Source organism: Prionailurus viverrinus, chromosome B4 (genome assembly GCF_022837055.1).
Source record: "Prionailurus viverrinus isolate Anna chromosome B4, UM_Priviv_1.0, whole genome shotgun sequence".
In the NCBI taxonomy this organism is placed as follows: domain Eukaryota; kingdom Metazoa; phylum Chordata; class Mammalia; order Carnivora; family Felidae; genus Prionailurus; species Prionailurus viverrinus.
This window is the reverse complement of record NC_062567.1, coordinates 52,688,027-52,832,205: the sequence shown is the minus strand read 5'-3', so window position 1 is coordinate 52,832,205 and position 144,179 is coordinate 52,688,027. Positions and strand designations below refer to the sequence as shown.

The 144,179-nt window shown below is 37.8% G+C and overlaps 3 protein-coding genes across 4 annotated transcripts in view; 2 read left to right on the top strand and 1 right to left on the bottom strand.

The window, feature by feature from the left end:
- ST8SIA1 (ST8 alpha-N-acetyl-neuraminide alpha-2,8-sialyltransferase 1) overlaps nt 1–51,781 on the top strand; it is a 150,825-nt gene extending 99,044 nt beyond the window's left edge. The window contains exon 5 of the mRNA XM_047868417.1: nt 44,143–51,781. Within this exon, the coding sequence (XP_047724373.1) occupies nt 44,143–44,629 (487 nt within the window). The 3' untranslated portion in view covers nt 44,630–51,781. The remainder of the gene's footprint in view (nt 1–44,142) is intronic.
- Nucleotides 51,782–84,460: 32,679 nt separating this feature from the next.
- LOC125171213 (sulfotransferase 6B1-like) lies at nt 84,461–103,953 on the top strand. Of its 2 annotated transcripts, none has more exons than XM_047868419.1 (7): nt 84,461–84,548; nt 89,520–89,664; nt 91,988–92,172; nt 94,411–94,537; nt 100,106–100,200; nt 100,353–100,539; nt 103,479–103,953. In XM_047868419.1, the coding sequence occupies exons 2-7, from the start codon at nt 89,520–89,522 to the stop codon at nt 103,595–103,597; spliced, it is 858 nt and encodes a 285-aa protein (XP_047724375.1). In that variant the 5' UTR covers nt 84,461–84,548; the 3' UTR covers nt 103,598–103,953. The 2 variants fall into 2 exon arrangements, with proteins under 2 accessions (XP_047724375.1, XP_047724374.1); XM_047868418.1 differs by having other exon boundaries at nt 84,478–84,548; nt 89,516–89,664.
- A 14,319-nt stretch (nt 103,954–118,272) lies between these two features.
- On the bottom strand, nt 118,273–141,110 carry CMAS (cytidine monophosphate N-acetylneuraminic acid synthetase). The gene is made up of 8 exons (XM_047867754.1): nt 140,756–141,110; nt 133,281–133,423; nt 132,979–133,134; nt 127,624–127,757; nt 125,820–125,914; nt 125,281–125,452; nt 124,331–124,484; nt 118,273–118,862 (listed from the first exon to the last, which is right to left on the bottom strand). The coding sequence occupies exons 1-8, from the start codon at nt 141,013–141,015 to the stop codon at nt 118,672–118,674; spliced, it is 1,305 nt and encodes a 434-aa protein (XP_047723710.1). The 5' UTR covers nt 141,016–141,110; the 3' UTR covers nt 118,273–118,671.
- Between the last annotated feature and the right edge of the window lie 3,069 nt (nt 141,111–144,179).

Here is a 144,179-nt window from a genome sequence, read left to right as displayed (position 1 = left end):
GGGTATTGATTATTAGTATTTCCTCTGTGAATTGCCTGCTTGTATTTTTTGCTCGTTTTGTGTGATTTTTCTTTTAAAAAATATTTTCCTGTTGATTTATAGGAATGGTTTGTATGATAGATATTAACTATTTATATTATAGATATGTTTGCCATATATGTAGCAAATATTTCCTTCTAGCATATCATAGATCTTTTAACTTATGTCCTTTCAAAATTTACCATGTTTTATGCAATGAAATTTCCTTTTCCTTTATGGCTTTATTTTTAAATCTTTCTTTGGATGATCCTCCTTATCCACATCCCCTCCATAAAAAAATATTATCTTGTATTTTCTAGTGCATTTATAGTTTCATTTTTCATATTTAAGAAATTCAATCCATGTGAATATTTATTTTTATAACAATACTTTTATTGTATTTCAATAAAATAAATATATGTATAGGAGGACACATAATTATGGTAGCAAAAATAAGGTTAGAGAAGATAGCATTATTGATTTCTTTAAAAGAAATTCTCAGCAAGGAACTCTGCTATAGCCTTTGTTAGGATATATTGTTTAGAGCGCATTCTTATCTTTTAAAAAACAGTTTTATTGAGGTATAATTGCAGGTATAACACATGGTTAATGTATATAATTTGATGATTTTGGGCATATGCATACACTAATGATACTTACTACCACACTCAAGGTACTAAACATATCTATCACCTCCAAAAGTTTCCTTGGGCTTCTGTTGTGTGTGTGTGTGTGTGTGTGTGTGTGTGTGGTAAGAATGCATAACATGAGATCTGACTTCTTCACAAATTGTTGTTCAGTGGATATAAAGTGCATTCTTCTTGACTGCACCCAGAACAAAGAGATTAGTTAGGACAGTTGAGACGCGAGGTTAGAGAGGGCTTTGCAGGAAGTCACGCTTACCTTCTGAGTGCTTTGTTATGGGCTCAGAGAAGAGAGGTTGTTCTAATATGGCAGCAGAGTGTATTGGATGTTCAAATTCACTGCTATTGTTTGCTTCCTTTCTTTGCTGAGTTTTGTAGGTAGATGACAGCAAGGATCTGTTCATGGGGTTACCCCTTCATCAACATACTGCTTCTAATTCCTTGGGCCTCAAATAGTTTTGTTTAAATATCCTTTAAAAGTATTTTAAAAATCCATCATTGTTTCCTTGATCATTTTTAAGTTGTCTAATTGTTTGGCATAAGGTTATATTTCACCAAGTATGCACTTTCAGTGTATTCTATATTGTGCATATGCTTTAAATATATATTGCCAAAGTCTCAGAAATGCAGATACAGCTCTTTGGATGTTACCTGCCCTTCTAACAAAGTCAGTGTTCTTTGTTGAAGTAATTCAGAAGTCAAGTTGCCTTTCTGTAGGAAAAAGGCTGACCACCTTTTAATTCAAGTAGGTGTTAAAATGTAACCCATATAATCATCTTACTTCTGAATTCTAATTACTCAACATAGAAGTAAGGTATGGGGATTGCCAGTAGTTTATTCTCTGGATAAGATGAAGTATAGCTTCTTTGTATTTCTTATAAGGATCTTTTTGTTCTTTCTCAAGGGACACTCCCTCAGAAACTGTATCTTGGAAATGTTTCTTTGTTTGCCTGCCTGAGTGGTTTTTACCCTCTGAGACAATGCATTATTGTAATATTTGGGTGATAGGAGGTGTGCCTTTTGTGAAGTGGAGAAGGGAGAATTATGAAAGTAGAGCCTGGAAAAAAGATTGTTGCCTAGGCTGTCGGATTTGTCTCGAGCAAATAAGTTTTAGGAAAGGATATATGTGGAAGTGGAACTTGGAAATTCACAGGGGAAGAGGAGATAAAAATGCAAGCTTCACAAGAACAATGCTGCCAGGGTGTTCATTCAACAAATACTATCTAACTTGAATGACACATGGCTGAAGTTCCCATCCTGGAGTTGCTGACAGTCAGCAGATATTCCCATGATCCTATTGAATGGTCTGTTGAAGAGTTTTAGGGGTTCCCTGAACCCCTTCTGAAATTTATACAAAACTTTCATGTATGTGCACATATTTTTTTCTATCAGATTTTCCATAGTTTCCATTACTCACAAATATTTAAAATTTACTTGGCCTAGCCTGAGTCATTCTACAGTAACGTGATGTAAAAATAGAGATGAGACTTCTCAAAGCTTGTTTCAATACAATTTTTTCAGTAGAGTTGAAAACTCAATTAGCCATTTACCTGCAACAGGAGTTCAGTATGTATTTGGGAAAATGATTATTTTACATAAAAACTGGAACTTAATTGATTGTCCTATTATGACATTAAGAATTCATTTGTAAACTTTGAAGCTCTAACTTGGGAAATGATTATTTGCAGCCACCAACAAAGAGCATCAGGATCCTGAGTGTGTGTGTGTTTCCAGGTAGGCATATGAGAGGCGGTAGTACAGGTGTGAGCAGCTTGGAGTCAAGAATTTTCACCTTGCTCTTTAGACCCTCGCATGTTGTTTAGCATTCAAGACATGCAGAGTAAATGTTTGTGGAATGAATGAATATATTTTAAAAATCTCGTGAAACCAAATTTTACAAATCAAATTTGAATGTGGTTTGATTTATCTTATAAAAAGAGATTTTGGGGGGACACCTGGGTGGCTCAGTTGGTTAAGTGTCTGACTCTAGATTTCTGTGGAGGTCATGATTTCATGGTTGGTGAGATTGAGCCCTGCATTGGGCTCTGTACTAACAACAGGCTAAAGGAGCCTGCTTGGGATTCTCTCCCTCCCTCTCTCTCTCTCCTCCTCCCTGGCTCTCTCTCTCTCTTTCTCTCTCTCAAAATAAATAAGCTTTTTTTAAAGAAAATATTTTGTTTTGGTGTCGGTTAAAATATTTATGATCTTAAGATGAGGAGATGAATTTTTTTAGTAACAGATATTTCAAAATAGTATTAGTGGAATACTTAACTGGGAAGACTTATTTACTCTTTTTTAAAAAAAGTTGACATGGGGGGCGCCTGGGTGGCGCAGTCGGTTAAGCGTCCGACTTCAGCCAGGTCACGATCTCACTGTTCGTGAGTTCGAGCCCCGCGTCGGGCTCTGGGCTGATGGCTCAGAGCCTGGAGCCTGTTTCCGATTCTGTGTCTCCCTCTCTCTCTGCCCCTCCCCCATTCATGCTCTGTCTCTCTCTGTCCCAAAAATAAATAAACGTTGAAAAAAAAAATTTAAAAAAAAAGTTGACATGAATTAGGAAATAAAATCTTTAGAACAAATGGAGTATAAGTGAATGGTGGAATTAGCTTTTTAAAATTTGTACATGCTTAACTTTTAATTCATTAGGAGGACTTGATATGAGACCCCAATATTTATTGTGAGGTTCTTAATATCATATAAAGCCTGGGTAATCTCTTTCCATACAAGTGGAAGAGACTTCATCCAATGGTTATTGCCTCTGCTTTTGCTAAAAACAATTGGGAGTGTAGCAATATTAGCAGGGAGAACAATTCTTGTTTTATTTCTGTACTTTTAAAAAATAATTTGAGCATAAATAACTTTGCTCTAAAGAAGATTATAGCAGTTTCTCTTTAAAATTCTATATGACTCATGTCTCAGATTGTGTTCCTGAAACTTCCATATCTGTTCTGCCGGATGACTTCTTTTTTCTTTTCTCTCCAAACTCAGAGCAGCTTATCAGTGTTTGCATCAAGGCTTGGCAGTCTAACGTCTGTCATGATAGAAGAGCATTAAAAAGCAGATACTAAAACTGGAACTAGAGAGAGTAGAAGACAGAGCAGAGATGCTTCTAAAAGGGTAGAGATCTTTATGAAGTTTGTGTCTGGGAGGCAATATTACATACATAATGGCGAGGAACACAAGTTTGGCTTTCAACCGATTTGTGTTCAAATGCTGGTGGCAGTACTGACGAGTGCTTCTACTTGCTGGCTATGTAACGTTAGTTCCTTAACCTCCCATCTGTCAAGTGAGAATAAAATTGTCTTGACGATGGTGAGAGATACAAATGAGGTAATAAAACTGTGTCCGGTAGAAGCTGTTCTGGCTGATATCCACCATAGCTATTCGGGAGGACTCTCCTGATGGAATACATTTTGTTCTTGGATAAAACATTTTCAAATGTATTATTGGGTTCATCAAATTTAGGGACTCTCCAAGGGTATCTGCACACCTCTCCCCAAACAAACAAAACCCCACAAAATAGAAAATGAGGGAACTAAAACTAATTATGAGATATAAAATTCTTATCTCAATACTGAGAGCTGGAGATCAAGCCCAGGACCTACTATGCTCCTGTGTGTCCCACATTAAAGCCCTGTTAAGGGATTTAATGTGATCCCATGTCCTTAGCAGCCCCTAGCTTCCAACAGAAGCACATATTTCTTCTGGAAGAAAACTCTTGGAATTCCCATATATCACTTTCAAATAAATATAAGCTCATGTAGCAAACACTGAAATGCACACAGGCCATTAAAATTGAGAGTCCTCAGAGGCAAAGAGCAAATGACAAATTACAGATACAAATGCCTGAGAATATACTGGAATTGTCGAATGCAGTATATAACTAAGAATGAAATTTTTATAGAACAAAAGGAATAAGCCAATAAGAGAATATCAAAATTAACTACGTAACCCTGAACAAGAGCCAAGTAGAACATTTAAAAATGAAAAGTATGATTGTTGAAATGAATACACATCAGATTAGACATAGCTGAAGGAGAATTGGTGAGCTAGAGTCTAGGATGGAGAAAATATGGAGGCAGGATAACCAAATGTGGAGAATAGAATGAGAAGGGACTACATTAGAGCTGTGGAATTATAAAATAGAGGTAAAGATTGAGACTTTTTTAGAATTAAAAAATAATGTAATCCATAAATACAGGAAACACGAAGCATCAAACACAGTCAATTAACTTTTTTAAAAAATGCAAACCTAGACCATTTTAGTAAAACTGAACTAAAGGTAACAAGAAACTGTAAAAAGCTGCCAGGTAGAAAAGACAGATAACCTGTAAAAGAATGGTAATCAATTAAAAAGCAAACGTCCTCAAATAGTAAAAATGGAAGGGAGAAAGCACTGGAAAAGTACCTTCAAAGCACTGAAAGGAGAAACGATCAACATAGAGATGAGTACTCAGCAAATTATTTTTCAAAAGAAAAAAAGCATTTTCTGAAAAACAGACAAGGAGAGTATTTATCACCAGTATACTTTCACTAAAAGAAATTCTAAAGAATGTATCTCAGGAAAAAAAGAATGTTCCTTCAGAAGAAAAAGCTGGTATGCAAAGAAATTGGTAAGCATATGAACGAATCTAAACAAACATCATGTGCATAAAATAATAATTATACATTGTCTTTGCATACAATTTTGGTTGATGGTGTCAAAACAAAAGATACAACAAAAGTACTGGAAAATAACATCACATAAATTGGGAACGTGAGATCAGAGTTGAAGTGTTTTAAAACTCTTGTTTCAGTTTTACTGCACAATAACGCATCACTTTTCATAGCTTAAACAGCAACAATCATTTTCAGTGTGTTTCACAGTTTCTGTGGGTCAGGAGTTTGGGAAGGACTAGGCTGTGCAGATCTGGCTCATGGCCTCTCACCCAGTGGCTGGAGTTGAAATGGCAAAGGATTGGGGAGCAGCTGGGACATCTCTCTTTCTCCCTATAGTCTTAGGGCTCACTATGGGGCCTCTCTTCATGGGCTAATTTGGACTCCCTCACAGCATGACAGCCTCAGGACAGATGGACTGTTTACATGGTAGCTGGCTTCCCCCAAAGCTAGTATCCAAAGAGAACAAAGTGGAAACGCGTGGCATTTTTTAAATTTAAATTAAAAAAAAAATTTTTTAATGTTTATTATTTTTGAGAGAGAGAGAGAGAGAGAGAGAGAGACAGAGACAGAGAGCAAGCAGGGAAAGGGCAGAGAGAGAAGGAGACACAGAAACGGAAGCAAGCTCCAGGCTCTGAGCTGTCAGCACATAGCCTGATGCGGGGCTCGAACTCACAGACCTCGAGATCATGACCTGAGCTGTAGTTGGCTGCCCAACCGGCTGAGCCACCCAGGCGCCCCTAAATTTAAATTTAAATTTATTTTTAAATGTTTATTTATTTTGGGGGGGAGGGGCAGAAAGAGAGGGAGACAGAGGATTCAAAGTAGGCTCTGTGCTGACAGCAGTGAGCCTGATGAGGGGCTCAAACTCACAAACTGTGCGACCATGACCTGAGCTGAAGTCAGACACTTAACCGACTGAGCCACACAGACCCCCAGAAGCACATGACATTTTTATAACCTCACATCAGAAGTGGCTTCTTAGTTCCCTCACACCCAGTGTCAATTCTATCATACTCTTGTTTGAAGCAATAACAGGCCCACCAGGTTCAAGGGGGAGGAGTCCTAGCACAGATCCACCTCTTGTTAGCAGGAATATCAAAGTCACATTGTTAGAAGAGTATGTATGATAGAAGACATTGTCATGATCACCTTTAGAAAATATAATCTGCTACAATCTTCCCTTACGCCTAACAATTTATATCCTTCGAACTTTCAAAATAAACTCAGCTCCCCCGGAGGATCCCCCAAGACTCATCCCATGACAGTATCGACTTAAAGCCCCAGGATCTCCGTAGAAGTAGCAACAAGAACAGGAAACCAGAAAAGCATAACCTAAAACCAAAAAATACAGCAGAGGGAATTAAAAAGGCGAATGCAGATTTTTTTGAAATGTCTGAAGTGAATTTTTGAAAAGGTGGTAAATAAAAATTATTTTAAAATAGCCTTTTCATTATTTTTCTACAAACCCATTCTAAAAACAAAGGGAAAACTCCTGCTGTATACAAATATACATATCATGCTATGGATAATTTGAAAACAATGACACTCTTTAAACATACAAAAATTCACCAGTGTTTCTGTAACTTACCATATGTTTGTACTGATGGAATAGTATGCAAGGAAATTTAGAAATAACATTCATGAATCATTTTTTTTGCTGACTTTAAAAAATGTTAATTCTTTAAAGAATTAGTTGCTTTTTATACAGTTATACAAAGTTCCTAATGTTTCTTTGGCAATGGGATGTAATGGAATTTTACAACTATATAAAAAATTACCTTTGCTTAAGAAACAGTATTTGCTGTGTGCACATAGTTGACTGACAAAATTATCTACCATCCAGTTCATGAATAATTTTAATAAATAGCAAATGCTCATGTTAGAGTATTAGGTGAAAAAATAAGTATATAAACATGTATATGCTTTATTTATATAAAGTTATATGCATAGAAAATCTCTAAGGAATAAGTCAACATTTTCAAAATTTGCTGCAAGAGTTGATAATAGGAAAGAATCATTAAAAAAACAGGCTTTGTGGGGCGCCTGGATGGCTCAGTCAGTTAAGCATCCGACTTCGGCTCAGGTCATGATCTCAGGGCTCCTAAGTTTGAGGCCCATGTTGTGTTGGGCTCTGTGCTGAAGGCTCGGAGCCTGGAGTCTGCTACGGATTCTGTGATTGTGTCTCCTCTCTCTCTGCCCCTCTCCCATTCACACTCTGTCTCTCTCTCAAGAATAAATAAACATTTAAAAAATTTTTAAAAACAAGCTTTGTTGGGGCGCCTAGGTGGCGCAGTCGGTTAAGCGTCCGACTTCAGCCAGGTCACGATCTCGCGGTCCGTGAGTTCGAGCCCCGCGTCAGGCTCTGGGCTGATGGCTCAGAGCCTGGAGCCTGTTTCCGATTCTGTGTCTCCCTCTCTCTCTGCCCCTCCCCCGTTCATGCTCTGTATCTCTCTGTCCCCCCAAAAAATAAATAAACGTTGAAAAAAAATTAAAAAAAAAATAAAAACAAGCTTTGTTATTTTATATTTTCTCTTAATAAGAACTCATTTTGATGACACAGCCTCCCTGTGAGTTAGAAGGGCAGACTATATGAATAAAACCCCGATTTGTGTGTATGTGTTCTTGTCCCTCCAGATCCAAGTGATATTAGCTTGGACCTCACATTTTGTGTGCTCAATTTAGAAAGTCAGAACGTTCTCTGGTCTTTCTAGTAACATTTTCCTGGGGGCAGTGGAAGTGAGCATGGCACCAGGAACCGAACCCCTGAGGCAGAGTAGTTATTATGTCAGTGTCCATTTATTTCCTCCCTTCCCTCCCACTCTGTGATCTTCCAATCCTTTAGCATTAAATAGCAGGTCAGAGCAAATGTTACTCTAAAAGCATTAATTCATCATTAGTAAATAGATTTTAGAGTAGCCTAAATTCTTCTGGCAATTTCATGCAGGTCCATGGAGACAGAATAGGTTGCATGCCAGTGATGAAACATTAGGGGGTGCCTCAGCAAAAGTAGCAGTTTAAGAATCTTTACACTGGATCTATATTGACATGCAACATATTGAGACCACTGTACCAAAAATTTGTACCCCTCCCAACCTTCTTTTTAATATTTACTTCAGTTGTATATTTTTGGTGATCAGCAGAATGTCAGTGAGTTTCAGTTGGAGTGGAAGGAAAGGAGAAATTGAAGGCAGATTACTGGAAAGACAGCGTTGGCCGTATGGTCTGAGATAAGTTACTTAACCACTTTGCATATAGCATGGCAGGAAAAATGTTAACAGCACCAGAATTTTGTTTAGAAAGTGTGTTGTGTATGAAACTATTTATTGCTAATTTCTGGGAGTTCGGGAGGATGTGGTATTGATTCCAGAGTTGAATATGAGTAGTAGAAAAGTATAGATAGAGCCATTGGGATGAGCCAGAAGAGAGGAGAAAAAGAAATAAAGAAGGGCTAGAAAAAGGAGAGGTGGTAAGGAGCAGGAGAGAAATCTTTGGGAACCTTAGGCACGTTGTCTAGGAAAGAACTGAAATGTCTAAAACCAATTATAAATTGTTTTTCAGAAACTATGTGTCCTGATATTATTTCCCCGTGACCTTCCCTCTCACCTTCTTTTACTCTTCAGATTTCTAATACACCTATGCATTTGTGTGTGTATAAATGGTGGAGGCACTGTTTCATCTGGAATCAACATGATTTGTGCTCTGAATAACGGCACTTAGGGGCAGAAAATGTAACTTGAAAATGTAACTTTACTAGGAATATTCAGATTGAAATTCTGGGAAGTGCTACACTTTTGTTGACTGCATGCCCCCTTTGAAATGTAGAAACACCCTCTTGACTCACAAAGGTATTTCCTTAGAGTTAAGGTATTTGTGCCCCAGCTTAATTGTGGGAGGCAACCTTAAATGTAAAGTCTGAAACTGGCTAATTACCTTACCAAACTCCATACGTGCTAAGAGCTTCTTTGGACAAGACGGTGGGGGTCCATCTGTGAAGAATTCCATTTCATGGAGTTGATTATATATTCAGCGATTTAAGATTTTTCAGCTATTAATGAATTTTACTAATTAACCTCACCAAAAAAGGGTAAAATAGTAATAATTATTAGTATGTATATGAATATTTCTATAGTCTCTGTGAAAATTACTTTATTGTTAAATTTATATTTGTAATTAATTTTACTGGAGCATATGAACTACGTGGGTTAAATAGAATATAGTTTTGGAAATTATTAATTATAATTGTATCTGATTATATATTGGTTAAAATCAGTTATATATTCTTATTGAAAAATGCTTACTTCTTAACTTGAACTATAAAAACATGTCTCTTTAAGTTTCTATTATTAAATCGCTTTAATTTTTCAATAGAAAGATTTTTTTAAGATTTAATTTTTTTAAGTGTTTATTATTTTTTTTAATGTTTATTTCTATTTATTTATTTATTTTTTGAGAGACAGAGTGCAAGGAGGGGAGGAGAAGAGAGAGAGGGAGACACAGAATCAGAAGCAGGCTCCAAGCTCCGAGCTGTCAGCATGTTAAGTGTTTATTTTTGAGAGAGAGAGAGAGCATGTGAACAGGGGAGGGGCAGAGAGTGCGGGATACAGAGACTCTGAAGCAGGCTCCACACTGATAGCAGAGAGCCCAATGTGGGGCTCAAACCCACAAACTGCAGGATTATGACCTGAGCCAAAGTCAGACACTTAACCAACTAAGCCACCCAGGCACTCCTAGAAAGACTTTTTTTAAATCAGAGTTTTACTGTTTGGCTAGATCTCTAAATCATGATATGCACTTTGACTTAAGTTTCCATTATTAACTTTCCTATCTGGCTCTCTATATGACACAATGACACACATCTGCACACATAGCAACAACCAAGGAGGAGAGCATCTTAGAACTCAGAGTTGTGGTATAAATAATGGACAGAAGCAGAATATAAATTGACAGGACAGATGGCATATTTGATAAATACTATTGTTAAGTACTAATGAAGGGAAAGGCAGAAGGAAGGGATACCATACCCACAAAATACAATTACATATTTTATTGATTATGAGATGTACAATTTTTTATATTTTAGTATTTGTGAGGCAGAGCTGCCTTTTATAGCCTCTGTTGACCTGGCAGAAGCTGAAACATAGTTGATGCTACCTGAGCAAGGAGGACCTTGGTCATAGATGCTCTCATCCTGTCATCTCATTGATGTCTGTGCATTGTTAGTACTGTATATATAGAGTTTGTTTGGCATTTAAAATATCTCTATTTTGTATTTAAAAAAACATGGAGGGGCGCCTGGGTGGCTCTGTCGGTTGAGTGTCCAACTTTGGCTCAGGTCATGATCTCACGGTTCGTGATTTCAGCCGCACCTGGGGCTCTGCACTGTGAGGAACCTGCTTGGGATTCTCTCCCTCTCTCTCTGCCCCTCCCCCACTCATGCTTTCTCATCTCTCTCTCTCTCTCAAAATAAATAAGTAAACTTAAAAAAAAGACATAGAAACAGAACAGAAGGGTGCCAGTTTGATTTGTAAGTGAATTATTATTTCAGAGAAATCATGGAGGCAATTCTATATTTTCTTATAAAGCAGCAGAATAAGAGGGGAGAAAATACCCACAAGTAGATGCAAGTGTATTAGAAGCAGTTACTAAGATGGATGTAAAATGATCTTGTGTGTCACACGCCAAAGGGTGCAAGTGAACGCAGGAAAAATCTTTCAGTTCCTTAGAATCCATGATGGAGGTCAAAACACGTACAGGCTAGTACAGGACTATCTGTAGCACTATTGGAAAAAACATTGAGTCCTAGTTTTACGGGTAGTGTTCTTCTTTTCTGTATCATTGGTAAATAATATGACTGCATCTTATATGGGATGAAGTAAAATTTCTTTTAAATATACAAGACCTGCCTGTTACTCAGAAATTAAGGTGATCAGATAGAAAAGAAAAGGGCACCTCTTTGGAGGAAGAGGCCATGTGAAAGGGAGAATAGCAAGTGGTGTGTAAATGTTAGGTACATACAACTGGTGAAGGAGAGGCAAGTGACATAGGTAGTCACACCGCTCTGATTTTTCGGTGAGAACGTTTGTGACAGACAAGTTAAGTGATGTGCTTCGGTCAGATATTAAGTGGCAGAACTGGCTTGGAGGTAGGGCTTTGGATTCTCTTTTCTTGGGAAGTCTTTGGAGAGACACCACCTAGGGGTTTATAGTTGGTATCGCAGCTTAGATAGTTATGAATATGCGACAAGAGAAAACTCAACGAGGTCCATAAATGACTTTACCATTTATTAAAAAGAAAAGGGAGGATTTATTGATTTAGAAATAATTGGGTGAAACTCGTGAGAAGGCAAAAAAAAAAGAATGATTTCTGACTTCATAACACTATATCACAAAGCTTCTTCCTGCAACAGGAGATACGAAACAGTAAAAGAATACATGTTCAATAAATGTTTTAAAAAAACACCACAGGAAGCCACAAGATTACTACTTAAACATGATGAACCAGCAGGAAAAAGACCACAGGCCACTACAAGTTAATACAGGAAGCTTTTTGATGAAGGCATAATTCACAATATCTCCTATTTCCAGTTGTTTTTTGGAGCTATGTAAAACAGAAGCACCTCCTCGCAAAATAATTGCTTGTAGTGGTAGCTTTAACCCCTAACCATTTCCCATCTGGATAAAAGGCAATTACTTGTTTCCAGGATAAATTGTGATTACCCCTTACCAGGTTCTCTGCTTCTGTAGCCTTCCACGCTTTTATAATCAATTCTCACAGCTAAATTATCTTGTGATATTTTAACTGTGAGATATTCTTTAAATTCTTCAAATTACACTCCTTCAAAGGGGCTGAGTCATCGTCCTCTCTTTCAAGCCACCTCTCCAATGCCATGGGGCCCCTGCTCCTATAGACTACTCCTACCATTTCTCCACTGGTGTGGACCTCCACTCTTCTTCATAAGCTTCCACATGAGGCTTATGACCCACACTCTCAGCTTGGTGGCTTTTTTTTCTCATATTGGAATAGTTTCTGCTCTTTATTGCTGCCGTCACCTCCTGTTAGATGTGTTTACAATCCAAAGAGATGGCAATCGGCTGGCTCTTTCATATACCACCGAGAATTGCCCACCAATGGATAGGCAATCCCATAGCATTTCTCAACTCCATTTACTTGCCCACTTCCAGACGACTGTACCATATCTTCCCCTTGCTCAGACTCCCAACACCTCCTCCTCATCCATCTCTTCCAGGTTCTAACCTTGCTTTCTACTTCCCTGAGAAAACAGAAGTGATAAGAAGGAAGCCTGCTCTCACCCCAGGATCCTAGTTCCCCGTATGAATACAAGACAGTTACTACATGTCTTGTTTCTTCTCCTTTTAAATGTACCTCTTTGTAATAAAACTTCTAAAATCTTACCCAGTTGTTTAAATGGCATTCAGCAGTATCAACAATGAATTCCAGTCCTGGAATCTTCTTATATGTTCTAATATCTACCTGATGCAAGGTTGTTATCCTAGAATCTTCCTTTACCATCATACTAGGGATTCCTTTCACTTTTATCCATTTTGGATCTCCTAATTCACAAAACCTGTGTCATCTTCTTTCTTGGATTACTGTTTTCATCTTGGTGGTGCCAATTCTCTGATAGCTTCCCAGGAAGGTATAAGGAAATTAAAAATTGGGGCACCTTGAATGTCTGAAATTATCTTTATTCTACTCATACTTGATTGGTATTTTTAGTAGGATTTTATTTTTAGTTTGGAAATCCTTTTCCTTTAGCATTTTGAAGACATTTCTCCAGTGTTTTCTAGATTCCAGTGTTGTTTTTGAGAAAACAGATGTCATTTTGATCCCTGATGTTTTGGATATGACCTGGATTTCTGTTTCTTCCTGCATTCCAAACTGGTCTTCTCTTTACTCCCACCCACATACCCTTCCCCTTAACCATCCATCTCAGTATTTTGAAATTTTATAATGGTGTGCCTCATTATTGGCCTGATTTATTCATTGTGCTGGTACTCACTGGATCTTTTCAATCTGCAAGTTCATGTCCTCCCACTTCAGAAAAAAAATGTAAGTTATTTCTTTAACTCCACATTGTCAACTGCAATGGTCAATTTTCAGTTCTCACCGTACTTTACCTGTTAGCTCCACATGATACATTTGATCCTTCTCTCTTTCTTGATTCACTTTTCTAACTTAGCCTCCAAGTCAATACTCCTGATTCTCCTGCTGTTTCAAAAACCATTACCCCTTGGTAGATTTGCTGGCTTCTTCTCATCTCTTAAACCTGTAAACATTGGAGTGATCCAGGAATCTATCCTCTAACTTCTCTTTTTCTCTGTTTATTCATTTTCTACAGGATTTCTTCTGGTCTCACGGCTTCAAATGCTATCTATTACCTGATGACTCCTAAATTTGTACTGCATCTAGGATCTGTGTAATTATTTTCCAGACTCATATGCCCAACTCTAAGCATGGCTAATCCATTTGGATATCTAATATGAATATGAAACTATCAGTGCAGAACTCCTAAATCCCCCCCTCTAAAGCCCATGTGTTCTGTCATTTTCCCCATCTCAAAAAATGGAAAGTCTATTTTTCCAGTTTCTCAGTTCAAACACCCTGGAGTCCTCCTTGGCTTATCTCTTTTTTCTCACACCTCACATTTGATTAAATCCACTGCCAGATTATGAGGAAACTACTTTCAAGCATTGTAGCCATTCCTTCACCTTCTCCACTGCCACTACCCTGGTCCAAGCCCCCATCATTTCTCTCCTGAATTATTGCATTAGTCACCCAACAAATTTTTATGCTTCCACCCTTGGTACTTGTGCCATTTAGTAGCTTATCTCTCAGCTACAACCCACTTTTCTATACTCTGGTGATGCTAGAACCAAGACTCTATGATTCACACTTTTCCTTTGCCAGCTGATTCCCTATGAAGCTTCACAATAGGAGGCACTAGACAGAGGCTGGAGAAGGAAGAAGGCCCTTTGTCCTCCCTGTTGGCATCCTGTGGGTTTCCGGTCTCCTTGTGGCTCCTGTGACTATCGCCCTAGCAGCAGCTCTTTTCCAGAGCAGTAGCTGATTCCAGTTGACTGTTTTTTTCCAACACTTTCAAACCAGTCGACACACAGATAAAAGACTCTTATTTTGACTTTTAATCATTTGGCATTTGTAATACCACAGCAACCCAATCTGAACATTATAGCCTGTTACATTAGCACAAAGTGGAAGAATTAGTTTATATGTGGCCATCTCAAACTCTTATGCTTCCTTCCTCTCTTTTCAGGCATTCTCTTCCCACATGAGCTTGTTTTTCTCCCTTGAATTTTTGGTTCAGACCATAACAATTATTTTTTGTGATACTCTGCAGCTCAGGGGGAAAAATGGCAAATATTAATTAATGTGATCAATTGTTTATCTCTTACCTGTCCAGGTGTGAATGTGTTAATGACACGGCTGGTGATGGACCAGTTGGAATGTCAGGTCACATCCCCAGCAGGGCATGGGGTCTTTGGAAAAGCATATGCAGTATTATAGTCTAATTATATATTTAAATATTTATATTTGAAAAATTTAAGATATTTCCCTATTACTTTCGCAATTCAAATTATAGGAAGCCCAACCTCAGCAACATTTTTTTTTTCAGTTGTTTGGGATTTGTAGAAGATCTGTGATTCTTTTTTTTTTTTTTTAATGTTTTATTTATTTTTGAGAGACACACACACAGAGTGTGAGAAGGGGAGGGGGCACATAGAGGGAAACACAGAATATGAAGCAGGCTCCAGGTTTTGAATGGTCAGCACAGAGCCCAATATGGGGCTCAAACTCACGAACCCGTGAATTCATGACCTGAGTAGAAGTCAGACGCTTGACCGACTGAACCACCCAGGCACCCTGAAGATCTGTGATTCTTAGGAGGGGTCACACACACCTTGGGAAGAACATGAGAATCTGGAAAGGCAGTGACGCAAGGGATCTTAATGCTTGTTAAAGAGAAATTTGGGTTAAAAAAATTGAGAAATTCTGCTTTGCAATGGCCTTCTCCCCTATTTTGGTACCCTTCCTCCTGTTTCAGGTGATGTGATGTTCACTGGTTGCAAGAGTCCAATTCAGATCTTCTCAGTGCCCAGTCCTTATCTTTTCTGCTTAAGATGTTAACAAATCACTTGATGAGCAGATCTTTTTTAAAGTATTAATTGGTGATAATGTGCTGTTGCCCCCCCCCCCAACAGTGGTTTTACTGGGACTACCTGGAGGAAACTAAGTGCATTAGCAAATTAGAAAAATTATTTACCTAAGGAACTGCAGACACCTTGACTATCTTGGGGAGTGGGTGTTGGGAGGCATTTTAGGCAAAGGATTAGAAAGGAATCTTTCAGTGTTGCTTCTGCCACAACATTTGTATGGCTGGTTATTCCTAGGGCTTACCCTGCTGCCACAAGATTAATGACAGCTTTCAGAAAACTAATGGGAAACAGACTCTATTTTTCAGAATTGCAAGTCCCATCTACTTCTGTCCGCTAACACCAGAGGCTCTTAGAAGGTTGTCTGCTTCTTGGGATTCCGTCTCAGCTCATCGTCCCAGCAAATTTTGTGAAGTAAATAGGCTGCATTTTTTCAAATATTTGCTGGCTAATACCTGTGCCTAATATCAGTAAAAAGTCAGGAAGGCAGAAGAAGTTCCATAACACAAATTCTCATTAGATGGAAAAGTTTTCTGATTAGCAGCCTTGTGTTACTGTGCAAGAGCTTTCAGTTATTGTTTAAACACATTTCTTCTTATTAACCAAATGTTTGCATATAGAGATTTAAAGCCCTAGCAGATTGAAACTAGGGGTTATTAGTATTTATACTTCTTGAACTCTGCCGCATTTAACACTGCTGTTTTTTGCTTCCTTGAAAGTCTTTTCTCCCTTGCTTCCCAACATACCTCTTTTGTTAGCTTCCTTTGCTGGTTTTTCTTTCATCTATCCCCTTAATGTTGGTGTTCCCCACTGTTACTTCTCAGCTCTCTTTTTTTCTTGTGTTGGCTTTCCCTTGGGGAAAACAAGCATGGCCTTTATCCTCAGTCATAACCACCAGTAGTGCAGATCTGTCCCGGGCCTTGGTTCACCTCTGTGCTTCAGATAGCCTTGTGTCTACCGGGTGTCTCCATTTAGAAGCTCCTCAGTTCCAGTACATCCCCAAAGTGAAATAATTATCATTCTCATCGAATCTCCCTTGTCCTCTAATGGTGATTAGCACCATCCATCCAGTCACAGGCAACTGACTTTCAAGTCACCCTCGCACCTCTTCATTCCATCATCTGTATCTGCTCAACTGTCAATATAACGTTGACATTATTCATTCCCTTTTGTACTGTCTCTTTATTTCCACTGTCATGCCCTTGCCCTTCTTCAGGCCATAACTTAACAATTCTTTGCCAGAGGTCAAGTGGTGTCCTAGGATCTTCCTTCAATGTATTTTTCCCCCTACAGTACAGATTTGTCTTCTCAAATCCAAAATTAAAATTTTGCCTGGCTCCCCATTACTTTCTAAATAAGTGTCAGTTCATCACCATCACCACCACCCCTGCTGCCCTCTCGTTTGCCTCAAACTCCAGCATCACTCACCACTCCCCAAAGATTGTGCTCACCATGACCTCTGCATATATGTGATACCTTCTGCCTAAATTGCCCTCTTCATGGTCCCTTATTAGGCTTAGCTCTCAAAATGCTAGACTCTACCTTTTTTATTTTTATGTTTGACACTGAGTCAGCCTTCAGCAAGTAACTGGGTTAATATGTCCCATTCTGGTGAAATGCTCTATTCCAACTTTTAAATTAAATCACCATAAAAAAATGACCAAAAAATCACAAGAGGACTAACAAATAAGGATAAGAGAAAATCAGACGCTAGAATCTGCAGGGAATTTCCACTAACTGCAGTGAGGAGGGAGTTGAGTTGAGAGTCATAATCCTAAACTAAGACTGCTGAACCAGAATAGCACAGAAATCTGGGAAGAAGATGGGAAAAGACTATGAGTCAACCCCACTCTATCCACTGGCAAAGAAACACAGAAAATCCCAAAGCCATGTGAACTCTTCTTAGCTTGATAGTGTCATGCCTTTCCTTCTCCCCATCAGCTCTTCTCTGTCTTCATCCACTTGGGAACCCTACTTCACAATATATACAACTGCCATGGGTAGAGAGTGACAGAGAGAGGCAGTGGTACTTTGCATACTAAGATGTGTAAGAACTTCAGGAAGATGTTCAAGGAGGAAAGATGTGAGGAAGAGCCCTAAGAATAGTCTAGCTGGCGGTGCAATTTTTACCTCCATCACTGGCTGAAGAAGAACTGAAGCCTACGTATGATTCCCCAGGAATCAGACCAGTTGGAGTAGAAGATCCTCCCTCGATCCAGCAGAAACATGAGATGAATGCTTGTAAGACACTGGAAATCAGGCTCAGAGCTCAACACTTCAGTGTTCTTTGTAGGTCTAGATCCAAGAGAGAAAATGTAGAATCCCCTACCTGATCAGTAACTGCAGGGTAGAGGACACCATGCATCCATTCTGTAGCCAAATATTATTATTATTCTGGATCAGGTTTTATGGTTGTGTGTGTGTGTGTGTGTGTGTGTGTGTGTGTGTGTTTGGGGGTAGGTGGGTGTGGATGTGTGTTTACTGTTTAAGAAAAATAATTTTAAAAATTTCGTATAGATCACCCAAACACTTTGCATCACAAGGGAAAGCAATTTAAAGACCCAGGAAAAAATACACAAATAAAAATTCTTTTCCAGAGGGAATAAAAGAAAAACTTCCAAAGTCTTAGCTTGATATACTCAATATGAGTTGACCTATTCAGAGCAAGTATGTTGAGGAGAAGAGAGAATGAGCTGAAAGTGGCGATGAAGAGGGAGATGACTGGAAGCAGGCAGAATTGCAAAGAAAACACTCAATGTCACACTGGACACAGAAAAGAGCAGAATTAGAGTGCAGAAAGTGAAGTTTGCAATATTTCAACTTTAAGAATGTAGAGGGAAAAAAACCCAAAAATGGATATAACAAGACATAAGATTGAGAAAAAGAAAGGAGATCCAACCTATGGGTTACAGGTTTTCCTAAGAAAAATCAAGAAGGAAAAATTAAGCACTCATGAGACACAATTTAAAAGAATATTAAAAAACTTAACAAATTTTGAAACAGGATCTGAAACAGGTCCATAGATTAAAATCACCTGTCACATTCCAGGTCAGATTAATGGGAAAAAGACCCCCACTAGACATATTCTAACAACATTTTTACATTTAAAGTATAATAAGAAAAATTCTACAGGTATTCTGTTAGAAAAACATGGTTTACTTATAAAGGAGTAAGAATCAAAGTGGCTTCAGACTTTTCACATCATTAAATTGCAACAGAAATGTCACAGTAGCTATAAAGATTTGAGGAGCCAAATTCTCTATTGAGCCAAGTTGTCATTTGTATACAATACAAGGGTTCACAAAATACATTTCTCAAATACCCTTCTTGAATTACTTGGATATTAAAATGCTTTAATATATTAAAGTACAGCTATACTATATAGATAAGAGGCAACTATTCAAGAATAAGAAATTTGCAGTATAAGATACTAATAGTAATATTTAGAAGTGATTAAAAATGCAGAAACTGAAACAGTGATGTGCTGGTAAATGTTTTAAAACCAGCTCTAGGGGTGGAGAAGAAAGACCTGATTTGTAGTTTGATGACATCTATGGAGTGAGTACTGCCATCAGGGCTGACTTCAGACTACCAACGTGATGTCAACGTGGAGTTGGGAAGAAATGTGCACAATGGACTTTCACGTGCCTTTAGGAGCCGGCTTCAGTTGGACCAGTTTCACAATTTTGGGGAAAACACTTTTAAATTTCATCTCCGACCATATACCAAAATCAATTATAAACTCATTGTATTAGCTTCTTGGGGCTGCTACAACATATTCCTGGGTGGTTTAAATCAACAGAGATTTGCTGTTTTAGAGCTCTGGAGGTTCAGCCTGGAATCAAGGTATTGGTAAGGGCATGCTCTTTCTGTGTCTCTAGGGAAATGTCCTTCCTTGCCTCTTCCTAGCATCTGGTGGTAGCCAGCCATCCTTGGTATTTCTTGGTTTGTAGACTCATTACTCCAACCTCTGACCCCATTGTTTTTTATTTTTATTTTATTATGTAAATCCAAGTTAGTTAACATATAGTGTAATTATGATTTCAGGAATGGGATTTAGTGATTCATCACTTACATATAACACCCAGTGCTCATCCCAACAAGTGTCTCCTTAATGCTCCTCACCCATTTAGCCCATCCCTCCACCCAACACCCACCCCATCAGCAGCTCTCTGTTCTCTGTGTTTAAGAGTCTCTTATGGTTTGTCTCCCTCTCTGTTTATATCTTATTTTTGCTTCCCTTCTCCTATGATCATGTGTTTTGTTTCTTAAATTCCACATATGAGTGAAATCATATATTTGTCTTTCTCTGACTGACTTATTTTGGTCAGCATAACACACTCTATTCCATCCATGTTGTTGCAAATTCTGCCTCCATTGTTACGTGGTGTTCTGTCTCTCTGTGTCTGTATGTGCCTGTTTTCTCTTCTTATGAGGATACCAGTCAATGGATTAGGCCACATCCTAATATGCTATGACCTAATTTCAGTCTAACTAATTGCATCACAAAAACCCTATTTCCAAAGAAGGTCACATTCTAAAGTTGTGAGTGGACATGTATTTGGGAGTATGGGGGTGGGGGTGGGGTTACACACTTTTCAACCCAGTATAAGGATTAACACAAAATGTAAGAAACAAATCACACAAAAAATAGCATTGATTGAATACTTATTTTTTTATGAGGATGCTCTACTTTCTCCTGGAAGAAATCATAGGAAGATGTTTCATACATTTGAGTCCAGAAATTTTAAATTTCTTCTTGTCAAAAACATGAACAAAAGTGAAAATCCAACAGTTATTTGGGAAAAACTCATCAGATATAAAACTAAAAGGGTAAATGTCTTTCATATATAAAGATAGCATATAAATAGATATAAAATTACAGTCTCAGGAGATAATTGGATATAAAGGTGGAAAAGTCAAAAAGGAAAAATACAGATGGCTCCTGAAATTAGTAAGTGTTCAACCGTATTAATAACTAAATACATTTACATTAAAACAGCAGCACACTATCTATTTTTAACTATTGAAGTGGCAAAAATAAAGAGAAAAGATCATAATGATGGTGTATAGTCTCACGGGGGAATAATGGGGGAATGAATTAGTGCAACCTTTCTTCTAGAAAAAGAAAAGAATTGACATGTATCAAGAACCTTAATAATGTTCCTGCCTTTTGAATTAGTAATAACATCTCTAAAAGTCAGTCTGAAAGTAATAATCTTCAAATGTATAAAGCATAATGAAGTAGAAGTCAAAGAAAGTATCAAAGAATTCAGTATCATCTTGAACAATTACAAGTGCTCTATTGTTGAGGATTTATTGCAGAGAATGTAATCCATTCTAGCTGGTTTAAGCATTAAGGGATTTATTTGAATAGATTTTGAGTTGTCAGGGAGGGTGATGAAACATGAGGGAATGGAGAACAACTCCAAAGCCCCCTGCAACAGAACTGGCTGCAGTGGAGAGAGTGCAGAATCAGGAAGCCCCCGTCACCCTGGGAAGCCCCCACTCCAGCGGCTGGCCCCAGACTTCTGCTACTTTAGTCAGAATCTGACTTCACAAATGGACCCCATCTCTGTCTTCACTTAACTCCGTTCAGAATTCAAGACACATAGGTATCTCATTGGCCAAACCTACATCAAAGCTGGAACCCTAGCTGCAAAGAAGTCTGGGAAATGCAGTTTTAGCTTTCCAGCTTCTGAATAGAGGAAGATACAGAAGGGGGTTGGAATGGATATTGTGTGGTCCAATCCATATATTTGCCGCACTCTAAACCCTCAAAATAAAGGAAGTGCATTCAATGGCTTTAGATGACTTTGGAAATACTCTGCTTAATTTTTTTATTAAAAAACCCCCAGGAAATAGAAGCATATATAATGTATGATCTTAATTATGTGAAAAGTATTTGGAGACAGAACACTAGAGAAATATGCCAATGTGTTAAAATGTGCATGAGACTATGGGAGATTTTCTTTTACTTAAGTGTACCTTTTACTTTTTCTACAATGATCATAAAATAATTTTATAATCCTCATCCTCCATTGAAACAAGCAGACAAATGTTTGTTAACTAAATGCAGGAGTTAGTGACACAAATGGACAAAAAATAAATATCCATTGTTATTTAGTTTGTGGTTTGAATGTTTATAAAGAAATCCAGAAAAAGCTTGTTAATTTCCCTTTAAACTTGGCTTTTTTACAGCAGTCATGAGTTGTGGCTGCTTATAGAATAGTACAGATAACACAGTTTAGCCATTTAGATATAAATTTAGGTGTGTATATATTTGTCTTATGTAATAAATAAGTAAATAAATATTTATATATAATATTTAAATATTTATGTTCAAGTACATAACTTTTGGTGATGAATCACTAAGTTCTAGTCCTGAAATCATTATTATACTATATGTTATCTAACTTGGATTTAAATAAATTTAAAAAAACCCTGAAGTATATAACTTTTGTATTTGGTTCATTAGAGAAACAGGACAATAGGAGATACAAACCTATCTATCTAAATTTTTAGATAAAGAGATTTACTATAAGGAATTGGCTCATGCAATTATGGAAAGTGGGAAGTCCCAGCATCTTTTGTCTACAAGCTGGAGGAGACCCAGGAAGGCTGGTAGTGTAGTTCCAGTCCGTGTCTGAAGGGCTAAGAACCAGGAAAACTCATGGTATAAGGTCAAATCCAAATTCAAAGGCCTGAGAACTGATGGTGTAAATCCTGGTCTGAAAGTGAAGACTGATATCTCTTCTCAAGCAGTCAGGCAGAGCCAAAATTCTCCCTTCTTCTGAATTTTTGTTCTACTCAGACCCTCAAGGGTGGATAATACCAACCCACTTTGGAGCTGTCTATCTGCTTTATTTAGTCTATCATTCCAGATGCTAATCTCATCTGGAAACACCCTCACAGATACACCCAGAAGTAATATTTAAACAAATATCCAGGCATCCTGTGACCCAGTCAAGTTGACCCATACAATGAGCCATCAAAATGTACAGAACCTTTTTTCATATTAATATATAAGCTAATTTATCAATAATAAATACATAAATAAGTACAATAATTGCTTGCAAAAAATATTAGGCTCAGAAATACAATGTGTATGGTCTTTTCCTAGTTAACTAGCAGTAGTATTATTTTTCTTTCAAAAGTGCTGCCTTTAATTAAAATTCCATTGGTATTTTGAATGGATAATTTTTACTATATCAACTGTAACAAAAATCGTAAGTTCTTCAGTGTCTTTTCTTTCTCTTCCTTTGAATATTAGAGGTTTTGTTTTTGGAAAATTAAAGCTTTTCTAATGTAAATCAGTTCCTGGAATAAAACTATCCAAGTAGAACAAAAAGGTTTTTTTTTTTTTTTGTACAATTCTCCTTTGTACAGAGGAAGCTTCTGTTACTAAACATCTATCTCTATCCTGCTTTCCAGCTCAGCATACGACGTAGAGTAAGACTTACCTCAGAGATTCTGCCTTAACTGCCTTACCTCATTACAGGAGACCTCTTTCAGGGAGATGCTAAAAGGTATAGACTAACATATGAAAATAAAATGAACCCAATAACAGATATAAATTAAACTAACTTTTTCCTCCAAATTCATTCTTAATATAAATATATTTGGTCCCTTATCCTCGCACATTGAGATTATAGGGCAGACTGTTAATTATTACAATTATGCGATGTTCTGGGTTTTTTTTTAACTTTCTCATTTTTTGAACAGTGGGTGAAGAATGGTGGTATTAGCCATATTTTAGAGAGATAGAAGAATTATTGGTAAAACTTGTTACTCAAAATTCTTGATTAGCACAGCCAGTGACAAAAGACAAAAATGGAAGAAACTGCTATTTGCCCTGCATCTAATATAGGTGTAAATAGGGAAAATGGTTTACTTTAAAGCTGTCGTAATTCACTAACACGTGAATCACAACATGAAATGAAAATAGATGTTCTCTTTGCAACAACTTGTAATATAATTAACTCTTAGGCTCTGTTTTTACCTCGCCACAGAATCAACTGTTTTTGCAGCTTACTGAGGTTTTTGTTTGAGGCTGTTTGCAGTTCATGATCTGAAAGAATTGGAGGTGAGATGAAATGAGTGTATAATTAGTTCTTGAAGTTGAAGAGAAAGTGTGAGACACACCTTCTCACCTCCTCTTCTTTGTTATGTTATTCATCTTGCTATTTCTCTCCATCTTTGTTCAACATGGCAGATAAATAATGGGATCAGTACTAGGGAAGGAAGTGATTTTTGTTCTTTTCTCTCTTTGTATCTCAAACTCTATGTCACACAAGCTTTTGATTGCCTGATGTTGTCTTTCCATTTTTTTTGGCAATATTTTTTTTATTCCCCTCCTCTTCTTCTTGCCTTCCCCCCCCCCCATTCTTCTGTCTTCTGTGTCTTTTTCCTTTATTCCCCCATTTGCCCTCATTCTTTTTCTTCTTTTTTCTAAGTGATGGTATAAAGTGACCATATTAATAACATGGATTAGCAGCGTGTGTGTCTGAAAGGACTGTGTACTTCTCCAGGAAGACTGGCATCTTGAGTAAAATCCAGTTTGATGCTGAGAGGTAAATTAAAAAGGGCTGAAGATAGTTGTGCCCAGGGGCGGGCTTGAGATCATATCTCCTCTCCAGTTCTCCATAGCCTGCATGTGATATTTTGGGAATCATGCCATTTCCATATTTCCAGTAGGATGATACAAAAACACTAGAAGTACTAAGAGAAACCCAAGGTTGCAAAAAGGCAACTATGGATTATTAGGACACCAGAAAGAACCACAGACTTGAGTAGTGGACACCAGCTTGGTGTCCAAAAGAACCAAAAGTACCAGCCACACCTCACAAACATCAGCTCTATACCCCAAGGACCAGATAAAGATCACACCTTAGAGACAGCTGAAGGATCCACCATTTCTGAGGATCCAGAAGGGGGAGCAGCAGGGAGAGACCTTCTGGGAGGGGAAAACCAGCTCTGAAGGAATTTTGCGTTTTATTTTATTATTTAAAAAAAAAATGTTTGTTTATTTATTTTGAGAGAGAGAGCACAAGTGGAGGAGAGGTAGAGAAAGAGGGAGAGAGAGAATCCCAAGCAATCCCACAACCCATGAGACCATGATCTGAGCTGAAATTGAAAATCAGATACCTAACCAACTGAGCCACCCAGGGGCCCTGGAATTCTGCATTTTAAATGGATAGAGTATTTACCCAAAGACTGATTTACTTCCAAAGACACTGAGTTACTTTTAATTGATAAATCTAAGGTAATTGATAAATCTTACTAAGCCATTAGTAAGAATGGGAGCCTCAGAACAAAGTGAAGGCAAGGCAGGGAGTGGGAGGAGCTAGACTTTCCTGAATTGTGTGCAGACTTCAATCCTGATGTTGGAGGTGTATGTTAAAGATGGAAATAATTGTGTTAATAAAGGTCAATTCTGAATGGTGAAATGGTTGTGTGATTATTGTTTCATTTTTTCTTCCCTATCTCTATCATTCGACATACATTTATTGAACATTTACTATGTGTCAAACACATAGTGCTCATCTTTGTGTTCATCTGTATTTCCTAATTTATGTACAATTATACAATTACTATGATTTGATTTTGTAAAGAGGAAAAAATAAAGTTAAACATTATTTTAAAATAAGGTCTATCTGATTCTCCTATTGTGGCATTTGAATGATACATGTCCCACTATGTGAATTGTAAACCAGGTCTTGGAATTGACTTCTGTTTCTAAATATATGTTTCAAGATTGGTTAACTATAAAATCCAAGCTTTTCAGGAATCATTTTGTAGAGCTTATACAGAGCTTAATTCCCATGTAAACCTTTCATTCACAATTTTAGACCTACCATGTTGTGAATATATACAAACCTGCATTCTGTTTGGATCTTCAGAAGTAGAACAAGCTTGCCAGTAGCATCATACCCTAGGATACCAAATGATCATTCCCAAAATGGATTAGAAGGGTTCATGTGGAAGTCAAATCTGGTAGTTGATTCTGTTTTTGAAAAAAATAATCTCTGTCTATAGGAGAGATATTTACCACGCCAAAAGCAATGTATCCATGCAGATGGATCACAGACACCCTGACATGGCTGTGACAGCCTGCAAAAGTAGACTTTGCCATTTAGAAGTGGCACATAGTATGAGATATTTCCCTTTGCTTTCCCACAGCTATCAAATACATTCTCTAGTAGCTCTTGCTATTTGTAAACGATTGGTTAATGATGATTTCATTTTTTAAATTTCTCATTAAGAAGCTCCCCAGATTAGTTGCATCTTTTGGCTTGAAATAGCAAGCATTCAATTTGCCAAATCATCCAGCTAAAGGTTGGGTGGGTGAAACATTGTCTTCTTTTATTTCTTCAGATTTAGTCACGGGCTGTACAGTGATATCAAATGTCCTTGCCCTCAATGCTGTGCTGACTCTTTTGTGTAGCTGACCACCTCCTCACTCCTATAGATACTGAGGGGAGAAGGATCCCTGCCTTCACACTCTTCCTGCATTTCCATTTTGAGATGAGTTTATGTCACAAAAAAGTAATTCAGCTTATTTTCTAATATTTGAATTGAGAAATAATCAAGGAAATAGACTAACTCTAGAAATACAATAAAATGAATATGCTATGTGATTTAGATTTATGACAAAGATTTTATTGGCAAAAATTTTTAATTAAATATGAATTGAATAATGGAATCTATCATTAATTACATGCGATAACTAAAACAAATGTGAAATATATTTAAAATGTTCATGCAAATGCAAATGGTTCCATTAATTACTTTAACAATTACGTTATGGAGGACAAATTCTTTATGGTAAAATAGAGATGATGCATTTTATACTATTTTGGAGAGATCTCATTCTCTTATATTTAGCTTTTTTCTTTTTGACTATGGAAAAGAGAGATTCTTTGATATTCTTCTTACTCTAAATAAATCTCTGATAAACTATGTGAAATTGACCATTTTCACTGACCCCACATTTATTCTTTCTTTGTTATTTCTAAGTGTTCAGTGACAGTTTGGGATATCAGTAATATATTTAGATTTTTCCACAAAAGAATGAAAAATGACAAGTGAACATATGATTACATGCACCTCAGTATTCCAAAAATGTCTGTGCACACACATAGTAGCCATATCCTGCCTAGGAAGTGGCTAACTTGCTTGCTTAGAGCTGGTGTTTATTTTTCTAGAGTTTTTTTAAAGCATAGTTTTCTCATCACTTGTCCTTGCAAAGAGAAGAAGAATAATGATGATGATTATGTGATGGTGATGTTAGTGATGATGATGGTGATAGTGATGGTGATGATGATCATGATGAAAGCTAAAAATTAAAAGAATTTTTGTGTGCCGGGCACTATTCTAAGTGCATCACACATAAGAACTCACATAGTCCTCACAGTGACGCTGTAACTAGGTGTTCTTATTATCTCTATATTTTCAGCTGAGAAAATTGAGTCATAAAAAGATGGAGTATCTTGCTTAAGATTGCACAGTTTTCCTGTGGAAGAGACTGAATATTCTTTTCAAAGTACCTTCTCTATAATTGGAAGGTTACATGTGAGACCATCATCTATATTAGAAATTTTTTTAAAGATACAATTATGTAAAAACCAATGGGCTTCTAAAATCATTCTATTTTTTTTAAATATAAGATTATTGCTTTGTGCCAACATTGTCATAATTGTTTTTACTTAAATGGTGATATTCCGCCAATTAGAATATAACTCACGTAATTTTATATGTCTCAAAATGAATCAATAGCTGCTTTTAAAGTTCAGTGTGGCTTTTATTTTATACTAATATTTACAGAAATAAATGTAATTGCTATTATAAGAAGAACTACAAAGGGTGAAATCATAAAAGAACACTATGGTCAGAAAAACAACAAGCACAATTTTATTTGTTCTAGAAAAAAATGAGATTTTTCTAAATGATTCCTGAGATTAAAAATGATTATATGATTCTAGGAGGGTTGATGTTTGTCAGAAATACCATATTCTGTTTACAGGAAGATGAACTAGTGTCTAATGAGAGATGTGTATTTAAGAATGCTATTCAGTTTCTAATTATCCATTTTCTGGTTTAAGGCAAGGGAATAATTTGCATAAAAACCAGTGAAAGAAAATGTTGACGGATATGAATGCAATCAAAAGTATCTTTTATATTATCTTTGTATTCTTGACGGAGAGAATTTTGTGCTTTTTTCTATTGCATATTTTGGAATGAATTAAATGCATTTTGTGACAAAGATGCAAAAATGCTTAGAAATTCATTCATTCCTGTATGTATTTATTCATTACACAATGAATGGCTATACTATGTCAGGCATAATATTAGGGAACACAAAGATAAAGAACATTAGCCTTTTCTGAAGGAATTCAGTAAAGGAGCCAAGATAATTAAAGAGATGATTTCATAACAAGGTGATAAGTACCTTGATAAAAATGAAATGCTAAAACAATACAAGTTAGGTACCTAACCCAGGCGTGGTGCCATGGAAAACTTTCTGAAACAGATGCCATGAGCTGAGTCCTAAAAGATTACTGACTTAGCGGGGCAAAGGTGGTGTTCACACCAGACAGAAAAAGTAGCATGTACAATGGCTTAGAGGCATGAGTGGGCATGACCTGTTTGAGGAACATCAAGTAATTAGGTGTGGCAAGGGTAGAGAGTACTGATGAGCAATCAAAAAGAGAGGCTGGGGTTGTAGGCAGGATTATGTCACAAAAGGTTTTGAGTATCCAGATTGCTCAGACAAGCTGAGGACAAGCCATAGAAAAACTGCCTTTTAATGGGTAGTGATGCAATCAAATTGGGACTTGAAACAATTACGTGGGAGCCTTGAGAAGTATGTTTTAGAAACTGAGAGATTAGTTTGGATGCTGTTGTTATGACACACGGGAAGGTTGATGATCTGAAATAAAACCGTGGCACTGAAGATATGTATTAGTTAGGGTGGGCTAACTGCTGTAACAAACTACCCCAAACCATCATGGCTAAATACAATGAAGTATTCTCATTCACATACAGTGAGGGTGTATGGGGAAGGGAAAGAGTTTTGCTTCATGCTGTTATTTACAAACTCAGACTTCTTCCATCTTGTGGTTCCACCATTTTTCTAGGACTGTAGAATCCTTGACTGTACCCTCTTTATTTTGTGTTGCTGACAGAGGAAGGACTAGAGCAAATATTGAATATCAGGGGGAAATTGTAGGGTCCAGGCTGGAAGTGTCCTACAGTGACTGTCCAGAACTTAGTCACATGGCTCTACCTAACCACAAGGGAATCTGGGAAGTAGTCCTTGTGCATGCCTTGGAAGAAAACAAACTGGGTTTGGTGAGCACGTGCCAATATTTAACTGTTTTTGACCTGTAGAATTGCCATTTCATGTGGTTCAGTCTGTAAGTAATAGGACTGAGAAATGGGAAAGTAGAATCAAGATGTTATAACAGGGAAACTTAGTAATGAACTGGGTGTACAAACTTCAGGAAAGGGAAGACTCGTAGCTGGGTTGAATCATTGGTGGATGGTTGTTCTATTTGTTCAGACTGTGGTTGTTACAAAAGATACTGGAGGGAAGAGGATGAGTTTAAGATACTTCCCACTGTTCTCCCCAGCACCTGCTCTCTTATTTTTGTAAGACTTCTGCTAAAATATAACTCTGAATAGCGGTATCCCCCACCCTCTCATTTCCTATCACTCTGAGTTTCTTCATGGCATTCCCCACATATTGTCCTTTTTGTTGTTGTTGTTTATTGGCTGTCTGTTATTACCCAAATGAAAGCTATAAGAGAACAGAGACTGTGTCTGTATTTTTCACTGCTACTTCCCACAGTGTGTAGAACAATGCCTGGCACATGATTGGTATAAAATAAATCGTTATTGAGTGTGTCATTGAATCAAAATGGAAATGGCCAGAAGTCTGTTGGTCATAATAAGTGTTAATATTTTTTGAGTGCTTACAAAGGGACAGATACTGTTCTAAATACTGTTCAAGTACCAATTCAATTCCCATGAACTAGATACAACTAGTGTCTCCTCTATTTTACAGATGAGGAAACTGAGTACATCTAGCTTAAGAAACTTGACCAAACTCACATTAGTAAATATCAGAGATGAGATTCAAATCTGGGTAGGTGTTAGGGCTTCAGAATTTTAACCATGATGCTATTCTGCCATGAATGTTAAATAGCTAGACTGGACATGGAAATTAGGAAGCCATTAGTATGAATTTAGATGTGAATAGAGATCAGCCTGTCCTTGAGATTTTTTAAAAAATTGACTTGGAACTCTTATTCTGTGTCTGCCAAAACATTCAATGTTCTCTGTAATATTTCAGGAATTTTCATTAGCTTATATTTACATCATCATTGTTTATTCCAGTTACTGTTTCTTTGAATTGTCTTCAGCTTACTTGTCTCCTCATCTCATCTCCTGTGACTGTTCCCCTCTGTCTGCTCCACACCAAGGCAGACATAGATTAAAACTCCCTCTCCTTGATTTATCCAGAATACCATTTCTAAAGGCATTATGGATATGTAGCAAACTTTATAGAAGGTTTGAGGTAGGAGGGGAGTCACTGAAAAACATCAAGCAAAGAATATAAAAAGTGCACATCAGGCATCCCTGTTCTTAAAAATGTTTACCACCCTGTCACTGAGAATGTCCCACTTGTGTGCCATCTAAGTCTAACTTCCCAGGGTGTCCTTACTCCTCATTCTTTTCTCTCCTTCTCCCTTCATCTCACCCTTCAGTTCTCCCTGCCTCCAAATTCCTGTTAACAACTTATGCAGAAGAGGTTGCTTATCACTTAATTCCTTTTCTGCTCCCAGGATGTGCTCTTAGGATTTCACCATCAACACGTCAAGCAACATCTACACCTAAACAAAGAGAATTCTTTTTCCACAAGGAACTCTGGTATTTGTTGTTCAAATATTGTTCACCCCACTACCAGTATGAGTCCCAGTGTAGGTAATGAAACTGAACAAATCTCGCAGAGGGTACGGGACAATTAAGAGAAGAAGAATTCAGCTACGAATGGAAAGAAAGAAGTCAGGAAGTAGCTATAAAAAGGAGTACTTTTAAGGAAATTTTTGTCTGCTGCTAGTTTTTTATTTCTGGTTAGGGAGACTTGGGCAAGTGCCCATGTTGGGGAAAGGGCCAAGGAGAGGGAGTGGATGAAGGTACAGGGAATAAAAAACAATAAAGTGATCTCTGAAGGTGCAAAGGGGTGAATCCCAGATCACAGGTAAATGAATTTATACAAGACAGGAGAGGTCTGTCTTCCCATCAGAGAAAAGCTACACAGTACAATTGAAAGAGTGTTGAATAGAGACTCAGATTGAGCTGAGCTGGAATCCAGAATCTACATTCTGCATTGGAGCTATGAAACTTTGCTAGAGTACTTAACCACTCTTACCCTAAATTTCCTCAACAGCAGAAAAGGGATAATACCCTCTTCACAGTCACACAAAGCTTAAATAAGATAACGTGCTAAACAAGAATCTTATAATAGAATTTATTGATTATTTCTGTAATTTGATTATAGGTCTTCTTGTTCTTATCCCATACTATTGCTAATGTCATAAATCAACAAGAGGTCATGTATTTTTTGGTCTGCCTCAAAGGGATTTGTGATTCCATGGTCTCATCCTCATTTGGAATTTTGAAAAATTTTTGAGAGTTGACATCAAACTTGTTGCCAACAGGACAAACCTGGCGGCCATAACTGTTTTACCTGGCTGTTACTTTTTTTTTTCCTTTTTAATTGAAAATCCTTTAGATAAGACATCTATATTCCAGATCCACATTTTTATATCTCATACCTGGCCCCTTCACATATTTCCCCAGTCTGGTTGGCCCCTACACACAATTGAGTTTTCAACCCATGATCTAGATTGATTTCTACTAAAATAGCTCATGCCACAGGATACTTCCATATTACTAAATGTTTCAGGTCACATTTTCTGTCTTTACCTCACTTGGTGTCTTCTTGTCTTTGATCACTGTTGATAAACTTCTATAACGTTTTTCTCCTTCTGTTATTGAAGATTCTTCTGGTTTCCTCTCACCTCTCTGCCAGCCTACCCTTTGCTACATCCTTTGCCTACGATTTAGATGATATAATTTTTCAGTGTTTTGCATGTTGTCGCATTGCTTTTCTGGGTGATCTCATGGTTCAACATGTCCAATATTGGGTAATAATAGGTAATAATTACCTTTAAAGCTACCTTCTCCTATGTGTTACATATCATCATGAAAGGAGCTACCAGAAGTCCAACCCACCCAACCCCCAAAACTAAAACCACTCTCACACCTAGTTGGGATACATATTTAACAACTGGTACAGAAGAATTCACACCAAATCAGAATGGGCACTGCTTTATATATCTCACCATTGCTTTCCAGCCAAAGATCAGCCCTGCTTGTCCCAGTCACCAAAGCCAACATTTCCTTCCTTCCCTAAAGCTGAGTGGTAAGACCCTCCCTCACGATTTCCCCCATGGACTAATTACACTCCCTTTTCCCATATGGGTAAAATCTCAACCTTGATCAACTGTAGGTCATTCTTTTATCCTGTCCTGTGCCTCATCTCTAGCCATTCCTAAGGCTATAAAGCTTCACCAGAAGCTTGTTTACATTTCCCTGAAAACCATCTTTCTCACCTCTGTGCCTTTGCATACACCACCACGTCAGACAAAAATACTCTATCTTCCTCAACTTTGTTTACATAGCTAACTTCCACTCATTCTTCAAAATTCAGTTCAGATATATCCATCTCTGAAAGGCCTATCCTAAATTGCTCTCTTCTTAGCAACATCCCCAGTCTAGGTTGGGAACCCTAACTCGGCAAATATTTTAAAAGTTTGCATTCCTAGGGCATATTTTAGTATGTACTATGAGAGAATGGAATAGCTGGGTATGATGCATTGTTTGCAATCTGGTAAAATATTTTCCTGTAGAAGAGCCACCCCCATAGGATGAGAAGGTACACAGGAGAAAAGTATTGTGGATCAACACAAAATTAACATTCATTGACAAAGGAAAAGGAAGCAACAGCTGGGTAAACAAACAGCTGCACAAAGAGAGAGAAAAATGACAGTGAATAACCACAAACATGGCAAATGGTCCAAAATATTAGAAAAGCAAGTAAATAATATGAGGAAATGAGTTAACTTACTGGAAAATTGCTGAAACATTTCAACAGGAAGTAAATAATAAGGAAAGTGTTCAAATAAAATTATTATAGAGAGAAAAATTGGAACAAATATTCTGTGTAAAAGAAGTGGACTTTTAATGAAAGAAGCTCAAGTGAAATTAATCTGAACATTTGTGACTTTTTCTACAAATGTGTTTTGTAGAAATGTGTTTTGCACAGGGCACATTATAATAATATTAAAAACTTAATGAATAAAATTACCACACTCCTTTTTGTTGTGTTGAAAAGAGTGAACTAGCAATTCATGATTGTTTTACTTTGCACTTATGTGATCACTAAGGAGACTGACCTTTTCAAAGGAAATGTTTAATAACACAAGTAACACATAAATATTTCGCCTTCTAAAGAATGAAAGCATTCCAGACAAAGCTAAAGTTTCCCTTGACCCTCTACCTGCACCCCCATAGCCACTACCTTCCCTAGAGATAACCACTGTTTCCGGCTTAATGTGTATCTGTCCAACATTTTCCCATGCCCTTACACACATAGATTGAAGCATAGAAAATATATATCTTTATCTTGTGTGATAATCCACGATACAAATCACAGTAGTAATTCTGAAACTTTTCTGTTTTTTGTATAACATTTTATTTTGGAAATATTTCTATTTCAATACAAATGAAGCTATATCATTAAAAGAATTCCCATATATTATAGTATAGATATAACATTATTTGTGGTGGACATTTAGGTTTTTCTTAATTTCCTGCATACTTCAGCAAACATTCATGAATATTTACTTGGTGCCATATGCCAGGGACCATGCTTGGTGTTGTGGATTTAGCAATAAACAAAACCAAGTCCTCCTTGTGGGCATTCAAGAAGACACAAATAATTAAAAAAGACATGCATATATAATAAAATGTCATATAGTGATAGCTAGGATGAAGAAAGGCAACAAAGGTGACATATGAGATGGTCAGGAAAGGCTTTTCTGAGGTGCAGTTATTTAAACCAAGATTTAAGAGATTGTTTGGCAAATACCAAAGGCACCAGCTGAGAAATGAAAGTGCTGAGTCAGAAGGTATCCGTATTGAAAATGCCAAAACATTTTCTGAACTGTTTGTAATAACTCTTGCTCCCATTTGAAGCATAAAAGTACCTATTTCTCATACTCTTTATACTATTTATTCTCATGTTCCTTAATTTTTACCAATCACACATTGTTACCAATGTGGAAAACTGTTATTTTGCTGTAGCTTTTATTGGTGTAGTTTTAAAAATTGGCATAAATTTATAACTTAATGCTGGTGAGATTGTACACATTTTCATATGTATATTGACCCTTTGAATTTCTTCTTCTGAGACTTGACAGTTCTGTGGCATTGTCCATTTTTCTCTTGTGTTATTTGTCTATTATTAATTTTTTCAGTGTTATTATTTAACTGTGCCAGAAAAGAGAATCAAGGGACTGGTTCTTTTTTTTTTTTAATCTTTATTTTTGAGAGAGAGAGAGAGAGAGAGACACAGAGTGTGAGTGGGGGAGGGGCACAGAGAGAGGGAGACACAGAATCTGAAGCAGGCTCCAGGCTCTGAGCTGTCAGCACAGAGCCCGATGCAGGGCTTGAACCCACAAACCGTGAGATCATGACCTGAGCCAAAGTTGGACACCCAACCGACTGTGCCACCCAGGCACCCCAAGAGACTGGTTCTTAATAACCATCTCACTTGTGTGTGTGTGTGTGTGTGTGTGTGTATTAGACATAACTGACTTTAAAAAATTTTTTAATTTATTTTTACTTTTGTCCAAATTGTTTATTTAAATTCCAGTTAGTCAGCATGCAATGTAACATCAGTTTCTGCTGTAGAATTTAGTGATTCATCACGAACATCACCTGGTGTTCATCGCAAGTGCCCTTCTTGGTAGCCATCACCCATTTAACCCATCCCCCTGCCACCTCCCATCTCACTTTCCAACTCACTTTCTTTATCAGTACCTTTTTTACATTGGTTTTAAGACATACATATGTGTTCTCTAAATATTGACTTTCTCCCATTTATTCTCTTCTTTTAGGAACTCTTAATACACATGTTTTGAAATTTTTCATACTGTCTTCTCTGTCTCTTTATATTTTCCATCCAGGTCATTATGGGTAGTGTCTTTAGATTTATCTTTCAATGCATTAATTCTTTTTTAAAAAAATTTTTATCCTTTATTTATTTTTGAGAGACAGAAAGAGGCACAGAGTGTGAGCAGGGTAGGGGCAGAGACAGGGGGAGACAGAATCTGAAGCAGGCTCCAGGCTCTGAGCTGTCAGCACACAGCCCGATGTGGGGCTCAAACCCATGAATAGTAAGATCATGAGCTGAGCAGAAGTTGGATGCTTAACTAACTGAGCCACCCAGGTGTCCCATCTCTTTTTGATTCTATAATATCTACTGTTTAATCTTTTCATAAAATGTTTATTTTCAAAGGCTGTCTTTTTCAGTTTCAGAATTTCCACTTGGTTCTTTATTAAATCTGCCTGTTCTTTTTGTGTATGTTTTATTTCATGACTCTGGTTTATGTTGTCAATCTTTAAAAAATTTTTATTCAATTTATTTAAACTAAACACAAACAAACCAACAAACAACGAGTGCATCCATTTCTCCCATCCCCGACCCTTCACCTCTTGTAACCACCAGTCCATTCCCTATATCTATGAGCTTGGGTTTTTTGTATTTTGTTTTTCTTAGGTTCCACATATAAGGTCTCTGTTTGACTTACTTCACTTAGGGTAATGCCCTGGGGATCTCTCCATGTTGTCTCAAATAGCAAGGTTTCATTTTTTATGACTAAATTATATATTATTATGTGTGTGCATGCATGTGTGTGTGTGTGTGTGTGTGTGTGTGTGTGTGAATTACTTTATCCAGTTATCCATTGATATACACTTGAGGTTGTTTTCATACCTTAGCTACTATAAATAATGCTGCAAAGAACATAGAGGTGCATATATTTTTTGAATTAGTGTTTTTGTTTTCTTTGGATAAATACCCAAAGGCAAATTGCTGGGTAGTTCTATTTTTATTTTTATTTATTTATTTTTTTTGAGGAAGCTGTATACTGTCTTCCATAGTGGTTTCACCAATTTATATTTCCACCAACAGTACACAAGAATTTTATTTTCTCCACATTCTCATTAACACTTGTTATTTCTTATCTTTTTGATAATGGCCATTCTAACAGATGTGAAGTGATTTCTTATTCTCGTTTTGATTTCATTTCCCTGACAATTAATGATGTTGAGTATCTTTTCATGTACCTGTTGGCCATCTGTAAGTCTCCTTTGAAAAAATGTATATTCAGATCTTCTGCACATTTTTTAATCAGAAGTTTTTTGTGCTGAGTTTATAAGTTCTTTATATATTTTGGATATTAGCCTCATATTGGATGAATGACTTGCAGATATGCTTTCCCATTTAGTAAATTGCTTTTCATTTTGTTGATGGCTTCCTTTGTTGTGCAGAAGCTTTTTAGTTTGATGTAGTCCCACCAGTTTATTTTTGCTTTTGTTGCTTTAGCTTTAGGTGACAGATTGAAAAAATCATCACCATGACCTATGTCAAGAAGCTTATTAAACTTCTAGGAGTTTCATGGTTTAAATGCAAGTCTTTAATTCGTTATCTGTTATTTTTACGTATGGTGTAACATAGTGGTCCAGTTTTATTTTTTTGCATATAGCTGTTCAATTTTCCCAACACTATTTATTGAAGTGACTGTTCTTTCACCATTATATATTCTTCCTTCCTTTGTTGTAAATTGAACATTTATGCATGGGTTTATTTTTGAGATCTTTATTCTGTTTCTTTGATCTAGGTACTTATTTTCATGCTAATACTATATTGTTTAATTACTCTGTAATATATTTTGAAATCAGAGCATGATGCATCCAGCTTTATTCTTCTTTCTCAAGATTTCCCTGGCTTCTTGGGGTCTTTGATGCTTCTATACAAATTTTAGGATTATTTGTCCTATTCCTGTGAAAAATACCATTAGAATTTGATAGGGATTGCATTGAATTATTATGTTGAAGTACATTCCCTCTTTACCTGCTTTTTGAGAGTTTTTATCATAAATGGATGTTGAATTGTGTTAAATATTTTTTCTGCATCTGTTGAGATGATCGTATGGTTTTTATTCTTCATTTGGTTAATGTGGTGTATCATATTGATTGATTTACAAATGTTGAACTATTCTTGCATCTTCCACCCAGTGATATGCACTTAAGGTTCCTTTGTGTCTTTTCATGACTTGATAAGTCACTTCCTTTTAGTGCTGAATAGTATTCCATTATATGGATATAATACAGTTTCTTTATCCACTCACCTTAGCAATTCATCTTGATTGCTTCCAAATTTTGACAGTTATGAAAGCTGCTGTAAGCATGCCTGTGCAGGTTTCTGTGTGGACATGAATTTTCAGTGCCTTTGGGAAAAACGAAGGAACATGATAACTGGATCTTATCAGAGTATGTTTAATTTTGTAAGAAACCACTAAACTGTCTTCCATAGTGGCTGTACCATTTTGCATTCCTACCAGCAGTGAATGAGAGTATCTGTTGCTCCAAATCCTCACAGGCAGTGTTGTCAGGTTCTGGATTTTGGACATTCTTGTAGATACCTAGTGGTACTTCACTGCTGTTTTAATATGCATTTCCCTAAGGATACACAATGCAAAGCATCTTTTCATATGCTTACCTGCCATCTGTTGAAGTCTTTGGCCCATTTTTTAATCAAGTTGTTCGTTTTCTTATTGAATTTAAAGAGTTCTTTGTATAGTTTCGATAACAGTTCTTTATCGGCTGTGTCTTTTGGGCACTTGTTTCTCCCAGGATATGTTTTGTCTTCTCATTCTCGTGACACTGTCTTTCACAGAGATGTTTTTAGTTTTAATGAATTCCAGCTTATGAATTATATCTTTCAGGGATTATGCCTTTGGTTTTATATCTAAAATGTTATTGCTATAGCCAAGGTCACCTAAGTTTTCTCATTTATATTATAGGAGTTTTATAGTTTTGCATTTTACATTTAAGTTTATGATCCATTTTGAGTTAATTTTTGTGAGGGCCATAAAGTCTGTGTCTAGATTCAACTTTTTACGTGTGGATAGTCACTTGTTTCAGCACCCATTTGTTGAAAACGTTATCTTTGTTATATTGTATTGCCTTCGCTCCTTTGTCAAAGATCAATTGACTGTATTTATGGGGTCTGTTTCTGGGTTCTATGTTCTGTTCCACTGATCTGTCTATTCTTTTGCCAGAACCACATTGTCTTGATTATTGTAGCTTTATAGGGAAGCCTGAAGTTGGGTAGCGTCAGTCCTCCAAGTTTGTTATTCTCCTTCAGTATTTAAGAGCGCCTCGGCGGCTCAGTCAGTTAAACATCTGACTTCTGCTCAGCTCATGATCTCACAGTTCACGGATTTGAGCCCCACATTGGGCTTTGTGCTGACAGCTCAGAGCCTGGAGCCTTTTTCGGATTCTGTCTCCCCTTCTCTCTGCCCCTCTCCTGCTCATGCCCTGTCTCTCTCTGTCTCTCAAAAAAGAATAAATGTTAAAAAAGTTTTAATTCCCATTTTTACCAAAATTATACATGTACATAGTTTTAAAATCAATTAGTGTGGCAAAACTTAACATGGAAAAAAGGAAACTCTTGTCTCACATTTTCTCAAGTAATGTTCTAAGAGATTCATCTTCTCTAGTTGATTTTTCTCCTGTTGTGTTTTACTTTTTTTTTTCCGAGCACAAGTGAAAGATATTAATTTATTGATATATATTTTAAATTTATGCTTCAAAGTACTGTAGAAAAATGTAATTAGTTTAAAATTCCAAGAGAAAGTATGAAATATATGAAAGTCGACTATCTCTTGTATGAAGTCAGCATCATTTCAAAAACTTAGAGCATTTTGACTTTCATATGTTTCTTGTTGGACTTTAAAGCAGTGTGCTTAACTACAATTTTTAACTTTTCAGTTTATCTATTGATTTCTTATGGAAAAATAAACATTTCTCTCTCTTAAAGTGCCATTCACAGCATTTTCCTCCATTCATACTTACACTTTCCTAACCTCTCAATTAAGACTTATCACAGTTAATTTAATAGTCAGTGCTTACTTTACTTTACTGTTCACATCTGAGACAAAAAGTTTATTTTATGAGTATTTGATATCCTGCTCAATTCCTAATTTTTTCCTGTTAAGTTTTCTCCAAAGCAAAGAAAGGCTTTCCACTCAACAGTCACTAATTCATCTCCAGACTCCCATTAGAGCTATAAATCTTTCATTACTCTCAACATGTAAGTCTATCAGAGGCACTTTTTTGTTGTTGATACATTCTTTCAGGAAGTGCCTTTTTCCTTCCACTAGAATCTGATTGATAGGCTTCTGGGCTGCTCTGTAGCTGTTTTCCTGAAGATTTCCTTTACCAGAATTCATTAATTATCTTTTTAAATTGCCAATAGCTGTTTCTTGTTACCTAAATATTGTTTTTCGTTTTGTAGCATCCTAGTCTTACTTAATGAATGCAGTAAGCGATTAATATTACTAAACAAACCATTACAGATCTTAAGAGTTTTCTTCTGTCCCTTGAATGATACTGGTTTCCTGTGAGTTCTTTTATTCTTCCATTTTGTTCTCTCTCATAGTGGAGTCTTTCCTTCAGTATCTTCTGATCTTAGCTATCTGTTCTTGTTTAACAACTGGAAGCTCTATGCAGAGACTGAACCTATCACAGGTAGGCTTTACCCTTGGTTGAGAGGGTAGCAAGGTGGTTTTCTTCTGGGTGATGCCCAAATGTCATTATATGTCTTTTCTCTTGGACCAGTGTCAATATTCTACTTAGGAACTATAAGCTTGACTACCAATATTGTATGAGTTGAAAAGAATCTTCAGTTTCCCCTGGGCTGGGCCAGCTCTGGGCACAGAGTCACTGTTTCTCCCAAGAGGCTCATATTCTCTTCATGCTACCCACAGTGATAATTGACCAGTGCAAGATTTTAGGGTTCAATCTACTTGAATGTTCTAGTGCGCATAATCTCAATAATAACCTTGTTGATTTTTCCAAGACACTCAACTTCTCAGTATTTTCTGCCTTTAGGCACGGGGCACTGCTACCTTTTAGAGCAATGCTCAGCAAATTAGCTTATGCCCTGGTTTCTTTCTATAAGCACTTTGTTTTTCAGAGGTAACTCAGATTTGGGGATTCATTGAAGGTTTTCCTTTTTTGTTTTCAAGGTGGATACAGATCTTTAAAAATATATTTTCTTTCATGTCTAGAGATTTGCTGTAAGAGGCAAGAACTGGACCCTTAGCTTTCCTTATTCTATTCAGTTTAAAACTGAAGCTGAAAATTTAACCCGTTTCATTACCTGCAATTCCCTTTGGATTACTTATCTATGCTTTTGTCCATTTTCATGTCAGTATATCAATATCATCAGACTCTATAGTAGTATCAGTATTGAGCTTCTATATTTCTATTTGTTGAAAATATTTTTCAGAGTCATTCCCTTTTTTAAAGTTTATTTATTTATTTTTGAGGTGGTGGGGGAGAGAGAGAGGGAGAGAAAATTCCAAGCAGGCTCCATGCTGTCAGCACAGAGCCTGATGTGGGGCTTGATCTCACAAACCAGGAGATCATGACCTGAGCTGAAATCAAGGGTCAGATGCTAACTGACTGAGCCCCCCAAGTGCCCCAGTGTCATCATTCCCTTTTTATTTTAGTTATCTTATTTTCATGGTGATGAAATTTCACATCTTGACATAATCAATTTTGTCAGTATTTTCCTTTGTAGAAAGATATTTTGCAAATGGCTGATAAATTCACAGTTGTGAATAAACTTTAAATGTTTATCTTACTTATCTTGAATTTTCTTGTCAAATATGAATCTATTCCCCCTTAAAATTTCAAATTGTTAAGTAGTTAGTTGATATTAATTGCTTAAAATTTCATTGATTTTTGCTTTGTTATCGTATTAAATTTATTTATAAAATGCTGTATTTTTGTTGATACATTTCTCTATTTCATGCCCATATTCATTATATATTTAATCATTTCTATTTTTAATAATTCATTGGCCAATCTCACTTCATTTTCTTCTTTTTTTCAATTTAACAGTTTTCCATTTATATAGTACACAACTTTGTGAGCTAAGTTGTAAAAATCAAAAGATGAATAGGATTTTCACTTGTCTTCAAGGAGGACACAGTCTTGGAGGGTAGAATCAGTCCATACTGGAAGTTCCAAGAAGACTCCTTTGAAAGCTTAACTTGGAAGGAAGGAATGAATAATTTTTAGAAGGAGAAGTCTGAGTCTTGATGCTTAAGCAGAACTTCACCAAGGCAATGAATGGATGAGCCAAAAGGAAACTGTCATTGTAAAAAATGAGGACAGGTGCACGTACAAGGATGGCTGGAGCATAGGGTGAGGGTATAGAAAGAATCTGAGTATGAGGCTGGAAAGATAAGCTGGAGCACTACTCTTTATCATTCTAGTTGCATTTTTTAATGTTAGTAAAATTCAAGCCACCCTTATTAAGCTCTTGATCAGGATAGCATTAAATATATTAGGTGTACCATAAATAAGTATTGAGTTGAATTAAGTTCTTAGATAATGTCATTTGTGGAAGAATGGGGCAGGTAAAAATAATAAAATGGTACACGTAGGCTGGTTCTTTAACATTGACAACAAATTAAGCCTATAGTAAATTCAAGATGTGTGTTCTTTTTCAAAGTTAAAACTCAAGGAAGACTGCCCTCTTCAAGAATAATCAGTCAGCTTTAAGGCAGGGAACACAAAATCAATTTCCCTGATTTTATTGGAGCTGTCTGTAATTCTCATTAGTGTGTAGTCCACTACAAAGATAGGGATAAGTTCTATTAGCCAGCAGAGTGATGTCGAATAGGACCCATTCTGCACAGCAATAAGGAGGAAATGGAAGCAAGAAAGGGAACCGATAGAAGTAGACTAATTGCTCTAGAATGTTGATATGGTGAAATGAAAATCTAGAATCTAGCTTGGGAACCAGTACAAGCATATGGCGAAGTGTCTCATACTAAGTTCTAACCATGTTTAGAACATAGAAGGGAATAATTCGGTGGAGACAGAAAGATTAAATGTTTTAAAGAGGGGAGATCCACTTTAGAACATGAGTTCTTTAGAAAGTATGAAACGGTTTGTCCCAAGACACAGAAAGGAAGAGGGAGCTCTTCTCCCTGTTAGAATTACAATAAGGATAAAATTAGAAGATGTAAAGAAAGACATGTTGAAGATAGATGCAGAGAGCCAGACAGCTTACCCGGATGGCTTTGGTCTAAGTCTATCCACAGGACACCTGCATCAGAATCACCAGGGAGTGAACATCCTGGGTCACTCTCATCAGAATTCCTAAGTACAACTTAGTAGAGTTGGGAGGGAAGAATTTGTGTTGGTCAGGCTGGTCCAGCTCCAGAATATGTTTAAATGTGCTTCCATGGTTTCTTCTAGGATAGAGTGATTCCACTTACAAACCCTGTTACCTCTTTTCTGTTTGTCAGGGCCTAGACAAATTTGCTAAAACAGGCTGCTGAATCAAGGACATGAGGAAAACTTGGGCAATTTTCCTCCTTTGGGAAAATTGCTTAAGGAATACTCCTTTCTTGGCAGGCAGAGTTAATGACACTGATTGCACATAAAATCCTGTGGATTTATTTACTCAGAATTTTAATTTCACGTGTTTATGATGAAGCCTGCCAACATGTTATGGCTCCATTCTATTCTTAGATGCTTCTGCTCTACCTGCACATAACGTGAGATGAGTGACTGCCCTGTGTGAAAGAAAACAAAAGTGGCAAGACCCTAGTGTAGTTCATTGTCTTTTTTCTCTTTTTATACTTGATCTATGTCAACAACCTCCTAACTGCTCTCCAAGTCACCAGCCTCTTCCTTACCCAGATCACCAGAGTTACCTTTTTTAACACAGACTGACAACTACACAAATGATGAAATATTTGTAATGCAAATAGTAAGTGCTGTGAGTACTCACTGCTGTAAAGTTTCCCCATCGCTGCAGAATGAAGTCCAAACAAATTAGAGACACATGAGGTTTTTTGCAACATGTCTTATCTTCAACCACTACCTCTACCATTCCCATCTCCCACCTTCCAGGGAAACAGAATCCTCATTATTGTGTCAGTACACTTTTACCCTTGCCTGTGACCAAAGTGTTTCTTCTAGTTTAGTTGCTATTCTTCATGTTGTTCCCCACAGGAGGTGTGGGACTCAGTGTCATCCCCTGTCTGTAGCTTTCTCAGGCTCCACTCCTCTCCCAAGGCAGGATTAATTATTTTTTCATCTGTATTCCACAGTACTTTATACAAATATCAACTGTTCCATTTAGCACATTATGTTGCACTCATTTATATTTTTGTTCCTGCAATTGGACTTGAATTTTTTGAGAACAAAAATTGGGTCATTAAATTTTTAACTCCCCAGTACCTGACCCATAGGATGTATACCATCAATTTTAGTTGAATGCACTTGAACCAGAGATCTTCTCTTTATCGAACCCAAACTGAAAGAACATAGGGAAAAAGAGTTCTTTGGAGCAAGCAATGTGGTCAACTCTGTCAGCATCATTTGATAGTAGTAACGAGTCTTTTTTTCAGTGTAAAATTATAGTTATAATATTTCAGTTAATCTGAATACTTCTACTACCATAGAATTTCAATGGGAAGAAGTATCTTCAAGGTGGTTCCTTTGATTTGCAGATGAGGAAACCAGTCCTGTGCTTATATCAGATTGGACAAGTAGTTTTTATCCAAATCCTATCCAATAACCAAAACCCTTTGTGAATTTATGAGTATTAAACCATTTTTACATTCCAGGCAAAAAATTCTGGGAGAACAAAATATACACTGCATTTTAGTTCAGAGGGAATTCTGGTAAGGAATCTTAATCAGAATTTAAGATATTAGGTTTGGCAGAAGCCAAGCAACTTGATGAGAGATAATTGGTAAGACGAAGGAAGATTTTAATTTTTAAAAATTTTTTATTTATTTTTGAGAGAGAGAGAGAGAGAGAGAGAGAGAGAGAGAGAGACAGACAGACAGACAGAATGTGAGTGGGGGAGGGACAGAGAGAGGGGGGGACACAGAATTCAAAGCAGGCTCCAAGCTCCATCCACACTGTCAGCACAGAGCCCAACCTGGAGCTCGAACTGTGAGATCATGACCTGAGCTGAAGTCAGATGGTTAACCGATTAAGCCACCCAGGCACCCAGATCAAGGAGGATTTTAAATACAAGTGAAGCATTTTTCATCGTTTTCATGTCCTCTGCCTCCCTCCTGCCGAGATAATGTGAACTATCAGGGCCATCAGAAGAATAGAGTGGGTTTTGATGAGTTCCTTTTCTTCAGGTTTAATTGACTTCTTCTCTTTAATAGGTTTCAGAATCTGCTGTGGTCCAGGAAGACATTTGTGGACAACATGAAAATCTATAACCACAGTTACATCTACATGCCTGCTTTTTCTATGAAAACAGGAACAGAGCCATCCCTCCGGGTTTATTATACACTGTCAGATGTTGGTGCCAATCAAACAGTGCTCTTTGCCAACCCCAACTTTCTGCGTAGCATTGGAAAGTTCTGGAAGAGTAGGGGAATCCATGCCAAGCGCCTGTCCACAGGACTTTTTTTGGTGAGTGCAGCTCTGGGCCTCTGTGAAGAGGTAGCCATCTATGGTTTCTGGCCCTTCTCTGTGAATATGCATGAACAGCCCATCAGCCACCACTACTATGATAATGTCTTGCCCTTTTCTGGCTTCCATGCCATGCCAGAAGAATTTCTCCAGCTCTGGTATCTTCATAAAATTGGTGCACTGAGAATGCAGCTAGACCCATGTGAAGACACTCCACTCCAGCCCACTTCCTAGGGACCATGGGAAAAGAAAGAACTGAGCCAGGGTATTTTTGTTAGATTTTTTACATGACTCCAAAAGGAAATGGTCAAGTCGTTTCATGGATTCACATGGGCCACTTGGAAAAACAAAACAAAACAAAACAACTACAAACCCCCAAGAGAAACTCTACTTTGATGATGGCTTGGAAGACAAACAAGAAATGAAACATCCTATGAAATATTTTGTAGCAGATTGTGGATTTGCAACTAGTAACACGCTGATGGAGTATGGAATAATGTTGGTGAAACACATTTACATGGTTCTGATCTAGAAGGTGCAGTTCACAAACAAAACAGAACTCTAGCTGCTGAGGCTGAGCAATTAATCAAGGTAGAGTAAAGGAAATGCCAGGGCAAAGTGTTACTGATTATCAACACAATCTGGATTAAAAAAAACCTGTCGTATATTAGAGAACATAGGTTTTTAAAAAATTAATATTTATTTTTGCCCTATTGAGGGGCAGTGAGTGGGTGATGAGGTAGATTAAAAAAAAAACCTTACTGAGTAATAAAGATACGAAACACTACAGCTAATTATTGTGATTTGTTGAACCAAGTCTATGTTAACTTTAGTCTCCTTCCATTTAAAAAATGTTAAATAAGAATTGCTTCCTCTCCTTTTGTCAAATCTACTTAGACAATGTGAATGAAGCATTGTAGAATTTAGACTGTGTTGGTTCATAGTCTGGATAATGTGAGATACTTTCTCTCCTCAGAATTGAGGGCATAAACTCCATTTTAGGCCTGCATTATTTAAGCCTATTTGTATTATTATGTTATTTCAGTGCAAAAAGTCTGCAAATATGAGTGCATTATTTATTTGCAAATTGGCATAATCGTCTTCCTAATTTAATGCTCAGAGATGAAGTAAAGCACAATGATGTAAGGTTTAGTCTGGAAACAGACTGGAGGGCACATCCCTTTTCTATCTACCATTGTATATTATTCACTCCAAGATACATGCAAACAAAACATGCATATATTTATGTACACACACACACATACACACAGATAAACAAAGCTCATTCCCATACAAGTAGGAAAGCTGAACCCACATGACCTAGTATGGCAAAATCTGTACCATTGTCAAAGAGCTACAAATGTATATTATGAACTACCCACCTCACCTTGATAAAAGACAGGCCGGCTTACTGCTGCTTCTCATAGTGCTCACACCAGCGTCACCCCCAAATGCTTACCCCAAATGAGCAGAATTGTTTTACTCATTCTGACTCTCCCTAACATCTCATGAATGGACCTTGTGTTGAGGGTGGTGACACAAGGCATGATTCATACAAGTAAAGGGATGTGAATTGGTAGATGTTGATTCCCCTGGTACTAGCAGGTAAGGCTACTCCGAAAGCTTTTTACATCAGCTTTCACACTGCAAACAAACTCTACTGACAGATTACAAGCAGCCAAATGTGTTTACATGTAAGAGGAAGATAAAAGAGGCCTCTCGTTGTCTTTGTGCTTTGGAATGCCTTAATCTAAAGGGAGACACTAGAAATCATTCTTTTCATTCTTTTAAATGTCACCAGAATGTAAGCAAACTATGCCAAAAAGTTCTGCTTCATTTTTAATGGTAGAGACTTAGTATACCACATAAATTAAAACAGGTGACAGTTTTTGGTGGGTTAATTTAAAAGATACTGAGTCAACGAAGCCCTTGGAAAAATTCAACATCATTGGAATAGGCAATTTCTAAATAAGAGTAAATATTGAGGTTATTATAGAAATCAGCTGTTAAAAAATGACTGGTTGACATAACACAGATTATACTGATATTTGGAAAGTTAAGAATTTGAGAGTATTGATATCTTGTAGAACTAACTGATTTGCTATTTTGATTCTATATTGCTGCAAAGAGGTAATGAGACTGTACTATGAGTGAGTTATAGTAAATATGCACTATATGTGAAACCCTAAACCTATTTCCTCTTTAGACCTATTAGTATTTAATAATTACCATAGAAAGGAATACATTTGTACCTATACACTTCATCAAAGGTAAAAGGGCTAATGAAAAACATATATGTCACACGAATTAGTACTTTAACTGATGAAATTGTTAAAATGTAATTAATGAGCTCCCTAAAACCCATACGTCACAGTTCCACTGAAACTGCTATTTGGAAATTTCACATCTTGTTATGATTTCTGGGATAGATTTATATAATATAGTGTGCAATTTTTAGTCTATACATTTGTGGCTTTGGAAAGGCAAACAGAAATGGCCTGAGATGATAATGTTTATTTAGACCAGTACTTCTCAACTGGGGTAATTCCCCTCCCCTATCTGGTGACATTTGGCAAGGTCTAGAAACATTTTTGATTGTCATGATTTGGAAGGTGCTACTGGCATCTACTGGACAGAGGCCAGGGATCCCACTAAACATTCTACAGTGCAGAGGTCAGCCCCCCACAGCAAAACTTTCCCATTCTAGAACATTAATAGTGTCAATGTTGAAAATGCTGGATTAGACCAAAAGAATACTTTGACTGCCCCAACTTTTCTTCACTTAAGGATACATATACATGCTCACATCATTCAAAGTATGACTACCATTGAACGAGAATGTTTTCTTAGAGCAGATTGCAGTTGGCATTATTTTATACTGACAATGCACAGGTATGCCATCCATATTCCCTTTCTTGTGGTTAGATAGATGTATCTAAACTTAGAAATTGTGTGTGTGTGTGTGTGTGTGTGTGTGGATAGGGGCATTATAGCATAGGCTATACATATCTGTCCTTCTTGAAATACATGTGTCCCTAAGTGAGGATCTCTCCAGAATTATCTTGCAGAATAGTCTGGAATACTCTATTACTATTAAGAAGTTGAATTCTAAGCACCTATTATTTTATCTGAAACTGAGAACTTCAGAATTGGACCTCATACTTTGCCAGATTTGGTCAATGACATTTTAATACTGCTTACCCTTAAGGTTAGCTGAGAAGATATTCAGGTTATAGTAGACACAGTCAGTAAGAAAATATTTCATCACTTTCAATGCATCTGCCAAAAGAGGGAGTCAACCTCTCTAATCTTTAAATTGCTTTTTATTGACAAAAACTAGGTTGCTCCATGGGGGCAAGAGAGGGGGCGAAGAGACTGAAAATGGGTACCTGATACGAGTTTTTAACTTTTATCAGCTCCAGTTTGAGAATTACACTGATGCTAAGGATCATGAGTAAGGGTGACCTCCATTTAATTTTAATCACATGTTAGCAAAATTAAGATGGGTGAAGGATTAAGTCATTCTCCAAGATAGAAAAGCGATTTTTATATGAAATATTTTTATATGGAAGAGGACAGTGGATACATATGCTTTATATATAGTATTTGACCAACAGTTTATATAACATTGTGCATCTGAACTGCAACTAACACATGAAGTTAAGGAGTGCCCCTGGGATTTTGCTTCCATATAGTTCACTGTTATTTTAACAAGGTAAATATTCCAAAATGATACAAATGACCCCAAAAGGCAGATGTTCAGACAATACCTATTGGAGTTTTTGATGTCTCATGACCTTCTCTTGGCTACAGACTTTCTTTAGGATACATATAACTTATACCTGGAGCAATGGGCAACACAGTTTAACAATCTACATGGAAAATAATGGAAGAAATCCCAGGATTCTGAATTTGACAAAAATATTCTCAGTCAGAAGCTCTACAGAAGTGTTATAGACTATTCCAAATAGAAAAAAAAAATCAATGACGTTTCTTCTTGTTACCTACTATCATAGTTTTGTAATTTTATTATATATAGCTTTCCATTTCTTTGTTTGAAAAATCAGCCATGTGTAATTTTAATTTTTATATTTAAAAATATTGACTTTGTGAAAATTTTAACCGACAAATCCTTGTTAGGTGAGACCTAAAAGGTCACAGTTCGCCAAAAACTTTAGGGAATTCTTATTCCTATGAAAATTTTCCCACCAGAACCAGGTAATGATATCTGCTCTGTTTAGAGTTCCAGAGATCAAGAGCTGTAAAGACTTTTGTGAGAACCTGAGGGAAAATATGGGGAGGAGTAAGGACTGAGTGCAGTACTGTGCTTTTTATTTCTTCATCTTCCCAGGGTAGAGGCTGACTCTCAGACTCTGACTTTTAGTGAGCACGCATCAAGAAACAGCTACAAGACACCTGAAACTTAGATCAAGCCCCCAGCAAAGTGTGTAGTAACTATAACTAAACATGACCAGCAATTTTAGCAGTTTAAATCCCCCGTGTGCCAGGGAGAGGATGAGGCAAGTGGAGAGGAGGAGACAACCCTACTCCCAAGCTTTCAGTACATAAGTCAGAGAAGTCTCTGCCCTTGACCTTGGCTTTCCAGCACTGTCTATTTCTGCTGACTACCAGGGAGGCTGGCTTGTCTCTGGGGTCAAGCTTGTAGTCTTGTGACTGGAGAATTGGTGTGGAAATTTGCTAAGATGCTTGAAATTTTACACTGCTGTAAACAGTTTTTTTTTCCTCTTAAACTTGTGCTCTCTAAATTTGGGTGTCCTGTGACAGAATTCTAGTCACCCTGACCTAATTATGGCCCTGTCAGTGATTATTAAAAATGGAGCTTTTTTTCTCCATGCAGATGACTTTTCTAAGTTCTTGAAGCCAGGGAGATATCAAGAATAGCTGACCCTTGAATGACACGGGGGTGAACTGCATGGGTCTGCTTATACATGGATTTTTTCTAACATAGTACAGTACTATAAATGTATTTTCCTTATGATTTTCTTAATATTTTCTTTTCTGTAGCTTACTTTATTGTAAGAAAACAGTATATAATGCAAATAACATAAAGTATGTGTTAATCGACTGTTAATGTTGTTGGTAAGGCTTCTGGTAAATAATAGGCTATTAGTAGTTATGTTTTGGGGCAGTCAAAAGCTGTATGCAGATTTTTGACTGCACGGCAGGGTTGGGACCCCCAATCCCACATTGTTCAGGGGTCAACTATTTTCCACCGGTTCTTGTATAGTTTCTTTAAAAGCCCTGGACACTGATCCAAAAGAATCCAGAAGCTTAGAATGTTTGTTTGCGACTCCTAACTGTGAAGGCAGAATATTTAGGTTGAACACTATTAAGAGTCCTATTTTGTAAGAAGAAAGACACTTAACATGAAGCTACAATTGCTGTAGCCTTTTTCCTTCCTATCATAAGAAAATGGATACTACTGGCTTACCCTCAGCCAAGAATTGACCCTCAGTCTCTTGCAGTTTTTACATACATCCTAGAGGTGAGGGATCGAAAGAGATGTGTGGAAGGAAGGCTCATTCAAACATAACACGGCCTCTGCTCATCATCACAATACGGAAGAAGTACATATTTCTGTTAAAGCCCATGGCTATAACTTTTTTAAAGCACAAGAGAGGAATTATATTTTATGGTCACTTGTTTGCCCACCTCCTGTGTGTTCTTATTGATCCCTACATTGTGCTAAAATCCCTTCTAACTTTGCTTTTCTGTTAAAGCTGTAGGATATAATCAATGATGCAAAGCTGCCTGGGAGTTTTATAGAGTAATATTCAAATATATTGATCATGTCTCTTTCTGCTTCTACATAATTAGATTTTCTCCAGTTATTTGTCATTTTAAAAGTGTATGTGTCACATGATACCAGTAAACATCTAAGAAATGTGATTTTTATCCAGGGCAGAGAAATTGGGAGTCAGATGTGTCTGTTTTTCTCTGCATAGGAAGCGAAATGGAAAATTGTAATAAAGAAGGGTTTAACCAAAATGAAAAAGAGAAAGAGGAAATCAGGATTTTAATTGTGAAGGACCACTGACAGGGATCTTAGTCTGAAGCTAAGCCCAGAGCACAGAGGCTGTTGTCCTTGAGCGCAGTCCCAAGAATAGAACCTTCCAAAACCTTTTAAAGGAAATATATTGTTATGCAGTAATTATGGCTCATGATGAAAAGACTCTAGAAGAAGCAGTGTGAGAACCAGGTTGTGAGACACTTAGGGAAGAAGATGGAAGAGTGGCACCTGTTTACCTACTTGGACCCTTCTGCCCCTCTTCGAGTTACGCTTTCCTTGGTGTCTATGTTGGGATATACAAATGCTGCCATCTTCATATCCCCTTTTTACCTCCACTTTGACACATATGCAAGATTATTATTTAGGTCTCCTGTCATGATGAGGCAGCAATGGTAGGAAGTGAAGGTGACCCTTTGAAACATGGTCACCATATGCATGGTGAGAGAAAGATTTAGATGCATTTTCTCCTCTCTGTTTTAGTGTAAACACACACACACACACACACACACACACACGCACACACACACCCTGCATTATTTATGCCCATTGAAAAGAGAAAAATGTCTGGCTAGGTGGGGGTGGCAGAGGGTGCCTTAACTTTTTCTGGCTTGGCTCCCACTTCCTTTTGTATTTCCTTCATGTACCTGTCTCTTTAGAGGTGTAGCCATGTCTGTTCCAAGTTGTATCTTTACCATCAGCAAGAACTCTTATAACTGTAGTGAATGTGACTATTTTATATAAATGCACAATAGTATATAGGCCTTGGAGATGTCTGATAACTGTATGTAAATATCTTTTGTTGAAGTAGTAGAACCTTCTCATAAAGAGCTCCTTAGGTGATAGCTACAGGAGAACTAAGATGATTAGATTCAAATATGTGTTTCTCCAGCAAATACTAGCTTTCATGGAAGCAAGGAAACAATTTGTTTCTGTTTCTCATTCACTCTTAAGCACCAATTCTTTGGGCTTTCTTGTCCGTAAGTTACTATAGATATCCCTCTCATACAGGATTCACAATTTGTAGTGATTGATGGTCACAGGGGTACATCAGAGTCAGACACTAGAGGGAAGGGGAGAGAACAGACAAGTAGAAGCTCCATTGAAAAGCTTGTTTAATTTTTTAAAAGTCTAGAACATTATTAGAACTCTACCACACAGCATAGTTGGTCTAAAAAGTTTTGAAAAAGTTTATTGCTGGTCTCAAGTTGACTATTGCACCTTATATATCCTTCCACATATGTGAAAACTGTTTTTCAAGAGCAAATTTGCAGGGGCGCCTAGGTAGTTCAGTCAGTTAAGTGTTCAACTCTTGATTTCGGCTCAGGTCATGATCTCACAGTTCGTGAGTTCGAGCCATACATCAGGCTCTGTACTGATGGCACAGAGCCTGCTTGGGATTCTCTCTCTCTCCCTTTCGCTCTCTCTCTCTCTCTTTCTGCCCCTTCTCCTTCTCTCTTTCTCTATCTCTCTAAAAATAAATAAATAAACTTAAAAAACTAGCATATTTGCAGATTGAAAGTAAGAGAAAAATAGAAATTCAAATATTCTTTCTCATACAGTGTAGCTTGATTACTGGTCCATGGGGGCAATAATTCTGGAAAAGATCTTAGATTAGACTATAAAACTGAAATAATCTTTGAAGTATACATGGAATTACTTTTTCCTAATGAAGCTAAATTCTGTTGGCAGGAGGTGTGGGGAAAATCAATGCTCTTCATTTCTTCTTTAAGTTTAATATAAAATGTAGCAGGTAAGAAAAAACTTTAACTTGTACTTTTTATAGTGTGACTTGAAAAAAAAGTATCTATCTCAGTTGGTTCTACTGAGCGGTTTCCACAGAATCTAAATGTAATGTCATAGGAGGAGGTTTGCTGTAAAAACATGTCTTTTTCTTTGGTGTGTTCATTGTAATTATGGCTGGTAGTGAGAAGATTCAGTAAGTCTCAATTTCTCTACCTCCCTTACTTGGAGAAAATTTGGAAATGTACCCTGTGAATAAAATGATTTTTTTTATAGTGTGTGAAATCTTTTTATTTCCCAGAAGCGTGTGGGTAATTCTGTTTCCTTTTCTCTTCCTTCTATTTTGTATCTATATCAGCTACACTGATTTTTTTCCTTCTAGATGAAAACTCATGCTGCTTGGTGAGAAAATTATTTTAGAAATACAGAATTATAAATGCTATGAATAGAATTTAGAACGCTATTGTTACTCTTATGCAGGTGAAAGGCATTCTCTATTGGGCACAGTAGAAAGAAAATTGAGCATTTATTTAATGTGATATATGTACATGAGCCTATTTTTTTCCAGTGATAAGATTTTTCCCTTTATGTAATGAATCAATATCAGTATGTGTGCCCTAGAGTTCTTTAATAAATTTCTAACAAGATTCAAAATATTTAGATTCCCCTTCTGCTCATATGGGTGACCTTGACACACCTGGGTATGACTTCTTCTCTGAATTATTTAGATAATTGCTTCAAACTCCCATTTCCCTTGGCATCTAGTGGCCCAGTTCTGCCAGACACTCTCAACAAGATGGACATCAGGAAAAGTGACCTTGGTCCATCCTTTATCATACATTCACCTCAGAAATTGATCAAGGTGCTTTGTACAGATCTCCTTATTAACTCTCTTGAGTTCAAGGCACACAACAGACTTTTGGGGTACAGCTATTTTAAGAAGGTCATTCTATTACCTAATGTTAAAACTTCATGGTGTTTAGCTGAATCATTCAGGGGTAAAAAAGGCAGGCCTCTGAAATAAATGTGGGTTACCCTAACCTATTCTCAGACCATATGAGGAAAACAGATTTAACTTGTTTTTACCAACTATCATTAAGTAAAGGAAAATCTAGATATTACTGAGTTCAAGAACATTCAAAAACAGATATTAAGAAATCCAAAGCATTAATTACTCAAGAATCTCTAAACCTAAAAAGAAGGTAATTACAAGTCACAGACTAGATTTTTGCTTGAAAACTTGTTATTTTGGAGATACAGATTCTTGTTGATATAAAGATGTAGGATTATTGAATCGAATCTTGTGATGTTCATTGTGAATGATCTGGAGAATATGGGATGAAGTTGAGAATATATCTAATTATACTTAACACATATAATTCTAGGTTTGTTATCTCGTTTCTAAGATTTTGAGAATACGGGAAAACAAGTCTTTTGTTATTTCTTTTATATAGAATTAAAGTTGTTTCTTTCCCCCACACAGTCATGGTCTCCAGGCATGAATTAAAAAAATCAGTATTTGGGAACATTTTTGTGGTAAATAATGAAATCAAAAGTTAGATTAAAAGGCAATCAAGAGTTTATTGATCTCAAGACAAACTTTGATCAGGAAGATTCCAACCTTTGGGTGTGGAGGAAGAGTAGACAGTAAGAATAGAACATGAGTGTTCATTTCGTGGGTCACTTTCATCAACTTCCCATCAGGTGGATTCCTGATCTCCTGGGAAATGGTGTTCTACTGAGTGCTCAACGTCAGCCTTTGCTATTACTGGCAGGGTGCTCAGCAGTGGTGGAAGCCAGGTTATTGATTCCATGCATAACTTCTGTACCTGCTACCAAACCTGCTTTGTATAGCAGCCCATTGACAAAGTAGTTGAGTAACTGAGAGAAGAGATGAACTGGTATCCATTTAGCATACCATTTTGTCTGCACTTTTTATAAAGGTAGGGCAGTTAATGCCTTGAAAGGCCAAGAGTGATTATCAGTGCTTCCCATCATGGTACATGCAGCAACTTTTGTTCTCACTGAAATAGATATTTATTTTGGATTTGCCTTTCCTTTCCTCGATGTTTCTGCCAGTACCACCATCTATGAACCTACCAAATGAATTATTTATCATATTGGTATTATATGCAACATGACCAGGAAGCACATTTGCCAACAAAGAAGTATAGAAAGGAACTTATGTATATGGAATTAATGAGTATTACTCTTTACCATATCGTGAAGAACATTCATTCTCAATGGGAGCAATATTGCCTCCACAAGAAGCAAAAGTTGTTCTAAGGGGCAAAAAGACGTTAGATATTATAATGATTCAAAAAAAAGATATTATAATGATTCAGAGGAAAAAAAAACTTAAAAGTTTCTTTGGGGGCAGGGTTTGGGGGGGTTAATGAGAAAAATTAGAGAAATGCTGATCTACAAGCAGTTGCCTAACACAACATTGGCAAGGCCTGACAGAGACTTATTTTAAGTATCATCTGAGAGACAATATCTTAGGGGGTTGTGGTACCATCTTATAAGATGTGATGTGTGTTTTGGACAGTAACCAGTTTTTCCCATATTTAGATACTTGGATCACATTTAGACTATTTGGATCTGGGGACCAAAGAAGGGAAGTAGGAGTGACTCCCACAAGCTGTGATATGTTGTGCTTCTGTGATGGTTTAATTCAAAATACTTTCTAATTACCTTGTGATTCTTCTTTCACCCATGTGTTTTTAGAAGTATATATTCTAATTTCCAAATATATGGGGGGGGTGCTTAATGGTATCTTTTGTTGTCTTTTTTGCATTTAATCTTGTCATGCTCAGAAAACATACTATGCATGATTTTAACTTTTTGAAACATACTGAGACTTGTTTTATGGCTCAGCTTCCATGGTTACCTTAAAAGGAGGTACATTCTACAGTTGTTATCAAGAGTATACTAAAAATGTTCATTAGGTCAAGTATATATTCACTGACATTTTATCTATTTGCTCTATCAGTTATGGAAAAAGAAGTTTTAAAGTCTCCATATGTGATATGTCCACTTCTCCTTTAGTTCTATAAATTTTAGCTTTATGTACTTTGCAATTCTTTGCAATATACACTGAGGAGTGTAACTCCAGGCCAAACAACTATGCTGATCATACCAAACCATACATGGCAAGGCTTTGCCCAGCAGGCCTGGGGAGCAGCTGTCCTGCCCACACTGCATTTCTAGCCTAACACCGCAGTTTGAGGACCTCATCTGGGGTCTACACTAAGGAATGTTTCTCCACTCTGACTCAAAACTTTTCCACGCCTAGTTCCTCCCTCCCTCCCATCTGGCCCTCAGGTTTCCTTGGCAGTGAGACAATCCCCCCACTTGCACTGCATCTCCCTATCTCTCCACCAGTGCTACTCCACGAGAAAAAACGAAATCCTTAGGAACCGGTGCCTGTTTTTGCCTCTTGTTTGCAATGTCGTAGTAAGTGAATAAAGGCTTGATTGTTACTTTCAATTTGCCTCATATCCTAATTGACCACCTTGATACCTGATTGAAAGATGCATTCATGACCATTACATTTTCATCATGAGTTAACCCTTTATTATTACATTTGTAACAATATAAATATTATGATATAAATAAATATAAAGATAAATATTTAAGTAATGTCTTTATTTCTGGAATACTCTTTGTTTTGAAGTCTACTTTGACATTAACAAAGCCTTAGAAGATTTCTTATGCTTAATATTTTTATAGTATATCTTTTTCTGTCCTTTTACTTTCATCCTACTGTATTTATTAATTTTTTTAATGTTTATTTATTTTTGAGAGAGAGCGAGAGAGACAGAGTGCATGTGGGGGAGGGGAAGAGAGAGAGGGAGACACAGAATCCGGACCAGGCTCCAGGCCCCAAGCTGTCAGCACAGAGCCTGACGTGGAGCTTGAACCCACAGACTGCAAGATCACGACCCAAGCCAAAGTCGGACACCAACTGAGCCACCCAGGCTCCCCTCTACTGTATTTATTTTTAAAGTGCATCACTTGTATACAACATATATTGGCTCTTGGTTAGCTTTGTGTCTATTTTGACCATCTATACCCTGTAATTGGAATGTCTAACCCCTTTATATTTAACACAGTTGCTGATATGGGTGGGTTTAGGTCTATCATCATGCTGTTTTCTCTTTACTCATTGTGTTCCTTTTTCTTTTCATGCCACTGTCTTGCTTTCTTTTAGATTAATCATGTATTTTATTAGTATTTCATCTGTTAGTTTTTAATCTATGCTTTCATTGCAGTTCTTGCTCTAGGGATTATATAATATGCATTTTTAATCACAGTATAACTTGAATTAATATTATACCACCCCCCATAAAATTTTATAGAAAATTTTTATAGAAAATTTATAAAAAAGTTTATAATAGGATAAGCCACTTTACCCCTCCTTTCCTTTTCTCCTATTATCAAATGTTATGAACAAAATGTTTGTGTCCCCTGCCCCAATGTTCATAGGTTGAGAGCCTACCCCTCAATGTGATGGTACTGAAAGGTGAGGCTTTTGAGAGATAATCAGGATTAGATGAGGGTCATGAAGGTAGCACCCCCATGAATGGGATAAATGCACTGCTGAGTGACCAGAGAGCTTGCTTCCTCTCTCTACTCCCTACCATGTGAGTATACAAGAATTTGGAAGTTTGAAACCTGGAGGAGAGTCTTCACCAGACTTGACTGTGCTGGTACCCTGATCTTGGACTTCAGACCCACAGAAAGGTGGGATATAAATTTCTGTTGTTTATAAGCCACCCAGTCTATGAAAATTTGCTATAGCTGCCCAAACTGACATGAAGACATCCTGTATATTACTACCATGTATTTTATAAACCCGAAAATATACCATTGTTTTTACTTTAAGTAGGCAGGTATCTTACAAAATACAGGATATTAAAAATGTACTTTGTTATATTTACCCCAGGTACTAATTTCATGTGGAACTGGTATCATCTCTTGACAGCCTGATAAAATTCCTTTAGCTTTCTTTGTCGCGCTGATAGTAAATTCTCTCACGTTTTGTTTACCTGAAAATTTCTATAATTCGTCTTTAGTTTTGAAGTATATTTTACCAGATATAGACTAGACTTTTAGCTTGACAGTTTTTTACTGTTAGCATTTTAAATATGTCATTTCATTTTCTCCTAGTTTGTCTTGCGTTTGACAAAAATTTTGCTAGTTATGATTGTATTAAATGTTTGTTTTCACCCGATAACTTCTTTTAGGTTTTTTTTTTTTTTATCTTTGGCTTTCAGCACTTTGACAGACGTTTCTGCTTTGGAATTAGCACTAGCAGGGTCCCTAGTTCTAGCTATCACCAGAATGTGTAAACTTATGTGAGTTCCTGTGTTTTAAGTCCTTCTTAAGTAACCTTTTCACATCAAAATCATTACTGGTGGTGGTTTAGTAGAGAGGGTGATTTCAGGTCAAGTAAATTACTGTCGCACCTGAGGATTTTTCCAGTCCCTTCTGCTCCCATTGCCAATAGCTTGACCTCTTCTTTTTCTCCTCCTCCTCCTGCTCCTCCTGCCCCTCCCTTCCCCTTCCTCCTCCTCCTCCTTCTTTTTCTCCTTCAATAAATAAGCTACCCAATATCTGTGTAGGAGATGAACATCATACTTTAATTAAAGTGGAATTGGGGTGATAACAAACATTTTAACAACTTTATTTAGGGATAGTTCATGTTCCACACAATTCACCTATCACCTATTGTAAACGTACAGTTTGCTTATTTTTAGTAAAATTTATGGTTGTGAATCCATTACTGGAGTCCAGTTTTATAAAAGTTCTATAATCCCCCAAAAATTCCCTAGTTCCATTGTATAGTCAATCCCTGCTCTCAGCCCAACATTCTAGATCTGCTTTCATTCTCTATAGCTGTGTCTTTTCTGGAAACTTTATGTAAGTGGAATAATACAATATATAGTCATTTATCTCTGGTTTCTTTCATTTAGCAAATGTTTTTGAAGTTAATCTAATGTTTTGAAGTTAATCTAAATCTAATGTTTTGAAGTTCATCTACGTGAAGTTTGCATCTATCAGTAGTTTGTTCCTTTCTATTTATGAATAGTATTCCATTGTATGCAGTTAACACATTTAGCTTATTAATTCAACTGTTAATGTTAATGTGCGTTTGGGTTTATTTAAATGCTTGCTATTTTGAATAATGCTGCTTTAAAAATTTGTGTGCAGATTGATGATTCACATGGCAAGATTTTCCTTTTAAGAAGCTAGTAAATTGTTTTGCAAAGAAACCATACCATTTTACACCACTTGCCTTGAATGTATGATTGTTTCTTCACATTCTCAACAACACTGGTATTGATGGTCTTTTAAAAAATATCCATCTTAGAGAGGATATAATGATGTCTCTAGTTTTAATGTTCATTTCCTTAATGACTAATGATGTTGAGTATGTTTTTGGTGCCCTTATATATCTCCTTTGGTAAAATATCTATTAAAATCTTTTGCATTATACATTTGGTGGAGTTCCTCTTATTACTGAGTTCTTAAATTTTAAATAATACATTTTGTATACATGTCTCTTCCCAGGTATAATATTTACAAATATTTTTTGCTGTCTATGAATTGTTTCTTCCTTTTTTTAATGGTATCTCTTAAAAATCAAGTTTTTCATTTTAATGAAGTTCATTTTATGTTTTTCCATGAAGATAGTGCTTTTGATGTCATGTAAAAATGAAGACACAATTTTCTTTCTTTTAAATAAGTATGCCTTTCACTTCTTATTCTTACCTTACTAAAATGGCTAAAACTGCAAACACAATGTTAAATAGAAATGCTGAGAATGAACATCTTTGCCTTGTTCCTGATCTTAAGTAAAAATGTTTTATCTTTCTGGATTAGTAGAATGCTAGCTGTAGTTTTTTTGTGTATGCCCTTTATCCAAAGGAGAAATTTGGTTTCTATTCCTAGTTTATTGGGAGTTGTTATCATGAATGACCGTTATTCACTAATGCATTTCTGTGAACTTTTTGAATTGATCATCTTTATTTTCTTTATTATGTTAATGTGGTGTATTAAAATAATCAATTTTGGGGCGCCTGGGTGGCTCAGTTGGTTAAGTGACTTCAGCCTAGGTCATGATCTCGCTGTTCCCGAGTTGGAGCCCCATGTCGGGCTCTGTGCTGACAGCTCAGAGCCTGGAGCCTGTTTCAGATTCTGTGCCTCTCTTTCTGCCCCTCTCCCACTCATGCTCTGTCTCTCTCTCTCTCAAAAATAAATAAACATTAGAAAAATAAAAAAATCAAATTTAAGATATTAAACCAATCTTGCATTATTATAATAAACTCCACTTTCTCATGTTGTTTAAAGCTTTTATGTGCTTCAAGATTTGGTTTGCTAATATTTCAGTAAGGGTTTTGTTTCTGTGCTCATGAGGGATAACATTACAATGGTATTTACCTTATAAAAAGCATAGCAAAAGCCATTCTTAGAGGTAAACCATTAGAAACATGCCTTTAAAAATAAAGAGCAAGAGTAGGATGTCTTATTACTCAACAATTGTCCTTAGGGATATAGATGGCACAATAAGAAACTAAAAGGAAACAAACATAAAACAATTTGAAAGAGAAATTCAAAACTCTTCTTTTTGAAAATTGAAAATTGTTATCTAATTCATATACCAAATTTGACAAATCTGTAAAGTTGATGTACAAATTTATCAAGGCTACCAGACGTAAGATCAACATATGAAAGTCAAGTTCATTTTATATCACCAATAATAAAGGGAAAATACAATTTGAAAAACAAAACTATTTACCACAGCAACAAAAATAATGAAATTCCAATCCATAATAAACACAAAAGATGCACAGATCTTTTATGGAATAATTATAAAATTTATTGAAAGAGTAAAAAACATGTACATCAGTGGAGAGATGCACTATATTCGTGAGCAGAAAAATTCAATATCTTAAAGATTTCATTATTTCTAACATTGATCTAGACCTATAGAGTTTGTTGTATAACTCAACTTGTAATTTATATGGAAAAGGATAGCCAAGACACCCCAAGTTGCTATAGTATCAGTGAGCTTCTCCTTTAATTGTTAAGGTACATGGGCATGAGATGCGTTGAAAATCAAATTACAATGTGCGTTATGTGAAGTTGTTGGCTACCAATTCCAAGTGACTTTAATCCAGTACATCATTAACTCAACCTTGATCATCCAGCTATTTTGCCATTTATAAAGAATGGGATTTTTAGAAAAGATCTCATTCTTAGGTTTCATATTGTAGCTTAAAATTAAATATATAGAGATATTTTTCAGTCATCAGTAATTATATGCATTATCAGAGGGGCACCTGCAAAATTTCCCATCTCTGGTTTCATTTCTTGGTACCTGATAAGCAATCGTTTTGCATGAATCTCAATAATAGAATATAATACAGCTCTATCGACCTTCTCAGGTCTTGTAGAAAACTTAGTTGTTTTGTAGCACAGTCTAGGAATATGATCATCATTCCAAAAAATATTCAATTCACACTAATCAATTTACAACCCACTGCATGATCTTCTTGCCATTTTGCATACATAATAGCTTTATGTTTTTATGCCAAATTATGGCTTTCTCCATATACATTTATATGTATAGATATGTAGTTGTTAGTGTATCTTAATATAGATTTTTTTTAAATATTGAAATGGCAGTTAAACTTAACAAAAACGGTACAAGCAAAGCCTGTAATTCAGCTGATGTGGAACTGAGAAGTGCTATAACCAAGTTTGCACATGTGTGGGCAATGACAACGATGTCATGAGTACCACATAACTAAGAGTGATAGGGAGAGGCATCAAGTGTAAGATGTGGTTTGATTTCAGAAATGTTAAAATGTGAAAAGGTGTCTCGGAATCAATAAGACACTTTATCCTCCATTGCTGGGGTGAAAGAAAAGGCAATTTGGAAGCAGGCTGAAGCACAGGTCAGTGCTGCAGCAATGGAGAATTAATGGGTTCTAATATTCTGCAACTGGTCTTTCCCCTCAGAAGAATAAATCAGAGATATAAGAAAAGGACCATGAATTAAAGGAGTCAAAGATCATTCCCTTGAAAACTTGTTCACATTCCTGTTCATCTGGGCTCCTTCAGACAGTGGTTTTTGCACACTAGGGGGCTCTAATGTACAATATGTCAAATAAAAACATTGATAGCCTGTTTAAAAAAAAAAAGTTTTCTCAACAAATATTTACTGAGCATAAATTGTTAGGGTAAGAGTGAGGAATATAAAAATGAGCCTGTTCTGTACTCATCCTACAGGCGATTTACAATTTGGTAAAGGAAATAAAGCATGCATAAAAGTTAAAATAAAGGGGGGCATGAAAGTGTTGGAAAACAAAGAATTGTAAAAAGTCAAAAGAGTAGTGAATTCTCACTTATATCAGTTTAAATTTTTTTTGACGTGGTAAAAAATTTAAACATCTCCCTAATGAGGTGGCCACACCCTGTATTTCAAGGGATCCTCCTGAACGGGGTTTGTGGAAGGGAGAACACAGGCAGCCACACCTTGCAAGTGCCCTCTAGGTGGCGCATGTGTGTTGACGCTGCGGGCACCGGCTTTTCCTCTCCTTCCTTCCCATTTCTTCATAGACTTCCCTTTTTTTGTCTTCTTTCTTGGAATATTCCAAACTATAATGACCTGGAAGCTACTCTAATATATAGCCTTAACCTTGCAGACAAGGTAAATTCTGGGATATCTTTTTTCCCCCGGAAAATTTTGTGGCCATCAAGACTGCTCACTAATGCTGCATTTTCTAATGTTGAGCAAATTGCAATAGGATGTTCATAACTCTCTGAATTATTGAGGCAAATTAGTAGAGCAGGAGCAGAAGCAGGGCTGTAGAAATACTGGCCTCCAACCTTTACCATCACACTCACTGTTGCCCACTTCCTACCCAGACCACATTATGGTCTCACTTTCTGAACTCCTAGACCACCCAAAGTTATAGCCTTGGGGATATTTTAAAGTTTCTTTCAACAGTTCAAGAGGTTTACTCAGTTCTAGGAGCCCAAGGCAAAAAAAAAAAAATGATTTGATTTCTCATTTTGGCTTACCTTCTTAATGGAGAAACAGCTATTTACAGCTGTCTTATTTATTTATTCAAAAATTTTAACTTAAGGGGCGCCTGGGTGGCGCAGTCGGTTAAGCGTCCGACTTCAGCCAGTCACGATCTCGCGGTCCGTGAGTTCGAGCCCCGCGGGCTCTGGGCTGATGGCTCAGAGCCTGGAGCCTGTTTCCGATTCTGTGTCTCCCTCTCTCTCTGCCCCTCCCCCGTTCATGCTCTGTCTCTCTCTGTCCCAAAAATAAAAATAAACGTTGAAAAAAAATAATAATAAAAATTTTAAAAAAGAAAAAAATTTAACTTAAAAGAACCATCAAATTTAAAAAGTTGTAAACATTGGAGCACCTGGGTGGCTCAGTTGGTTGAGTGTCCAGCTCTTGATTTCAGCTCAGGTCATGATCCCCGGGTTGTGGGTTTGAGCCCACGTGTGGCCCTGTGCTGAGTGTGGAGCCTGCTTAAGATTCAATTTCTCTCTCCTCCTACCCCTCTCCACTGCTCAAGCTTCCTCTCTCTCTAAAAAATAAAAAAAATAAAAAATAAAATTGATGAAGTATGTAGTTGGCATATGGACACATTTGAAAAGTCATCACTACAGTCAACATAATGAGCCTATCAATCACACCCAAAAGATTTCTTGTATTTCTCCTTCTTGCCCCTTCCCACCTTCTTCTGAACCTCAGGCAACCGTTGATCCATATTCTGTCATCATAGACGCATTTACATTGTTCAGAATTTTGTATAAATAAAATCACACAGAATATACTCTGTTTTCTGGATTTTTTTTTTTTATCTAGCAAAACTATTTTGAGATGCATGCATGTAGTGGCATGTTCATTACATTTTACTGAATAGTATTCTACCACGTGGATATACCATAAATTGTTTATCCATTTACATGCTGATGGATATTTGTTGCTGTTGTTTTTATTTTTGGCCATTACAAATCAAATTGCTATGAGCTGTTGCTTTTCACACGGGGAAATATTTCTCTATCCCCATCTCTCTCTCAAGCATAAGAAAATGAAAGCCTGAAAAGCTACATATTTAAATTATGAATGAAAACATATTTGCTTTGGAAAGCCAAGATAATTTCTAAGTGTTTAATATTAAAAAAAAAAAAAAGTATATGTCTGTCTCTTTGACTTGGCCCTCTTCACTTATTTACATTACCTCCCCGGCCTCTGTGGGTGTGACCTGAACCTGTAATATTCCAGACTGAGAACAGACCCTTCACTCTGGCATCCAGAACACTCCACAGCAGAGACCCAGTCTGATCTTTTAGCCTCACCTTCTGCTTCTTGTATTCTATCTTCAACCAAATTTGCAGCTGAACTTTCAAGCACTGTCCGTGAGGCCTAAAATCTCTCTCCTACAGCACCCCCACACAATTTTCAGAAATCATGGCCCACCTATACTTCGTGTGTGAAAATCTTCCTATCTTCAAATCCTTTGTCAAAGGCCACCTTTCCTCAGAGCCATTACTAATCTGTTCATCAGATGTGCTCTTTCTCTCCTCAACTCCCACAGCACTGTGTTTCCACCTCACTCGGCTTTTGTTGTTTCCCACTGGGGATTCTGCCTAGGTTTCTGGAAGGCCTCAAAGGTGCAAATAACATGTTTAGAAAAGGAGGCGAGTGAAGAAGATTTCTTTATTAGGACTAGATAGCAGATATAAAATTCTGATACTTAAAGATTTATTACTCAGGGCATTTTACTCATACATATGTGCACACACATACACACACAAACATACACGGCCTTGTACAGAGACAGCCAGGAGCATGGCACATAGTGACCACAAACGTAGGCTTTCAAGTTAATATTTGCCACTGACTATGGTGGTCTGGCTAATTGTATTCTTAAGTAGATTACTTAATCCTACTGAGTCTGTGTTTATCACTAAAAAAATATGAGCTTAATAGTATTTCTTATATAGTGTTGTTGAGAGTATTAAATAAAGATAGGCACATAGAACACTACAATGCCTGGCTTGTAACAAGTTCACTACAATTAGTACCTGTTGTGAGAGGGGTAATATTTTTAACATAATATACTGTCCTCTTTTGACTTTCCAAGCACAGGAACTTTACCTCAAAACTGCCAGAGGTGGAGAAAGGGAATTAGCAATTATACAACAGAAAAGGAATAAAAGATCATTTTCTATATTGAAAGTAGAATTATGCATCAAGACATATCCTAGTAAACCAGATTATCATTTTGAGAGAGGATTTAAATACTTCTTTGGGGTACTGGGTGGCTCAGGCTCTTAGCATCCAACTCTTGATTTCGGCCCAGGTCATGATCTCAGAGTTTGTGAGTTCGAGGCTTGCATTGTGCTCTGGGCTGACAGCGTGGAGCCTGTGTGGGATTCTGTTTCTTTCCCTCTCTCTCTGCCCCTCCCCTGCTCTCTCTCTCAAAAATGAATAAATAAAAATTGAAAATAAATACTTCCTTAATATTCACTCCCCTACCTTTTTAATTTTTTTTTTTTTTTTTAGCACATCAAGGTTAGCATTTAAACCTCCTAACCAGGCCTTCAATGTTAGTTATTTTTATGGCGGTCCAGACAGTAAGATCAAGGTGATGAGTCTGCCCCTTCTGGCCCCAGAGGATTGTGGGAAGAAAGTGAAAAAGGGAGGAGTTCTGCATTTGCATTACTTGCTGATGGCAGTTGTCATTTCTCAGTCACCACTGTCACACATGCTGAAACCCTCCACACATGCTGGTACTTCTATTGGCTCAGTTGCCACACCCATGGGGGTCCCCACATCTCTTTCAGAGAGGAGAAAAGCACTCCTAGGAAGGGGTGCTGGAAGGGGTTTCCTTTCCATACCATTAGAGCTAGTTTGGCAACCTTTTGGATTCTTGAGCTACCAAGTCTCTCTCACAGGGCCATCCAGTGTTGCTTCTACGTTTCTTTCTTTCTCGATGGTCAACCAGGCATCACTTCAGCCCTCTTCCATCTCAAGAGGTGTTCACTCAAAGTTTATCTAGCCCTAGGGGCGCCTAGGTGGCGCAGTCGGTTAAGCGTCCGACTTCAGCCAGGTCACGATCTCGCGGTCCGGGAGTTCGAGCCCCATGTCGGGCTGTGGGCTGATGGCTCAGAGTCTGGAGCCTGTTTCCGATTCTGTGTCTCCCTCTCTCTCTGCCCCTCCCCCGTTCATGCTCTGTCTCTCTCTGTCCCAAAAATAAATAAACGTTGAAAAAAAAATTAAAAAAAAAGTTTATCTAGCCCTCATCTCCCATCTCCATTTTTTACAATGAAACTAATTTCATAATTGAGGAAAAATATATGTTCCCGGTAAAAAAAATTCAAGCAATCATTAACATGTGTACAAGCAAGAAACAGACACTTGAAATCCCACCATCCTGAGACAACCACCATTAAAATATAATGCTTCTTCTCTCTTGTGACTCTTTATGCATATAGACATGCATATGCATATATTATTCGTATATATAATTTTGCCTAGTTTATATCATATCATGCCTGCTATTTTGTCAGGAATAATCATCTTGTTCTCTGTTTTTATTGCCTTTTTCTTCCTTTCTTTGTTTGCACACATCTATAACATTCACGTGTCACAAATATTCATATCTTTTTCTTGCTCTATTATCATTTGCACATGTGCACATAGTGTGCCATACACACACATATATAAATTAAGACTTTGGGGGTACTGTTTGCTTTATAAAAACAGGATCATGGGGTGCCTGGGTGGCTCAGTTGGTTAGGCGTCCAACTTCGGCTCAGGTCATGATCTCGCAGTTCATAAGTTCGAGCCCCACGTCAGGCTCTGTGCTGACAGCTCGGAGCCTGGAGCCTGCTTCGGATTCTGTGTCTCCCTCTCTCTCTGACCCTCCCCTGCTCATGCTCTGTCTCTGTCTCTCAATAATAAATGTTAAAAAAATTATAAAAACAGGATAATATCATGTACACTTTCTTTGTATGCTGCTTATACCTTCAATGCATCTTTTTAAAGGTAATATAATACTTCACTGTATGCCTGCATCCAAATTTATACAACCATTTCTTTATTGATAGAAGTAAGACATCTTTTACAGATGATCTCCAATTTATTTATGATGGTTCAACTTATGATTTTTCAACTTTATGATGGTATGAAAGCAATATGCATTTAATAGAAACCATACTTCAAATTTAAAAATTTGGTCTTTTCCCTGGCTAGCAACATGTAGTACATTTCTCTCTCGTGATGTGGGCAGTGGCAGCGAGAGGCAGCTCCTGGTCAGCCACGCCATCATGAGGGTAAACAACCAGTACTGATAACCATTCTGTATGCATACAACCATTCTGTTTTCTTGTTCAGTATAGTATTTGACAAGTTACATGGCATATTCAACACTTTATTATAAATTAGGTTTTGTGTTATATGATTTTGCCCAAGTATAGGCTAATGTAAAGGTTCTGAACATGTTTAAGAGAGGCTAGGCTAAGCTGTGATGCTTGGTAGGTTACACATATTAAGTGCATTTTCAGCTTACAATATTTTCAACTTATGGTGAGTTAATTGGGGCATAATCATTGTAAAATGAGGAAAATCGTATATAGTTAAACCTTGGTATTTGAGCATAAGTCAGTCTGGAAACATGCTTGTAATCCAAAGCACTTGTATATCAAAGTGAGTTTCAAGAACCATTGTCTCAGTTGTGATCATGTGACATTTGGCACCACGTACTACTCGTGTTACAAGGCATCGCTCCTTTATCAAGTTAAAACTTATTGGAAATGTTTGCGTGTCTTGTGGAACACACGCAGAACAAGTTACTCACAATCCAAGGTGTTATTGTATATTTATTTTCCATTTGGACATGTAGTTGGTCTTAAAACCTTTTATCATTTTTTATTTTTAAAATCAGTTTTTAAATCTTTTTATTATAAATAATAACACTACCTGTCATAGTGTCTGCAAATATTTTTCACAATTTTCATTTACCTTTTGATTTGTGATATCTATTCCCATTAAACACTTATTTTCTATCCAGTTAAATATGTCTTTTTCTATGTCTTATATTCAAACGTTAAACCTCGATCTGTCTTCCATTTATATTATTTTTACCTTATTTCTTTAATTTTTGCTCTGTGTTTTGTTATTTTTCTTTCAGTAGTTCTTATAGGCTACCTATTGTGTATTCCATCACCAAACTCTCCTTTGATTCACTCTCTGAATTTTGTAATTCTAAATCTTTTGTCTTAAAAGGTTTTTTAAAAGGTTTTAGTAGATATTCTTAAATATTAATAGAATCTCTTTAAATGTTATTATTTATTTTCTTTTTAAAAATGTTTATTTATTTATTTTGAGAGGGAGAGAGAGAGAGACAGAGAGGGTGAGACAGAATCCCAAGCAGGCTCCATGTTCAGTGCAGAGCTCAACACAGGGCTTGATCTCAAGAGTGCAAGATCATGACATGAGCTGATATCAAGAGTCAGACGCTTAACTGACTGAGCCACCATTTTATTTTATAGTGAATAAAATATAAATTTGTCCTTTATGTGAGGTGTTTTTGTAACAAAGGCCTACACATGTAACATTGACTTTGGGATTAGACAATGAGGAGAAGCTTGACAAGCCATCAGGAAACTGTTTCCAAATTCTTGAAGGACAATGAGGAAGTGATTATTGGAGGCTCAATGAGAAGAATGTCAGTCATATATGGAAGAATCATTAGCAATACTATATCCCCAGAGTATGTGTTGAGAATAGAAAGAGTCCTTAAGAAACAAGTTATTTTGCTAAGGAGATTTCCAGGAAGAATGTTCAAAGTGATAACTGCCATCTTTTACTGCCTAAAATAAAAATAGAAAGAGAGAGTTGAAACAAGAAAACAAACAAACAAACAAAAAACCTGTCCAGTTTTTAATTGGAATCTAGTGAAAATAGAATGCATGATGGTTTCCAGCTAGCAAAATTGTCTCAAAGTAAGAGATGACCCCAGAACAAAGACCATACCCATGAGAAGACCAGCAAAACATGGTCTCAGGGTAAAATGAAGTCAAGGATGTGGCCATAAAATCCTTTTTAGATACCTCAGAAAGATTAAAACTTATTTATGCCTCATGGATTTCCAAGGTAGGCAAAAGGTTTTTTAAATGTTTATTTATTTATTTTCAGAGACAGAAACAGAGAGAACACATGGAAGGAAAGGGCAAAGAGAGAGACAGAGACAGACAGAGAGACAGAGAGAGAGAGAGAGAGAGAGAGAGAATCCCAAACAGGCTCCATACCATCAGCGGGGAGCTTGATGTGGGGCTCTATCCCAGGACTGTGAGACTGTGACCTGAGCCGCAATCAAGAGTCAGATGTTTCATTGACTGAGACATTGAAGTTCCACAGCAATAGGTTTTTCAGAAAATTAAGGGACAAAGAAATCTTAAGGGCACATGTCTCAAACCTTATTTGCTAGAAAAATGGTTTCCAAGAAACTTAGAGGCATCATCTCCAAGCACTCTGATGACCATCACAAAGGAAAAAGTAGCCTATCTTAGAGATATTTATGGGTGTGGCCTTTATGTCATAGTCGGAGCACCAGTCATAATCACAGAAAACCTATATACTGTTTTTTAAACAAGCAGACCAACAAATAAATACACCCATGTGCTAGGACTTCAAGGGAAAGAGGCAATTTAACAGGAAAAGAGCAATGAGGCCATGAGTCAACCTTCTATGGCCATGAGTTAGTCTTAGAAATCAGCTCAGCTCATAAAGTGTTATTTCTGAATGGAGAGGAAAGATAGCACAGAGTGCAGAACCAAGAGCCTAGATCACAGAGCTTAGAGACATAGAGAATCACTTGTAGACAAGAGGTGTAGACTCAATAAAATTTCTATTGTCCCCTGACAGCTATGTGCTTCCTATCCTTTGCCTTTTTAAGTGAAAATGTCTGGTACCTTGTTTTGGTCTTACCATTGTATGTTGGATGTGTTTGAGAAGGAAACTTGTCGCTTTAACTCACATGTATATAGATTGGGAGAATCGTAGCCTAGAAGCTGTTCTCAAGGAGTTTCAGCAGAGGGACAGGCCCCAAGGACCTCCACGATATCTGGACCTGATTTAGATAGTGAGAACAAAGACTTCAAGCTTGACCCTGACAATTGATAGAGTGACACCTTGGAGGTCTTGTGAAGGTCGCAAGAGCATTTTACTGCAAGGAGGGAAATGAAACATGGGAAGTCAGAAAAGACTATAAGAGCTAGTTTTGAACAATGGCCCTCAGTCAACTACACTTGCTAGGATTCGTGCTTTGCGTGGTCCTCTCCCACACTGAGTCTGGGCTGACCCTGTATAACTCAGGTATATAGAATGTCACTGATGTCACATGACTACCGACACTAGGTCATAAGAAAAAAATAATTTCTGCTTTGGTCTCCTGGAATCCTCACTCTTGGAATGCTCCCTTCAAATAGCTGCTGTACTGTAAAAAGATCAAACCACATGGAAAGGCCACATGTGTAAGCACTCTGATAGATAGCCCAATATAAGCTCATAGTAAACAGCCAGAATCAACTTCCAGCCGTATGATAAAGCTCTCTTCCATGGAAGACCCAGTCAAGTCTTCAGAAAAATCCAACACTTACTACCATTTGACAGCAACTGCCTGTCAAATCAAACTTTTGTGTGCCTCACACACATCAAATGTAGACAACAGGTTTTCTTTTTTAAAATTTTTATTCATTTATTTAGAGAGAGAGAAAGAGAGAGAGCACATGCAGGTAAGGGACAAAGAGACAGAGAGAATCACAAGCAGGCTCCACACCATCAGTGGGAAGCCTGACGCAGGGCACGATCTGATGACCTTGAGACTGTGACTTGAGCTGAAATCAAGACTCAGATGCTGAACTGACTGAGCCACTGAGACTCTGCAGGAATAGGCTTTTCAGAATCTTAAGGGACAAAGAAATCTTAAGGACACATGTCTCAAACCTTATCTGCTAATAAAAAGGTCTCCAAGAACCTTAGCAGCATTATCTCCAAGCAACTTGATGTCCATCCCAAAGGAAAAGGTAGCCATTCCTAGAGATATTTATGAGTATGGCCTTTATGTCATAGAGGGAGCACCAGTTATAATCACAGAAAACCTATATACTATTTTTTAAGCAAGCAGAACAAGAAATAAACAAACACACCCACATGCTTGCTCTTCAAGGGAGAGGCAGATCAACAGGACAAAAGCTATAAGGTGATGAGTCAACCTTCTACAGCCATGAGTCAGTCTTAGGAATCAGATCAGTGCTAAAGTGTTATTTCTAAATGGAGACAAAAGATGGCTCATCATGCGGAATCAAGTGCCTAGATCACAGAGCCTAGAGCCAGAGAATCACCTGTAGGGAGAAGGTGTAGACTCAATAAGTTAATATTGTCCCCAAAACTCTTCTGCTTCCTGTACTTTCCCTTTTTAAATGAAAATATCGTGTACCCTTAGTCCTGTCTTACCATTGTTTTTGGGTGTGTATGAGAAGGAAACTTGTCACTTTAACTAGCAAGTCTTTAGGTTGGGAGAGTGGTAATCTAGAAGCTGTGGTAAAGGAGCTTCAGCAGAGGTTCAGGACCCAAACAGCTCCACTGATATCTGGACCTGATTTAGAAAGGGAGATTACAGACTTCAAGCTTGACCCTGAAAACTAGTAGAGTGAGATCTGGAGGTCTTGAGAAGTTTGCAAGAGCAATTTGGAGCTAGGAGCGAAATGAAACATTGGAAGCCAAAAAAGACTATAAGAGCTAGTTTCAAACAATGGCCTCCAGTCAACTACACTTCCCAGGACTCATGTCCTGTTAGTCCTATCTCACACTGAGTATGGGCTGACCCCGTATAACTTGGGTATATAGAATGTTACTGATGTCACATGACAACCAACACTAGGTACATAAGAAACAGTTTCTGCTTTGGTCTTTTGGAACACTCACACTTGTAATGCTCTCTTCCAATAGTAAACTGCCATACTGCAAAAAGATTAAGCCACATGGAAAGGCCACATGTATAAGCATTCTGAACAATGGCCCTCATTGAGTGCTTACACACATGTGAGCTCACATGTAAACATCGAAGCTCACAGTAAACAGCCGGAATCGACTGCCAGCCATGTGGTCAAGCTCTCTTCCATGTCAGGCCCAGTCAAGTCTTCAGAAAAATCCAGTGCTTACTACCGTTGGACAACTGCCTGTCAAATCAAACTTGTGTGTGCCTCACAGAGTTCATATGTAGGCAAAAGAATATTTTTTTTAATGTTTATTCATTTATTTTGAGAGACAGAAAGAGGTAGAGTGCCTTCAGGGAAGGGGCAGAGAGAGAGAGAAGAAACCCAAACAGGTTACACACCATCAGTGGGGAGCCTGACACAGTGCATGATCTGATGACCCTAAGACTGTGACCTGAGCTGAAATCAAGACTTGGAAGCTTAACTGACTGAGCCACTGAGGATTCCCAGCAACAGGCCTTTAAGAATCTAAAAGACAAAGAAATCTTAAGGGCACGTCTCAAACCTTATCTTCTAGAAAAAAGGTTTCCAAGAAACTTAGAGGCATTAATCTCTGAGCACCATGGTGCTGATCCCAAAGGAGAAGGTACCCTATCATAGACATTTATCGGTGTGGCCTTTATGTCATAGAGGGAGCACCAGTCATAATCACAAAAAACCTATACACTGTTTTTTAAGCAAGCAGAACAAATAAACAAATACACCCACGTGCTTGGACTTCAAGAGGCAGATCAACAGGAAAAAAACTATAACTCCATGAGTCAACCGTTTACAGCCATGACTCAGTCTTAGAAATATATTTAGCTCCTGAAGCTTAATTTCTGAATGGATAGGAAAGATGGCTCATTGTCAGAACCAAGATCCTAGATCATAGAGACCAGAGCCATAGAGAATCACTTGTAGGGAGGAGGAGTAGAATCAATAAACTTACTATTGTCCCCTGACAGCCATGTGCTTCCTGTCCTTTGCTTTTTATTTTTTTATTTTTTTTATATGAAATTTATTGTCAAATTGGTTTCCATACAACACCCAGTGCTCATTCCAAAAGGTGCCCTCCTCAATACCCATCACCCACCCTCTTCTCCCTCCCACCCCCCATCAACCCTCAGTTTGTTCTCAGTTTTTAACAGTCTCTTATGCTTTGGCTCTCTCCCACTCTAACCTCTTTTTTTTTTTTTCCTTCCCCTCCCCCATGGGTTCCTGTTAAGTTTCTCAGGATCCACATAAGAGTGAAACCATATGGTATCTGTCTTTCTCTGTATGGCTTATTTCACTTAGCATCACACTCTCCAGTTCCATCCACGTTGCTACAAAAGGCCATATTTCATTTTTTCTCATTGCCACGTAGTATTCCATTGTGTATATAAACCACAATTTCTTTATCCATTCATCAGTTGATGGACATTTAGGCTCTTTCCATAATTTGGCTATTGTTGAGAGTGCTGCTATGAACATTGGGGTACAAGTGCCCCTATGCATCAGTACTCCTGTATCCCTTGGATAAATTCCTAGCAGTGCTATTGCTGGGTCATAGGGTAGGTCTATTTTTAATTTTCTGAGGAACCTCCACACTGCTTTCCAGAGCGGCTGCACCAATTTGCATTCCCACCAACAGTGCAAGAGGGTTCCCGTTTCTCCACATCCTCTCCAGAATCTATAGTCTCCTGATTTGTTCATTTTGGCCACTCTGACTGGCGTGAGGTGATACCTGAGTGTGGTTTTGATTTGTATGTCCCTGATAAGGAGCGACGCTGAACATCTTTTCATGTGCCTGTTGGCCATCTGGATGTCTTCTTTAGAGAAGTGTCTATTCATGTTTTCTGCCCATTTCTTCACTAGGTTATTTGTTTTTCGGGTGTGGAGTTTGGTGAGCTCTTTATAGATTTTGGATACTAGCCCTTTGTCCGATATGTCATTTGCGAATATCTTTTCCCATTCTGTTGGTTGCCTTTTAGTTTTGTTAGTTGTTTCCTTTGCTGTGCAGAAGCTTTTTATCTTCATAAGGTCCCAGTAATTCACTTTTGCTTTTAATTCCCTTGCCTTTGGGGATGTGTCGAGTAAGAGATTGCTACGGCTGAGGTCAGAGAGGTCTTTTCCTGCTTTCTCCTCTAAGGTTTTGATGGTTTCCTGTCTCACATTTAGGTCCTTTATCCATTTTGAGTTTATTTTTGTGAATGGTGTGAGAAAGTGGTCTAGTTTCAACCTTCTGCATGTTGCTGTCCAGTTCTCCCAGCACCATTTGTTAAAGAGACTGTCTTTTTTCCATTGGATGTTCTTTCCTGCTTTGTCAAAGATGAGTTGGCCATACGTTTGTGGGTCTAGTTCTGGGGTTTCTATTCTATTCCATTGGTCTATGTGTCTGTTTTTGTGCCATGTCCTTTGCCTTTTTAAATGAAAATGTCTTATACCTTGTTCCTGTCTTACCACTGTAGGTTGGTTGTCTATGAGAAGAAAACTTGCCCTTTAACTCACAAGTCTAAAGACTGGGAGAATCATACTCTAGAAGTTGTGATCAAGGAGCTTCAGCTAAGGATGGGCCCCAAGGAGCTCCAGTGACATCTGAGACTGAATTAGATATTGAGATCACAGACTACAAGCTTGACTTAGACACTAAGAGAGTCAGACTTTGGAGGTCTTGTGAAGGTTGTAAGAGCATTTTGTTTCTAGGAGAGAAATGAAATACTGGAAATCAGAAAAGTTATAAGAGCGAGTTTCAAACTTGGCTTCTAGTCAACTGCACTTCCCAGGATTCATGCCCTGTGTAGTCCTCTGCACCCTGAGTGTGGGCTGACCAGTATAACTAGATACATAGAATTTCTCTGATGTCATATGACCTCCAACACCAGGTTATAGGACACAAACAGTTTCTGCTTTGGTGTCTTGGAACCTTCACTTTTGGAATTCTACTTTCAATAGTCAGCTTCCATACTGTCAAAAGATCAAGCCATGTGTACACATGGAAAGGCCATGTGTATAAGCACTCTGAGAGAGAGCCCCATCTGACCTCATAGTAAATAGCCGGAATCAACTGCCAACCATGTGCTAAAGCTCTCTTCCATGTCAGGCCCAGTCAAGTCTTCAGAAAAATCCAGTACTTACTACCATTTGAAAGCAACAGCCTGTCAAACCAAACTTGTGTGTGCCTCAAATACCTCATAGGTAGGCAACAGGTTTTGTTTTTTTCCAAAAATGTCTTCATTTATTTTGAGAGAAAGAGAGCACATCCAGGGGAGGGGCAGAGAAAAAGAGAGACAGAGAGAGAGAGAGAGAGAGAGAGAGAGAGAGAATCTCAAGCAGTTTCCACACCATCAGCAGGGAGACTGACGTGGGGCATGATCTGACAACTGTGAGACACGGACGGACCTGAGCCAAAATCAAGAGTCAGATGCTTAACTGACTGAGCCACTGAAGATCCGTAGCAATAGGCTTTTAAGATCTTAAGGGACAAAGAAATCTTAAGGGCACCTGTCTCAAACTTTATCTGCTAGAAAAAAGGTTTCCAAGAACCTTAGAGGCATCATCTCCAAGCACCTTGATGCCCATCCCAAAGGAGAAGACAGCCTATTTTAGAGATATTTATGGGTGTGGCCTTTATGTTATAGAGGGAGCATCATTTCTGTGATCATAATCACAGAAAACCTAATACTGTTTTTTTTTTTATGAAATTTATTGACAAATTGGTTTCCATACAACACCCAGTGCTCATCCCAAAAGGTGCCCTCCTCAATACCCATCACCCACCCTCTCCTCCCTCCCACCCCCCATCAACCCTCAGTTTGTTCTCAGTTTTTAACAGTCTCTTATGCTTTGGCTCTCTCCCATTCTAACCTCTTTTTTTTTTTTCCTTCCCCTCCCCCATGGGTTCCTGTTCAGTTTCTCAGGATCCACATAAGAGTGAAACCATATGGTATCTGTCTTTCTCTGTATGGCTTATTTCACTTAGCATCACACTCTCCAGTTCCATCCACGTTGCTACAAAAGGCCATATTTCATTTTTTCTCATTGCCGCGTAATATTCCATTGTGTATATAAACCACAATTTCTTTATCCATTCATCAGTTGATGGGCATTTAGGCTCTTTCCATAATTTGGCTATTGTTGAGAGTGCTGCTATGAACATTGGGGTACAAGTGTCCCTATGCATCAGTAGTCCTGTATCCCTTGGATAAATTCCTAGCAGTGCTATTGCTGGGTCATAGGGTAGGTCTATTTTTAATTTTCTGAGGAACCTCCACACTGCTTTCCAGAGCGGCTGCACCAATTTGCATTCCCACCAACAGTGCAAGAGGGTTCCCGTTTCTCCACATCCTCTCCAGCATCTATAGTCTCCTGATTTGTTCATTTTGGCCACTCTGACTGGCGTGAGGTGATACCTGAGTGTGGTTTTGATTTGTATTTCCCTGATAAGGAGCGACGCTGAACATCTTTTCATGTGCCTGTTGGCCATCCAGATGTCTTCTTTAGAGAAGTGTCTATTCATGTTTTCTGCCCATTTCTTCACTGGGTTATTTGTGTTTTGGGTGTGGAGTTTGGTGAGCTCTTTATAGATTTTGGATACTAGCCCTTTGTCCGATATGTCATTTGCGAATATCTTTTCCCATTCCGTTGGTTGCCTTTTAGTTTTGTTAGTTGTTTCCTTTGCTGTGCAGAAGCTTTTTATCTTCATAAGGTCCCAGTAATTCACTTTTGCTTTTAATTCCCTTGCCTTTGGGGATGTGTCGAGTAAGAGATTGCTACGGCTGAGGTCAGAGAGGTCTTTTCCTGCTTTCTCCTCTAAGGTTTTGATGGTTTCCTGTCTCACATTTAGGTCCTTTATCCATTTTGAGTTTATTTTTGTGAATGGTGTGAGAAAGTGGTCTAGTTTCAACCTTCTGCATGTTGCTGTCCAGTTCTCCCAGCACCATTTGTTAAAGAGGCTGTCTTTTTTCCATTGGATGTTCTTTCCTGCTTTGTCAAAGATTAGTTGGCCATACGTTTGTGGGTCTAGTTCTGGGGTTTCTATTCTATTCCATTGGTCTATGTGTCTGTTTTGGTGCCAATACCATGCTGTCTTGATGATGACAGCTTTGTAGTAGAGGCTAAAGTCTGGGATTGTGATGCCTCCTGCTTTGGTCTTCTTCTTCAAAATTCCTTTGGCTATTCGGGGCCTTTTATGGTTCCATATGAATTTTAGGATTGCTTGTTCTAGTTTCGAGAAGAATGCTGGTGCAATTTTGATTGGGATTGCATTGAATGTGTAGATAGCTTTGGGTAGTATTGACATTTTGACAATATTTATTTTTCCAATCCATGAGCAGGGAATGTCTTTTCATTTCTTTAAATCTTCTTCAATTTCCTTCATAAGCTTTCTATAGTTGTCAGCATACAGGTCTTTTACATCTTTGGTTAGATTTATTCCTAGGTATTTTATGCTTCTTGGTGCAATTGTGAATGGGATCAGTTTCTTTATTTGTCTTTCTGTTGCTTCATTGTTAGTGTATAAGAATGCAACTGATTTCTGTACATTGATTTTGTATCCTGCAACTTTGCTGAATTCATGTATCAGTTCTAGCAGACTTTTGCTAGAGTCTATCGGATTTTCCATGTATAATATCATGTCATCTGCAAAAAGCGAAAGCTTGACTTCATCTTTGCCAATTTTGATGCCTTTGATTTCCTTTTGTTGCCTGATTGCTGATGCTAGAACTTCCAGCACTATGTTAAACAGCAGCGGTGAGAGTGGGCATCCTTGTCGTGTTCCTGATCTCAGGGAAAAAGCTCTCAGTTTTTCCCCGTTGAGGATGATGTTAGCTGTGGGCTTTTCATAAATGGCTTTTATGATCTTTAAGTATGTTCCTTCTATCCCGACTTTCTCAAGGGTTTTTATTAAGAAAGGGTGCTGGATTTTGTCAAAGGCCTTTTCTGCATTGATTGACAGGATCATATGGTTCTTCTCTTTTTTTTTGTTAATGTGATGTATCACGTTGATTGATTTGCGAATGTTGAACCAGCCCTGCATCCCAGGAATGAATCCCACTTGATCATGGTGAATAATTCTTTTTATATGCCGTTGAATTCGATTTGCTAGTACCTTATTGAGAATTTTTGCATCCATATTCATCAGGGATATTGGCCTGTAGTTCTCTTTTTTTACTGGGTCTCTGTCTGGTTTAGGAATCAAAGTAATACTGGCTTCATAGAATGAGTCTGGCAGTTTTCCTTCCCTTTCTATTTCTTGGAATAGCTTGAGAAGGATAGGTATTATCTCTGCTTTAAACGTCTGGTAGAACTCCCCTGGGAAGCCATCTGGTCCTGGACTCTTATTTGTTGGGAGATTTTTGATAACCGATTCAATTTCTTCACTGGTTATGGGTCTGTTCAAGCTTTCTATTTCCTCCTGATTGAGTTTTGGAAGAGTGTGGGTGTTCAGGAATTTGTCCATTTCTTCCAGGTGGTCCAGTTTGTTGGCATATAATTTTTCATAGTATTCCCTGATAATTGTTTGTATCTCTGAGGGATTGGTTGTAATAATTCCATTTTCATTCATGATTTTATCTATTTGGGTCCTCTCCCTTTTCTTTTTGAGAAGCCTGGCTAGAGGTTTGTCAATTTTGTTTATTTTTTCAAAAAACCAACTCTTGGTTTCGTTGATCTGCTCTACAGTTTTTTTAGTTTCTATATTGTTTATTTCTGCCCTGATCTTTATTATTTCTCTTCTTCTGCTGGGCTTAGGCTGCCTTTGCTGTTCTGCTTCTAGTTCCTTTAGGTGTGATGTTAGATTTTGTATTTGGGATTTTTCTTGTTTCTTGAGATAGGCCTGGATTGCAATGTATTTTCCTCTCAGGACTGCCTTTGCTGCATCCCAAAGCATTTGGATTGTTGTATTTTCATTTTCATTTGTTTCCATATATTTTTTAATTTCTTCTCTAATTGCCTGGTTGACCCACTCATTCGCTAGTAGGGTGTTCTTTAACCTCCATGCTTTTGGAGGTTTTCCAGACTTTTTTCTGTGGTTGATTTCAAGCTTCATAGCATTGTGGTCTGAAAGTAAGCATGGTATAATTTCAATTCTTGTAAACTTATGAAGGGCTGTTTTGTGACCCAGTATATGATCTATCTTGGAGAATGTTCCATGTGCACTCGAGAAGAAAGTATATTCTGTTGCTTTGGGATGCAGAGTTCTAAATATATCTGTCAAGTCCATCTGATCCAATGTCTCATTCAGGGCCCTTGTTTCTTTATTGACCGTGTGTCTAGATGATCTATCCATTTCTGTAAGTGGTGTATTAAAGTCTCCTGCAATGACCACATTCTTATCAATAAGGTTGCTTATGTTTATGAGTAATTGTTTTATATATTTGGGGGCTCCGGTATTCGGTGCATAGACATTTATAATTGTTAGCTCTTCCTGATGGATAGACCCTGTAACTATTATATAATGTCCTTCTTCATCTCTTGTTACAGCCTTTAATTTAAAGTCTAGTTTGTCTGATATAAGTATGGCTACTCCAGCTTTCTTTTGGCTTCCAGTCGCATGATAAATAGTTCTCCATCCCCTCACTCTCAATCTAAAGGTGTCCTCAGGTCTAAAATGAGTCTCTTGTAGACAGCAAATCGATGGGTCTTGTTTTTTTATCCATTCTGATACCCTATGTCTTTTGGTTGGCGCATTTAATCCATTTACATTCAGTGTTATTATAGAAAGATACGGGTTTAGAGTCATTGTGATGTCTGTATGTTTTATGCTTATAGTGATGTCTCTGGGACTTTGTCTCACAGGGTCCCCCTTAGGATCTCTTGTAGGGCTGGTTTAGTGGTGACAAATTCCTTCAGTTTTTGTTTGTTTGGGAAGACCTTTATCTCTCCTTCTATTCTAAATGACAGACTTGCTGGATAAAGGATTCTTGGCTGCATATTTTTTCTGTCTAGCACCCTGAAAATCTCGTGCCAATTCTTTCTGGCCTGCCAAGTTTCAAAAGAGAGATCAGTCACGAGTCTTATAGGTCTCCCTTTATATGTGAGGGCACGTTTACCCCTTGCTGCTTTCAGAATTTTCTCTTTATCCTTGTATTTTGCCAGTTTCACTATGATATGTCGTGCAGAAGATCGATTCAAGTTACGTCTGAAGGGAGTTCTCTGTGCCTCTTGGATTTCAATGCCTTTTTCCTTCCCCAGTTCAGGGAAGTTCTCAGCTATTATTTCTTCAAGTACCCCTTCAGCACCTTTCCCTCTCTCTTCCTCCTCTGGGATACCAATTATGCGTATATTATTTCTTTTTAGTGTATCACTTAATTCTCTAATTTTCCCCTCATACTCCTGGATTTTTTTATCTCTCTTTTTCTCAGCTTCCTCTTTTTCCATAACTTTATCTTCTAGTTCACCTATTCTCTCCTCTGCCTCTTCAAGCCGAGCTGTGGTGGTTTCCATTTTGTTATGCATTTCGTTTAAAGCGTTTTTCAGCTCCTCGTGACTGTTCCTTAGTCCCTTGATCTCTGTAGCAAGAGATTCTCTGCTGTCCTGTATACTGTTTTCAAGCCCAGCGATTAATTTTATGACTATTATTCTAAATTCACTTTCTGTTATGTTATTTAAGTCCTTTTTGATCAGGTCATTAGCTGTTGTTATTTCCTGGAGATTCTTCTGAGGGGAATTCTTCCGCTTGGTCATTTTGGATAGTCCCTGGCGTGGTGAGGACCTGCAGGGCACTTGCCCTGTGCTGTGGTGTATAACTGGAGTTGGTGGGCGGGGCCGCAGTCCGACCTGATGTCTGCCCCCAGCCCACCGCTGGGGCCACAGTCAGACTGGTGTGTGCCTTCTCTTCCCCTCTCCTAGGGGCGGGATTCACTGTGGGGTGGTGTGGCTTGTCTGGGCTACTTGCACCCTGCCAGGCTTGTGATGCTGGGGATCTGGCGTATTAGCTGGGGTGGGTAGGCAAGGTGCTCGGGGGCAGGAGGGGCAGGCTTAGATCGCTTCTCCTTAGGTGATCCACTTCAGGAGGGGCCCTGTGGCAGCGGGAGGGAGTCAGATCCGCTGCCGGAGGTTTGGCTCCGCAGAAGCGCAGAGTTGGGTGTTTGCGCGGAGCGAGCAAGTTCCCTGGCAGGAACCGGTTCCCTTTGGGATTTCGGCTGGGGGATGGGCGGGGGAGATGGCGCTGGCGAGCGCCTTTGTTCCCCACCAAACTGAGCTCTGTTGTCAGGGGGCTCAGCAGCTCTCCCTCCGTTTGTCCTCCAGCCTTCCCGCTTTCCGAGCAGAGCTGTTAACTTATGACCTCCCAGACGCTAAGTCGCGCTTGTTGTGGGAGCACAGTCCGTCAGGCCCCTCCGCTTTTGCAAGCCATACTCGGGGGCTCTGCTTGGCCGGCGAGCCGCCCCTCCGCCCCGGCTCCCTCCCGCCAGTCCGTGGAGCGCGCACCGCCTCACCGCCCTTCCTACCCTCTTCCGTGGGCCTCTCGTCTGCGTTTGGCTCCGGCGACTCCGTTCTGCTAATCCTCTGGCGGTTTTCTGGGTTATTTAGGCAGATGTAGATGGAATCTAAGTGATCAGCAGGACGTGCGGTGAGCCCAGCGTCCTCCTAAGCCGCCATCTTGCCGCAACTCCCCCTAATACTGTTTTTTAAACAAGCAGAGCAACAAGTAAACAAATACACCCATGTGCTTGGACTTCAAAGGAAAGAGGCAGATCAACAGGAAAAAAGCTATAAGGCCATGAGTCAACCTTCTACAGCCATGACTCAGTCTTAGAAATCAATTTACTCCTGAAGCATTATTTCTGAAAGGAGAGGAAAGATGGCTCAGAGTGCAGAACCCAGATCACAGAGCCTAGATCACAGAGACAAGAGCCATAGAGAATCACTTGTAGATAAGAGGTGTAGACTCAATAAAATTTCTATTGTTCTCTGATGGACATGTTCTTCCTGTCTGTTGCCTTTTTAAATGAAAATGTCTTGTTTTAAATGAAAATGTTTCATTTCATTTTAAATTAAAATGTATTGTTTGTTGGGTGTGTATGAGAAGGTAACTTGTCACTTTAACTCACAAGTCTATAGATTGGGAAAATTGTAGTCTAGAAGCTGTTCTCAAGGAGCTTCAGCAGAGGCATAGGTCCCAAGGAGCTCCACTGATATCTGGGCCTGATTTAGATAGGATCACAGACTTCAAGCTTGACCCTGACAACTAATAGAGTGAGAACTTGGAGCTCTTGGGAAGGTTGCAAGAGCATTTTGCTTCTAAGAGAGAAATGAAATGTTGCAAATCAGAAAAGAGTATAAGAGCTACTTTTGAACAAAAGCTCCCAGTCAACCACACTTCCCAGAATTCATGCCCTGTGTAGTCCTCTCCCACACTGAGTCTGAGCTGATCCAGGATAACCAAATATACATAATGTCATTGAAGTCACATGACTCCCAACACAAGGTCATAAGAAGCAAACAGTTTCTGCTTTGATCTCTTGGAACCCTCTCTCTTTGAATGCTACCTTTCAGTAGTCAGCCATCATACTATAAGGGCATGTGTATAAGCACTCTGAGAGCCCCATCTAAGCTCACAGTAAATAGCCAGATTCAACTTCCAGCCTTGTGAGCAAGCTCTCTTCCATGTCAGACCCATCAAGCCTTCAGAAAAGTCCAGTATTCCCTACCTTGGACAGTAATGGCCTGTTAAAACAAACTTGTGTGTGCCTCACAGATCTCATATGTAGGCAACAGGATTTGTTTTTTTATTTTTATTTTTATTTTTATTTTGTTTTTGTTTTTTTAAAAAAAAGTTTATTGATTTATTTTGAGAGAGACAAAGAGAGAAACCACATGCAGGGGAAAGGGCAGAGAGAAAAACAGAGAGACAGAGAGAGAGAATCCCAAGCAGGCTCCACACCATCAGCAGGGAGCCTACCACAGGGCACGATCTGATGATCCTGTGACTGTGACTTGAGCCGAAATCAACATTCAAATGCTTAACTGACTGAGCCACTGAGGGTCCCCAGCAATAGGCCTTTAAGAATCTTAAGGGACAAAGACATATTAAGGGCACATGTCTCAAACCTTATCTGCTAGAAAAAAGTTCTCCAAGAACCTTAGAGGCATTATCTCCAAGTACCTTGATGCCCATCCCAAAGGAAAGGGTATCCATTCCTAGAGATATGTATGGGTGTGACCTTTATGTCATAGAGGGAGCACCAGTCATAATCACAGAAAATCTAAATACTGTTTTTTAAACAGACCAACAAATAAACAAATACACCCACGTTCTTGGACTTCTAGGGAAAGAGGCAGATTAACAGAACAAAAGCTATAGGGCCATGAGTCACCTTTAAGCCATGAGTCAGTCTTAGAAATCAGTTTAGCTCCTAAAGCATTATTACTGAATGGAGAGGAAACATGGCTCAGAATGCAGAACTGAGAGCCTAGATCACAGAGACTAGAGCCATAGAGAATCACTTGTAGGGAGGAGGAGTAGACTCAATAAAATTTCTATTGTCCCCTGACAGTCATGTGTTCCCTGTCCATTGTCTTTTTATTTTATTTTTTAAAATGTTTTATTTATGAGTGAGAGAGAAACAGAATGTGAGTGGAGGAGGGTCAGAGAGAGAGGGAGACACAGAGTCCAAAGCAGGCTCCAGGCTCCATGCTGTCAGCACAGAGCCTGACGCAGGGTTTGAAACCATGAACCGGGAGATCATGACCTGAACCAAAGTTGGACACTTAACTGACTGAACCAACAGGCTCCACAGTCCTTTGCTTTTTTTTTTTTTTTAATTTTTTTTTAACGTTTATTTTTGAGACACAGAGAGAGAGAGCACGAACAGGGGAGGGTCAGAGAAAGAGGAAGACACAGAATCTGAAACAGGCTCCAGGCTCTGAGCTGTCAGCACAGAGCCCGACGCGGGGCTCGAACCCACGGACCGCGAGATCATGACCTGAGCCGAAGTCGGACGCTTAACCGACTGAGCCACCCAGGCGCCCCAGTCCTTTGCTTTTTTAAGTGAAAATGTCTTCTACTCTTGTCCTGTCTTACATTGTATGTTGGTTGTATATGAGAAGGAAACTTGTTGCTTTAACTCACAAGTCTATAGATTGGGAGAATCATAGTCTAGAAGCTGTTCTCAAGGAGTTTCAGCAGAGGGACAGGCCCCAAGGACCTCCATTGATATCTGGACCTGATTTAGATAGTGAGAACACAGACTTCAAGCTTGACCCTGACAACTAATAGAGTGAGACCTTGGATGTCCTGTGAAGGTTGAAAGAGTATTTTCCTAATAGGGAGGAAATGAAACATTGGAAGTCAGAAAAGTCTATAAGAGCTACTTTTGAAAAATGGCCCCCAGTCAATAAAATTTCCCAGGATTCATGCCCCGTGTGGTCCTCTCCCACACTGAGTCTGGGCTGACCCTGAATAACTGGGTGTATAGAATGTCACTGATGTCACATAACTCCCAACACTAGGTCATAAGAAACAGTTTCTGCTTTGGTCTCCTGGGACCCTCACTCTTGGCATCCTCCCTTGAAATAGGCAGCTGCAAAAAGATCAAGCCACATGGAAAGGCCACATGTATAAGCTCTCTGATAGAACACCCCATCTAAGCCCACAGTAAACAGCTGGAATCAACTGCCAGCCATGTGATCAAGCTCTCTTCCATGTCAGACCCAGTAGAGTTTTCAGAAAAATCCAGTGCTTACTACCATTGGACAGCAACTGCCTGTCAAATCAAACTTGTGTGTGCCTCACAGATCTCATACATAGGCAACAGGACTTGTAGTTTGCAAAAATGTCTTCATTTATTTTGAGAGAGTGAGAGAGAGCATGTGGAGAGGAGGGACAGAGAGAGAGAAACAGAGAGAGGGAGTATCTCAAGCAGGTTCTACACCATCAGTAGGGAGTCTGATGTGAGGCACAATCTGATGACCATGAGACCATGACCTGAGCCAAAATCAAGAGTCAAGTGCTTAACTGACTGAACCACTGAGGGTCCTCAGCAATAGGCCTTTAAGAATCTTAAGGGACAAAGAAATCTCAAGGGCACATGTTTCAGACCTTATCTGCTAGAAAAAAGGTCTCCAAGAACCTTAGACACATTAATCCCTGAGCACCATGATGCTGATCCCAAAGGAGAAGGTACCCTATCATAGATATTTATGGGTGTGGCCTTTATGTCATAGAGAGAGCACCAGTCATAATCACAGAAAACCTAATACTGTTTTTTAAACAAGCAGACCAACGAATAAACAAATACACCCAAGTGCTTGGACTTCTAGGGAAAGAGGCAGATCAACAGGAAGAAAGCTATAAGGCCATGAGTCAGTCTTAGGAATCAGGTTAGTACCTGAAGCATTATTTCTGAATGAAGAGGAAAGATGACTCAGAGTGCAGAACTAAGAGCTTAGATCACAGAGACTAGAGCCATAGTAGGGAGGAGGAATAGACTCAATAAAATTTCTGTTGTTCTCTGATAGCCATGTGCTTCCTGTCCATTGTCTTTTAAATTAAAATGTCTTGTTCCTTGTTCCTGTCATACAATTGTATGTTGGTTGTTTGTATATGAGAAGGAAACTTGTCACTTTAACTCACAAGTCTATAGATTGGGAGAATCGTAGTCTAGTAGCTGTGCTCGAGGAGCTTCAGCAGAGGGACAGGACCCAAGGACCTCCACTGATATCTGGACCTGGTTTAGAAAGGGAGATCACAGACTTCAAGCTTGACCCTGACAACAAATGGAGTGAGACCTGAAGGTCTTGGGAAGGTTGCAAGAGCATTTTATTTCTAGGAGGAAAATGAAACACTGGAAATCAGAAAAGACTATAAGAGCTACTTTTGCACAATGGCCCCCAGTCAGCTACAGTTCCCAGGACTCATGCCCTGTGTGGTCCTTTCCCCCACTGAGTCTTGGCTAACCCTGTATAACTGAGTATATAGACTGTCACTGACGTCACATGACTCCCAACACTAAGTTATAAGAAACAGTTTCTGCTTAGGTCTCTTGGAACCCTTACTCTCGGAATACTCCCTTGCAATAGTCACCAGCCGACTGTAAGACCACATGTATAAGCACTCTGATAGAGAGCTCCATCTCAGCTCAATGTAAAAACCCGGAATCAACTGCCAGCCATGTGATCAAGCTCTCTTGCATGTCAGGCCCCGTCAGGTCTTCAGAAAAATCCACTACTTCCTACCACTGGTCAGCAATGGCCTGTCAAACCAAACTTGTGTGTGCCTCACAGACCTCATACGTAGGCAACAGGATTTTTTTTTTAACAAAATGTTTATTCCTTTATTTTGAGAGAGAGAAAGAGATAGAGCACATGCAGTGTGGGGCAGAGAGAGAGAGAATCCCAAGCAGGCTCCACACCATCAGCGGGGTGATGAGCATGATGCCTGAGAGGTTGAAGCAAAAACTACTGAAGGGAGCACAGTCAACCCACAGGACTGTGAAAGAAAGCAAATTGTTGCTTTTACATCACTACATTTTATAATGGTTTATAACCAGCAATAGACAAATAGGATACTGTCAAACAGTTTTTCCAATATGCTTGTAGCCAATTTATATACTCTTACCAGTAAACTGTGATGATACCATATGTTGGCAAAGTTATGAATCCACTGTAATTCCTATATTTTGCTGGTCAGAAATTCTGGTGAATATACCTCTGAATCTATCATAAAATTAAATGAAGGTTATAAAAAAAGTCAAATGGCTTCAGAAAAGAATGAGGCCATGGTTTATGATCTTTTTTTTAAAAAGAAACTTCAATGCAGTATTCTAAAGCATATTGGCAACCTGTCCTACATAAACTGCCTCAGTTTACTCATATGTACAGCAAAAGTAATCCTACATTCCAGCCATGTTGCAATGAGGATTAGATCTGACATGGAATTTAGTAGATACATAACATAGCTTCTCAATGTTTTCAAGGCATCTATGAGAGGAAAAGTCTAGACTCTTCCTCTCTTCTTGATTTTCCTGCAGAAAAACCAATAAAAGTCAGTTGAAAGCTTGGGGAAGGCAGTGGGTGTGATTGGAGGCTGGGAACAGTGGCAGAGTCAGTGTCAGAGGAGAGGAATGAAGTCACCCACCCCACAGTTCTTTTGTCCTTCTTCATCTGATGTGTCTCCTAACAGCCCCAGAGTAAACAAACATTAAAAGAAAAAAAAAAAAAAGGACTGCCTAGGCAAGTCATTACTTCAGGAACCAGGCGGGTAAAGTCCGTGGAGAACAGGGAGTGGTGAGGACTGAAGCAAACAGGATTGAACAAGCCACCACAGTTCAAATGTAACTTTGTAAATGGCAAAATAAACACAAAATCTGCAAACTGAAGCTGGCCTGTGGGATTGCCACATTTGTGATTTTGCTCACTCCCTCATCCATTCTATCTAATTGGCCACTAATTCCTAGAGATTCTACCTGGGAAGCACTGTCGCATCTGCTCTTATTTTCTCATCTCCATTTACTTCTCCTTCAGTTTCTGCCTTCCGTGTGGATCAGCTGCAGCCCACCTCTATATTGTTATCAGATGAGTCTTTCTAATATGGAATCTGATCTCCTCACTCAATGCTTAAGACCTCTGATGGTTCCCATAGCTCTCTGGACAATGTTCAGACTTCTTAGTTCAGTGCAAAGGCCTTCCAAGATGCAGCCTGTTCCTTTACCTTTACTTTTCAGCCTTTCTCTGTAAGCCTCTCCCAGGACCTGTGTTATACTCATACTTAACAGTGTAGACTTTACACGTTTTTTTATAAGGCTGTTGTATTATGGACTTGTAAGTGTTCTCTACATATTCTAGACACAAGTCCCTTACCAAATATATGATTTGCAAATATTTTCCTGAATAGATGTTTCTTCATTTGCTTCCTGATTTTGAACCATTTTTAGAGATTTTAATTTTTTTTAATGTTTATTTATTTTTGAGAGAGAGACAGAGAGAGACAGAGTATGAGTGGGGGAGGGGCAGAGAGAGAGGGAGACACAGAATCCAAAGCAGGCTCCGGGCTCTGAGCTGTCGGCACAGAGCCCGACACAGGGCTTGAACCCACAAACAATGAGATCATGACCTGAGCCGAAGTCGGATGCTTAACTGACTGAGCAACTAGGCATCCCCATTTCTACAGATTTTAAATGTTTATTTTACTTTTAAAAGAACTGTCATCATTTCTGGTTGTTTCTTCAGGGAGAGGGTCCACAGAGCTTCTCATGCCAACAGTGTGAGAGTGGATCTTCCCATAATGCTAATTTTAATTTCCATTTCCCCAGCAACTAATGATGTGGAACACTTTTCCAAAGGTTTACTCAGGGGTATGCTCTTTTTATGTTGTTGAGTTGTTTGATTTTTTTGTTATTGATTACTAGGAGTTCTTTAAGAAGTCTGGAAATGAGTACAATGTTGAATATATGTAATTACACTATTTTCTTCCAGTTCTGTGGTTTGCTTTTTTACTTTCTTAATAGTGACCTTTAATTGATAGAGGCTCTTAATTTAATCAATCACAAGTATAACTTTTTCTTTAATGGGTAGCACTTTTGTGTATCATATTTAAGAACCTTTATATGCCTAAAGATCATGAAAATATACTTCATATTTTCATCTAGAAGCTTTTTTTCCCATTTAATTCTGTGATATATCTTGAATTTTTCTTTAATATGGTGTATGGTAAGATTTTTTCTTCCCCCATATTGATCCAAATGAACAAGCACTATTCATTAAAAAGACCATCTTTTTCTGACTGAATTATACTTTTGTTATGAAACCAGTGACAATTTATGTGTGGGTCTTTTTCTGTACTCTTCATTCTGTTCCATTTATCTATTATGTATCCTTGGGCTCAGGCCACACTGTTTTAGTTACTGTTGCTTTATGGTAAGCTTAAATTATCAATGATAATTTAAGTCTTACAGATTTGTTTAAGATTTCGTTGGCTATTCTTCTGCTTTTGTATTTCTATATAAATGTTTGTCAATTTACACACACACACACACACACACACACTTGTTGGGATTTTGATCGAGCTGAATTGACTTTATAGATCAATAAGCAGAATTTGACATTTAAATAATATTGAGTCTTCTGATCCATGGACAAGGTATATCTCTCCTTTTACTTAGGTTTTCTTTAACCAGTTTCAGTAATTGTAGTTTTCAGTGACTTGCACATCTTTTATTAGATTTATTTCTAGAGACTTGAGGTTTTTTTCATATTATTATAAATAGTGGTGTTTTTCAAATTTCATTTTTCAGTTGGTTTTGCTAGAATATAAAAATACAATTTAGTTTCAAGTATTGACCTCATAATCCAGCAACCATGCTCAATTTACATATTCATTCTAATTGTTTGCAGATTCTTTGGGATTTTCTATGTGTATGATTATTCTGAATTTCATTTCTGCCACTATCATAAATATCTTTCTTCTTCAATTATTTCTTCACAGTAGACCTCTACTTTTTTATGCTCAATTAAAATGCTGGTCATTTCCTTGTTGATATACATTTCTTTTGATGATTAGAAAAGTAAACAAAAAAGATTCAACTGTGGGTCACAGAAGTAATTGGGCACTTTGTTGCCATATCAATTCTAATCCAGAATATAACAATATTAGTGACAAAAGCAAAGAATGTCTCAGACAAAAATTTGTTTATTTCAGCATGTATACATCAAAGCTCAAGATGTCTTTTTTCTGGATTGGGTTTCCTGATTTCTGTGTCATCTTTCCTAAAGTGTTTCCTGCAAGGTTTATTTTTAGCCACAGATTTATCTGCCAATTCTAAGAAAAATTTATATTTTCTTGCACCACTCCTCTCCTCTTCCTGCAGTGCAATACATATTAGCTACTTCCTCTACTATGTGTTAATATTAACACGAAGTTCAACTTTTCTAGTCCTTTCCACAGTGACGTAATCCATGATAGCCACTATAAGTCTTTCCTTATTAAAGCAAAAGGATTTGAATAACTCTAGTCCCTATGTTTAATAATTACATTCTGAGATCTTGATAGCTTTGTTTGTAAACTATTCTGAATGTCAAGTTGGGAGGCAATATTTTGTAACATGTGTTATCAAGAAAATATTTTGTAACATGTGTTATCAAGAAAAATATTATTTTCACAGTAGACTTTGGCTTAGTTATGGTTTAAAAATTACTCTTGTGAAGAGCTGCAAAGCGTATATATAGATTCCTCTAGCTTAGTAATTCTAGGATTACACTGCCACTGAGCTAGGATTGACATCAAGGACCATCCTTGTTCTGTGCCTTGTGTAAAGTTAGTGTTTAGTAAATACTTTTTGATTGACTTTAAGAAAGATGCCATTCCAGAAGCAGTCAAGTGTTCTTCATAAATTCAAGGGGATCCTCTATTCTACTATGTGTTCAGAAGAACTTCTAAATTCCCTGGATTTTTTCAATGCAAGAGAAGATGATGTGTTTCTGGTGTCCTACCCAAAATCAGGTAAAGTTTATTTTAATGTATTTTAAATGTATAATATAAATACATTTTTAAATATGTGAAATGTAAGAAATAAGAAGAAATATAATATTTTTATAAAAAATTTATTTTTCAGAATTGTTTCATAGGACATTTAAGTATCCTAAATGCTTACTTTATTTTATTTATTTATTTTATTAAATGTCTATTTGTTTATTTTTGAGGAGAGAGAGAAAGAGAGAGAGAGAGAACAAGCAGGGGAGGGGTGGAAAGAGAGGGAGACACAGGATCTGAAGCAGGCTCCAGGCTCTGCACAGGGCTTGAACCCACAAACTGTAAGATCATGACCTGAGCTGAAGTCAGATGTTTAACCAACTGAGTCACCCAAGAGACCCTAAATGCTTATTTTAATGAAAAAGTTTGACATTAGAACATTGAGAACTGTGTTTTGAGAAAATTCAACTGGAGGAATTAGAGCTTTTACTATGATCTTGTTTCTATTTGATAAAGCATACAGATATTGACATATATAATAAGCGTAATATCTGTAACAGTATAAAGTTCTCTTCATATTTGTACCAGGCATGGTGACAAATAGTATTAGTTCAATTCATATTTAATCATTGATTTATAAATGAATAATTTTTTTCTCCTGGGCTAATAAAAACAAATGTAAGTGTTTTTAGTGTTAAATTTTATGCCTTATTTTTCAAAGTTTATTTCCACATATTACACACATGAAAGGAAGGACCATTATGAATAATGTCATCCTGGGAATAGTCAAAATTAATTCGATATTATTTTTAATGTTGAGAGGTGACCAGGATATATAATATCCAACTGCTAGCTGCGATTTCCAGACATGTGCAGAGAGGCATACATCTGCTGGCATGGGTCAGCAACTAAGAGCTTAAACCCTTTCCAATTATGTTTGCATTTAGTTCACGTACCTGACTCTGTTAGGCCCAAGAGGCCCTCACAGAGTTCACATAGGGCCAGATCTTCCAGGCGTGTTTTTTGAGAATAAACATAAATCACATACATAACTCTTTTATTGGAAAATACTGCTGCAAATGGAAATTAAATGATTGCCTCCAGAAAATCTCAGTATTCTATGTAGCAGGTCACTCTGTGAATAAATATATCCTACCCTAAGTTGATATGTTAGTTCAGAAAGTAATTTATGAGACTTTTAAAGTTCTTTGAGCAAGTGGCTAGTTTATACTCTGTATAAACAACCATATATAAAGCTTCCACTGTACGTGTTGGTGCCTGTAAATGGGCATCATTCACCAGGTCCGGAGGTCTCTTCGGCAGCACAAAACTGTATTCTCTCTCCTTCGCCAGAATATAGCAATACACTTTTTGAAAATGATAGAAATATCATTACTATATTAGTCATGTTTATATGAATATTATAAATATTTGACCTATTAACATTATAATCTAAAATAGTCTTTAATTTAAAACGTATCGTGCAAATGAGAACCATGTTTAAGTTCTAAATATTTATTCAACTATAGATTAGTTAATGTCGTAACAAATTTGGAGCTGGAATTACAGTGGGATAAGTGGACACTGGCCTGATTCAAACTTTTTAGAAACATTGGTTTCAAACCAGCTAAGCATCCTCCCTACCAAACTTCTACTTCTGGGCTCCAGCTTACTGTTGTCCACAATGTTGGAGCACATCCATATTTGCTTCACATAAAGTGATATTCCTTCCAGACTTCATAGTAGCATAGGATTGTGTCTTTATGATATTTGAATATAGCATTTGCTCCTTGTTAACATACTTTGTCTACACCACTACTCTGTGTTTGCACACAAACAAAAATAAGATCCAGTGTCTATCTTCCAGGGGGGAGTGGGGAGATGGACATGAATATAAGCAATGACATTTCTACTCTGGTAAGTGCTGCTTTGGAGGGACAGAGAGAGTAAACAATTGTGCCAGGGGAGCAGGGACTCAGAAGACAGTATATAAAACAGCAAGATGCATGAGCTTGCAGGACCAGTAGGAACTGTATACGGAAAGACCTGTGTATTTGCAAATTGGAGAAGGCGCTAGAGGTAGGGTAGCATGGAAGAGTATTTCAAGCTGAGGAAATGGCTTATGCAGTTTTAAGGTCTCTTCGTGCTCTTTAAAGTGTGATTCTTCCTGAAAAGTGAATTATCGTCTCAAGCGTTCAAACAGGTTTCAGTGAGTGTCAAGAAACAATAATAACTATTTATAGGAAAATTAATGCACTCATAGCTCTTATAAAATCATGCTAATTTTCTGTATTTATTTCATCAAGAGTATCACTTAATTTAAAAATGCATTTTGTTTTATTTTTGTGTGAAGGTACTCACTGGGTTGCAGAGGTCATTGAGAACATTCCCAATGTTAGCATGAGTCTAACATCTCCTATTGAGTTGGGAGACATTTCTAAATTTGAAGAGCTAAACATGTATTGTAAGAGAAGAGTTATTCCAACACATTTGAGCTACAACATGCTACCTATGAATATCAAACAAAAACAATGCAAGGTAAGATCAGTGGGTAAGGGCAAAGGCTTGAGAGTACCATAGAATTGGGCTTGGCTTCTTGATCTGTCACTTTCATCCCTAATGGGAAGTGAGAGTCTCTGTTTGCACCTGGTTTCCCAAGATGATTACCTGTCCTCTGATGCCACCTCCCTAGCCTTGAGAGCTTAGGGTTGATGCTGACTTTCCGTGCTCCTGCAGGGTCTGTCAGATAGTCAATTCTTCTTGCCATGTTTCTCTACTCTCAATCTTACTTAGACTCCTATGTTTTGTTCCTTATCTTTGTCTCCCCCTTTTTTTGTTTCCAATCTCTCTTACATGAAATTTATGCTTTTAGTTCGTATCATGATATTAATTAATATTTAATTTTTTTCAGAGAACTATTCTACCTTCCCTTCATATCTTTTAGCCACCCCCTAATATTTCTTAGAATATTGTGTATTTATTGAGTATAACTGACATATAACATTGTATTAGTTTCAGATGTACCACTTAATGACCTGATATTACTACATATTGTGAAATCATTGCCACAATAATTCTACTTAACATGTGTCACTACACATAATTACAGAATACATTCTTTTTTAAAAATATTTTTTAATGTTTAATTATTTTTGAGAGAGAGACAGAGCATGAGTGGGGGAGGGGAAGAGAGAGAGGGAGACACAGAATCCAAAGCAGGCTCCAGGCTCTGAGCTGTCAGCAAAGAACCTGACACGGGGCTCCAACCCTCGAACCAAGAGATCATGACCTGAGCTGAAGTCAGATACTTAACTGACTGAGCCACCCAAGTGACCCCAGAATACATTATTTTAAAATATGTATTATGTATTAATAGCTTGCATTGCCTTTCCCACTGATAATACTGACATGTAACTTTGGGTATTCTCCAAAGACCCTAAAATACTCTTCTCTCTACCAAAACAAACAAACAAAAAATTCCAACCGGATGGCTAAGGCTTAAGATTCTGCCACTTTATCTCTTTTTGTTAAGGCAGTGAATGGATTTTTAAACTGCTTTCAGAGCCTTGGGTTTCTGTGAATCTGCTCAGGATGCAGAGAGCAATTAAAGAAAGCCTGAAGTGTTGAGTTACTCCTCAATTATCTCTTGAGATGAAGAGAGGATAATGGGGGCAAAGGGGAGGTACAGGTGGCTTTTCATCTCTGTGCACGGTGGCCTTTGCACATCTCTCATGTAAAGAGGAGCAGGTGTTCTCCATGTGGATCTTACACGACACCTGGACTATGAACACATTACAGAAAGAAAGATAGCTACATAACAATACCTGGACTATGGACACAGTACAGAAAGATAGCTACATTCAGCATAACTCAGTAAACACTTCATAACCTACATAAAATGTGTACACCTGATTATGAATTTAAGAGCAAGTGGGACATCTGACACTCATGACCATGATCGAAGATAGTCCTATTATAGCCAGTGTCTCTCACTGGTTTCCTGAGGTTTTTCAGAAGCTCTTACTGCACTCTGTATGTCCCTATTATATCTTTCATAACACTGCATTCCTTCACCTCATTGCAAGTTTTGAGAAAGCTGGTAGTATTTCTGTCTTACTAGTCATATTTTTCAGACCTTGAACTTTCCACTCCGCCTGGTCTACTGGAGGTACCAAACAAATATTTATTAAATTGAATTAGATTGCAGTTGCAGCATTTCTGTCAATTAGGAGGGTAGCTCAGATTCCTTACTCTGTGGGGGATTAAATTGTAGAAATATACAATTCCAAAACATCATTCTTCTTATAAATAAGAATAGACAATTTATAAGAAATCTTAGTGTATTTAAGTCATGTTACAAAATTACTAAAAATTTTTTTCTGTTAGAAGTTTTTTATATTAAAAAAGTAATCTTGTCCTACAAATTAATAGAGGGCTTCTCATGTCCGTTGCTAAAAAGATAAGGCCACATGTAGCACATAAATTGGGAAAGTGTGGTCGGTGGCTGGCAGCACCAATGTCATCTGGGAGCTTGTTAGAAATGCAGAATGCCGGGTCTCATCCTGGATCCCCTGAATCAGAATCTGCTTTTTCGCAAGATTCCCAGATGATTCGTACACACATTAAGTTAGAAACACTGGCCTGAATCTATGCCTAATAATCTGAGTAAACTAGCAAAAAATTGTGGTTTGTACAGGTAGATTTGGTTGCTTTCATTTAGAAAATGCTTTGTTTTGGGGCTATTCCATCTAAAAATAAACTAATTTGTTTTAACAGATTATCTACATTGTCAGGAATCCAAAGGATACAGCCGTTTCTTTATTCCACTACTACAGAGATAATCCCAATCTCCCTGGCATTGAAACCTGGGCTGGATTTTTAGAGCTTTTCCTAAGAGGAGATGGTAAATATAACAATGATTTTTATTCATAATATACAGTTCCACTCAACACAAAAGCATTTTCCAAACGTTTAAATGGACCCTAATGGCCTGCTTTCAGAAATACACTTGAATAGATAATTCTTTTGCTTCTAAGCCATTCTTTCTCACTTTGCTTCCTCAGTCTTTGTTATCACCCACGGGTGATACGTATTTGCAATTACTTATTGAGCTGGTTGAAATGTTTTAAAAACAGATTAATTCTGATCAAGTATCACTCTTTTTGTATATACCGTCAGTCTTGTCAGTGAAATAAGTGTGCATTAATTGGAGTTTAGCAAGATACAGCTGAAGCCTAGACATGCAGTCTGAAACATGCCTTATGTATACCCACATGGAAAATAACACAACACAAACAGGGGCACCAGGGTGGCTTGGGGCCTCTGACTCTTGATTTTGGCTTAGGTCATGATCTCAGGGTCGCGGGAATGAGCCCTGCATCGAGCCCCATGTCAGGCTGCATGCTGAATGTGGAGCCTACTTAAGATTCTCTCTCAGTCTCCCTGTGCCCTCTCCCCTCTTGCGCTCTATCCAAAAAAAAAAAAAAAAAAAAAAAAATCCAAAACAACAGAAACAACACGCAAAAAATCCTAAACTCCCCCTTCCCCGCAAAAGGGAAAAAACATTCCCCAAATAAAACAAATGAATTAGCCATCTTGATACTTGTCTTTATAAAGATGAACAGAAAGCAATTTCTCCTGAAAATACTACAATGATATGTCATTTGATTGAGCTGTGCAGTGCATGTCGGTTCTGCATGACCATGAATGACCTTTGAATTTATTCCTTTTTCCCTGACTCATTGGTGTCTGGAGCACTTACACACACGCACGTACGCATGCGCGCGCACACATTAGTTTCTAAGCCTGACTTACGAAACCTTTCATTAAACCAAAATAAAATACCAAGACAGTGCAGAATGTAGAAGAGGCATGATTTAGAAACGGTGTGTGCCCACAGGGTCTTATCTTTCTAGGGGGTTGGAGGTAAATCTTCTTAATTGTTAGTTTCACTATTTCACTTGCAAATTGTTAAGCATTTACTTGTTAATTTAAGAGAGGCCACAGAAAGTATAACCTTAACATGAGGACTTAGGGAACTCACTAGCAACAGAGTGTAACACTCCTTTTGCTGTATTCTCTATGGAAGAATATGCTATGCTCACAATATTTCAGCTCCTCTTTTGCAAACATTTAGTAGAATCATAAAGTTTTGGGAATGACAGGTCTATTAAAGGTCATTTGATTGAAACACCCACCTGATGTTTGAATCACCTTTGTAGCATCCCCAAGAATATTGCAGGCTAAACTTGAACTTCTTAACTTGGACAACGGGTTCACACCCCCAGCTCCTGCCCCTAAACAACACACTCCATCTCAATACTGTTAAAAATTTTTAAAAATCTTACTACGTGATCTAGACACTTAGCTAAGTGCAGTGCAACACGATTTCATATCATCCTCACAAGGACACAGGAGCTAGATGTGACCTTCATTTTACAGGTGAGGAAAGTACAGATGTTGGGAGGCCAGATAACTTGTCCAGATCCATATCTACTAAGGAGCAGAGCCCAAATTTAAATTCAGGTGTCAGCTCCAAAATCTTTGCTCTTAGCGCTGTGGCATAACTCATCAAGCAAGAAAGCTGTTGCCCTCATCATTAATTCTTCTTCCACATGATAGCCTTTTAAATATTTGAAGATAGTTAGCATGCCTCACTCTGCCTCAATTCCATTTTTGGAATAAGCAGAGTTTAAATACATAAATTATTAAAAAAAAAACAGATCTTGAGTCTGCTTTTTCTCAAGAAAAGAAAAGCCACGTTTGTCTCCAGTTATGAACTGGGGCTCACTACGTCTCTCACTGCTGCATGAGCTCTAATATGGCCACATCTCTATTGTTTTGCAGCACCTAGAAGACAAAAAGCATCCTCTGGGTATGGCCTCACTACGGCAGGGAAAAGCAGGCCTATTAGTGCTCCTGTTGTAGACATTATTTTTCTGTGAGTGTAGCCACAAAGAGGGCAACCCCATCCATATGCAAGGAAGCAAACTAGCTGTCATAGGGCATCTACCTTTGCTATAACATTATCCAGAGTCATAGCTGAGTACACTGGGAAGGGCAGTGCAGATGGAAAAAAGGTTCCAGATGATTCTTTTATGACTTATTAGGTATGTTAATAGATTTTTAAGATTTTTAATTGCAAAGGGATCTGCCATGTAAGTATTATACAATCAGATAATCTAGCCTGGGAAAATCCTGTTGACACTTGGGGATAGTCACTGAATCACTAAAGCTTTTATTTATTTACTTGGGTGGGAAGAGTAGCCTCACTTTTTACTATTTATAAGATAAGGTTGTCTGTTTTTCTGTTAAATATATGTGACTGTATTTCAGGGATTTTCTTCAGGGACTTTAAAAAAATGTTTATTTGTTTATTTAAAGAGAGAGAGAGAGAGAGAGAGAGCAAGCAGGGAGGGACAGAGAGAGAGAGGGAGAGAAAGAATCCCAAGCAGGCTCTGCATTGTCAGTGCAGATCCAGACATGGGGCTTGATCTCACAAACCATGAGATCATAAACTGAATCAAAATTAAGAGACTGGATGCTGAATGCCTAAGGACAGGAGGTGGTATAATTCTGTAATTAAGTGGAGGATGTGGAGAAAAGCATTTCCCATAAAAGAAATACTTTACATCTCTGTTTCAGAGGTTATTTTTTCTTTAGGGCCATAGGTCTGGATAATAAGGATTCTGATTAAAGAATTAATGAAAAGTGTAATTCTCTATATTAGTAAGGAAGGCATGACAGCTTACTTCTTTAAGACAATTTTGGCTGGCTTAAGTCTTTCTGGAACAAGATGGAGTATAAATTAATTAGTTAATAATAGCATAGCTGCTCTCAAACAATGATCAGGCTATGATCCAACAGATTATTCTTCAATCTATTTGGCGTATGTTGGAATGCATTTCCTGCTGAAAAGCCATAATGGGCCAAGTCAATTACACATAACCACCAGATGTGACACCAGCCCTCTTTTCCTGTCCAGCCTGCAAGTCACAGAAGCCTAGGTTCCCCCTGACAGTATTGAGGGCTTCCATAGGTGGTGATGTCATCTACCAGGGCTGGTAGGTGGTGGTGATGTCAGCAACTCTAGGTGGTGATGTCATCCACCAGGGCTGGGATGGGCTGCAGCTGCTGAGAGGAAGCGATGACTCAGGTTGAGTCTGTGAGTGTAGTCTAGGGTACTAGAAACTAGTTAACTTCTTAAATTTGAATAAGAGAAGAATCAATCTTATCCCACCATGTGTTTCTTCCTGGGTAAATGTTGGCCATCCTTAGAAGATAAACTCCTTGGGGAACCTGGGGGTCTCAGTAGGTTGAGCATCTGACTCTTGATCTCACCTCAGGGTCTTGACCTCAGGTCGTGAGTTGAAGCCCCACCTTGGGCCTTGGACTCTACACTGGGTATAAAGCCTACTTTATAGAAGAAGAAAAAGAAGAAGGGAAAGGGGAAGGGGTAGGGACAGGAGGGGGAGGGGGAGGAGGAGAAGAAAAGAAAACTCCTTAAAACCGATATGGTAATTTGAGTAATTCTAAGATCAAGTATTGCGCAAGTCCCTGAAATAGCAGTGAGAATGTTGATGACTGATGTATCAGGACAGTCCTTCTAAACACCCATTCTTATTGTACAGCCTTCTGGGCCAATGGGGTAGAAAACTGGGCTGACACTGTAATGACACCATTGCAGTCCCAGAAGTTCTTGTTTTAAGAATGCCTTATGGTTATTTTCTTGCCCTTAACTTCCTTGGGAAGTTCCTCAGCTTGGGAACTGAGGCCATGAAAAATTGCAGTTAGTTTGGAATTAATTAGACTTCAATTTATGCAAAACTTTAATGTTCAAAATGTATATACTGCAATATCTGGCAGACACTAATGGCTTAATAAATCCTTATTAAATGAATCAATAGTCATCAGATCTTCAGAAAATTGCTAGTAGAGTGGCTCTTTTATAATTTGGGCATTAGCTAGTATTAAATCTTTGGATAATAAGGATGCATGGAAAGATGTATATGTACTATTTTAGGTTACTATGTTTCACACTTTAGATTGTCAAGCTAGTCAACTTTCTGTGGTGACAACAAGGTGCTCACGTTTTGTTTTTTATCATCACTGCTTCTGATCATTTATTTTGCATGGTAATATTTTAGTCTCAAGCCCTGGAGATATTTTTAGGACTGTAAAATTAGCAAAGCAGTAAAGAGATAGTATCAATTACTGATAAATCCCTAACACTGTATTTTTCAGCCTTCAACTAAGATGAGTGAATAGAACTCTTTTCTCCCTCCCCCCTTTTTTGAGGAAGTTTATAAATGTTTTATGCTAAGAACTTATAAAAAGCCTGTGACATTACAGGAATAAAATAATAAATTCTCAATGTTTCTTTAATTTTCCCAAGATCCAAAGTAGTTATCAGAACACAATTATTGGGAAAATGTGTATTTCTGCATTTCTGCTGTCATTTTTTCTGATTATAAAAAGATGTTTACCAAAAATAAGAAAAAACACCACAACCGTATTAAAAGATATAGCAACCCAGCTTCATTTCACAATATTGTATTTAGCTGAAATAGTATTTTTTTTTAATTTGAGCTCTTCTAAGGAAAACTTTTTAAAAAATATTTAAGATCTTATTTAATTTTTAATTATTGAGTTAATGTTATTAAACCTAATTGTAAGTTTCTTCATAGATAATGAATGACACATTGTTACTGAAGAAGACATGGTATTAACATATATAACTAGCTTTTTTTTTCATTTTAAATCCAGTGTAGTTAACATACAACATTATATTAGATTCAGATGTACAATAGAGTGATTCAACAATTTTTTTAACATGTATTTATTTTGAGAGAGAGAGAGAGAGAGAGTATGTGTGTGCACAAGGTAGGGAGGGGCAAAGAGAGAAAGAGAGAGAGAATTCCAAGGAGGCTCCACACTGTCAGTACAGAGCCCAACGTGGGGCTCTATCCCACAAATCAAATTGTTAGATCATGACCTTAACCGAAATCAAGAGCTGGTCGCTTAACAAACTGAGCCACCCAGGTGCCCCCATTCAACAATTCTTCTTTAAGTTGTTTTTTTTTTAATGTTTATTTGTGTGTGTGAGAGAGAGACAGAGAGACAGAGGGAGACAGAGTGCAAGCAGGGGAGGGGCAGAGAGAGAGGGAGACACAGAATCAGAAGCGGGCTCCAGGATCTGAGCTGTCAGCACAGAGCCTCACACAGGGCTCAAGCTCATGATGAACTGTGAGGTCATGACCTGAGCCAAAGTCAAATGCTTAACTGACTGAGCCACCCAGGCGACCACCGTTCAAAAATTCTTAAGTAAAATTCTTTCACCTGAAAGTTTGATACCTGTGTGCCTTACTTTGCATACTTTGCTGAAGGGTCTTCCCATTTCATGATGCTTAGTATTAACTTGCTTTCCAAGTCATGATGCTTAGTATTAACACAATTCACTTTTTTTTTCTAGTCGTATATGGATCCTGGTTTGATCATGTTTTAAGCTGGGAAGAACACAAAAATGACAAAAACATTCTAATTATATTCTATGAAGAAATGAAGAAAGTAAGTCCTTTCTAATATTTCAACAATCAAAATTTAAGTCAAGTAAATTTAAAACAGGACATCAGTAAATTCTGTTTTCAGGTTTCAGGGAATTAATTTGGTGTTTTGATGAGTTACACTTTCTAAAAAACTTTTTTTTTCTTATTGCTCAGGATCTTTCTAAAAGCATAAAGAAAATAATTAATTTCCTTGGTATAAATGTGAGTGACAGTGAAATTAATAAGATTACTCGGAAAACATCATTCAGTGAAATGAAAAATAATGCGGCCAAAGAAAACTGTGATCCAAATCATACCATCTGTGCCCTCACAACTAATAGGAACCTGGTATTTAGGAAAGGTAAGTCATAACGGGATGTGGTGCTTTGCCTGGGCTTATATTTGGAAGTAGTTCCATTTTACCATTTTTAAAAAATCTCTCATTTCACCATCGTGCACCCTATCTCTTGCACAATGGATTTGTGCATCGTTATCCCTCAGTGAACACTTATTAAATGAAGTTCTCAAATTGCATTATTTCTAGACATTGAGATTTCCATGCCCAGTTAGGAACCAGTTGAGAGAGACACAGGTGTCAAACAGATGGAAATAATAAAGTTGCTTGAAGAATGTTCCTCAGCTCTGCAGCCTAGTGCATTTGTTAACAACTTATCCTAAGTTTTGCAAACATGCTTGCTTAGTCACAATCAAATGCATTTCTGTCCTTGCACTGAAGCAGCCCATTTAGTGCATGGTAGAGAGCGGTATGTGACACATGTTTTCTTCAGAAGAGAGAAGGGAGCTGATGAGTTTTGACAGTGCATTTTTCCAAACTCACCAAATAACTCACCCTGCACCAGTCAGGGGTGTACAGAGAAGCTGGAAGTGTTATCTAAGGACATTCCCCTGCATGAAAACCCAAAGAGAAGGAAATGAATCTTCTCCACTAATTCCTAACATTTAACTTAAAAGTAGTTTGGGTACATCTGGATATAGAATTGTTTTGAAATCCATGTGAGTTTTTAAAAAATATTTTTTAATGTTTACTTATTTTTTTGAGAGAAAGAGAGCAGGGGCAGGGGAGTGGCAGAGAGAGAGAGAGAGAGGGAGAACTCACAGTGGGCTCCAGGCTCCACGCTGTTAGCACAGAGCCTGGTGCAGGGCTTGAACTCATGGAACTGTGAGATCATGACCTGAGCCAAAGTCAGACACATACCCAACTGAGCCACCCAGGTGGACATGAAATCCATGTGAGTTTTAATCCAGATATGGGAGAAAAATGTTTTAACATTTTTCAAAATTTTCATAACTTATAATGGCAAAATTTTCTGTGTTTAGGTACTCAGATTTCCTACTAGAAAACACAAAGGTGTGTTTTCCATTTTCTGGTTCATCTGAATTTAATTCATTCTAAAGCAAATATTTGCTAACTCGCATGGATCAGATATTGCGTTAAGTTTGCAAATTACTTTTGTCTTTTTTGGTGATTCATTTTTTATTTTCTTATAGTTACAAAACCAGGGCTGAGAGGGAGGAGAGAACTTAATTCAGCAAATATTTATTAATAAGTATTTTCTAAGTGCTAAGATTCAAAAATTGAATAAAATACAGTCTTGTCCTTCAGAAAATCATAATCTAGACAGTAATACAAGGTGATAACAGCTATACCAGTAGTATAAACAAATATGAATAGCAACATGAGTAAGGGAGAGAGAATTTTTTCCTAGCAGAGTAGGTAAGGAGATGACATTGGATTGGGGACTGGAATCATGAGCAAAACTTTGCCAGGAAAATAACAGAGAAGAAATACATTCCAGCAAGAGCTAGCAGCAAGAAGGATATCTCAGAACCACTATGGAATTGCACTGTATTTTCTAGAAAGAGCAGGTAGTCTTCTGTGCGAGAGTGGTATATGATGTGTGGAGCAGAATGAGGGAGATAAAGATTGGGGCCAGAGAACAAAAGCTCTGATGGACATTATGAGGGGGTCCTTTACCCTCACACCATCGCTGTCTATTTGCTGTTTTAAGAAGGGACCTGAAAATAATAGAGTCAGGTGGAAAGTTGATTAGAAGAGGGTGAAACCAGAGGCAGAAAGTCCAGTAAGAGGTTATTGTAATAATCCAGGTACAAAACACTGAGGGGCATAATTTGGCTAGTGGCAATGAGCCACGGTCGGGTGGATCTTAACTCAGAAGTCAGTTTAGGAGCCATCAGCAGTTTGTGGAATTAGGTAAAATTATTCAGGGTGATTGGAAAGGATTGTGGAGAAAGGGTTAGAAGGGGGAGCCCTAGGGACGCTAACATCAATAGGAATGAAACAGCCCAAGACAAGCCAAGAAAGGAAATCAGCCAGAATTCCAAAGAAAGCCAGGATCAAACATGGCTGTTTGTTTATCATTCATGAATTCTGAGAGTGTCTTCCATAGTGGTGTCAGTGGAAGCCAGATTAAGGGAACTGAAGAGATAAGAAAGAAAGGAAGCAGCAAATAAGGACCACTCTTCCAAGAAGTTTGAAAATGGAGGACAAGAGCAAGATGATATGGGAGGGTCAAGAAAAAGATTAGGAGGATTGGGAGAGAGAAGATAAAGGGAAGACAGAAAGAATTTAGAAAAGGATGTGCGAAGGAAGGTGAAACAAGCAGAGATGAGAGTAACAGAGAGATTGGGAGGGATTATAATACAGAGAATGATGAGAAATGAGGAAGTTTTGATGCTCAGTGGAACCCAGTGGAGACCAATTAAGATGAAATAGGTGAAGGCAATTAAGAGTACACTTAATCGTCATGAACACTGAATAATGTATAGAGTTGTTGACTCAATATACTCTACACCAGAAGTCACTATCACATTGTATGTTAAGAGTACTGGAATTTAAAAGAGAGAGAGAGAGAGAGAGAGAGAGAGAGCAATTACGCAGACCTGTGGTATGTTAGCACAGTTACCGCTTCAGAGGTGCACAGGACAGGGAAAGAAGTGACATCATGTCCACTTTGTCGCTTTTATGTTTCAACTAAGTTTAGGCGAGACATTTCTTGGCTTGCTGTCATAAAACCTAGGTTATTTATATATTTTAAACTTCTTTTTAAGAAATAACTTTTTAAACTGTAAATATTAACATACAACCATTACTGTGGAAATTAAAAGCAACACATAACAAATGAAGAAAAGAATAACCCCCATCTTCTTATCACCAAGAAATGAAATCATTCGTATTTTATTATAAATCTGACAGATTGCTTTTGTGAATGCTGTACATTTACATTGGTTCTTCTCTGATACATTTCCAATTTTTTCCAGGAGCGGTGGGTGATTGGATAAACTACTTTACTTCAAAGCAGAAGAGAGTATTTGATGAACTATTCACAGAGAAAATGAAACACAGTGAACTAGCAAGACATTTTGAAGATTCCTCTTAATATAAATGGAAAATGAAGCCACTTTCCGTTTTATGTGATGCAGTACTTGAGGAATACATAAATATATTTTACCAATGTGAAAAGCAGATATTTCTTTCAGTGAGAAACGGACACTTCATGAATGTGTCAAAGGTTTCATGTATGAGAGACTGTTATTAACATATTTGGTGATAGCAGAGGATTATTAACAAGAGGAAGTTTACAATCTTGGAATGGCTGAATTATATATCTGCTTTCAGGATATTCATAAGGAAAGGAGATTATTTCTATTCAGGGAGAACATATTACTGTGGGTGTTCTATAAACTGCATTAATGTACAACAAAAGTGGAGAGGGATTGTGTAAAATAACAAATGTCTGAGAAGTATTTATTTTCTGCCTATGTGGACATTATGACTTCTAAATAAACATTTTCATTTCAACATTACCTCGTGTCTGTGTAGAAATATTCTCCAGTGTCATAACAATGACAAACATGATCTTACTAAGATGGAATACCTACTAGGTAGATTATATCAAATGATCCCAATCTGGTACATGGTGGAAATGAAGAATGAAAAGATACTCTTTCACATTAAAGTAACACTGGCATGGAATTCCAGTATTTTCTTTATCTTTTATAAAGCCATTTAATTACATAATCTCTTGGAGTGCTGGGTGGCTCAGTCAGCTACACATCTGACTCAATTTCAGCTCGGGTCAAGATCTCACAGTTTGTGAGATCATGCCCTGCGCAATGGACTCTGTGCTGACAGTGAGGAGGCTGCTTGGGATTCTCTCTTTCCCTCTATCTCTGCCCCTCCTCATTTGTGCACACACTCTCTCAAAAATAAATAAATAAACTTTAAAAAAGTTTTAAATTACAAATGTCTTATCTTGTAGTTTTGAAAAATATGAAGTGTTTACGATTTTTTCCAGTATTTTGAATATGTATTCTTTCTCCCAGTAGCATTTTTTTAAAAGTACTTTTATTTTTTGAGACAGAGAGAGAAAGAGTGCAAATGGAGGAGGAACAGACAGAGTGGGACAGAGAAGTTCAAGCAGGCTCCACACTCAGTGCGGAGCCCAACTTGGGCTTGATCTCATGACCCTGAGATCATGACCTGAGCCAAAATCAAGAGTCAGTTGCTTAGCAGACTGAGCCACCCAGGCATCCTGCTCTCCCAGTAGCATTTTAGGATTAATTCAATCTCTATTTTTGTCTCTCTCCTATGATAGTATTGTTCTGTAGCTTTAGCTTAGAAGACACTGTAATGAAATTTCAGTGAATTTAGTTCATAATTCTTACCTAAATGACAATACATCATTTATGAACGTCTACATCATACTGTTTGTATACGTGCCATAATATCTAACTCGAGGCTTGGTGAGAAATCAAAACTGCATATTGTATATGACTCTGAGCTATGAACCCAAAGCGATGGATTGAGTGAGTTAACTCAGGCAAACACATTGCTTTTGTACCTCGGTGTATTGTGAATCCTATATTTTAGTAACAAATCTATTGAAGTCTTTTGTATCAGGTTTATCACAATTCAGTAAGCATTAGATAATCATAAATCTTCTGCATATACATATTTGTTACAAATAAAATGTATTCCAGAGAGGCAATCAGGTGTGATCTTCGTCAAGGGTTCATCTTCATGCTGGAGTTCAAATCACACGTAACTTTCCCTGATGTTGATGTGCAGAGAATGATGAAATCATCAAAGCAAGACAAGAAGATCTGATGAGACAGCAAGGGCAGAAGACAATGACTGTGGTGGTAAATGCTCCAAATCCTATGAGGCTATAACATCTTTGCACAAGATTGAAATGATCATTGAGATGGAAAGAACTGACCTAGGACTTCGTTTGATTGTAGTATTTTAGATCTGTAGGGTAACTTCAGGATTGTTGTAATCCAGTTTGGTAGAAAACTGCTTAAAGTCAATCATATATATATATATATATATATATACACACACACACACTCATATATATATATATACAATCATATATATATACATATACATATATATGTATATATAATGTATTTATATATGATATATATTGCATATTATATATAATATATTATATATTTATATATAAATAATTTATATGTTATATATATTATATAATATATATTATTTATATATAAATATACATGTTTACATATATATGTGTGTGTGTATATATATGTATATATATATATATATATTTTTTTTTTTTTTAAGAAAGGAAACCTTTGAGATCTGGCGGGACCAATAGGTGCCATAAAGAAGATAACATAAGGCGTGTAGGAGACAGTGACTGCAGAGCTTCCCTAGCCGGGGTGTTGGGCCAGGGATTCTGAGGTGGTGACATAGGGGTTTCAGCACGAATGAGGAGTGGGCTCCCTGGGCTTGGAGGCATGGCAAAGGGTTTAGATTTTGTGCTAGCTGGGGGATTTTCCACAGAGCTGAGACCTCCTTACAGACACTTTGACAAGATCATTCTGACCACTAGATAGGGGTGGACCCAGGGGTCAAAGAAGGAGGCAGGGAGAAATGGCTATTACAGTGGCATAGGTGAGAGAAGAGGGGCATGCAGGCAGTGGCTGTAGAAGATGTAATGGAGAGATGGACAATTTCAGGATATAATATGAATATTGAGCCAGTTAACCTAATAATACAGCCATGCAAGACAGAAAAATAGAAGATGAAGCTTAGATTTTTGGCTACTCAACTGAATATCTGAGGGTAGCATTTATTCAGATGCAAGGCTTGACAGCAGAATGATTTTGTTGGGGGGATTGTTGGGGGACTATGGATCAAGACTTCTGCTAAGGCTATATGAAATGTCTATCAGACCCTAGGTAATTTGTTGGGGAGAAGAATCTCTGATGACGCTGTTCCCTGGGACCCAGTGGGGGGTGGAGTGGGAGGCGGAGCCAGTTCAGGAGGGTTACAGAGCACTATGGAGAAGAGTGTCTGCATAGTGATAGCAATAGCTGAGGATGTGCTGCGGACTAATTGCCCTGATACCCATGCCCCCAAGGTTTTCACTTTTTCTTTCTTCTTTTTTATGTTAGCATAACCTGAGCTGAAATAGAGAGTCGGATGCTTAACCAACAGAGCCAACCAGGCGCGCCCCATCCCCTTTTCAAAAGTAAATCCTGGATCTCTCCCCCTGAACTCTGACCTCCCCACTTCGTTTTTTCACTTCCTTGGAGCAGACAAAATAACGTATACACATTTCCTCATCCAAATGCCTCTCACTATCCCTCAGTTGATTCATCTGTCATTGATTTTTCATTCTTCTTCCTCCTCTTTTTCTCTGCCCCTCTTCTCTAGTCAGTAAGTAACTGCTAACTAAATCCAGTGATTCTTCTAAGATTTCACTAGATGGCATTTTCTTTCACTGGCCCTCCAGTGGCCCTTCCCTTCCCATTCATAATCATTTGAGCTTTGTCTTATGAGGTAAATGTCTGTCTCCTATTCCAGTTTGTAAGGTTCCTGCCAGTTAAAGCCCATGTTCTGTTCGTTTGGTTTCTTCCACTGCACCCAGCCTGGTACAGCACTCATAGTGGGTGCTTCACAAATGTTCACTGGGAATTGAGTTCACAGATCAGTTTAATTCTACACCTTCCAAAAACCTCAGTTCCGGTACGGCCACCCATTTTGATCTTATTTTTGTATTCCCCTATTAATTCATGTCTGCATTAGTCAGTTCTTTTTTTCAACCCGATCATACATTCTCTTCTATTATTGCTTAACTATTCACAGTATGTGAGTCTTTCCCTTCCAATTTTATCATATCCTTCCAGAGAGGCCATAGGTAGCTTCTTTGGTGACTGATGCAGCGTATTGCCCTCAGAAATTGTTCAACAAAGATGTGCTGAATGGAATAATAAATGAATGAATGATTTATTTATTTAATATAATTTATTGTCAGATTGGTTTCCATATAACACCTAGTGCTCGTCCCAACAAGTGCCCTCCTCAATGCCCATCACCCACTTTCCCCTCTCCCCCACTCCACATCAACCCTCAGTTTGTTCTCAGTATCCAAGAGTCTCTTATAGTTTGCCTCCCTCCCTTTCTGTAACTTTTTCTTCCTTTCCTTCCCCTCCCCCAAGGTCTTCTGTTAAGTTTCTCAAGATCCACATATGAGTGAAAACATATTAGATCTGTCTTTCTCTGACTGACTTATTTCACTTAGCATAATACCCTCCAGTTCCATCCACGTTGCTGCAAATGGCCAGATTTCATTCTTTCTCATTGCCAAGTAGTGTTCCATTATGAATGAATGATTTAAAGAATGAATGGACACTTTTCTGTCTCTCTACGTGCTCAGCTTCTTGGGCATGAATGCTTACAGTCATACTTAATTCTTTGTTTTCCCTCCGTTTTCCAAATCAAACCAGTTATGAAATACTATTGATTCTTGCTTTTTAATATCTCTTAATCCATTTGGTGTGTAATGAAAGACCTTATCCATCTTCCTTCAAAAGTAAAGGTAAGCAACGACGAATTATAAATGAAAAAGATAGCCTGTAGCTGTCACCCTTCTACAGGGTAAATAAATCTGGTGGAGACCTCTGTGGGCATTTGCATAATATATGTGTGTTTTTAACCTTACTTTTGAATAGTTGTTTCCTTATAATGTGTACAATTGTAAAATAGAGATACTTTCTTGTTTTCTAACAGCTCATCCACACATTTATAAAATATTAATTATCAGTGTCAAAGAGGAATAATGTAGCATTTAAATAACATTCATGTTAGTTTTATTTATTTTTAATTCAGTTTAATAAAATAATTATTGATCCTCTTTCTAAATATACAGACCTAGATGGAATTTTCTAAGAGGTTAGCAGGGGAAGATGTAGGAAATGGCCCTTATGGCTATTTTAGAGGTCATTTTTATGGTCTGAGATAACCAGATGACCCAATTGGGTAGCTTTCAGAATATGTCTCCATTTAGTTATCTCCGGTTCTCTAATACAGCAATAATTCAACCCTTTCCATATCTTCATTAGGCCTTCCTGCCCCATTTCCCCATTTACTCAAGATACCCAGAACATTGTTAGAAGAAACATTATTTCTATATGATTTGCTGAGAAGAAAGACTAAAAAATACAGAAATTGTACTTTCCTATTGTCTAGAAGGGTCTCATTCTAACTTAATTTTTTTCCCTTGGGATTATTATCCCTGCCCTACCTTCATATTATTTAAGACAGTTTCTCAAAGAGTATTCTACAGAATTTGCATGAGCATCACCTCTAAGTTACTTGCTCAAGATTTTATTTGAGAACTATTGCTCACAAACAAGAATTATCAACTCTGTCTGCATAGGAGAATAACTTGAAAAAAAACACCTTTAAAAAAAAAGTCTCTTCTCTGGACCCCATACCTAGAACTTCTGATTTGATTGGATAGAAAGGGTTAGTTCTAGACACCTGTTTGATTTTAAAGCCTCTCTCAGTGACTTGAGTCTGTAGTTAGGGTTGAGAACCCCGGAGTTAGCATATTACTGAATTCTGTGCCTGATTCACATCAAGCGCTTGCATGTGGCTGGAATATATTTGTTAACAATTATTATATTTAGTGATTGTTATACAGAATTTTGATGAAGGTGGTCAAAGGGCCACCACACTTTGATAACACTGTCTAGGCCTTCACTGAAGGTTTAATGGGCCACCTTGTATCTGACCTTAACCTCTCTGTGCCTTAGTTTCTCCATCTGTAAAATGGAATAAGTAAAAGTCCTTGCTCTATAAAGGTTTTTAGGGTGAACAACAATAATAAAAATAAGTAAAATAAAAGAAGTTAAAACAGAGGTCTTTTATGGCTTGAGGTAATCAGATGAACAAATTGAGTAGCTTTGGGTTTATGTCTCTCTATTTAGTTAGCTCTGGTTCTCTAAGACAGCAGTAATTCAACCATTTCCATATCTTCATTAGACCTTAGCCTTCCTGCCCCATTTCCCCATTCACTCAAGACATGCCAAAACACTGTTAGAAGAAACTTTATTTCTGTATGGTTTATTGTGAAGAAAGACTAGAAAATAGAGAAATTGTACTTTGCAAAGAACTTCCTCCAGTGGGTATTAATGTTCAATGTATGAAGGTTGAACAATGAAAGTATGTTATTAAATCTTACTAGACTCAGGTACTTCCAATCAGCTGGTTAAAAATGCCATCTTTTTTTAAGCTAGCTCTGTGATGACACCCAGTGGCCAAAATGTTAACCACTGAGATTTTTTTAAATGAAGTATTTTTCTCAGTATAACAAATACTGAACACTGCATCTAATTGGTCTTTAAACATTTCAAAAACATGAAATAATCCTGCATTAGGAATACCATCAATGAAGTGTGAGCAAGCCAAAATTCTTTAGTACTATTCTGGTAGTAGAACTTTCCCAACCAGTTCAGAAGGATAAGCATACCAGGTCATTGAAGGTGACATTCCTAACCATTACTTTCATGCTTGGATAAAGGGATTCATATCAGTACATAGTAAACAAACAAGACCAGACACAGGAGAATTTAAGAGACTATTAAGACTTCACAATAGTCATACCAGGCATTTTAAAATTAGGAAATAATGAACAACAGTTCATTTACCTAGTTGTCATCCCAAATTGGTATAGGGTGTATTCTGTTTACTCATTTACTCATTCAGGAAACATTTCAAGAGAAGCAGACTCTAAGAGGGAGATTAGTACACGGGGGATTGTGAGTGGGAGCTTTTGGAGCGATGTTTGTAGAGGGAAAGGAAGAAAGGAGGATCAGGCAGAGGGAAGAGATGAGAGCCTCAGCTGACCCCACAGGGAGCTCTGAAGCTAACATGGCCCTTCAGCGTTGTCTTGGGACAAAAAGGCAGGATCTTTATCCTCTGTCTATCCAGTCTTTGGATGAGGGTTATCCTTGGGAATGCAGTGCCCATGGATGAAACAACTGTCTTTTAGCTGAAGCAGCTCTGCAGAGGGCTGACCGGCTGAGGCTTGTCTGCTGACAATACTCCCCACAGTCAGAGGAATAAGTCCTCCAATCTCGATGGTGATCTGCATGGCCCATCACAACACCTGCTACACTGAAACTGCATGATGCTTACAAAACAGGCAGGCTTTCTGACTTTGGGGAACTTAAAGATACACATTAAACGAACGCCCAAAAACTCAGGACTATGAAGGAAGACTGGGCTTCAAGAGAATAATTAGCAAGGATGGAATAAAGAGAGGAAGGCTAATGCTTAGCTCTCTGCTAGTCTCTTCATCACAGTAGAAGGGCAAGGAGGATACAAAGGAAAGCGGTAACACTTGGGCTGGGAAGCGTTTACCTTATTCTGTGAGCAGTTTGGCATCACTATAAGTTTTTACGACGGGAAGAGCAAGCACAAAGTAGGCAGTTAACACTGTTAATATAATAGATGGAATTGGAAAGACATTGGGTATTTCTTTCTTTTTTAAAATGTCTATTTATTTATTTTGAGAGGGCAAGAGAGCGTGCTCAAGGGAGGGACAGAGAGGGAGAGGGAGAGAGAGAATCCCAAGCAGGCTCAGTGCTGTCAGCACAGAGCCCAACTTGGGGTTCAGTCCCTCAAACTGTGAAATCATGATCTGAGCCCAAATCAAGAGTCAAATGCTTAGCTGACTGAGCCACCCAGACTCCCTGACACTGGGTATTTTAATGTCAACACAGGAATCAAGCATTTTCTTTCAAAGGTACCCCTAATTTGGTCCTAAATTTCTGGTCTCATTTCTAACCATTTTCCTCTAGATCCTGTAGGTCCTGTGTATAATGGACATCTCCCACTCTCTGAACACAGTATGTGAACCCCACTTCTCTGCTATTATTCTTTGACATCAATGAAATTTTCTGAAGTCTTTAATGCCCAGCTCAAGTTTCACTTCCTCTTGAAAAGCTGTTCCTGTTTCCAGCCCTTTAAAAGTCCCTGTACCTTTATTCTGAGACTAGAGTAAAAAAAATACTTAACGTAACTCACAAGACCCTAGATGACCTGATTTCTGTTGACTCATCTCTCATCCTATTCCCCTATATTTGTCTGCCAGCTTAGGTGGTGAACTTGTGTCTTGTTTACCTTTTTTTTCTTCACTATATCTTTAATATGATAGGTCCTTCATTATTGAATTAAAACAATGTAAATAGCCCTCACAGATAAAATTTCTTTATTGATAGCTTTTCTCCTTCAAAGAACTATAGAGTCTAATCAAGAGTATTTACTTTTGGGGGCACCTGGTGACTCAGTCGGCTAAGTGTCCAACTCTCAATTTTGGCTCAGGTCATGATCTTACGGTTCAAGGAGTCGAGCCCCATGTTGGGCTCTGCGCTGACAGCATGGAGGCTGCTTGGGCTTCTTTCTCTCCCTCTCTCTCTGCCCCCTCCCCATCTCTCTCTCTTTTTTTCTCTCTCAAAATATATAAATAAATAACTGTAACAAAAAGTAAAAAGAGCATGTTCTTTTCAGTTCATTGATGTACTAAGGCAGAAGATTTCTGCCTTATGATTTTGTAACCAATTGTTCCCAGAGCCCTAAATACCTAAATATACCATAAATATGGCATACGTTTCTTAAAATATTTCTTCTTCTAAGCTAAACATCAGTGCATTTGGCAACTATAGAACTAGAAAGACCATAGAGGCAGTGTATTATAAACCCCTCAGCTCACAGTCAAATAAACCAGCTTCACAGTGTCAAATGATTTGAAAAATGTTACTTAGCTAGTTTGCGACAAAGTTGCGACTAAAATACAAATGTCTTAATTGCTAAATCAATCAGCAGCAGCAGCAGCAGCAACAACATTTAGAGTCCCTACATTAGCCAGGTACTCCTCTAAATATGCTAATTATATCAGCTGATTTAATCTTCACAATCCCGTGATATGATACTATTCTTAGCTTCAATTGGACTAAAGAAGTTAGGACACAGAGAGGTTGGCTAACTTGCCCAAAGTGCAAAATATTTAATAATTACAATAACAACCCTCAAACAGATCTTTTTCCAGCTTCTCCAAATCCCAAACCCGGACATATCAACATACGTAGTACATTAAAAATGGAACTCCTCCCATTAGGAAGTAGACTATCTCCTGATGCCTTGATCTGGGCTTGATAGCCAGCAACTTACCTTACTTTGACCATAATCACCCTGGGTAGATCATCCAAACAGAAAACCAATAAGGAAACTGGACCTGAATAAACTATAGAACAAATGGACCTAACAAATATATACAAAACACTCCATCCAAAAGAAGCAGCATACACATTCTTCTCAAGAATATGTGGAACATTCTCTAGGAGAGATAATAAGTTCAGCCACAAAACAATCCTTAACAAATTCAGGAATATTGAAATCATACCAAGTATTTTTTTCTGACTATGATGGTATGGAAGTAGAAACCAGTAACAAAAGGAAAACTGGAAAATTCACAAATATTTGGAAATTAAACACATTCCTGAGAAACAAATAGGTAAAGAAAGAAATATCTTCAGACAAATGAAAGTGGAAATATAACATATAATTTACAGGATGTGGCAAAAACAGTTCTAAGAGGGAAAGGTGTGCAGTGTGTAGGTGTATATGCCTACATTAAGAAAGAGAAAGGTCTCAAATAAACAACTTATCTTTATTCTTCAAAGAATTAGAAAAAGAAGAACAAAGTCCAAAATTAGCAGAAAGAAGGATATAATAAACATTAGAGCAGAAATGAGTGAAATGGAGATTAGAAAGACAATAGAAAAAAAAAATAAAACTAAGATTTGGTTCTTTGAAAGCAACAAAACAAAACAAGACAAAACAAAACAAAAACTAAGCAAATCGTTAACTATATAACCAAGAAAAAAAAGAGAGAGGACTCAAAATTATAAGTCAAAGAGGAGGTGTTACAGTGGACACCAGAGAAACACAAGAGATTGTCAGAGACTAATTACGAACAACTACATGGTAACAGATTGGACAACCTGGAAGAAATGGATACACTCCCAGAAATATACGTTCTTCTAGATTCTCAGGCAGCAGCTGGCTAAGTATGTAAAACCTCTTCTGGAGAGAAACTGTGAGATGGTTTTTTTTTTGGCCAGCTCCCTCTGCACTGAGCCCTGGGGGGATAGCTGGATATGTGTTTGTGTGCCTATCAACAACTGCTTGTTTGCTCTGTATATAATATTTTAAAAGGTCTTGTGTATACCAGCCTCATAGGCTTTCAGAGTTAGGTGTTTTGGGGGCCTTTCCTTTGGGTGGAAGTCTTAAAATTGGGGGCACTAAGTGTGGGGTCCAAATCCTTCACTCCTTATGGAGAAGTTGGGAGTTGGCCATTGGGAGTTGATGAGTGTATGGCACTATACCAGGGATGGGGTTTATAGCCAGGCCAGGGTGCCTCAGCTTTCTCTAACAGTTTCAATGTGGCTATGTTCTCAGTTGCCTGGTGTGGAGGAGTTGCTCACTAGTTTCTGGATTTATTTCAATTATTTAATTTATTTCAAAGGGAATTGCTTCATGTGTAGCTGTACATTTCATGTGTCCCATCGTGTGTGTGTGTGTGTGTGTGTGTGTGTGTGTGTATTATTAATCCATAAAAAGAGAGGAAATCCTGCCATTTGTGACAACATGGTTAAAACTTGAGGGCATTATGGGGCGCCTCAGTGGCTCAGTTGGTTAAGTGTCTGACTCTTGTTTTCGGCTCGGGTCATGATCTCATGGCTCCGCATTGGGGTCCATGTTGATGGTGAGGAGCCTGCTTGGGATGTTCTTTCTCTCCCTCTGCCCTTCTCCTTGTGCACTCTCTCTTCTCTCTTCTCTCTCAAAATAAATAAATTAAAAAAAAACTTTAAAAATAATAAGTAATGAAAAAAAACCTTTGAGGGCATTATGCTAACTAAAGTTTGTCAGAAAAAGACAAATACTGTATGATCTCACTTATACGTGAACTCTGAAATAAATGAATTAATAAACAGATAGTACATTGGTGTTTGCCAGGGGCAATATGTGATGGTGACCAAAGAGTCCAAAGTTCCAGCTATGAGTAAATTCCACATACAGCATTTTGGCTATAGTTAATAATACAGTGTTATTATATATTTAAAAGTTGCTAAGAGAGGAGCATCCTTTTTTTTTTAAGTTCATTTATTTTGACAGAGAGTGTGTGTGAGTGAGTGTGGCAGAGGCCAAGAGAGGGGAAGAGACAGATTCCAAGCAGGCCCAACAACACAGGGCTTGAATTCACAAACTGAGTCAAAACCAAGAGTTGGATGCTTAACCAACTGAGCCACCCAGGTGCTCCTCTAGGACAGTAGATCTTAAATGTTCTCAAAACAAAACCAAAAACCAAAAGAGAAAGAGAGAGAGAGAGAGAGAGAGAGAGAGAAAGGAATGGCAACTATATGAGGTCATGGATGTGCTAACTTTACTGGGGTAATCATTTCCCAACATATACATATTTCAAATTATCATGTTGTAAATCTTAAACTTACACAATGTTTTATGTCAACTTCTATCTCAATAAAGCGGAAAAAAGTAACATATGTAATTCAGATGTATAGAGAAAAAATAAAGTAAGCCAATATATACGCTCACCCATTCTTTCCTCAACTGTTTCAAGTCTAATGATTGACCCATCAAAGGCATTCTTCATTTCTGTCACTATGTCTCATTCCTAGCATTTCATTCTGATTCTTCCTGACCGTTTCCATCTCTGTATGGGCATTACCTATTTGGTCTTTCATGTTGTAGACTTTTTCTATCACATCCCTTTACAGGTTAATCACAGCTTTTTATTTATTTCTAGTTTTTAGTTTTATTCATTTAAATTCAAGTTAGTTAACATACAGTGTGGTATTGGTTTCAGGAATAGAATCCAGTGATCCTTCACTGCCATATAACACCCAGGACTCATCCCAACGGGTGTCCTCCTTAATGAATCACAGATTTTTAAATTGCCCATCTGATAACTAACATCTGTGTCGTATCTGAGTTTGGATCTGATGATTGCATTGTCTCCTGGGGCTCTGCTTTTTCTTGCCTTTTTGGATGCCTTATAATTTTCTGTTCTTGAAAGTCAGATATGTTACCGAGTAATTGGTAGCAAGACAAACAGATCTTTAGTGTGAAGATGTATGTTAATCTTGTTGGGAGTTGGACTGTATTTAATGCTTCTTGTACCTAGATATGTACGAGACTTCAAATTCCTTCAGTGTCCTTGTTTTGGCTTTGGGACTTCTTTTGGTATTGCTTTCTCAGAGAAAGTCTGAGTTTTAAAGCCTTTTCAGCTATAACCCAGTTATTAAACTGGTGAGTTATTGCTGTGGTGTGAAGGTATGAAAAAAGGGAGCATTCTAAAATCTTCTAAGTCTTGGTTTTTTAGTGGGCTCGTCTTGGGAATATAGCTTTCACAAGGGTTTCTGTGCCTCTTCCATGGGTACAGCTTCTCTCCCAGTGCTCCCACCTGTAGCTTTTATGCTCTATTTCTTTGATGTCTTCTCTCCTGTTGACTATGAGGTTTTACCCCTCGTAGGTGGCATGGGAAGGCTGGAATGAGCTGGAGTGAAATGGAATTCCCTTCCCCCAGTTGGGGTAAGCTTGCAGTATTATCACACCAAAGCTTTCTACTGCAGAGTAGACCTTTGTTAGGAAGAAAGATCTGGGATGGTTAGAATAGAAGGAGTAGACTATTCTACTCCTGCCAGGGTCATAGTGGGATCTTTCTTGGATCCTCAGATCCATCCTGCGAGAACCTACTGGCATTCCTGGAGGAAAAGTGTGCCCCACTCCCACCTCCACTCCCAACCCCTGCCCATGACTGTGACCCACAGCAGTTTTTCCTTCTCATGTTCGTCGATACTTAACCTCCAGAGATTCAGTACTACCAGTGGGGCACTTGGGTTGCTCAGCTGGTTAAGTGTCTGACTCTTGATTTTGGCTCATTTCATCATCTCACAGTTTGTGAGTTTGAGCCCCATGTCGGGCTCTGTGCTGACAGCATTAAGGTCTGCTTGGGATTCTGTCTCTGTCTCTCTTAAAAAGAAATAAATAAACGTTAAAAAAAAATTACCAGTTAAGTGTTCATATTTGTTTAAAGCACCCAGCAGCTTTTGCTCCAGGTACATAAGTATCAGGTGCTGTATCTGTCTGGCTGTGTCCATTTCTTCAGATTTTGGAGTGGTTGTTTGCTGTTTGACCTCAGTTCTCTGAGAGGTCCAAGAGAAGTCATTGGTTTTCAATTTGTCCAGTCTTTCTCTAAGGAAGGGACTGGTAATTTTGTACGTCCTTTACATATCAGAGCTGAACGTTTATTTCCTTGACTAAGATTCCCTACTATTGGGAACATAGGAAGTAGTTTGGTGAGGACTGAACTGTCTCCTTATACTTGGCTATGGGCCACCAAAATGAAACAGGGACCACAGAATAATTGTAGTACTATAATCATATACTGTGCACAATACTTATGCAAAGTATTTACTTCAGGAGTTACTCTGGCAGGAGTTTCAGGAATGAATGATTTGTGTGGTGATGAAAGGAAGAACTTGAGAAGAAGAGGCTAACAGAAGCATTGCTAGAGAATTGCACAGAATAGTTTAGTTGATTGGGGTGGAGGAACCCACAAGAATCAGTAGGAAATGAGGCTGGAAATATCAGGTTGTGTCCAGAGGACATTTGGATTGGGAAATGTTTTATCAAATTCTGTGGTCAGCATGGAGTCACTAAAAGATTTTGTAAAGGGTAGCAGCGAACATGTGAACAATTAATCTGGCAAAAGTATTGGATAAACTGAGAGGACACTGGGCTAGTAGTATCAAGGTTAAGAGTTGGTATCTGACAAGACATGAAAAGGTGACATTGAGAAAGGCTATGACATGAAATTTGAGAGGTACAGTCCAGGGATCTGGCTTATGAAACAAAGAATTTGAGGTGCAGTCAGAACTTACAGCAGAGACTAGATTCTGGAGTCATTGCATGGAGGCTACAGCTTAAACTTTGAATGTACATGTGGTTCTGGAAAGAACAAGAACTGGGGCTAGAATCTTTGAGAATATGTACATTTAAGGGGAGAGGAGAAAATAAAGTCAGCAGTGGAAAAGCCAGAAAGACGGGAGAAAAAACCGGCACAAGATACAATGGAAATTAGGGTAGAAGAGGCTCATTTTTTCTCCCAACAACGTCTGGCCTGTAAGGTCAGACTCTGAACTGTACAAATACACCCAGTCCTGACAGAAGAAAAGAGCTTCCTGTGTGACTTGGCTTGAATGACTTGCTTCTTGCCAGAATTGAATTCTTTTTACAGGGTAAATAGATGTAAATGTTCCACAGGAAGTGGTTAGTGTTTATTAGGTAAAAGTCCACATTTATGAGATGACGCCTCACTTTTGGAATTTAAGCAGATAGGACAGTACTTTGTGGTGGCTGTAAAATTGTGGTGATAGTCAAATTTTGTATATAAAATGATCCTGACCTCAGAGGTAACTGCAAATGGTTTACTCCAAACCAATATACAATCTTCACAAATATATGAATTTTTTTGGATATCTCTATTTGCATGTAGTGCACACTATACGTATACATACCTAAAGTACGATCAGATGCTTTATGTCAGGTGTTTAGTGGCTTGTTTCTCGTGCTGATTGCACGGTCAGTGTTTAAAGGAAATCATGGAATATTTGGCAAGTCTCCTCTATAGCAACAAGACAGTTTTCATCAAGTTTGTGAAATGTAATTTTATTAATTAATAGAAGGGCATGTCTTACCAGACACACTGTCCCCAAATAAATAAAATCTCAGCATCATTAAAAGCACACAAACACACAGTTTTACAGGGTACAATACAAAGTCAATTTTGATGATATTCTTACTTGCATTTACTAAAAATCTGAGAAAGATTGTATTAATCTCTAAATAATTATCTTGCATAAGGAGAAAAGTAGAGCACAATTATTTCAGAATGTTTTGGAGTGACAATTTGCTTTAAAATATATTAAGATACATCACAGTTCAAATCACACTCTCTGTAACATTACAACATGGAATTGTACTTAATCAAAAATAAAAGTGGCTGAAGAAGGCTGTATACTTTCTTTCCTAACATTACAGTAATTTCTATTTTTGGCATGAGTTAATAACCTTTTCCATTAGTAGGAAAATGTGCTCTGCAAACTCTCGGAGGGCACCGCGGCCACCATTACATTTGCAAATATATCCAACAGCCTTCTGGGCGGTGGAACAGGCATCAGCGGGCACGCCACTTAGGCCCACTTTCTTCAGGCACTCCTCATCAGACACTTCATTTCCTATTGAGTAAAAGAAACACCGGTTGAATATTCAAGGAGACAAAGAATACTCTTTCTGTTAACGCAAAAAAGCAACCAGTAAGTACTTCTGGTAACTTAAATAAGACCTCAAGCACTCATGTAAGAATACCATGGGTGCGGTGGAACAAATATGTTCAAGTATTTACAAGCGTAATTGAGGTCTAAGGTTTTTCCTAAGCACTTCAAAATAAACTCTTACCTGTTAAAAAAAGAATGGCCTATAATTTCTGATTGCCATGCATATTAGAATTACTAGAAATTCTATATACAAATTATGAATTAAATTTTTTATTTAAAAGAATCTTAAACACATGCAAGAACCCCAAGTTCATGTGGAATACTTTTCGATGTTTTGGATTATTTATCAATATTTTTCTCTTTTCTCCACTCCTTCGTTTTTAGAGAGAGAGGGCTAAGGAATTCCTAGACATCATGTTTTACCCCAAAACTCTTCAGCATCTATCTCTAATACATAAGTATATATCTAACAGATAAGTATATATTTTTAAAAAGTGACATCATACATCAAAAAGTATACATTTTTAAAAAGTATCATCAAACTAACAATATTAACAATTCCTTAGTATCATCTAGTAACTTGGTATGTGTTCAAATATCCCCAGTTGTCTCAAATTTTCTTATAGTTGATTTATTTCAGTCGGAAGCCAAAGTCCACATACTGCATTTTGTTGATATGTATTTTTACATACTTTTAATCTATAATAGTTCCCTCTGATTTGTACATCACTCATTTTTTAAATTTAAAAAAAAATGTTTATTTATTTTTGAGACAGAGAGATGAGCATGAGTGGGGGAGGAGCAGAAAGAGAGGGAGACACAGAATCCGAGGCAGGCTCCAGGCTCTGAGCTGTCAGCACAGAGCCCGACGCAGGGCTTGAACCCCTGGACCATGAGATCATGACCTGAGCCTAAGTCGGACGCTTAACCGACTGAGCCACCCAGGTACCCTCTTCACTCATTTGTCGAAGAATTACCATCACACTGACAAAACTACATCCTTTCTCAACCTGCCTGCTCTTCTCTCTCCCTTTCTTTTGTATTGACAGGATGAATTTCACAGGCTCCCAGTACGTTAGATTCACCATTCTGAATATAATTATTGCTACATCCAACTACACTAATAAAATGCTGGTTAAAAAAGAGTGTACTTGTTTTAAATCTGTTCCACATTTATCTACTGAAATTTTAAAAGTTATTAAATATGTTGAAATCTGAATTTTTTCACTGAAAGATGATGAAAATTAAAGTTCGCATTTCTTTGCATAGTGTAACCCTTCAAACAAAGATGTATTTATTAAAATTTACTTATATAAGTGTTGTTATTTTTAAGGAATAAGTTTCTATACATTTATGTGACCCATACAAAATAGTGCTTTTAAAATAGTGATTTAAAATAGTGATTTTACAATGTACAGAAATCAGTTGCATTCTTATACACTAACAATGAAGCAACAGAAAGACAAATAAAGAAACTGATCCCATTCACAATTGCACCAAGAAGCATAAAATACCTAGGAATAAATCTAACCAAAGATGTAAAGGATCTGTATGCTGAAAATTATAGAAAGCTTATGAAGGAAATTGAAGAAGATTTAAAGAAATGGAAAGACATTCCCTGCTCATGGATTGGAAAAATAAATATTGTCAAAATGTCAATACTACCCAAAGCTATCTACACATTCAATGCAATCCCAATCAAAATTGCACCAGCATTCTTCTCAAAACTAGAACAAGCAATCCTAAAATTCATATGGAACCACAAAAGGCCCCGAATAGCCAAAGGAATTTTGAAGAAGAAGACCAAAGCAGGAGACATCACAATCCCAGACTTTAGCCTCTACTACAAAGCTGTCATCATCAAGACAGCATGGTATTGGCACCAAAACAGACACATAGACCAATGGAATAGAATAGAAACCCCAGAACTAGACCCACAAACGTATGGCCAACTCATCTTTGACAAAGCAGGAAAGAACGTCCAATGGAAAAAAGACAGCCTCTTTAACAAATGGTGCTGGGAGAACTGGACAGCAACATGCAGAAGGTTGAAACTAGACCACTTTCTCACACCATCCACAAAAATAAACTCAAAATGGATAAAGGACCTAAATGTGAGACAGGAAACCATCAAAACCTTAGAGGAGAAAGCAGGAAAAGACCTCTCTGACCTCAGCCGTAGCAATCTCTTACTCGACACATCCCCAAAGGCAAGGGAATTAAAAGCAAAAGTGAATTACTGGGACCTTATGAAGATCAAAAGCTTCTGCACAGCAAAGGAAACAACCAACAAAACTAAAAGGCAACCAACGGAATGGGAAAAGATATTCGCAAATGACATATCGGACAAAGGGCTAGTATCCAAAATCTATAAAGAGCTCACCAAACTCCACACCCGAAAAACAAATAACCCAGTGAAGAAATGGGCAGAAAACATGAATAGACACTTCTCTAAAGAAGACATCTGGATGGCCAACAGGCACATGAAAAGATGTTCAGCGTCGCTCCTTATCAGGGAAATACAAATCAAAACCACACTCAGGTATCACCTCACGCCAGTCAGAGTGGCCAAAATGAACAAATCAGGAGACTATAGATGCTGGAGAGGATGTGGAGAAACGGGAACCCTCTTGCACTGTTGGTGGGAATGCAAATTGGTGCAGCCGCTCTGGAAAGCAGTGTGGAGGTTCCTCAGAAAATTAAAAATAGACCTACCCTATGACCCAGCAATAGCACTGCTAGGAATTTATCCAAGGGATACAGGAGCACTGATGCATAGGGCCACTTGTACCCCAATGTTCATAGCAGCACTCTCAACAATAGCCAAATTATGGAAAGAGCCTAAATGTCCATCAACTGATGAATGGATCAAGAAATTGTGGTTTATATACACAATGGAATATTACGTGGCAATGAGAAAAAATGAAATATGGCCTTTTGTAGCAACGTGGATGGAACTGGAGAGTGTGATGCTAAGTGAAATAAGCCATACAGAGAAAGACAGATACCATATGGTTTCACTCTTATGTGGATCCTGAGAAACTTCACAGGAACCCATGGGGGAGGGGAAGGAAAAAAAAAAAAAAAGAGGTTAGAATGGGAGAGAGCCAAAGCATAAGAGACTTAAAAACTGAGGACAAACTGAGGGTTGATGGGGGGTGGGAGGGAGGAGAGGGTGGGTGATGGGTATTGAGGAGGGCACCATTTGGGATGAGCACTGGGTGTTGTATGGAAACCAATTTGTCAATAAATTTCATTAAAAAAAAAAAATAAAAAAAAAATAAAATAGTGATTTTAAATCACTGATATTTAAAATAGTGATTTAAAAAATTTTTTTTCAACGTTTTATTTATTTTTTGGGGGGACAGAGAGAGACAGAGCATGAACGGGGGAGGGGCAGAGAGAGAGGGAGACACAGAATAGGAAACAGGCTCCAGGCTCCGAGCCATCAGCCCAGAGCCTGACGCGGGGCTCGAACTCACGGACCGCGAGATCGTGACCTGGCTGAAGTCGGACGCTTAACCGACTGCGCCACCCAGGCGCCCCTAAAATAGTGATTTTAAAATTAAAATTTGGAGTCCATTCTCTGTTTTCTTGTTTTCTAACCTCTGTTTTTTGTAGTTTTTTTTTTAATGTTACATAAGTAATGCATTTTCTTGGTAGTAACATTTTTTTAAAATAAAGGCATAAAACAAATCAGTATCATCCTACTTACCAGTATTTATGGATAATCACTATATTATCACATATATAATTCCACAATTTACTCACATAAATGATACACACTGTTATTACTATCTGCAGGTACTATAATAGGAATTCTATATTATCTTCAATTTTCTTCCCAATGGCCTTATAAAGTTTGATTTGTATTATAATATTATATATTATATATTATAAACAGGAAAACCAAGGCTTAGAGAACCTCACTTAAGGTCATGCAGATAATAAGTATATCTAGAATCTGTTATACGTTCCACTAAAATTGTTTTCTTCTTACAAAAACTGGATCATTTTCTATCAAGGATTCTGTAGTATTCTTCTCCACTGAATTGTCACATGTGCTTCAAAGGCCATTCCTGAAGTCCTCAGATAACATGCTCCCACAGCATTTCTGTGTTTCTTCTTTAGAGGCCCATATTACCCTTGTAAATATTTATTTCTTACATGGCTTATGTTATATGTATTTTAATAACTTGTCATCAGTAATATCTAAAATTAGACATTTGACTGCATGCTCTGTAAGCAGTAAGTCCCAGCAACCAATCAAGCCTGCACATGGTATATTTAATAAATGCCAAAGTGAAAATCTTGTGACATCTCATCATATCCATTTGCATTATGCACTATTTCATTTTGTGCATATTCTATTTTTTGCAGGGTATTTAAGTGGGTTTTTTTTTCCTCCACTATTGGCACATTTGTTCAATTTCCTTCCTAGATTTGGAATTTAAGGGTTAACAGTAGATATATTTTAAAAGAGCAAAACTTATCCATGGTATTCTATATGTTAGGATAGGATAGGTATCTCATATTCCTATGTTAGGAATCTGATAAGTACTTTACTCAGATTATCTCATTGGTTCTTACAATAATAGATCTATGACATAGGTACTCTTGGCATTTCCAGTTTGCAGGTGAGGAAGTTAAGGCTTACTTTACCAAAACTGACTAGTCAGCAGTGTGGTCTGACTCCAAAGCATGTGCTAGTAATCATTCTACTAGGATACACTTGATATATACTATCAAACAAACCTCTAGAAAGATTGTCCCAATTAAAAAAAATTTTTTTAATGTTTATTTATTTTTGAGACAGAGAGAGACAGAGCATGAATGGGGGTCAGAGAGAGAGGGAGACACAGAATCGGAAGTAGGCTCCAGGCTCTGAGCTGTCAGCACAGAGCCCGACACAGGGCTCGAACTCACGGACCGTGAGATCATGACCTGAGCCGAGGTCAGACGCTTAACCGACTGAGCCACCCAGGCGCCCCAAGAGTGTCCCAATTTAATGCTTTCCTTGGTAGTGTAAGAGAGTTCCTATTTCTCTACAACTATGCCAATCTTGGGAATTTTCTTTCTTAGTTCTTTATTTCTTTAAAGTTTTTTTAAGTTTCTTTACTTTTGAGAGAAAGAGAGAGACAGAGCATGAGCAGGGAGGGGCAGAGAGAGAGGAAGACACAGAATTCGAAGCAGGCTCCAGGCTCTGAGCTGTCAGCACAGAGCCAGACACGGGGCTCAAACTCGTGAACCGCAAGATCATGACCTGAGTCAAAGTTGGACATTTAACCAACTGAGCCACCCAGGCACCCCATTATTTCTCTATTTCTAAAAAAAAAACAAAAAAAAAAACCACACACAAAAAAACAAAAAAAACCCCAAAAAACAAACCCCTAGCCCACTTTATCATGGCTGAATAGTAAGACACCAACCAAGATACGCCACTTCTTTCCAGCACAGTCCCATTTCTTTTCTCCATTCATCCAGAACTGCTAGCTTGTCTGGTACATTGACTTCCATTTTGCAATCCAGTTTTAAGGAAGAGAGTGTCTGCTTTGAACAGGCCCTTTCTGAGATTAACCTCACCTTAAAAGAAAAAAGAAAGAGAGAAAGGAGGGCAAAATGAGAAAAAAAAGAAATCAACTATTTCATAATAAAATAACACCAGGTAAATAATACAAGTCACAAATGAGTAGTCTCCTGAAAGACCAATTAAGTAAAATCAACAGATATTTTAAAATGATGAATCTTTACAACATTGTATTTCTAATAGTCTAATAAAGATACTGTTTACAGTGGAAAGGATCCTATCTGTTGGTTAAAAAAATATAACATACATTGTCTGACACTAATTTAAGATTCTCCTATAATTCGATTTACCCAGAGGAAAGTCTATAACTTGTCTCTTGTGCTGCTTAGGAACACATATGAAAGATTTCTAGTAAATCTTACTAGAAACTATTTTAGCTTTCATTTTTACAAATATACTAAATATTAAATTATTTTGAATTCAAATTTATCAATCATAAGAATAGGTTACATCTTAAAAATCCACAAAGATATTTGCTTTTTTTTTTTAATGCTGATAACTTACTTTTTCTGAATTTTTTTTTAGTGAAAGATCCTATGGGAATTACTAGATAGCTCCTATTTAAAAATAATATGTTTATACTTACTGAATAAATAAGAAATATTATTTGTTGATTGACAAATTTCTAATTTTATTCATCTAAAAGTATGATAATTTTCTAGTCATGTGAAGGCTAAATTTCAGATATTTTAATAGATAATACTAAAAATTTAAATCTCTTATTTCCCTCACACGTTCTTTGACCCTGAATCATCATCTTAAAAAACATCACTATATTCAGGGAGCACATACCTCAATACCACTTTTCTTTAATAAACTTATCCCAATAGCATCTTTTACATCATAAGATATTATTTCTTTTTGGTCTCCTGATACATAAATGTGGCCATTGGTGAGACATCCATCAATATTGCAAACCAAAAGTTTTATCTCCTTAAGCTTCTCTTTGCCAAAATAGCCATATCTAAAAGAAACCAAAATAGACCTCTGAGTACAAGTACAATACTAATTACTCCCTCTCAACTGGCTAATACCAGTAAATGTAGTAACCATTCCCATTCATTCAAACATTACCCTTCACATGTACACTTCAGCTTCTAGTGCAAGAACTTTGAGTACAGTGGTCTAACCAGACCATGTGTTTCTCAAGTTACTGAATAAGCCAACTATAAGTATACTTTACGTGTAGGTCTTCCTCACATGAACAAACTAATTGCAAAGATCCTAAAATGTCTGGAGTATCAGAAATTAGTGTCTAGAAGCACAACTCAATGTATCTACTAAAAATATGTCAGGGTCCAGTGCAAAGGCTATGCAAGTCTTGTTTTTACCTTAATACTCTCTGTTCTGCAATAGGCCAGTCAATATCCACATCTATGTCCACACTGTGCTCAGCTCGCATTTCGTAGTATGCCATTTTTCCACCCTAAAGATAGTATAAATGCCATGAGTACTGTTTTAACATTCGTTCACCATATCAGAAAGTTTCTTCTAATTAGAACAATGAATTCATTTCTATGATACTGACAAAAATAAACCCAGTGAAATCAGTGACTTACAATAAATAACTGTTTTCAGGGAAAAGCTTTTTGTTTCCTATATATTTATACACTATAATATTGTTCAAATTCTATGTACACAGTGCAAGCTTCCCATTTTTCTTTAAGTAGATTTCTATTTTAAGACTGAATAAAGCAGAAATACCCATCTTCCAATATTCTGACCATGAGGAATTTTCTAGAAACCCCCTAACTGTATCCCGTTTTTCTGACAGTCTCTCCTGTCATCATCCAAAAGCAGCATAAATGTTCTCAGAACTTATGTTCCAATTTGCAACTGAGTGGCAAGACAATGGAAGAAAAAGAACTGTAGTATCTATTGTACAGAATTGTCTTAGATCCCTGAACTACAGGGAGGGTAGACAATAACTGTCTGGATCACACGTGGGCAAAGGGAGGGACAGTTTCCTAATTCTGGGATCTGGGGGCAAGGAGGGAGGCCTTTCCTATGACTGTGATATTTTGAATGTCAAAATCAATTACCGGGAAATTTCATTTTTTAGAATTCTCAGTCTCTTCATAAATCTTATGATGATGAGATACTTCATTGTTCTCTACCTTTTAGGAAAGGGTCAAAACACAGTCCCCTTAGCAAAGAGTTTGGAAAGGGTGATAACTACCTGTGTCAAACCTAATTTTCCTGAGTACTCAAACTTAACTAAACAGTCTACAGTTTGCTTAGATACTGCCAGGAGACTGTTAAAAATACTTTTACCTCAGAGCATGAGTCACATTGGAATTTTTACTACAGAGAGTAGAGAGTTTTTTAAATGCTGATTTTGAGTAACATAAGGACCTGAATCCAAATCCCAATAGTACCACTTACTACCTATTTATGCCCTGAGCCAAGTACTTCCTTTTCCAAGCAGCCATTCCCTCCTCTGTAAAACTGGGCAGGAATGTCTACTCTATTCCAGTGCTATGGAGATTAAATGAGATAACCTATATAAAGTGTTTGGTATAGTCCTTGGCACACAGTAAGTGCTGAATAAATAACTGCTATTAACTAAAAGGAACAAATGGTATATGATGTAACCATGTAGGCTCTAAAGATATGAGAGACGTTCCCAACCCTTTATTTTAAAATGAGAGCAATGAGACTCAGAACAGATTAAAATGTACACTCAAAGCCACACAGTTAAAGAGAGAACTATAATCTGGCTTTCCTGACACCCAGGTTGGTGCACTTCCATATCTAATATATTTTTTGTTTTGTCTCTTTTTGAAAGCAATAGATTTTTATTCAACTGTACAACCAATGTGACAGTAACCAAATCATAGATTAAAAACAGAGTTTGAATGGAATAAAATGAAAGTCGGGACACATATACAACATTTAATATTTGATTCATTTCTCAGTTGTAGCGGAATTCCTTGCATATCTACTGAATGGACTCCAAAGATTACTTTAGTGTAAACCTACAGGATAAATGCCTCAGATAAATCTTATCGGTTATTTCCTTTCCTCTGGGGATTGATACTTTTCTTTATGAACTGTGCCGTAATTCTTCCTTAGAACTGAGGAGGTATACATACAAAATGATTTAAAAGATCTTTGCAAAATGAAGGCACAAACCTGTAAATAACCCATCTCTATCAAATGTCTTTTAGCAAAATAAAATGAGCCATTTTCATATAATTCTCCATCCCAGTCTTGTCGACGAGGTCGTTTAGCTGGATTCAAATTCAGAGGCTCAGTCACTTCACGAACTAAAAGCAAAAAGCTATAGTAAGTCTACATTCCTTTGAATACTGAATATTCATTTAGTAATTAAAAAAAAAACCTGAAAATGTAAAATATTTTTCTATCTTGATAAATAGCTAAATAGATTTTTTAAAGGAACAAAATCTCTAATAATGATGATTTATCTTTGCTAATTATATTTGATAATTATTAAGCAATACGTAATAATTATAATTACTTTATACTACTTATTATCTAATCATAGAAAAATAAAGTATTTTATAAATGAACTCTGAATAATTGAGGTTTTAAGGCATTTATACAAATAAAATTTTCTGGGGGGCACCCAGGTGGCTCAGTTAAGCATCTGACTCGTGGTTTTGGCTCAGGTCATGATCTCACAGTTCCTGAGTTCGAGCCCTGCATCGGGCTCTGCACTCACAGCACAGAGTCTATTTGGGATTTTCTCTCTCCCTCTCTCTCAAAAATAAATAAAGATTTAAGAAAAAAAAACTAATATAATATTCTGGGAGGACATCAAGGCAACCTTAAGGTAGCTTCAAAAGGGCTGAACTTGCCATAAAATATCCTTATTTAATATTTGAGTGCTTTAATCTATTTCTCATTATTTGCTTCTATAGAAATACAATGTATGTGTTTATATAATGTGGTTGAGAAATTACTTTCATAGAATTATTATAGAAAACTGAAGATTTCCTCATTAAATTATTAATACTTTTATGCTGATAAAAATGTTTGTATATTACTCTTACCAGAGTTAAAAAATATACTAAACATAATAATAAATACTATTTACTTATTCTTATCCTTGGTAATGAAGGCTCAGCAATATCAACAGCAGTGATTATAACATGATGTAACAGATGGAGCCCTCAGTACTGGGAAATAGGGATCTTCTTGCTTTTTCACTGTATTTTTCCCAAAACTGTGTTTATGGATGTGTAATGATATGCATCATGATTGTGAGTTTAATGCTGGTGATTCCTCAGAATCTTTCTTTACTTTTGGCTGTCATTATCTGTGTAACGGCTTTTAGAAACAACTTCCACTTACTTCCTTAACTAAACCATCCTCTGTTCAATTCTACCCCATCAGTGTTTGATATAATCTATGAAAAGTATTCAGCAAATATACATTGGATAGCTAGCTACATATAGTATAGTTTTATAGGCAGCGTATAAATAGCAATGAATATGGCTCCCTCTCCTCTCTTGGAGTGTGCAGTCTGGTGGTGGAGACAGGCAATAAACAGACTAGAGAATTCAAGTGGCAGTCTGAAGAAAAGCAATGAGAGGGGCAAGTCTTTCTTAAGTGAACAAGGATCAGTGGCTGTTTTCTCCCTAGGGATGTTTGCGGACTCTGAAGAAGTGAGAAAGATCAAGTTTGGCATAAGCATAGGAGCTCTACTGGGGTAAGGAGAACCCAGAGGTTTGTCATGGCCCTTTGGACTAGAATCACAGATTGTCTTCTGTAGGATCCCAAACACAGAGCTAGTTCTTCCTACCCAATTACTCCCCTACAGGACTTCTGCTGAGTGTACTGCAGCACAAGAAGCTAGGGATGGGTTGCAAGGCTGGGCTTAGAGGTTTTGTGGTGCTTAGATCCTAAGGTCCTGTTAGCATGGGGTTATTACTAGCAATACATACAAGATCTATCTCCTGGCAAGATACCTGCACTAAGAGGTAAAGGGAAATTAAAATTTGAATCCAGCACAACTCCTAACTGGATCAAAGTGACTAGCTCCATATTCCATCTGCCTGATAGAAGAAAGGGTGTGTCCTTTTGGAGGAAAATAATATATTCAGTTGACCTTTGAACAATGCCGGGGCTGGGGCACCAACCCCCCACATGATTGAAAATCCACATACAACTTTTGATTCTCCCAAAACTTAGCTCTAAGAGCTTACTGTTTACCAGAAGCTGTACCAATAACATAAAGAGTCAATTAACCCATATTCTGTTTATGTACTGTTAAAATAAGCTAGAGAAAAGAAAATGCTATTAAGAAACTCATAAGGAAGAGAAAATACATTTACAGTACTGTACTGTATTTATTGGAAAATATCTGTATATAAGTGGACCTGTGCAATTCAAACTTGTGTTGCTCAAGGGTCAACTGTACTCTAGTCTCTATGTCAGGCATATGACAAAATTTGAGTCATGATGAAGAGGCACAAATACATTAGCCATAATTAGAGAAAAACAGTTATAGAAACAGAACTATAAATGACTCAGATGTTGGAACCTGCAATTGAGGATTTTCAAATAAACATCATAAATATGTTAACGGTATTAGAGGAAAAGATTGAAAAACAAAAAAAGATGGAGAATTTCAACTGAGAATGTAATCTCTAAAAAATAACTCCAATGTACATTCTATAAACATATATCTGAAATAATTCACTGGACAGGATTTACAGTGTACTACATAAGTCAGAAGAAATGATCAATGAACTCAAATATGTCAACATAAATTACTTAACATGAAGCACAGAGAGAAAATCAACAAATGATACAGAACAGACTGTGAGAGACAGGCTTAAAATTGTTTAAAATACACTTAAATCTGGGTCCCAGAAAGAAAGGAGAGAGAAAATGTGGCAGAAGACATATTTGGAGAGATAACGGCGCAGAATTTTTGCAAACTGATGACAGATATTAACCTATAAACCTGAGAAGGTTAAAGAATTCTAAACAGGATACACACACACACACACACACACACACACCCCACAGCAATACAAATTGGGAGTCAACTCTGAAAAATTAAGACACAGAGAAAATCTTAAAAGCAGGGGAAAGGGAAAAAAGGGAAAAAAGACATTATATTTAGAGAAACAATGATCAGAAAAACAGCTGATATCTTAAAAGAAACAATGGATGGTAGGAAATAATGAAACGTTAAAGATGCATCTTCAAAAGGATAACATCTTACAAGTGCAATCTTAAAATGCTGAAGTGAAAAAGGTAAATCAAAATTTTATATTCAATGAAAGTACCCTTTTAACATAAGGATGAATTATAGACATCTTTCGACAAACAAAAGCTGAAAGAAGTTGTTACTAACAGGTATACACTGTAAGATAGAAGCAGAGATAAGTAGAAAGAAATGAAGAATAACAGAGAAAGATAAATATGCAGGTGGAGGTAAATGATAATTTTAAAATAATTTTTAAAATACCAGTAATTGCTTAAAATAAATACAACCACAATGTATTGTGCAGTTATAATATATAGAGAATTATATGTAACAATAATAGTACAAAACAGCAGGGGCTAAATAGAAATTTACTTTTGTAAGGTTTTTAATTATTTGTGAAAATACAAATTCAGGCAGGCTATAACAAACTGAGGGTACAAAGTGTAATCTCTAGAAGAGTGATGTTGAATAGAAATATAGTGTGAGCCGCATATATAATTTTAAATTTTCTAATGGCTACAGTTTAAAAAGAGTAAAAAGAAGCAAGTGAAATTAACTGTAATAGTATATTTAATTTAGCCCTATGTATCTAAAATGTTTTTTAACATGTAATTAATATAAGAATTATTAATGAGATGTTGCATATGCTTATTTCATACTAATCCTAGAAATCTAGTATGTATTTTACACTTAATGCATATCTCAATTTGGACTAACCACACTCAAGTGCTGACAGTATGAGAGGCTACTATATTAGATGGTAAGGTTCTAGCATGATAACAACAAAAAAAGATTACAAAAAGTTATACAATATGAAATAGAAGGATTTTTCAAATATTGATTAATCCAGGAGCATGTTTAGTAGTAGTGATTTAATAAACAAGGAACATAAGAACAGAATCATAAGAAATACCATTTTAGGTTAGAATCCTTGTTCTTAATAGCATTCTGTTTTACAGTGGTTCTAGGAAAATATATGACAAAGACAAAGCTCTTATCCCTAACATTCACGTCTCAGTGTTAAAAGATATTTATTCAAACATTTCTAATTTTCTTAAAAATACTTATGGATATATTTTATATGGCTTTGTCATCTATTTAATGTACATATTTCTTGAACTTCTTTAATCATATAGCATATGGATCTGAATATTCAGTTTAACATTGGGCTTCCTTGATTTGCTTCAAAAACTTGTTTTAAAGCTTTAATAGATTCTTCCTAGAAATTATTTCCTCAGAAATAAGAACTTCTGGGCCACCTGGGTGGCTCAGTCAGTTAAGCATCCGACTCTTGATTTTGGTTCAGGTCATGATCTCACATTTTGTGAGATCGAGCCCTGCATTGGGCTTTGTGCTGATGGTGTGGAACCTGCTTGGGATTCTCTCTCTACCCCTCCCCAACCTCAAAATAAATAAAGAAAAATATTTTTTAAAAAAAGAAGTAAGAATTTATGAGATTTGGTAAATAAGTTCAAAGTTTTATACATATAACTTAACATAGAACCTGGCACAGAGAAGATACTCAATAAACATATACTGAATGAAGTCAATCAGTAAGTATATTACTGGTACATTTTATTGGTTTGGATAACATTCATATGTTGAGATAGAAGAGTCTTATTTTCAGTCCTTCTTTATCCTCTTGATTGCTCTGTTTTTGCACTGTCTCCAGTTTCACTGCATCTTCCTTACTATCTCCTTTAAGCTACACATGTTAGAGACAATTAGGCCAGCTTTCCTATATTCAACAAATGTCAGGGCACCTAACAGAAATCACACTGCCTTTCCTTACGCATGTTCCAACACTTCCCTATTTGTTGTTCATCCTATTCTTTATTGCATATTTTACTAGTTTATCTAGCTAGAAATCTGGCTCCAGCTAAATACTATGGAACTCTTCTTATACAGGAGTTACATATTTTGAGAAGTAATTCTACAATTCATTCTTAAGGTCCTCCAGAACTTTTTGGTTGATTTCTATTCCCATGATTCTAATATAATTTAGGAATTTACCAAGCAAGTCTAGGACAAAGAATTATTTCACATCTAGAAAAAAAATGACATGCCTGCCTGCCTCAAAAGGCAAATAGTGTTAAAACGTCCATTTATAAAAAGTTAAAGCAAAGAATTTGGTCTGTCTTGTTTCAATAATCACAAGACTTAGAACTGATTATAAATGTCATTGCCTATTACAGTTAAGAATCACGTGGTCTCTTTTACTGCTCCCCTCCTGCCTAAGGATTATTTACCTATGAAAAAGCTGATTCTCCATAAAAGCTAAAATAAGGACTGATATGACAGATTACCTCCTTTCTGAATTTCACTCCATCGAAACTGATGGCGTCGCACAACAGAGAAAACAGAATCGTATCCTTCTTCTCGAATCATTTCTGCAACTTTTTGAAGGTCAGTGGGATGTAAACACGGAGAAGTTGCTTGAATATTTCCCACAATGTCAACCTCTTAAAAAGACAAAACAAATGAAAAGAACATCAAAGTTCTTTGCGAGAAATAAAAGATCTTAAATTCAAATGTGAAAACAAGTCTTATGAAACAATTAGCAAGTTAGAAATTACATAACATCTTGAATAAACTATCAAATTCATACCATTATGATAATTAAGAAATTCTATGATGGCATCTAGTGAGGTAGAACTGTCTTTTGAAACTTCAGAACTTCTTCGATGAACTTGGGCACCAAATTGTTTGGCCACATTCTCAATTTCATCATGGTCTGTTGAAACCCACACACTGTATGGATATTAAAAAATAAATATAAAAAGCCAAATCATTAAAAGAAACCACTAAAGATAAAAAGGAGCTCTGCAACCCCAAAATACAGCTTACGTAATATGAGAGTAGTTTTTATGCCATCAAAAAATAATTGCAGAGCTGAAGTATTATAAAATTTAAAGAATTATAAAGTATTTTGTATATAAACTTTAAATGTCTGAATAAAAATGAAGTATCTAGTTTTAACATAGAGAAGGTGAAGGTAGGATGAGAAGATGGTAAAGACAGTAAAAAGTGAACAGTAAAAGCAAAATTTATGTCGCTAATGGAAATATTTGCTTACATATAGAAATATTTATATTTGTATTATGCATATCATTTAAATAAATGTTATGTATGTAGCCCTAGATTTAGTTTTATAAAATTGGAAAAAAGTGATATTTGGTATTTTTAAGGCTACTGGTATATTAAGTAAAACAGTAGTGGTAAAGTTCAAATCTAAAGGAAATAAAGAAGATCCTTCTTCTTATTCCTCATTCAAATCCAAATTATTTGGTGAAGGATTTTAATATACTTGCTAAGAAAAAAATGGATTTGGCTTTGCCAAACATTGAAGCTGAAAACATTTCAAGCTTAGAAGCAACTAAAGGCCCAAGTCTAGGCTCAAAATAATCAGGCAATCCAACTCTCTTGTTTTGCCAACTAACAATGGGTATACTGTAAAAATAGGAATACACAATCAACTGAGTTATACCCATTGACAACAATTACAGACATGGGAACATGACTCGATGGACTCTGGGAAGTTTAACTTAACTGCTCCTTTAACCACTTCTTACACAGTTCCCCATTTAAACTTTGTAAGATGATGACTAGGGGTAAAATGCTACTTTGGGGAAATGTGCTAGTCTCTATTGAAGTTAAGTATCCTGGACCTTTACAAATTTCCTTTGCTAGAAACAAAAGATGTGAATATTAATCTAGCCACAATGTTTTTAATAGTGATCTTATACAAAGATAGTTTAATGGGGGCGCCTGGGTGGCTCAGTCAGTTGTGTGACTTAGGCTCAGGTCACAATCTCATGGTTCATGAGTTCGGGCTCTCTGTTGTCAGCACAGATCTTGCTTCGGATCTGCTGCTCCCCACTCTCTCTCTGCCCCTCCCCTGCTCATTCTCTCACACAAAATTAAATAAACATTAAAACGAAACAAATATAGTTTAACGACTTACAGTCTTTGGCATATGCATTTATTTTTCTTTTATCACCTTCACTCAACATCTACTGGGGGTAAGAAGAACTGCATGTTTCAAATGTCTGTCCTCAATTGTCAAGAGTGAAAAGAAAGTGAGAAACTAAAGAAAAATTTCTAACATCTCCAGATTTCACTTATTAATATCAGTTATTCCCTTTAGCCTAGTAAACAAGATGAGCCACTGGCTAGGGGTCAGGTGTCTCACATTTACTGATGTCACTCTGTGCATCTCCCAAATGCATATTCAAATCTGAAATATTTGAAGGCAGATTTCTCCTGAAGAAATGTCACAGTCAAAAGTATATAACAAAGTACCAATGAAAACCTAGTTTTAAATTAGAGAAGGTGAAGGTAAAATAAGATGGTAAATACAGTAAGAAGTGAACAAGCAAAAGAAATCTAATTTATGTCACTAATTGAAATAGATCACTAAAGTTGTTTACTTTATTCTGATTTTCTGTAATGAAAATTCAACACCACAGACTCCAATGATATTTTTGAAATGCTTAAAATATAAATTAAAAATGGTAGAGGTTTTGGAAGAGGTTTGCTTGTTTTTCTTTTCTTCCTTTTATCATTCATTCATTTCTTCATTCATTAAATGCTTACTGAGTGTCTACTATGTTTCAGGTCCTATTTTGGACACAGGAGATAACAGTCCATTTTCTTAAGAAACTTTCAGTTCTCAACCTATCGGTAGAGACAGCAGCCAACACAGTACTCAAATTCCCTTTAAACCATCAGGGAAAGAGAAGAAAGCAATGACCAACCTCTCTACAATGCTTTATTCTTACAAAGTGTTTTTATAGTGCCTGATACATAACATGCTCAATCTATATTTGTTAATAAATTAAACAAGAAATGGTCAATAGCATGGGATCTGAAGGAATGGGTTCAAATCCTGACTCTACCATGTTAGCTGTATGACCTTAGGTAAAACCCATAATCTCCCTCAGCCTCGATTTTCACTAAAATGCAGGCGATATAAAAAAAAAAAAGGTGATAATAATAGTAATTACCTCATATGGTTGTTATGACAATTAATACAAACCACAACACACACAATAAATATTTCATAAATGTTAGCTCTTTGGTATAATAAAATAGGAATGGTAATAAAGGAACATCTACATGGTCTCATTTTTTTTCATGTTTATTTATTTTGAGAGAGAGCATGAGTGGGGGAGGGGCAGAGAGAGAGAGGGAGAGAGAGAATCCAAGCAGGCTCAACGCTGTCAGCGTGGAGTGGGGACGCTTAACCGACTGAGCCACCCAGGCGCCCCTACATAGTCTCATTTAATCCTCACACTGGCTCTGTTGGAAAGGGAAACTGAAGTTCTGCCTTTACAACTTCAAAGGTCCAAATGTCTAATCTGTATGTATGAAAATAGCATCGCACATGTAGACTTAAAATACAATGATCATCATTTATTAAAGGGACTACGTAAGCAGATAATTTTCTTTTGGTTTAAGGGAATCAGAAGAAGGACAGCAAAAAAGAAAGAATGAGCAAGTGAATAAAGAGGCCTAATAAAATTTAAAACCAGTACAGAGTAAATGTCAAAGCCTAATGCTAATGGCTTTAGCCTCAAATGAAGTCATACAACATCTAACAGGATGAACAGGAATATCAACCCTGAAGCCTACGTACATTATTTCAAATCATAAACTGCCATTTCATGGACACTACAGCACAGGCCTGTCATTAATCATAAATCCACACCCTAGAAATGAAACTTCATGTTTGTTTTTTTCCCAAGTATGTTAGGCAACATTTACAAAATCTATTTATTCTGAGGTTTACTAACACAGCACTGGACCACTGTTGAAAATCAGGCTCTTATAAACTCATCTCAAACAATAACTTTTTACTAACTGAAAAATTATCTCAGCATTTTCCTCAACTGCTAATTATCCAAATTTGTATGCAAAGTTAGTAACTTGGAAAGTATCGTTAACTTTGACTCTGCGCAGGCCAGAAAAATCTACCTCAATTACTACATCATGGTTTTGAACAAAATAATCTCCAAAGCGTCTTCCAGCCCTGAAAAACACAATCAGGCAGCTATAATTTTCTTCAATTCCTTCCTAGGGTAAATATTTGTCAAAGAAAGTAGAGGTCAGGGGCAGCAACGTTGCTCCAAACTTGAGACTGTAGCTTTAGAATAAATCAATTAAATCCAAATTAACACATTTTAATTGAGGTTCTAATACATTAAGCATACCAAGACAAATGAGTGCCTGCTCACAAGAAACTCTTCAACCTGTTAAAGAAAGGGTCAGCCCAGGCCAAATCTGGCTCACAGCCTGCCTACTTCTGTTAATAAACTTTTAATGGAATACAGCTATGTTCATTCACTTATGTAATTTATGGCTATTTCCACAACACACAATAGCAGAACTGAGCAACAGAGACCATTCAACCTGCAAAGCCTAAATTATTTACCATGTGGCCCTTTACAGGAAAAGTTGGGTGGACCCCTGAAATAGAATAAAGCCACAATTCCATTAATTCTTCAAGGTCAAAGCATGCTAGTATTAGGAAGAATTCTGAAGATAATTACAACTTTCTCATTTTACAAGTAAGGTAACTGTGGCTCATGGAAGAGTTGAAGATTGTAAAAACCCTCCATACAAGGGGAAAACGTCAAGGATGGATCACACACTATATAGAGACACTATTCTAAGGGCGGTGTATACCACTACCTCATTTAATTCCCTCAGCAAGCCTATGAGGCAGATAATTAAGTCCATTTTGCAAATGAGGAAACTGAGGCACAGATGTTAAGTGATTTACCCAAAGTTCCAGTTAACATGTGGTGAAGCTAGGAATTCAAATCTAGGGTCTACGACTGTACTTTGCTGCAATAGTGCACGCACTAAAGAAGGTATGAACAATGCTGCTATGTGCAGAAAACAAAGGCACAGTTGCTTTCCATTGAGGGGATCAGCAAAAGCTTCAGTAAGGAAGTAGTGCTATTCCATTTTATTACCTTTTTAAACTTTCCAGATCCCTAGAAATGATGCCACATAGCAGACAGCTATGTGAACTAAACAGTAAAATCACATTATTATATAGTATTGTAAGTTTGAGAAGGCAGGAGTCAGATTATGCTCATTTTGCTGGTTAAGGAAAATACTGGTTTTATGTCTTCAAATTCTATTACTAGTACAGTAGCAGATACCATAGGTGGCTGGAAGTATAAAATACCATTCCTATTGTCAAGATGATTATACTCTAGTCTAGATGTATTACATAAAACTGGTACAGAAAAAGTTCTCAGGAATCATTTATTCTTTCATGGAGTTTTGTACAAATGCATTTTAATAAATGGAAACAGGAAAATCGCTGCTTAATATATACATATATTTCCAATAATTTCGTAGCAAAATCCCCTATGTCTGCTATAATGGCTATCTGTTGGGTTTTGACTCCCACCATCTATTGCCCTTTGGTGATCATATTCCAATTTCTCTCTTGATGAAACTGTCACATGGTGCTTTAGGGGGCGCTCCATCACCGGCTCCAAGAGTGGAAGGGGCCACTAAACTGTACCAATACAAGCGTTGTTTTAGCCAAAGTGACTGGCTCAAGGATGACCCAAAGAGACTTTAAAGCTGCAAAGAGGGCAGCTGTTTTCGGCTGGACTGAAACCTGGAAGGATAGGAACAGTAAAATAAGGGGATAGACAAAGCTGGACACTAATGCAGATAAGGTCAGGTTTAATTTGTTAACGATGGCATACACTAACTCAAATTCCTCCCAAACAAAGGCTGGAGACTTCTTAAAGGCGGGTGTGTTAAGGCAAAGGTATCGTGTCGGGGCTAAAGGAGGTCAGTCCTTGTGACTAGACCATCTGGATTTGTCAACTGGTGCTTATCCAGATCAGAAGCACACTTCTAACTTTAGGATGGGCAGCAAGGTGCAAATTGAAGCAAGGTGCCCATCAAATTTAGGCCCTTAATTTTCCCACAGGGACTGGGAGGGAGTGAGAGTTACCTACTGGGATGTTTGCATTTCAAAGAGATAGCTCTCAGGTCCTTGAGGAAACAGTTTTGGATGGTAGATTTACATTCTGAAGCATGGTGAAGAGGGCTGTAACTGAAAACTTTCTAAAGTAATCGTTCTGAGAGGGGGTTCAGAGGCTCCCTGCCTGTCACCAGGTTGTCCCTGGAACAAACAGTAAATTCTCCTGGCAGCACTGAGTTTTCTCAGCCATCTTAAGGGGGTTGGGGGGCTGGGATCATCCTAGGAACATGGCCTTAAGCTGCTAGAAACCATACTAGAGTTCGAACAAGTTCTTCCGCGCCAAGTTGTTTTGCGGTACTCAGCATAGCCACCTGACACCATAAAGGGAGAGCCTACCCAGAAGAACCAAGAAATAGAAGATTCTGGTGATGGAGGGCACTGGCACCATTCCCTTACCTTGCTTGATTTGTCTTGAAACTATTTATCGACACCCAATATAGTATATATTGTTTGTATACCGCCTGTTTCTCATTATAACGCAAGCTCCTTGAGACTAGGGACTGAACCCACTGCTGCTAGTGTTACAACCTCTGGTTAAGGACACAGAACAGTGCCTGTTACTGTAGGTAGTCAATAAATATTTGCTGAATGAATAAATCGTTCTTTGCCTTTGAATCTCATTGTACCTGAAACAAGCCTTACCTTTTGTTAAGCCAGGTTGAAAGGAGTTTCCTGACATGCTACCTAAGAGTTGTAAATGAGTTTTGTTCTTAATCTACTGTGAATGTAAGTTTTGATCTCTACTTCATTGCACAGAAATGGCATATCACTGTTGTCTTGTCTGGATGCACCCTCTCTCAGTCCTCTTTTTTTCCCCCAGTGTGCACTCTTTGTAGGGATGAGAAAATGTCCAAAGCCTGTGAGCTCCCCAATGACAAGAACCATGTCACTTCATCTTGGTGTTTCCTTAGGTGTCTACGGCAGAAATTAGGGCTCAGTAAATGTTTCCTGAATTGAACCAAATCCCCAAGTCCTTCCTATCTCTGCTTTGCACACCTCCTACTACACTACTACATTAGTGTTATCATCTGGGTGCCTGCCCCTATTTACCTTGCTCCACCCAGGGCTTCGTTTGGATTAAAACATTAAGAAAATTTGTAAATTCTTACTTTGGGAGTATCTTTTTTTAAACAAGACTAGTTTAATGAAAATCATTTACCCACATATTAATGTGGGCAATTAATTTGCTCCAAAAACAATCATCTCTTTAAAGACCAAAAACCCAGGCATCAAGAAGTTAAAATAATTTACTTTCCACGGTAACAAACTGAAGCACAATTAGCGTGAAGTTACTATGTGTAAACTCATTCCTGACACTGAATTCTATCTTCTTTTATGAATGACATCAGCTTGTAACTCCTGACCAAAATGGCATATGGTAATGGCTCTGAATGGTGAACAATTAAAACTGTCTTTAGGGCAGAGAGGTTCCAAAGATATGATAAAAACCATTTAGAAGCATATCATAAAACAGCCTGCTGTACGTTTTCTCACTATCTCTTACCTATGTACAAATGTAGGTAGCTTTTTAGATTGTGCTGACTCACAGGCACATAGCTTGGAGTATTTTTCAAAGGTCAGAAAGAGATCTCCAAGCTGAGCTTTAAACTCGAAAGCCTTGACACCTCACTCCATTCATGAACCCGATGCCTCCCTAATCGATCGGCACCAAGTGGTTATCAGAGGCTGAGCACCAGGGGAACCCCAATGGCCTCTGTGTACAAGAGTTCACATATTACCGCAGACGTTTCATAGGGGTGGCCTCCTTTACCCTGTGAGTCAACCAGGGCGGCGGACACGGTTGAAAAGGGAAAATCTCCCCTTTTACGCAAGGTATTCTCAAGGGCAGGGACAGGAACTGTCCCAGGTCAAGACTATTAGCAGCTACGGAACAAGGAAGAAGCTGGAGCACTTCCTCCCTGGGCTCTCAACCGGGGCCCAGACAGCCCGGATCTTGCACACCCCTTCTAATAACAATTGCCCTGGGAGCCCCAGCTCTGCCAGCGGCCCGGCTCCCCGTCCCGACCCCCGCCCAGGCCGCGCCGCCCACTCTCGCACATGCGCACCTCTGGAAGACCCCCGAGTCCAGGGCCGCACGCAGGACCCAGCCAATAAGCGGGACCCCCGCCAGGTGCTTAATGTTCTTCAGGGGGATGCCCTTGCTGCCGCCCCGGGCCAGAATTAGGGCCGCCAGGTGCGGGGGCTTCTCCACACCTCGGCCCTGGCCTCCGCGGGAGTTGCGCTGCAGCTTCGGCGGCCGGCCCCGGGAGGGCCGCCCCCGCGGGTTGGAGACGGAGGTGGCGGCCCCCTTCTCCACCGAGTCCATCTTCCTCCCACGCCTTCTCCCCAGCTTCTCCACATCCGGGAGCTCTTCTCTCGCTACCTCAGCTCGGCGCCGCCCGATCTCCCCGCCCGACAACTCGCGGGGGTGGCTGTTCCTGGCCCCGCCTCCGCCAGGGGCCGCCCCTCGCGAGGCATGCCGGGAATTGTGGTCCGGGGCCACCTCGCCTGGATCCACAGGCCAAGGAGGCTCTGGCAGGGCGACCCCAAACACACGCCAGGCGGTGAGAGTTGAGAGATAACCGCAAAGAAGTTCAGCTTCTAGAGGGAGGGGGTTGATACTATACAGAGGTGTCTAAAATAGGCAACATAGATTATAGATTTATTGCTAAAGAACTTCCCCACTTAAGAATTGTAAAGGGTTTCCCGCTGCGCATTAAGATGCACCCTGACACAAATCAATCTTGTATTTTAAAATTACGTTTTAAACATATATCTTTCTGTGTTCCTGACTCTTTATTTCCAAGAGATCACCTCATCCGAATGTCCCACAGGCACCTTAAATTCAACGTCTAAAACCTCAACTCTCAAAAAACAAACAAACAAAAAAAAAAAATTAAAAAAAAAAAAAAACCTCAACTCTCCATATAGGCTCAAACTGCTCCTACCTCTGCATTTTCTATCATCATCACTAAACATCTAGTATCAAAAGCTTGGAAATCAACCTTGACTATTCCCGTGCAATGTAGTAACAACCTATTCTTGGTGTTTTTGGTTGTTGTTATTTTTTGTTTTGTCTGCTAAACATCTTTTCCTTTTACACACTGTTACTTGCATTATCTGGCGGGGCTTTCACTCACATCCTCTGCATTGCAGCCATGGGTGTGTGACCTGAGCTGGTCAATATAGTATCTCATCTGCCTGACTTAGCTGTGGTCTAGGGAGGGGCATGTGACCAAGCAGAGCCCATTGGAATCCTTCCCAGAGACTCTGGAGAGGAAAGGATTTTTCTCTTGCTGAGTTTTCGGGTACTAAGAACACTATAACTCTGACTCCTCAGGGCAGGATGAGGGAGGGAGAGTGGGGGGGTTGCTGTTCTGAAATGGGCTGAGAGACAGATGTTCACACAGAAGAAAGCAGGGCCAAAACATGCAGGGAGAAGAGAGAAAGAGCCCCGATGGTATCATTTAAGCCTCTTAATCCACCAAGAAGTTCAAAACCATGTATACACATGCACACACAATCTCTTTTTTACAGATTTTTGGGAAAGTGTTTCTGACCTAACACACATTTTGTTTTTCACCACTTTGCAAGCCTGAATCTAGAAATACAAAGAATCTCCTTGTCTCATAGAGACTAATGTATCCAGAAGGAATGGGAAGTGGTATTGCTGTTTCTTATCAAGGGGGGTAAAAAGGCCTTTGTGCTTCTCAGGTCTTGACTCTTTCTGAAAGGGAGACAACAAGCCTCTAGTGTTTTAAGTCTTAGGAGGGGCACTGGAAACTTCACTTCTCTTTGGCTGTGAGGTGGCTGATGGACTAACCCTTCCAGGGACTGGTTCTGGGAGAAGGTGCTACACTGGCAAATGTGGGGAAGGATAGCTATGAATATATCAGTGCATGCCTGGAGAGAGGATATAGGCTCCAAGAACCATCCCAGAAGTCTAGGCCAAATGGTCAATTTGCCCCCACACACTGGCTCTTTGAATAGAACCCTTGCAGTTATTGTGCTTCAGAGACACCAACTGATTTTTTTTTTTTTTTTTGGTAACCATGTGAGGAGGACATCTACTGCTTCTTACACACCACAACTCTTTTTCCTTTCCGCCTCAATAACAACCTTAGTTCCCACTACTGATACAGCTGACATTCTCCACAGTAATTCTCTAGGGTTCCATAAACCCTACTGGGCCTCCACCACCGCAGTAGTTTGACTCCTGTGACACATTGGTGTCCTCCAAAGTGGAGACATGACAGGTGCCACCGATGTTACTTATCAAAGGGATTGCAGCAATTCGCATAAATGCTGTGAGAGCGTGGACTACTCCAGGAAGACTGTTCCTTCTTTGTAATGGCATCTAGAATACTGTGTGAGTCAGAGTATGTGTTCAGTAAATGTCAGTGAACTGCATTTCGTATTACTTTCCCAGTCTCTGCCCACACATTCTTTTGTTTATAGTTGCAGTCTTATGATAATAAAGCATTTTGTGTTCTTTGTATTGTTACAGTACAATTTTGGTTAGACTTGAGAAGTGGCTGATTTCAATCTTGAGAGAGAGAGCAAGACAGCGAGAGCATGGTAGTAAAAGTGGAAAATAATTCCTCTAGTTCCATATATGGCACATGGAAGTATGATAAATATTTTTTTCAGAGGCACCTGGGTGGTTCAGTCAGTTGAGCATCCTACTCTTGATTTCGGCTCAGGTCATGGTTCAAGCCTTGCATTGGGCTCTGCACCGACAGTGCACAGCCTGCTTGAAATTCTCTCTCTGCCCCTCCTCCACTTGCATGCACTCTCTCTCAAAAATAAATAAACATTTTTTTAAAAAATATATTTTTCAGTAAAATTAGAGAATGCTTATTTAATGTATTTTTCTTCTGCCTAATCAATAGGCATAAAGTTTTAGTTAAGCAAGATGAATAAACTCTAGAGATCTGCTCTACAACATTGTACGTATAGTCAACAATAATGTATCATACACTTAAAAATTTAAGACAATAGATCTCAGGTTAAGTATTTTTATCGCAATACAATAACTTTTTTTTAAAGAGAAAGAATGACTTACCAGGGGAAAAAATGTTAGCTTGCCTTTAGATTAGTGTGGAGGAATAAAAATAAACCACCCTCAAAGCAAATATTCGGATTCATCCTTCCCTTAGAGATGAGTGTGAAGTGTTGTTGCCAAATAATAATTCATTCATATGTATAGTGAAAGAACATATTTTTATATTAACTCTTGTTTTATGGTTCTGTATATGAACATAATGCACAGAGGGGTCCTTTCATTCATTACTTGTTCACATTCATTGCATTCTGTAAGGTGGGTGTTGTGCTGGACTTTAGAAATACCAAAGCAAGATGACCAAGACACAGAGCTTAGAATTCTGATGGGAAGACAGGCAAACCGTGTAGAGTGTGGTTTGTATAGTGAAGGAAGTGCATGTGCTGAGGTAGGCCAAGAAGTATTTAGGTGAGAACGAGATTTTTCAT

Coding starts and splice junctions, on each gene's coding strand:
- LOC125171213 (XM_047868419.1), top strand. CDS start 89,520: ATGCCATTCCAGAAGCAGTCAAGTGTTCTTCATAAATTCAAGGGGATC. Junction 89,665..91,987: donor GGTGTCCTACCCAAAATCAG/GTAAAGTTTATT, acceptor TTTTGTGTGAAG/GTACTCACTGGGTTGCAGAG. Junction 100,540..103,478: donor GAACCTGGTATTTAGGAAAG/GTAAGTCATAAC, acceptor AATTTTTTCCAG/GAGCGGTGGGTGATTGGATA.
- CMAS (XM_047867754.1), bottom strand. CDS start 141,015: ATGGACTCGGTGGAGAAGGGGGCCGCCACCTCCGTCTCCAACCCGCGG. Junction 133,424..140,755: donor GACTCGGGGGTCTTCCAGAG/GTGCGCATGTGC, acceptor ATATCCATACAG/TGTGTGGGTTTCAACAGACC. Junction 125,453..125,819: donor GCAGAACAGAGAGTATTAAG/GTAAAAACAAGA, acceptor GGTTTCTTTTAG/ATATGGCTATTTTGGCAAAG.